Source organism: Larus michahellis, chromosome 1 (genome assembly GCF_964199755.1).
Source record: "Larus michahellis chromosome 1, bLarMic1.1, whole genome shotgun sequence".
Taxonomy (NCBI): Eukaryota; Metazoa; Chordata; class Aves; order Charadriiformes; family Laridae; genus Larus; species Larus michahellis.
Genome location: NC_133896.1, coordinates 123,000,483 through 123,119,779, shown reverse-complemented (window position 1 = coordinate 123,119,779; position 119,297 = coordinate 123,000,483). Strand labels below are relative to the sequence as shown.

At 38.6% G+C, this 119,297-nt stretch overlaps 3 protein-coding genes across 16 annotated transcripts; 2 read left to right on the top strand and 1 right to left on the bottom strand.

Annotated features, from left to right (window-relative positions):
- Positions 1 to 22,907: 22,907 nt before the first annotated feature.
- VPS26C (VPS26 endosomal protein sorting factor C) lies at positions 22,908 to 45,794 on the top strand. 4 transcript variants are annotated; one of them, XM_074602060.1, is made up of 9 exons: positions 22,968 to 23,145; positions 29,972 to 30,049; positions 30,779 to 30,922; positions 32,184 to 32,333; positions 36,523 to 36,603; positions 39,127 to 39,201; positions 43,187 to 43,337; positions 43,683 to 43,835; positions 45,231 to 45,794. In XM_074602060.1, exons 1-9 carry the CDS (start codon positions 23,089 to 23,091, stop codon positions 45,311 to 45,313), a joined length of 972 nt encoding a protein of 323 aa, XP_074458161.1. In that variant the 5' UTR covers positions 22,968 to 23,088; the 3' UTR covers positions 45,314 to 45,794. The 4 variants fall into 4 exon arrangements, 2 of the variants coding, with proteins under 2 accessions (XP_074458145.1, XP_074458161.1); XM_074602044.1 differs by lacking the exon at positions 29,972 to 30,049 and having other exon boundaries at positions 22,908 to 23,145; XR_012589220.1 differs by lacking the exon at positions 29,972 to 30,049 and having other exon boundaries at positions 22,966 to 23,145; positions 43,683 to 44,127.
- Positions 45,795 to 47,607: 1,813 nt separating this feature from the next.
- TTC3 (tetratricopeptide repeat domain 3) lies at positions 47,608 to 113,963 on the bottom strand. Of its 11 annotated transcripts, none has more exons than XM_074601967.1 (46): positions 113,837 to 113,963; positions 113,116 to 113,201; positions 110,045 to 110,090; positions 108,751 to 108,883; positions 108,230 to 108,314; positions 106,922 to 106,975; positions 104,375 to 104,498; positions 103,318 to 103,403; positions 102,443 to 102,537; positions 100,307 to 100,369; positions 97,444 to 97,498; positions 95,420 to 95,582; positions 95,247 to 95,295; positions 94,038 to 94,161; positions 90,738 to 90,792; positions 85,960 to 86,020; positions 83,517 to 83,583; positions 80,603 to 80,740; positions 79,483 to 79,563; positions 78,651 to 78,763; positions 75,438 to 75,564; positions 73,645 to 73,767; positions 73,362 to 73,463; positions 72,592 to 72,684; positions 71,820 to 71,884; positions 70,253 to 70,389; positions 69,143 to 69,457; positions 68,065 to 68,328; positions 67,574 to 67,620; positions 65,855 to 65,911; positions 64,400 to 64,476; positions 63,480 to 63,632; positions 62,210 to 63,119; positions 60,243 to 60,308; positions 59,448 to 59,597; positions 58,068 to 58,207; positions 56,592 to 56,660; positions 55,795 to 55,891; positions 54,735 to 54,835; positions 53,969 to 54,062; positions 53,271 to 53,369; positions 50,712 to 51,133; positions 50,132 to 50,252; positions 49,752 to 49,979; positions 49,444 to 49,533; positions 47,608 to 48,904 (listed from the first exon to the last, which is right to left on the bottom strand). In XM_074601967.1, exons 2-46 carry the CDS (start codon positions 113,188 to 113,190, stop codon positions 48,794 to 48,796), a joined length of 5,925 nt encoding a protein of 1,974 aa, XP_074458068.1. In that variant the 5' UTR covers positions 113,191 to 113,201; positions 113,837 to 113,963; the 3' UTR covers positions 47,608 to 48,793. The 11 variants fall into 11 exon arrangements, with proteins under 11 accessions (XP_074458068.1, XP_074458076.1, XP_074458048.1 ...); XM_074601975.1 differs by having other exon boundaries at positions 113,847 to 113,953; XM_074601947.1 differs by having other exon boundaries at positions 108,230 to 108,317; positions 113,837 to 113,947.
- Positions 113,964 to 114,079: 116 nt separating this feature from the next.
- PIGP (phosphatidylinositol glycan anchor biosynthesis class P) lies at positions 114,080 to 118,712 on the top strand. The gene is made up of 4 exons (XM_074602071.1): positions 114,080 to 114,700; positions 115,950 to 116,022; positions 116,550 to 116,668; positions 118,052 to 118,712. The coding sequence occupies exons 1-4, from the start codon at positions 114,619 to 114,621 to the stop codon at positions 118,180 to 118,182; spliced, it is 405 nt and encodes a 134-aa protein (XP_074458172.1). The 5' UTR covers positions 114,080 to 114,618; the 3' UTR covers positions 118,183 to 118,712.
- The last annotated feature ends 585 nt before the right edge of the window (positions 118,713 to 119,297 follow it).

Sequence of the window (119,297 nt, the reverse complement as noted above, 5' to 3'; positions counted from 1 at the left end):
GGGATGGCCCCGGCGCGGCGGGGGCCTTGGGGAGGCGGCAGGGTGGGGCGGTGAGGCCGGTAACGGCGCGGGGGGAGGAGGGGAGCGACTGCCCTTGCCCCCGCCGCACGGCGGACGCCCGGGGGAGGACGGGGGTGGGCGGCCCGCCATCACCGCCGCCCCACCGGGAAACGGCGGCGCCTTCCCCGGCCGGCAGGGGGCGCCGGCAGCGCGGCGGACGGGTCGGGTCGGGCCGGGCCGGGCCGGGCGGCGACGGAGGAGGGAGCGTGGCGCGCCTGCCGCCGCGGGCCGGGCCGGGCCGGGCCAGGCCGAGAAGGCCGGGCCGTCCGCCGTGTGGGGAGGTTTCCCGTCTACCCCCTCCGCCCTGGGGAGGGCCGCGGGGTTGCTGAAGGCCGCACTCTCACGCGGGAGCAGCGGGGTGATGTGTCCGGGGGACTCGGGCGGGCAGGGGTCCTCTTCATCCCCCCCCTCTAAACCATAAAGATATTCCCCAAAAAAAGAGAAAGGAAAAAAAAACAAAACACTAAGAAGTTGCCTCGTCTGGCAGGCGCGGTGTGGGTGAGCTCTGTGAAGGGAGCCCGGGGTTGCAGTAATTGCAGAGCGGAGTGGAGTTGCGGCGTCGATGCAGCCAGCCTAAATCTGTGCAGGGATTTTTTTTTTTTTTATGGAATGCCCACAAAGATCAAAAAGTAGAGTATGGCCTTTATCTAATACTTTAATTCTAACATGTGATACTTTAATCTAGTCATTTTAGTTCACAGCCAGCCTCCTTGAAGAAATTAGGACATATTACTAACACTTGTTCCGTTTGCTTTTCTTCCTATTTAATATTTTTTATCTCAGCTTAAGAGGTGGAAATAAGCAGCCAAAGAGAGGGAGACAGGTGCAGCAACAGCTAAAGCCATAGGTCTCCCAAATAATTTAAGCATTGCTTTACAAATGCAGTATTACACGCCATTCAACCAAGCCAAAATTTTGGTGTGGATGAAAATAGCAGTCCAGAGTCCCTCCACCTTCAGCCACACGGTCCCTCTGCCTCTTTCTTTTCTACATCAGCAGGATCAAACTAACCAAAACACCCATCTGAAATAAAAAGTTCTCTGTATGGCTAGGAGAAATACTGATGCACAGGAGACAGCAGGAACACGTGGCGAGGGAATTGTGGGACCACCCCACCGAGTAACATCACGGTGTTAGATTAAATCACCCATGAAATTGCATCTTAAAGCCATGGTAGGTGTCTGGAAGCACCATGATTTAAACAGTCATTTCTCATTCCCCTCAGCCCCAGAAAGATTGAGAGGTCACTTTGAGCTGCTTTTGACACTTCTCTCTTTGCCTTCGAGTATGACCAGAATGCAGCTCTTACCCCGCGATGAGGAAAGCCAACATGTGTGTTCTGCAGCGTAACAAAGTCCCACAGGATCGCCTGCTTCTACCCAGGGACTCCCAAGTTAGTATCATCCTGTTTTGGCCTAGAGTACCTGCACACACAGTGTATTGTACAGGAAATCCAGAACATAGAGAAAAGTACTGGCAGTCTTGCATATGCTCTGCCCAATTCACCTGCAAGGAAGGGCAGCTCTTCTTTTGGGGACAGTGGAGTCCCTCCCTATGAGGGTTTTGTAAACCTTGCTAAAATCTCTGCCATTCTGTGTGAATGGTGATGTGTAGTGGCGGAATAATTTCTCTGTTCAATGTAGGTAACTACAAAGCTCATAGAAAGTAGTCACACTGTTGACTGTGTTAGAGTATGTTAGAGCATGTAACTTGTTGGGGTTTGGGTTTGGTTTTTTTTGTGCTAACAGTTGAAAATATTACAGAGTTTTCATGAGTTTGTGCACTTGCTCAGTAGTCCTTTACTTTTATTTTGCTGTCTGTACCCAAGCTTATGGTATGCAGCAACTTGGGCTGAGATAAAATGTCTTTAAAAGGGGATGGCCTTTTTTTTTAATTTTATTCTCCAACACAAACAACTAAATATTTTTTTCTTGTTAATATTATCTTGATAATTAATAACCTCTATAGTTTTTCTCCTGTACAACAGTATTCTCTTAAATGTCCACTTCATTAAAAGCATGTATACACACTACAGATGGTCTACAACATTTTCTGTTTAGGTCCTCAACAGCTAAAGTGTTGAAGTTGATAATCTTTAAAATTAAGGAACAAGGCTGTTGCAAACTGCAGTTCTACCAGAATCCTCCTCCAGCCACAGAATTTGGGATTAGAGCTGGTGTCAGGATGGACTTGCTTGTCTGTATGGGTTGGGAGGAGGACTTGTATCCTCTGCTTCCAGTAGGTTTAGAGCTAGGGTTAGGGATCTGAGCACCTTCCAGGCTGGGACTCTACCAGAATCCTGCCTCACCTGGAAACATAGCACACTGATGCTAGGGTGGGAGCAGGACAGACCTTTATTTTAGCACTGGGAGCTAGGAGTCCTCTTTTTTGCTGCAGATATGGCTAGGGTAAAGGTTGGGTCTAGCATTTGGGAAGTGAGCATCTTCCAGGCTGGGACTCAGCCAAAATCTTGCTCCATCCAGGGAAGTTTTGTTTTGATTTTAACATGAGGTCAGCCTCCTGATCCGTTGTGTAACACACCCCACAAATAGTTGTCCTGAAGTAATCAAGAAGTTGGTATTGCATAAATGTGGGGTGGGAGTAAGGAACAGAAGATGAGGGTACATTTTAACTGGCCAAAAGAAAATATGACAGCAAGAGATATTACCTTGTAAGAGATCAGCTTTGGGGAGAAGTAGCTGAGATGGAATATTAATATAGAAACTGAAGATGGAGCACTCAGAAATAGTCTGCGATCTGTAAGAAGGGGATCCAAATACTTGCTAATTTCTTATACTTTGTTCAACATAACAGCAAGTTATTGCACCTTTTTTTTTTTCTTTAGGAAGGGACTGTCAAGAGGGGAAAGACTGACAGTCCTTTTTTTTATTAACTCTTCATCAAAAAACACCTGGAATAGGTTAGACAGTATTTCAGTGTCACACTTGAAAATAGGAGTTCGCATACATTCTTTATGAATTAGTAGACAGGCTCCTAAGAAATACTTGGTTTTCTCTTCCTAAGAGACAAATCCCTCAGAAAGCTGTGCATTTTGGGCCAAAAAGAACAATAATCAGAAAACTTGAGAAAAAATAAGGAAAAAAAAGTACATAAAAAATGAGGAGGAATGAATACAGTATGGAGAAATAACATCTAAGAGAGAAAATAATATAGAATCATAGAATCATTTAGGTTGGAAAAGACCTTTAAGATCACCAGGTCCAACCGCAAACCTAGCCCAACAGTCTAGAGAAATAGAACAGATGTATTACAACAAAACAGTATAAAAGTTTTCTTAGTTCAGTAGCTACAAGGTAATGCGATACACAACATTCAAAACATTAGATTACAGTATCTTAAAGGTACAGAAATTTACCTTACAGTCAACCTTAGTTGACTAGTCTGCCTCTCCTGTCTTTCAGTATGATTATGCTGAGAAATATTGTCCTTCCTGTTTTCCTCTTTTTTTTGGTGTGCATGTACATCTGTGCTGTCAACAAAGTAGACTTAGGACCAGTGCAGAAATGGTTGTAATCGGAACTTAAAGAATCCAAGAGCTCCCAAAGGTGCAGGACTACCACAGAAGGTATGCTATAGACATAAAGGGTTTTCCAGAGTGATGGCTATTGTTATTATTGGTATTTGGGGGAAAAAACACAGACTTTGTCATCTAGGTGAAGAATTATAGAATATGTTATAGCAGATGAATATAAAGTAATAAATAAATATTTGTGTGTTCCTATTTACTTTCTGTTTTACAAAAGAAATAGATTAAAGCAATCAATAAATCAAAGGGAAAAACTGAAAATTACGTAACATTATTTTCACCCTTTAAGTCTTCTACCCAGTAAAGATTAAAAAAGAATTACTCATTAGGTCTGCTTGGATTGTAATTGTGTTCTTCAAAATTTCTGGTAGTGAAAGCTACTGTGCAAGAGACAGTACTGAAGTGGATGGACTATTGGTGTGCTAAACATGCCACTTCTTACATCCACAGTGGCCAGTTCTGCTCATTTATTTGTTGATTCATTTGTTTGCCTCTGATTATGGGCATAGTCTACAACTCTGCATATGATGCCAGATTTACTTACCTGGGTTCCCAGATGTTGGAAGCAATAAGTAATTTCAGAACCATCCTTGCTTCCTGTCAAAGATTACCAGGACTTCACAACTCTTGACTTATGAATGTGTACTCACATAACTAGTATTTTCAAATAGCTTTTGAGTTATTCAACACAGAATTCTGCCAGTCATAGACTTAAAGCAGTATAGTTGTGTCAGTAGTCATTTTTGTAGCCTTCTGAGCACACATTATATCAGTAAGACCATCTCTACCATTTTGTGGGTGAAGACATTTTCCTAATTAAGGGTCTAAGCACTTCCCAAGTCTATGGAAACTGCTCGGTATCTTATCAGCTTAGTTTCCTCTCCTTGCCACACCATTGCTTGGTAATGGAGTGTGACCTTGGGTAATACATCCTGGTTTTTCCCTTTTCAACATTGCTGCATTGAATAGAGGGGCCCATACATTCTGGAAGTCTTCATTCTGTGTTCCAAACCCTAAAAAGCCCTTGTAGCCAAGCAGTTTTTCCTTTGGAGTGTGTGCATTTCTGTCTAAACTACAGACTTCTTTCACACCAGTCACGGACACTCTGACCTTTCCAAGGCTTAATGTTTGTACTTTGAGTAGATGTTTCAATCTAGAAGGTTTGTTATGCTAGCAGCAATTCAAATAATCCTTAGTATCCTGCACATCCTCTGCAAGAGTGGCCTTCTTAGGCCAGCAGACCCATCTTAGAAGATCTTCAGAAAGGATTTCTTCATAATATAGCAAAAAGATTATGATGTCAGCTGTTCTGTTAACTTGTGTTTCTCAGGCAAAGCCACTATATAGCTCAATCCCTTTGGTGCTAGGCCACAATCTGAAGTTAAGTCCCAAAAGAAGTTCTTCTCTCCGGGTTACATCATTAACACTTCAGAGAACGCCATGGCAGCTCTCAGACAGACTTAATTCTAAATCAAACCATCATCTGGAGTGAGCAGCTTGTGTTTCGCCTGTCAAAAAGGTGCTGCTAAGTAACTAATGTGGTCCATCTCTTTTTAGGCCAGAGAGGTTGCCATGGTAACCTATTCGAATGTAGATAGATACACTTTTGAGTCATCATCGGAGCCCGGCTTTGATAGTACAGGGTTTGGATTGACAGCCAGTACTGCATATTGTGTAGGTTGGCACGCCTCTGGACCAGAAGGTCCTGGAATTGCCGCTGTTGCTGCCGGATGAAGCTTGCTATGGAAAAAATTGTGCGACTCCCTGAGTTTTCTCTGATATTCTCTTGAATGGCAGTGATGTATTCCTTGGTGTTCAAACTCTATAAAGAGGCAGGTTGAAGATCACACTCCTAAGTATGACAAGTTCCTCACTCCAATTTTAAAGTCCTTCCCCAAAACAGTGGAATTTTGGGGGGAAGAAGCCTCTAGGAAAGAGGCTGTGTTACTTGTTTTAGGGGAAACGTATATTTTAAAGTTGTTTCACAGAAGTTCTCCTGCAATCACTTTCCATGATAAATACATTTGTAAGAGTGCAGAACAGTTTTCTGTTAAAATCAGGTGTCCTGAAGAATTATGATTCTTTAAAATTTTGTAAATCAAGTGCTACAATGTCAAGTATTTCCCCTTTGGGAACTCCTCTACATCCTCAGTTTCCAACTTCTAGAGGGATCTGCTTTCGCTGTGTTAGGAGAGATGAAAAAGACATTGTGTTAATTTAATCATAAAGTTTCACTTACATCCAAAAGGGCTAGTACAACACAATTCATGTCTCTAAAAATTTGTGTTTGGTTCTGCTGATTGTAACATAGCAAAGTTGAATCTGCCTACACCTGTTCAATGTAAAGCTTTTGCTTCTCTGTAGGTATTCTTGAAAGAGTCAAAAACTGTCCTCAGTCCTGTTAAAATTAGGTCCTTCATTGGCAGCTTCTTTTGAAGCTTATCCAGTGATACAAAATACAATTTCCTTACTCTGTAGTTGTGCAGCAGAACATATGTCTTTGCTGGCTAAAATGAAAACTTTGTTCTTGATGTCAGGACAAAGCTTCTTGCGCTCTTTCTGAAGGGATATTTTCTATGAAGTTCCAGCACATGATGTTTGCAGTATTCTGACTTCACAAATCTGTTCAAGACAGGTCTTCGAAGTATGTTCTGCTAGATGCCTACGTGACCATAAAATCTGCTAGCTAAGAAAAATAAAGTGACAAATTTTAAATTACATTTCTCTGTATTTGCCATTTACAGCAGTTCACCATACTAAGAAATTGTTCTTCGAGCAGTAGAAGCAACAATGCTTGGTTGTCTATCCCTTTTTCCTCCCAGATCCTCTGTCTCCTCCCAGTCCAATATTTTATTTCAGGTTTTCAGATTCCCTTTGTACTTCAGATGCTGAACTACCCCCGAACTCCAGCATGTGACCTTGCACTATCTGTGGAGCAAAGGGGACTGTGAACTGTGACTTATTTGGGGTTACACATGTGCAGCTTGGCCAGTTAGCTGACCAAACAGAAGCATTAATGGTTCAGCTTACACTTCAGCTTTTCCCAAAGTGAGAAACGGTTAACTAATTAACCAGGATCAATCCTCATCCCAGCCACCAATTTTCACAAAACTTCGTTGAACCTCTTTTATTCAAAATCTCTGCCCAAGACAGGTCTGTCAAATTGTGTGGTGGCTGATCATTACTAGGAGTTAAACTATTACGAGAGATGGACTGAGGGTCTAATCAAGAAGCAGTCCACTCAGCCTTATGAAACCAGAATAGAGAGTTTGTTTCTTTCCAATATGCACATAAAACAAATCAGCTGTGTGTACATTGCCTTCCTATAATGTATATTTCAGACTCAGTTCCCTGGCTATCCACACAGTTGTGGCCCTCCAGCATATTCTGTGGCATCACTAATGTAGGCTAATTGCTATGTGGGCCAGCACTCCTTTTTTTTTTGTAGGGCACGCTTTTTAGGGGCCTGCAGTTTCACCTCCGCGAGCTATTCCAGGGAACTGGCAAGGCAGGCACGGTTGGTGCTGACCTTATGCTGAGAATGTCCTGCCCACTTCATCGTGACCACTCCTGCGTGCCGGCGGTACGGCCAACCAGGCCTGCGGTGTCAAGTCCCATGGGGGTAGTTCTGCCAGAATGGAGCTACTAAAATAGCATGTCGGCTGCCAGGCAGGGTTTTTCTGCTGGTGTGAGGATATCCCTGAAGTATTCCCGCTGTAGGTTCCCCTGGCTGTTACTGACAGCCTGGGGAGGGCAGAATGCCACAAACACCTCTGGGGGAAGCACAAATGTGGACACAGATCTGAAACTGGCGTGGGAAGAATAATGTCATACAAACAATTTGGTGCTAGCATGTCAGCCAGCCCTGTTCTTCCTGTGGTTAAGTCAGGTCCCCAGTTCTCTTGAGAGTTATAATAGGGGGGATGAGTTCAGAAGGTCACCAGATGGTTTGCAATGAGTTAGGCTGGCTTGACTCTGCTGGACCTTACAGTTCTTCATCCCCATACTTTTTAAAGAGGAGACAGGGCTATCTATCTCTTAGTGTTTGTGTTAGTGACTTCCACCCTAAAGTCCCTTGTGCCAGGACTCTCAAATTAAATTAACTGCCAGCTGAACTGCCAGGATGAGGAAGAAAATAAGATTGGAGAAATGATGGCTTTCAGGTCTCAGGAAATGACAAAACCTTGCCTTTTGGGGGTTCCAGCCCCCCAAAAAGAATCTGGGGTACTGCATCCTTTCTCAGCTGCAGTCAGGAGGTCTGATTGTTCATTTATTCAGCACAGATACATTTCTGAAAAGACCGTAGCAAAAATTGGCTTGAACCATCTCCAGATCAGTTCAGGAAATCCTGAGCTGGGCCAGATGCTTGCGTTTTGGCCACACTTGCTGGGCAAGAACTGACCTATAAGCATTACAGAATAGATAGTTGGCCTGTTCTTTATTAGTAGTTTTCCCTCTGCAGGAGCGTGTATTGTCACGTGTTGTTTTATTAAGGTCAGTTCCAGGCTTTTTACATTGAGTAAATCGATGGCAACACAAGATGCACAGCTAGTACACTAGTGGGCTGCAGCTGTCTGAAACTCCTGCAGTGTAACCGATTTGTTTAGGATATGTTTACACACCAACACAGTCGTGACTACAGATTCCCTAAACTTGTGGTCAAGTGTTACCAGTGTCAATATGTTTGAAGTGCATTTCTGAGTAAAATCTTAGATCTACTTTAAATATAAATGTCTAGATCTGCATTTTGGCTCTTAAACGGTGGTGGTTTGGCTTTCAAGACGGTAAGCACATTGAACTACGTTTGACTTTATCCACCGCTACTGGAAATCACATTACTTCTGTTATGTGTAGGTAAATAGTATAGACCTCCTTCAGCTCACCTTTATCTGCACCAGTACCAATTGTGTAAGGTGGATACAGTTATATGATGTATGGAAAAGAGTGGAGGAGGAGAAGGACTTCTACTGCCATTTCATTTGTTGCTGGGTTTTGTTCATTTGCATTGGTGGTATTTCCTAAATAGTATTTTAAACTGTTTCACAAGAAATCTGTCATTCACAAGAAATCTGTGATTTTTTAAATTGTAGAATAGACTGGGTAAAGGTGGCAAGTCTGTAGAGATGTGAAAGATTTCATTCAGCAGCAGCTGCGCACGAAACTCACTATGCCAGTGGTTGCACAAAACCACTTCTCTGTTCTCTGTTAAGTGCATTGCCCATAAATTCTTTCCCTTCTGGAGAATAAAATTAACATAACTCCAGATAGCTAATATTTTTATGTGTAGGGCCCATCAAATTTATGAATGCGCAGACTATCATGCTTATGAGTGCAAACGTCATCGAGTTTATAAGCAAAGCACATAACAGTTATGCTCATGGCACATAAAGTTTATCTCTTGGTATATAAAACTCAGTTATGAAAAACAAAAGCTGAAAAATTACTTCAAACCCTTTTTTTTCCACCCTTCCAGCCTATATGTCATAGGTCTTTTCACAGTAAGCCTCAACTGAATTTTGTACGTATTGACAGAGAAGTTTTTTAAAGATATATGAAATTGGTATATGAAATTGGACTACTGTAGCCAAATTTCAGGCAGAACATAATTTTGAAGACTTCCAGTTAAAAATTATAACAAAGCTAAATGAAAAGCATACAGAAAATTCAAAGTGCCTAAAAACTGAATTGTGAATGCTCATATCAAAATCGCGCTAACTTCAGAGAAAATCCCAAACATGTTAAATTTTAAGCTGCTTTTTTTTAACACAACCCTGTCTTTGCTGTAGACAAGAGGCGTCTGTAGTAGTATAAGTATATAAAAAAATAATGTAACATAAACTACTCTGACTTTTTAAGTTTGAGGTGTATCAGTATTGAATGTAAATCCCATATTTGACACCTCAGAGTCTGAATTAATTATTTTTCTGAAGAACTAGACTATATTCAATTAATAAAATACAAATTACACAGTGCCAATTATATACATGGGAGACTAATTAAAAACACTGCTCAAATTTACACAGGTAGTTTACACCTGGAATGGACAGAGTGTACAGTTTTCTTTCCTATGTGAAACAGAGTACAGAACACTGTGTTACTTAGCTCTTCTGTTTTATAATTACTAACTCTCCCTTCCTGGTACTTAACTACTCTAAATATTACTCTTAATTGCTAGGTTAATGCCAGTGGCCACTGAACAGAGCACGTACCTCCCCAATACATTGAAAGCCAGCTACTTTGATCGAACACTCAACTAGATGAAACAAGATGTCATATTTGAATCGTGCTATGGAAAGTTATTAACTTTTTATTAAATTAGGCAGAGTCCTAATACTACAAAACATCATAGGATGCATCTAAGATGTAAAGCAAGGGGTGATAGTACTAACCCAAGAAAGCACGGCAAGAGCAGTATTTATCAGAAGAAGCCTGAGGCCCAAGGCGGGTCTTTATGACACTTTTTTTGCTGAGGCTGAAACTCCTGTCCGTACCATCTGACTCTGCCATCTCCCATACCCCAGAAATCTTTTTCCCCCCCATTTGTACGTACCCCCTTGCCTGCAGTAACCCTGTTCCTTGTCCTCTCACATTCAGTGAGGTATCTGTCTCCTCTGGACCTCAGCAGCAGCAATGCTGAAGAGACAGAAGAGACATCCTCCCCGCTGGAGGTGCAGGTACCCAGAATTCAGCTGCTACCACGTGATGGAGCAAGCAACTTCAATTAGCCTGCTCCTGTACTAATTAGAGAAGCAGGAACTTTGGGGAATTTAGTGAAGTTCCTACTGTGCGTGGGCAACTGTGTTTCTTTAGACATCCATAATTTTGCTTGGGGAGGATAATAAGGGTTGAGTCTTCTCAAGCCCCGGGGTGAGAACCGAGTCCCCGTTTCAAATAGGTCCCAAAGCTAGTGTTCAATAAGCCTGACACTGAATGTATTCAATGTATGTACATGGTATGTAGTCACTGAGACCAGGCTGTCTTGTATGTGTGATGCAGAGCCATATTCTACACATGTGGAATACATTGGGTGTCTTGGACATGCTGTACTGGCATGCACAGCGGTCAGAACTTTGAGCACTCATCGTGAGATCTGGGGTAAATCTGAAAGGAACAGAAGAATTCTCACCTATGTTGATTATTAAAACCTGGTTCCAGAGGACTGAATTTTCAGTTAAAAGTCTAAGGGTTTTACAGAAATTTAAAAGAACATATTTCCTCCTAACTTCATTTCTGAGAAACAGCTGAAACGTTTATGGCCTTGTTTTTTGGGTTTTTGGGCAGTTTGGCTTTTTTTTCTGTGTGTGTCCAGAACATTCAGCCTGAGGCAAACATCCGACTAATTCTTGTTTGTTTGTTTGTTTGTTTTCCATTGTTTATAGGTTTGCCAAGCTTTAACTACTTGGAAGAAGTTTTTTGTCCTGGGTGTTGCTTCAGGCTGATTTTTAATTTTTCACTTTTTTTTTTTTTAAGGGGAAGGAGTAGGGAGAAGTTGGGATTATTTTGGAAAGGGTAATATTTCTGTTTGGGAAATTTAAAAGCAACTGCAAACCAAATGCAAATTTAAAAGGCGGAAAACAGCAGCAAAATTATTTCTAGCTTAGATTTTCACAAGAAGGAACTTTTCGTTGTCTTTTTCATGCTGCTTTTCAGGGCAGTGAAATCAGGGTATAATAAATTATGGTAAACATCCCAAGTCTGTGTCATTCATTTCTACCCAAACCCCAGATGGCCCTAAGCATCCTCTACTTCTTAGACAAAGAGACAACAATATACAATTTTTTTACAGGCAACAGACAAGTGTCACTGTATGTGTTCTACAGAAGAAAAAAAAATTGCTTAAAAGTTACTTCTGAATTAGGGAAGTTTTCCAAGCATTTATTGTTCTTTTTCCCAACAGAGTATCATAAACTATGAAAACAGGGCTTTCTGCAACAGCTTCCAGTTGTATTGTGAAATTCTGTTAGTGACTTTGCCACTGTTAGTTCTGAGAGAAAAGGTGTTAAGTCACTGCTTCTTCAGACAGTACAGAAGCACCTTATAGTTTTGATATGACTCCCAAGTACACCTTCTTTTACATGTTTCATTTTATGGCTAATAGGAAGAATAAACATATCACTTTAAATAAAATTGAGCTATTCATAAATTAATCATATTCCTAGCCAAGTGTGAAGGTTTGTTGTCTGACAGAGATTGTACATACCTTTGGTACACAGATCACACTGAAGTTCTAGAGCTTACATACTACTGATGGAGCCTCAGCCCTTCCTACCTGCCTAATCTTCTAAATACTGTCACCTTTCTAGTCCCCTACTTGGACAGGAGAGATGTGGGGGCCTGGACCTACCACCACCGAAATGGCACAGCGCTTGCAGCAGAAATGTCAATGGCAAGAGACTAGTTTAGGAATAGTTAGAACCAAACAGTCCTTTAAGGCCATTACTAAGGGTGTAAGGTAACTTTGTGATGAGAGTAATCAGTACTACAGCAGCTTGATATTCATATAGCACTATAAACAATTTTAGCTATGTATCACCTCGAATGAATAGTGGTTTTTACTGCCTCAATATAGATATTTTAGTTTTAAATAATTGCAGCATCCAAACGATTTTATTTTCTTCAGACTTAGATTGTTTTCCTTTCCTTAATGGCCCCACAAGCCAAATTTCATCTTTTGCATTATGATTGTGTGACATTTCAACTGAAGACTAATGGAAAATGTATTTTCCTTCATGCTATATAAGGAAAAAATAACTGATTTTGCTGAAGTTTCCCAATAACTCTTAGGTCGAAACAAAGCACACAAAGCTCCAGTGCAAAGGGATTTTTTTTAAATTGTGAAAAAGGGAGATTAAAAAGGATACTCAACTACAACCTTAGATAATACAGCTAGTGTAGCAAGCATTATAATCCTGTGAATGTGCCAACAGCTGAGGTAAGATGAGCATCTTCTACACAGTTGGTTTTCAGGTTACCTTTATGCAACTGAATAAACCAGTTTTAATTCAGGCTGCATTGTAATATCATGCCATGTTCTGCCATACATCTAAAAAGAGAGAAGTTCTGAGTATACAAATACAAAGAGAGGCAATTATATTTTCTTCTTCTTATCTGAAGGTCACACTCCCTCTTGCATTGCTACCTCCCACATTTGCACTCTTGTCTTTTCTGTTTTCCACTATGGCAGTGTCCACCTGAAAAAAAAAACAAAACAAAATATTTTGGACAATTCATGGAGATTTTCCTTTTCTTTTTGGAGAAGGATTTTGAGGTGGTCTCTTCTCCTACAAGAAGGTAGCCTTTCTTCCACCATGTGCTCTTTCTTTCTTTCTTTTCTTGCTTTCTAATTCTCTCCCTCTGCTCAGTGATATGCCTTTGTAGCAAGCAGCTGTCCCAGTCATCACCAGCAGAGCCCTTAGATACCAGCATGCCTTCCCTGCAGAGGGCTGGTGTTAGGTATTTACACACGGGTGACCTACTTCACTGCCTAACTGGTTTTGACACTATTTTCCAGCTATATGGATTAAGATTTTTTCTTCCTGAAGTCATCGGTCTTTCTCCTAACCTTTCATGACTCTGAATCATGTCATAATGGTAAACCTCATGGCCTCTTAATCTTCTCTTTTCTATAGTATTTGCATGAAGTACTGCTATGCTGTGAACTTAAAACTCATCTAGTTTTGTATTTGCTTTCCAGCAGGAGCCAACAGAGGATGCCTAAGGAAAAGTTTAGGAACAAGGTAGGCATGTAGTCCTCAAGCACGCCCCGTGTCCAGTAATCTGTGGTTTGGAGGCTTCTGCAGTGTGGACGGGGGGGATGTTTTCTTATTTAACAGCCTTTATATTGAACAGACTTTACTTCTATAAATTTGTTTGGTTGTGGTTCTCTCCCAAACCTTTAACAACTTGCAGTATCTTGCAGGAGAGATTTCCACAGCTTAAAATCATGTAGAGAACCCTTTTTTTTTGTTTGTTTTGAACATGCTTCCTACCAGCTTCCTTAATATTCTTAGTACTCATATTGGAAAAAGACAGTGACAGTGTCTCCATCTTTATCTTTTCTCTGCCACTGGTGATTTTGTAGACCTCTGTTGTATCTCCCCTCAGTCATGTGTTTTTCAGAGTTAAGAGCCCGTAGGTATACCTCATGCAGGTTATTCTTGTCAAATGTTTTCTGAATCATTTCCATTCTATTATGCCCTTTCTGAGATGTGAAGAAAAGAATTCTACATATTACTCAATAGACAGAGAACTATGGATTGGTAATGGGCTGGATATATTACAATGTTCTCTGTTTGGTTCTCTTTTCCAGTCTTAATAATTCCAAATATTTTATTTGCTTTTCTGAGTAAAAAGGAACATTGTGCTGATGTTTTCATAGAAATTTTCGTCAGAACCCAAAGATCTCATTTGTGAGTGGAAAACCAGCTTACAGCCCATCACTGTATATATAATTTTTTTTCCCCATGTGCACTACTTTACACTTAACTGCATCAAATTCTATCTGCCATTTTATTATCCAGTCACGCAGTCTTGTAAGGTCTTTCTTCAGTTCCTCAGTTCTTCACAGTCAGCCCTTTAACTGCATCACAGTTTGTCCTCTAACTTTCCTTTACCTGAATAGCTTAATATCATTAGCAATCTGTGATATCTCACTGCTCACCCTCTTTTTCCAGATCATTTATGAATACATTAAGCAGCACAAGTCACAGCACAGGTCCCTGCAGACTCCTCTTGTGATGTCCCTTTTCTAGGAAAACCGACCTTTTATTTCTGTTTTATTTCTGTTTCCTGTCATTTAGCCATTTTTTGATCCATCCCTCTTGCTTCTTACTGCATAAAGGTGCTGCTTTTTTTTTTTAATGCCTTTTTTTTTTTTAAATGAAGCTTTGTCTAAGGACCTCATTGCCCCTGGAAATCCCAGTAGCCCTTTAACATGAGATCTCCCTTGTCCACATATATGTGGGCATCACAAAAGACTTACAGATCTGCAATACTTGATATAATGTAACAAAAGGTGTGTTGTCTTCCTCAATATGTCGTATTTCTGTACGTGTCCAGTAATTCTGCTTTATAGGACAGATACTGCTTATTTGCCTGGCGTAGACAACTCAACGGGTTCACTCGTGTGTAGTTGCCTGGGTCTTCACATTTGCCTTCCCCACCGTGGCTAGCAGGGGAAGGGGTTTTAGAACTAGGGTTACACAGTGCAGTTAGTACTTCAGCTTTTTGACACCCAAGTTCTCTTAGAACTCCTGGATGGAGGCCACCTGGTCCCCATGATGTCTTGCTTATTTTATCCGCTTGTTCCCTAACCTTTTCTGCCCTGCACTTATGTCTGGGATAGACAGGTGTGCTAAATTCCCCCATTCTCTGAGCTCTTGCACTGCGAACACAGATGCAAGAACAGGAATGTAGTCATTTCTCCTATGGTCTTGCTTTCTCTGAGTGTTCCTTTTCCACCTTGATGGTCTACAGGCCCTACCCACTCTGTGGCAAACCTCCTATTCATGATACTTATGTAAAAGAATGTGGGTTTTGTTGGTGGTTTTTTTTTCCCACGCCCTTGCAAGTCATTCCTCAAGCTCCGTTGTGATCTGCCTTATCATATTAATGTAACAGAATTTATGAATCATCTATTTTCTGCATTTCCAAAAGTTTCCAAAGGATACCTGCTTCTCATAACCTCCCTCACCTTGTTGTTTAGCCATGCTGGCTTCCCCTTCTTCTATGTCTTCTTTTGTAATGTTCTAGGAAGCTGGAGTAGCCCATTGTTAGCAAGAGGATGAAAACTAGGTTTCTCTTGAATACCAGAGACTAGGCCTAAAGGCCAGAATTTACCTTTCAGAAGAGTTACTTTGCATCTTCCTTTCAACAGAAATTTTCTTTTCCACAATGAAAGGATTCTTTTCTCTCTGATGTTCCTAGTCAATGCCAAGTCCTGCTCAACCAGCAGCTGAGGATCTGCCTCTACAACGTTGAAAGAAATCTAAAACTGAACACTAGCATGGTTTTTAAGAAGAACCTTATACATATATGTGCTTTATTGCCTTTGAAAATTATTAGATAATTTTACTGTGTAGATGTACGTATGTCCCTTACCCAACTATAAAATATTATTATCCAAACATACAAGAAAGTATGTCATTAAAAATGCATAGTGTTACTCAACATTTTGTGATGGTACCTCATTGCCACCATATCTATAATATGCCAAAGGAAAAAGCTATTTTAGCGACCAAGTTACATGGCTTTATTTTTGGGACAAGAAGAAAACTACAAAAGATCTGTGTACTATCTCAGCTAGTTCCATAGTCCAACAATCAGAATAGTAAGGTTGTAAATATATAGTCATTAACATACCTAAAATTGCATGCCTATTTACATACTCTTTACAACTGGCAGAAAGAAACATCAGTGGATAAAAACTAACCCATAAATGGTAATTTTAGACTTGGAGTTTTAAAAGCTATTTATATCACATTAAAATGTAAACAGCTGAGGGTATTGATATCAGTTACTTATATATTCTTTTCCAGTCCCAGATCAATATTTTAAAAAATTAAATTAAAAAAGTTCTGTTACATTCAAGTCTCCTTTGAGGCCACTACAAAACTTAGATATGCAAAGCTTGTTGTTTATGTTGCATTATAAGCAAGTACATGTGCTTGTTTCCTGGGAAAACCTGACAATTTCTGCTCCTCTAAGTGGCTGCTCTGACCTAAGCGCTGGGCTTAATGACTAAAGGAATAAAAAAATTATCAAGTGAGATCAAAATAGTGGTTTGATTGATCCAAGATTTTGCTATCTACATAAGATTTGTCCTAAAAAACATCATGGAGAATAATGGAATATCCATCTCCCAGATAAATTTTGGGCAATGCTTTCTTCGTTTAACATGAACTGTGGATGTTTTCAATATCTATATAAATATCAAATTATTTTTCAAGTGCTATCCGCACTCAAAGAGATAGTCAATTTTACACATTAATTATGTGTGATTATTTTACTATTATTTTAACATTCTTTTAAAGAAAACCTTTTTTTTTTAACACTGCCTACTTCAATTTATTGTTACTGGCAGAATATGCAAGTTTTAGTAGGAGCGTGCAACTTTCTACTGTTTTTATTCTACATATTTGTGTCATGCTATAGGCTATCATCTGGCAATTTACCAAACAGTTCCTTTATATCAATCAGTTCTCACACAGAAGTCTGCAAATTTTACTATTTTGTTAAGAATTTCTTTTTCCACAACATTTTAAACAATATTAACTTGCACATCCTCATACAGAATCTCACAACACCCAGTATCAAGCTTTTGCACGAGGAAAAATTAGCATTTATTTCTATATTTTTTTCCTGATTCTAAAGTAGTTCTTATTCAGGATAAGGTGTTGCCCATCACTGTTCTTTTTTCCTGAAAGACTCTTTCAATAATTTTTCGAATATCTAAATCACTTGTTTTGTTTTATCCACTGTTGGTTGTCCCCCTCTACATGTTTCATAATGTTATTTTCCATATTTGCTAATTCTTTTGAGAGGGAAGTAAAGCTCAGTGCAATTTTCAGTCAGTTCAAGTCCTTTTTAAACTAAGGACATTTTCTCTGAGGTAATTCCCTTAAAAAATGTGCATTTTTGCTGGAAAATGAGTTAGTTTGTTCTTAAATAGCTTAGAAATTCCTTTAGTTTCCTTTCGTTTCTTGCCTTCCTATCCCTGTTTCCTGCTTTTTCAACACCTCAGTTTCCAGCACTGCTTTGTCACCTCGCACAAGTAAAATTAGGTATCCCTACATTTCCTGTGACTCATCAGTTTGCAGTGTTTTTACCCTCTTTAGAGGAGTCCTCATCATGCTGCCAGTGAAGTTAACACTAAAAGCTCTATAGGTTTCAATAGCGCAGAACATAGTCCTTGTTCTTTTTACTTTCTAGTGGCTGAATATGGTCCTCTAACATGGACAAAGAATCTACATCTGCATTCTTCTACTCTATTTATGTCTCTTGTTTCCAAGCCTTTGAGCCTTTACTTTTATTGCATCTCTCTTAATTTCAACATGACGAACTATGTGGCTTTCTTTAGACCTTCTGTATGGATTTTTCTTCAACTTAGTTTAATCTTGACTAGCTCTTTTCACCTTGACCTTTGAAAGAAATAGGTTTATTTTGTTGACTTCTGTAGCCTTTTCTTGGTTCTGTACATGCATAGTTCTTTTAAGTCTGATATGCTTTAAAGGATTAGTTTTCATGAAAAAGAAATTTCTATGTAATGGGAAATGTTTTAGAAAACATTGATAAGATTTAATGTCTATATAGCCTCTATATGTGGTACAGAGATTTTAATTTCTTTTTTTATTATCTAACTTCCTCATTTCTGAGGCATTCAGAAACACTACCACTTATGTGTTACAGTGCTGGGATTTGGTATGCTTTCTCCAAAGTTAATGAATTTCAATGTGCTTCCTGTTGTTTAGCGTATCTGTTACAGTTATTTCTTCAGCTAACTCCTTTGTGTTACTTAGGAGTAAAGAACAGCCTTTCCACTCAGGTGCTCTAAAAAACATTTTCAGTTTATTAAACATAGGTAGTTTGTTTGATATCAAACAATATGTAGTGCTCTAAATATTGTCCAATACATGAACAACATTTGAAATTACTGATATATTAGACCTAATCATCTCTGATCTCTTTCAGTAATATGTGCTCCATATTATTCTGATGGCAAGTAGTGAACTTTCAAGCACGTTTCTATTGTCACGACTTTGTATTACCTCTGCAACTTCTCCTATTGAATTCTTTAAGTATACTGCTGTTCTCTAAGCAAAGATTTCAAAACTATTAAAAAAGCAGAAAAAAGTATGCTTCAGCTTCCCTATGGACATTTACCCAATTTGCATAGACTAAATTTTGCTTATTCCGAGTTTTGAATGCTATCGGTCTATACCAATTAATGCATACATTTCAGCTCTGGGTTGAGGCAAATATAGAAGTCTGATTATTCTAAGCATTTAAACGTATTTGTTAAAATAATCTCCCAAAAGGGATCAGTTGCATGCAATAAATAAATGTATGTATCATACTACCGAAGTTAATATAATTTCTCCATTTGGTTTCAGTTTAGGCTCATCTGTTACCAGAGTTGTTCTAGTTGAGTTCTGGTTCGGGCTCAGCAAAACTTGAAAACAATGACTGAAGTTCAAAGTCAAATTTGGTTTTGGTTAACTCCAGAAGTAGAATTACGTCCAAGATTAATTCAAGCAAAATATGTACACTTTAAGTCTAGTTCTTTGTGATAAATTCAGGAATAAACAGAATAAATTTATTTAATCTTCTTCTTGCATCTGAATGCACCACTGCATGAACCAAGAGTAACAATTATATAAATTAGGTAATAAAGAGCTGTCATACCAAAGTAGCTACTATGTTTCTAAATTAATTCAAATTTCTTAAATAAAACTATGTTAAAACAAATAAACAAAAACAAACAAAAAAACCCCACCAAACCAACCAACCAACCAACCAAAAACAGAAAAAAAGAGGAAATAAAATAACTACTTTAAAGAGATAAATATTCAGTATGATTTTGTCATTAAAATGCACATACAGAGAGAGCACCTGAGGATTGCAGAGTAACCCTAATGCTGTAACTACCTAACCTGTGATTCTTTGCCTCTGGAACCTAACTATAAACTCCAAATTCCTATAAGCTGAAGGAAGCAACAAAAGTACCTCCTAAATTCTGCTGTGTGGCACAGTAGTGATCCACATAGCCATCATCTGTTGGGGATATCTTAACCTCCATCGCAGACCACTGCTACTTAAATTGCTTCCGAGCGATACAAGCTGTCACCACGCGCCTGGCCCTGCCCTCAGAGGGATGAAGCCCCGCGTTTTGCCCCAGGCGCCATGGGCGGTGGCCGGCAGCCCAGGCGTGTCAAGGGGTGAGCTGCCTTCCCACCTCCAACCGGTGGGCACCCCCGAGAAGCCCCGTACCCCCTTTTCCCTTTTCATTGCTTCTGCGCCTTCACTCTGGAACGTGGCTGGGGCAAGGACAACGCGGTTGTGATTTTCTGAAGGACCTCCCGTTGGCCAAATGAAACCTAAAGTTTTCAGTCTCACCATTTGTCCAAATTTGGAGTGGATTTTTCAAGTGGACAGAAGCAGCACGCTCCTGACAATGAGAGGACTCAGTGCCAAAATTCAAGCCTTTACTCGGAAGCTTGAACTGTTTAACTGATTTTCCGGAAATCTTCCAAAATAATTCAGTATGAGATGGATACTCAGCAAAGAAAATTTGTAACTTGGATCAATCAAAAGAAATCAGTTCCTGTGAATGATTCTAGTTAGGCCTGTAAGTAGTAAAATAACAGAAACAAATAATACAAGAGATGATCACTTGGTGACTCATGATCTTCCTCTCAAAGAGTTGGATTTGACTCTGATAAACTTTTTTTTAATATCTTGGGATAAAAGTGGTTAAAAGGGGAAGTGATGATCACAAGAAAGTAACAGCAAAAATCAGTGTCAGGTTTTGGAAAGCTGAATTGAGGCGATGAGGCTGGTATTTGGCTTGGACATCTGTAATTGTTACAACTAGTATCAGCTCGGTCCAGACATTTAGAAACACTGATGGCCACATCCGCAAATCTCTTCGTTTTAGCCAACAGCCTCACAAGTCCACCAGCACATACCTTGCATCAGAAGTCATGGTCATGAAGGAAGATATCCAATGCTGGCAAAAAGAACTGCACTAAGGGTCTTGAACTGTCAATACAGAGACCGTATTTGGACACCACGCTCCTTAGGAGCCAGGGTGCTCCGGAGCAGTTTGTTTGTGATGATCTGTGTTGCTAGGCAGATGGGCAGCTACAGCTTGTACCAACCGGAGCTTTTTCTGGACATGAGACTTCAGTTCCTAGAAATAAGTAACTGAAGCACCTTTAAAAAAAGTTTCCTAAGAATGATAAACACTTGATTGTGAAAGTGATGGCAGAAAAATCTACATAGGCAGAAGGCGACCATACTGTCCAGGCTAATATTTTTTTATTTCAAGTACTTTGTTGGGGTAAAAAATAAAAATGAAAAAAATTCCCTCCTTACCTGCCTCACAGTAACTAATAACAGTAACTAGCTATATGAGGCATAGTACTATCATTCAGTAAAGCTAAATGTTCATTTCTCTTTACACTGACCGCTTTCATTCTCTCTTCTCTGAAACAAACACTCTGCAGACAGTGGAATGACTTGTATGTCTCACTTATTTTCCCCAAAGATGCTCCTCATTACAAGAGCATGCACTGTTTTTTGCCAAGCTTTCCGTAAGCACTCAAGCAGGAAGGGGGCACAGTGACGAGGTGGCCTTCAGTATGGAAGTGTGTGTCGGGGTGAGGAGCAATAGGACAAAACCATCTTCTTGGCTTTACGTAGCCGAGAGGACTGGACATAGACTTGGAGCGTTGTAGGCTGTTGCATGTAAGCTGCGAGTGCTTCCCTCCTGTCACTTCTAAAGCCCCTTCAGCGCTGACAGGGGCTGCATTATTTTTTTTTAACTATGTGAAGCTTAAGAAAATGTATCTTTAGATTGCTTCTTCTAAATACAATCTTTAGAAAAACCACAGTTATTTATACTAGGCAATAAAATTTAAATACAGAGAACTGTAGAGTCCTCAAAGGGTTTATTCTCTAATGTCTTCTAGACTCATTTGCATTACCTGTTTTCACTGTGAACAGTAATAAAAATGCTAGGAGACTTGTCTTCAAGCTCCAGTCAAGAGAGACAGCTCTAGCAATCAGGCTTCAAAGATCCATAATGCCACCAACGAACAGTTCCCCGAGTGCCTGTCATGGACCACCTAAAGACTTCTTGGAAGACAGCATTCTGCAGACAAATTTGTCTTGGCCCTTCAGCTCTGCACTTTATGCAAGTTTGCTACAGTAGAGCCAGCTTACAGTAGCTTTACAGTCCACTTCCAGATTTTCTTCTTCAGGCTTTCAGTGGTTCTGTTATTTTGATTGCTAGTGCTCAAACCCAGAAATCTATCACAATCCCCTGCTCACCCACCAAGCTATCGCTTAAGAGTGAATTAAAGAACTTCCCACCATTTAAAATGAGGTATGAATGGTCCTACTAGACTCGGAAGCTTGTAACATCTCGATGAAATGGCTGCCCTCACTTTTTAACACAGTAGGAGTAATGACTTCAGAAAAGCAATAAAATTCATAACTAGATTCATGCTGTATAGGTTTCCTTTGGGACTTGGGGTACCACTGACAGACAATCTCTGGTCCCACTGAAGTCACAGGAATGACGTCCACGCCTGTAAGAGACGGAAACATTTCTCTCCACAGGAAAGCATGACCACACACAGCAGCTGTGCACCCGCAACTTTTCCCAGACTGGCCTATTTCTTTGCTTCAGCTTCTTAAGGCAGATTTTCGCCCTGTAGGCTTTACAGGGCATCACCTTCTTATGTTTTATCAAACAAGTTGCTGACAACTTCGAGGAAAGAGGCTGGAATGTATTTTGAAAGTCAATATGCTACATCATACCTGTAATTATAACAGAGACAAATCCAGTCCTCATATATATATACATATATATATATCTCAGCCTGAGAGAGTTGGGGCTGTTCAGCCTGGAGAAGAGAAGGCTCCGGGGAGACCTTATAGCGGCCTTACAGTACCTGAAGGGGACAGGGCACCTACAGGAAGGATGGGGAAGGACTCAGGGAGTGTAATGATAGGATGAGGGGTGGCAGTTTCAAACTGACAGAGGGGAGATTTAGATTAGATATTAGGAAGAAATTCTTTCCTGTGAGGGTGGCGGGACACTGGAACAGGTTGCCCAGAGAAGCTGTGGATGCCGCATCCCTGGAGGTGTTCCAGGCCAGGCTGGATGGGGCTTTGAGCAGCCTGGTCTAGTGGGAGGTGTCCCTGCCCATGGCAGGGGGTTGGAACTAGATGATCTTTAAGGTCCCTTCCAACCCAAACCATTCTGTGATTCTATGATTCTATTTGTGCATAGGCATATATATATATAGGTTCTCATGACTGTAAGGCCTACCTAAAACTAATCCCCCTCAGCCTAGTCAGAAGTATAAATTTAAAGACCGCGAAATAAATTTTACAAATGCTAATAAATAAAATAAAAATAAAATAGATTTATGAATTTTAAGACTTCCCTCCCATTGTTACACCGCCCCCATTCCCCCTCCCCCCGCCCGTTCCCCGTTGCTATGACTACCCGGAAGCGGGCGGAGCCGACCGGGAAGCAGAGTCACCCAGCTGAGAAATGACGCCAGGGGGTGACCCGGATGTTCATGGGACGAGACACCACACCCCTTGCCCCCCGCCCCCCTCCCGGCGGAAGCGGCTGGCTGGGGGAAGGGCTCCTGCTCCCTGCTGGCCGGGTCACGTGAGGGTGGTGGTGGGGGGGGGGAAGTGTGTTGGGGGGTGCCGCCGCCACGTGACGGCGCGCGGCAGCCGCCATGGGGATGGCGCTGGACATCAAGATCAAGCGGGCCAACAAGGTCTACCGCTGCGGGGTGAGTGCGGGCGGGCGGGCGGGCGCGCGCGCGGGCGACGGTTGGGGCCGTTGGGGCGGGACGCCACGCCGTCCCGCCCCAACGGCTCCAACCGGCGCCCGTGCCCGTCGCTCCCCGTCTGCGGGTCGTCGCGGCTGCTCCGCCGTTGCTGCGGGTCGCCGGCGGGGCTTGAGGCAGGTCTTTGGGATGAAGGCCGGCTTCTTGTTGTCCTTCTTCCCCTGGCGAGCGGGGCGGTAGCACGGGAGTGCCGCTGCGCCGTCTGTGGGGAGGGCGGCGGGGCTTCAGGAGGAAAGGAGGGAGCGTGGCTCCCACAGACGCGGCAGTTTGGACTTCACGTAGAGGATAGTGTCGCTTCAGTTGTTTGTACTTGTGTATTACAGAGGGACTGATGCTGTGGTACAGTATGCAGGTGCGGCCAGTTGCTGTTACGGAGTCTCATTCCGTTTCTGTGCTCTGCAAGAAACATGCAAATGTCTTAAGATGTGGTTTGTACCTGATAGGAAATCTCTTGGATAAGAGGAGATTCTTCTTCCCTGCCGCAAAGGACTTGGGTGCACCGGTGGATGAAAAGCTGGACATGAACTGGCAAAGTGTGATTGCAGCCCAGAAAGCCAACTGCATCCTGGGCTGCATCAAAAGCAGCGTGGCCAGCAGGTTGAGGCAGGTGATGCTGCCCCTCCACTCCGCTCTGGTGAGACCCAACCTGGAGTACTGCATCCAGCTCTGGAGCCCTCAGCACAGGAAAGATATGGACCTGTTGGAGTGGGTCCAGCACCTCTCCTCTGAAGACAGGCTGAGAGAGTTGGGGTTGCACAGCCTGGAGAAGAGAAAGCTCTAGGGAGACCTTATAGCAGCTTTCCAGTACCCAAAGGGGGCTTATAAGAAAGATGGTGACAAACTTTTTAGTGGGGCCTGTTGCAATAGGACAAGGAGTAATGGCTTTAAACCAAAAGAGGGTAGATTTAGGCTAGATATGAGGAAGACACTTTTTACAAAAACACTGTCACAGGTTGCCCAGAGAGGTGATAGATGCCCCATCCCTGTAAACATTCAAAGTCAGGTTGGACAGGGCTCTGTGCAGCCTGGTCTAGTTGATGATGTCCCTGCTCATTGCAGAGGGGTTGGACTAGATGACCTGTAAAGGTCCCTTCCAACCCGAACCATTCCATAATTTATGATAAAGTACTTAGGCAAGAGCAGGTCTCAATTTTTATTTTTTTTTTTAGTGGGCAGGAGTCTGATTTCTTAACTTTTTTCACTGATGTAATTGGTGATAGTGATAAAGGGATTGTTCATACTTCAGCTTTTGCAGCTACTTGAAAAAATGCTGTGCTCTTTTCCGTTGTTGAAGACTTCAAGTGCATTTAGAAAAAAAATAAAAATCACCTGAGATTTATTTTTATCACTGTTTTTCTAGAAATCTTGTTTAAGCAGAAGTTTTCAGGTCTTTTTTTTTTTTCTTTATTGCTATCTCGCCACACACTTGTATTGTAAACATCCTTTTCACACACTTTTCCCATACGTTAGTAGTTTGGCTGTTACAGTGTATAAAGCATGTTTCAACTTATTGGATGTTTTTAATGTGGGAAAACTGATTTAAACAGATTTGAATGAAAAGGTATGCAACATCTGTTCTACAGTTGTCAAATCATCTAGAGAATGGCTTTCATAAAGTTGAATTTTCAGTTTATGAACAACACATCTCTTTAAGTATGGTGTCATAGTGGTAAAGACTACTTCTGTGTCTCACTTTCACATTGTTTTCCTAATGCACGTTATTGGAGGGATCTTACTTATTCCAGTGTCATAATGCTGTGCCCATTTTCAGTTTCTTCAAACTGGATTTTTTTTTTTTTTTAATACAGCAAAGGGATATTTCTTCTGTCTTTAAGCTGAAATTAAATAAGTTATTTATGGTTAGTAAACCTGTCAGTATTGTTTGTTTGCTTCCACTTTAACTCAATGTGAAAAAGTTTGTAATTTTAGCTTGTTAACTAGGCCTGAAATTTGGAGGTCTAAGTGGTATGAAAACACAGTGATGAAAGAGCTGTAGGGCTGTATGCTATAAATACAACATGAGATTTTTAATATAAATTTCCTAGGGACAGAAAATAATTACAAGTCTCTCTTTAGTTAGGCATGGAATATATACAGGTTTGGTTTTGACTTTTTGGTGTTTGTTTCTTTTTTTCTTAGAAATGTACTGATTGTTGTATACTTCAGTGACAGTAGCTATGCTAGTAATACCTTCAGTGCATGGCAACTTTCATCTGAAAATACACTTGCATCAATGCTACTTGAAAATGAAGGGATTCCTTTAGTGAAGACAATAGCTCACCCCAATGTATGTGTCTAGCTATCTAGACTTGGATCTTTTGTTTTCTGAATTTATTTAAAGCTGCGTTGGATATGGAAGAAGGTGATGTCTAAAGTATGCACTGGTGTAATAGTGGTTTTGTTATGCTTATTACATTATAATAATGCAAAAAATTGCTAAAACATTATTGAACTTTCTAATTCGTAATTTGCCTGAGACCATGATTAATCCAGCATAACTCCACAATGCTACTCACCTCCCTAGCCATTTAATTTCTGCTGCCTTTCTTGTGCTGACAGTATTGGCTGTGCAGTAAGCCAGGTGAGAGAAACGGATGGTACTTGGTAGACCTGACACTCAAAAAAAGTAAATAATAATAATTAAAAAATCAATCTGTTGAACCATGGACATGACATCCTTTTTGTTTTTCTTATGAATGCCTTCTCAAGTAGAGTTGAACAGAGAATATTTAACAATCGGTATCAGAATGGTCCTGTGCTGGGTGGCCTACAGAAGATAGATTAGACATAGTGGAGCAGCTCCAACAGAGCAGGAAATTGGATGAACAAAATAAATTGGGGTGGGTGAAGAACATTCTGAAGGATCTCAGGCAGTGATTTTTAGGTGATAATAGACCAAAGACCTGGTAGTGGCAATGGCTCCTGATTGTTCCATTCAAGTGCTGGTTTTGTACCTCTTGAGAGTGCATAGTCCAGGTGAAATGTTCAGGAGTTTTTAGCAATGAGCATCCTCAATCTGTTGTGTATATGTCAGCCAGCATCTTTACAACTGCTGAGTGTATTTGGTATACATCTTTATTCCCGCCAAGAGAGAGGGGGTGAGGGTAAACAGATATAGGAGACACCCATATTTAACAAGTAACTGTTCTGAGGATCTCTTAATGGTAAATTCCATACGGAATAAGGTCTTGAAGGTGCGTGAGTTTGTAATATAAACTTCTAGGGAAGAACTCTGAAAGTTAACAAACTTACCTTTAATTTAATTGCAGAACTGAATTTGAGTCTTGTCAGGGGAAAATATTGTTGAAAATATATATGAGAAGGCTGGTGGACAGAGAAGATAAGGACGAGTCTAAGGCAAATAGCTGATCAGGAAAATTAAGGCTGAATAACTTCTTTTTTGCTTTTTGTAAGGTCAGTGTGATGCATATGTTTCATTATGGGCTTTCCCCATCAGGCCAAGATCTTTCAAATTTGTCTTTGGGGATGAAGTATCATGTAACAGAACCTTCACGTAGTGTTCCCTGCTGTCTTGGATTGGGTCAGACTACTTATCCTGGTACGGTGACCTTGGTTATACTAAATCCAGATGAATTCAGCCATTTTTCATTGTTGCAAAGCAATCTCCTATGCCAAATGGAAGTCACTTCACTTCCTGAAACTTTCCTTAGTTCTAGGTAGTTGAGTAGGCAACTATTTTGTTCTTTTTAGTTGTTCTTTGCTTCTGCATTGACTGTTCTCTTTCAATTGGGAGAAATTAGACACAAAATTTGTAAAGTAGTCATGCATCATGCAAGCCTGAGTTTGTGTTCCTGCTTTTAAAAAGTAAGTTGGTTAAAGTAACATGCTGTGGTAAACAGCAAGCAATGTCTATATTTGTTAGTTATAATAATCAGAAACTAGAGGAACTAAGCAACCAAAGACCTTTATTTTGTCCAGACTTCAATTTGAGAAAAGCTATCTTAAATGGACTACTCTAAATTGTGAGTGAAAAAACAAGTTTGCCACTTCTTGGGCCAAAAGAGTAGTAGCATTGTTTAAAAAAAAAAAAAAAAAGTGTTAGGGGATTTAAGAACAAAAAGACAATAAAATGGATCCTAATAGCGTGTCCTATAATAGCAAAATAAGGCTTATTGCATCAAAACTATGTTTAAATTCCTAGGAACAGAAGATCTGCGTTCAGGAGACTTTTTTTTTTTTTTTTTTTAATTGGATGGAGAATTCTTGAGCCATTAAGGCTGATTTAATAAACTCCGGAATGCTTGAAGAATGAGGAGACAGGCATAACTAATGATGCGTTTCATTTAGAAAACCTAAACAGGATGACTGCAGTAACTGTGGCAGTTAGTCTGAGATTGATAATTAAAAGAATTCTAGGCTGAAAAGCCTGAAAAATGCATTGCACAAAGAAAGGTGCTGTAGTTAACATCAGCCAAGACTTTTAATGACGAGTCCAAAATATACTTAAGTTAGAATTTGCCCATAAGGAGGCCTTTTACTAATTAGTTTGTTTTTTTAGAAAATCTGAGCATTGAGGTTTTAAAGCATCTAATGATTAGTTAGTTGGATCTAGCAGACTTTTCCTATTGAATGTGGTCAGTTTCTTTCTAAATAATCAGAAGAATATGTAGTTAAGATTTGCAGGTGGCTTGCATAGAGGAATAGATGTGGAAGATGATGATCAGGCATATTTAGTAAATGTGACTTAAGTGAACTTATTTTTAATTTTTTAATTGCTAGATGTTTTCCCTTTGTCCTAAAAGTGAATGCCTGTGATGTGGAAAGTGGAATCTAAAAGGAACCTAAGGTGTTCTGTTGGTAGTTTTTCTAGCTCCTTAATGTAGCAAACAGACCTAACAGTGTAAGCAGTCAGGTTGGAATTGCTATATATTTTAACACTAAAAGTAATTTTTCCAACAATTTATGGGACAGTATGGTGTGCACTTTGATCCTTCCAGTCTTTACATAAAGTTTATAGATACTGAATAACTGTCTAGTTTAGTCAGAAGTCCATATGTGACGTAGGACTCTCAAGATGAGATTCTGTGATCCGTGTTATGCACCATTTCATGTTATTGAATGAAGATCGTTCCAAATTGTCCTCAGCCAGACTTGGGTAACTGCTACTAGAGAAACAGGGGATTGTGCTGCTGGATCAGATGAAGCAGGTGTTCATCTCAATTGTGACCTTAGAAGGGATTGAAACTTTGAAAGTGTCAGTCTTCCAGGCAATTTCATGTGCATATCTGAATGTTTACGAACTGTCAACAGAAAGCTGAAAAGCTTATTTGGGATCATTAACCTGGGACAGTCTTCTCACAAGAACGTTTTGTTCGCAGTTTAGCATATGTACCTCACTTCTTTGCTTCACGTGATACGCTGGCCTTCCTGTGGATGGATACTGTGTTTAGCCGGATAATTCTGTGTAGAATTGTATTAGCTTAGCTCCATCTTGCAAAGTTTTGTCATCACATGGTGAAGCCATGAGGAGTTCCTAGTAAGGGAGAAGGTAAAAAGTGAGTAAGAGCAACTGATCGTAAGTTACTACACTGTACTATGTGAAAGTCATTCAAGTGCTGACTTTCTCTACACCTTTAGTTTTGTGGTGTTAAAGGTAAATGAAACCCTTTTGATATGAACTGAAAACAGTACTAGTTTAGTATTAAGTGATGCCACATAACTATTACAGATGGTACATGTTTGCAAATCTTTTGCAAAAGTAAAGTTTTCTCATAAATTGTGTGCTAACTATAAGTATTTGAACATCTTGGTAAGCTCATGTTCATTGATTTGTACTTTTTAGAAGGACAAGAATACTGACAGCTTTGTATTTAGAGGGGCTCTGGTTTTGCACAAAAAAGGACAAAGTAGCTCTTCTTCAGAAAAGACAGAGCCAACTTCTCCCCCTCTCTATCAAACAGAAATATAATCTGATTTCATATAAACAGTTTAAATAAATATTACAGTATCTTTTTCATGATACCTCCCTCTCCCCCACACTAGTGACTTTTAAAAGTTGTTTTGTTTTTTTTTTTTTAAAAGTCATTTTGAGGTGGTTTTGATTTTTTTTTTTTTAAGAGACATTGAATGTTATAAGAAAAATTCATATTTAACTTCAAGTCATTCTTTTCCTTTCTGCCCCTTATTGTGTGAAAGTATGTAGGCAATAGCTCCGGAACAGGTTGTTGCTGTGTGGTGGGAGACTGTTCTCATTTATTAAAGCAGTTCATATGTTCAGGATTGTCCTTGCTTCTTATAGTTCAGCTGTACTAATTTTTCAAAGCAATAACCTAATTGCTTGTACTAATTAAAGCCCGTTAGCAAAGCAGTACAGTATTTAGGTCATCTTTTCTTCACTGTCCTTTTGTGCTTGTGTCTCCTGTTCCTGGCATTTCCCAGTTGCTGCAGGTCCTCTTTTCAGACTTTCAGCATGTCAGCCTTCCTGGTGATGCTTGATGTTCTACTGCTGTCCTGTTCGGCTTTAAACTAACTGACCCATTTTCTGTATTGTCATCCTGTACCACTACTAAAGACAAAAGGCTGGCAAAATTCAAATAGTGTCTGTCGGAGATGTACTTAACTGGACTGGTTTTAACTGGTCGAGTGTAGAGTGGGCAGTCTCAATTATCCTTTGGTTGGAGTGATCTGTAGTTTGGTGTCTAGTTTGCAAGCCTGGTGAAGGTGCAGAGAGCATTACCATGGAGCAGAAGACAAGGTTAGCCCCAAGAAACTTTCTTCAGATTCTCAAATCACTTGCTGCTGTTTCCAGATGCGTATTGCATTTGATGTGGAACTCTGGATTGGAGTGGATTCTCTGTTGTTGGAGAGGGGAAGGTTAAACTATGGGGTATGTAAAATAAACTGTGTGTTGCTCTCCTGCAGTTAATTTATTTTTTTTTTCAGTGTTAGAAATTCTCAGTTGATACTTCCAAGATGCAGTGTTCTTGTGCAAATACAGTTTTCTAGACAAAACATTCTTAATGGGATAAGTGACGCATCTCTTGAGTCATACAACTTGTTCTTTTGATTCACTTATGCTTTTAAACTATTTCCCATGTAGCATGGAATTTCCTTGTGTAGCAGAACAACTATTTATTTATTTATTTTAAATCTGTTCGGCTCCACTCTTGAGGTGAGTCTTATCCTCAGCTTGGCCATCACTTTTACAGTTATACCTTCTCTTCCATCTCCCATGACCGTCCCACTCTTCATATAAAAATTTCTCTTGGGCTTTCATTCTGACATGTCAAATGGAACTTGTCTACTGCTAACTGACTCGATAGTTGTTTATGAGGATGTTTTTCGTCTTCCTGGAGAGGAAGATCTTGAAACTTTAGAAAGAAATAGAAACTCCTTCTGCAAGGAGGAGGAGAATATTTTTAAGGAAAACAAACTAGAAGTAAGGACGTCTCTTCCTTTCATTGCTTTCATTATCAGTATTTGTCTTTTCTGAGAAGGTTAGACTGTTCTCTGGGAACAGTTTTCTTGAGTATGAAAATCAGTTAGCATGCTGTCTGAGAAACAGCTATAGATGACATTTATTTAAATGTTTTCATCTTGTCTTTTCTCCTTTCAGGAAGTTCTTTCTGGAGTCGTGGTCATAACAAGTAAGGACACAGTCCAGCACCAAGGTATCTCGTTAACAATGGAAGGATCAGTAAATCTGCAGCTTAGTGCCAAAAGTGTGGGTGTGTTCGAAGCTTTCTATAACTCTGTCAAGGTAAGAACTGTGCAGGTTAATATTTTTAGCACAAAACCTTTGTCTCTTTTCCCAAATCCTTCTTTAATGGCTCTCAGGTAGTTATAGCACTTCATGGTATGTAAATGATAGAAAGCAGAGAAATGCTCCGCATTACCTAGTGATATGTGATGACATTGAGGGAAGAACTTGCACTGATTGGAGAGTTTTCTTTAGGGCTGAAATACAGTAATATAAATACTGTGGTTACTAGATGATGCATTGAAGAATCATGATTTAAAGAAAAATAATAAATCGTGTGGTGTTTTTTTTTTTAAAGTGACTCATTTTAATTGGACTTTGTGCTACATGAGTCACTATCACAATAGTTTCTGCAGAGGCCATTGAGGTTGTGTGTTACTAGGCATGATACAGGACCTTCACAGATTCTTCTGTGGAGTATGAGGCTGTGCACAGACTGTGGAGCTCCTGGAAGGCCTCTGTGCTGCTCCCCAGGTTTGGGAGCATGGGGTTTGGAATCTAGCAGGGCAAGTTATCTCTGGCTCTATATGAACATGGCTGTACTGATTGAAGCAAGGCTGGCTCTGTCTAGAGCGTCAGTATAGCTACATGTGCAGAACGGTTTGCTGAAATTAGGATAGCCTTGGTGCAGGGCCTTTTAAGGTCTTCATTTGTAGTTAATTTGTTTACAGTATGAATAATCTGCCCATGAATGATTGAAAAACAGGAAAAAAAACAAAACCAAAAAACAGTAGAAGCAATAGATTATTTTTTTTCCTCCCTGTTAGAGGGAAAGTAATAGTAAAACTCCAGAGAGAAAAGAAGTGTAATCTTCAAGCAGGCTTCCCCAGTTGAATCCTAGTCTCCCACTGGAACAATGGTTAACTAGCCCTAAACATAGATCTTTAGGATGGGAGAAGGCAGGAGGGAATGGCTAACTGCTCAACTGTCACACGTACTTGTTGATTCCTGCTGCTACTATTAAGGGTTATAATTTAGAAAAGGGAACTCCACTTTGCAAAGCTGAGACTCTGCTGTTCAGCTCTCTAAATATTTGGTCATTAGTATGATATGACCATAGATCACAAATTGTTTTTTTGAGGAAAGCATTCTTAATGTTTCTTTTCATTGTGAGACTGGAGAGCTGTGTGTGATGAGGAAATGCCTGAGTGTCTGGAAATTCAGGAAGTCTTATTAGAGTTTGGTGGATGGTTGTTGGTTCTTGAAATGATGGGGCCGTCGCTCTGCTTCAACCTAAACCTCTTAATATTTATCTTTGCAGCCTATTCAAATTATTAACAGCACTATTGAAATGGTAAAACCAGGGAAACTTCCCAGTGGCAAGACAGAAATTCCATTTGAATTTCCGTTGCATATGAAGGGGAACAAAGTTCTGTATGAGACATATCATGGTGTCTTTGTTAATATTCAGGTAAGGCAGTCATATCTGTAAAGAAAATCTGAACTTTTGTTGTCTACGGAATGTATTCTAAAGTATCTCTTAATCCGTGGAAGCAGATAATGTTTTCTTGTGATAAAGTCGTCTTTTCATAGTGCAATATGTTTTCTCAATTTGAAGAATGTGCAGAAAGTTTAGAGATCCTTTGAAGTAAGTAGCTTTTAAGCTTCCCTTTGTTAATATAGCATTCTTCTGGTGTGTACTGTATTTCCTAGGTGTAATTAAAGATTAAAAATGATGATACACGTTAACCTTTTAAGTACTAATTTGTAGGTGGTTTCTATCTGACTTTTGCAGTTCTAGTTTCTAGGAGTCAACACTTTCCACAGATGGTAACACTTCTTAAATGTGGCAAAGGAACCATCCTGGGATTGCAGAATCCCATCAATATAATGTTGCTTTTAAAAAATTGTTGTGATGTCTATTCCCTTTTCTTTTCCAGCTAGTTTAAGCTTTTAATTGGAAATAGTTGATTGTAATGAAACAGATCAGATGTAACATGGGATGTACAAGAGAGAATTAAAAGCATACTGGAAAGAGGGGCTTTGGGTTGAGAAAGGGTAAAATGTATTTGCCACGCTTGTTAAATCTTGTACAGTTCTTTTACAGGGTGATATTTTCATCTAGTTAAGATTTTATTGTGAAAGAAGTTGCATTTACCATTTTGTAGATAATCTATATATATATAGATTATATATATATAGATTATATATATATAGATTATATATATATATATATAAATCTGTACATACCCAGATACAAGTGTGTGTACTGTTAACTAAGTACCAGTGAGACTTCATTAGCATAGTAGACAACGAATTAATGCTAATAATATTTAAATATGAAAAGTGAAGTGTACTGACTTACCAGATCGATTTTAAGACACAGGGATAAATCCTACAGGAACAAAGCTACTTAGTGTTCAGAATCTGTTTTCCTGCATTCATTTGTGAGAAGGAATAGCTCGAGGAAATCTCTCCATCACTTGTTGTTTCAGCCCTTCCGTATGGAGTAAATCTTTAAAGAATGATGAGATAAACAGAACAGTAGCAAGATGTCTCACTTGAAATACCTTGTCAGAACTACTGTAACATATATCTGATCCCTACTTATGTCCTAAACAACTACATCCATTCCCTTAATGAAAAAAAGACTGCACTACGGTGTCCTTTTGTTCAAAACAAACGTGACTGTGTAATTTTGTAATGAAGGCTCAAACCAAAGTGTTGAGAGCTTGTAGCATCTTCAAAAACATGAACTTTTTGCATTCCTGTGGAGATGAGTAGTAGCATTTACTGCCCAAATCTGTATGTACTACATGCTTGTAACAGAATCCTGTGGAAATACAATTTTGAAATTTGACCTTTTTTGGTTAAAAATTGTCTTACAAGAGAGGGATTTGTTCGCTTGGTCTGTTTTGGGTTTGGTTGTTTTTTTTGAAGGAAAGTCTTCTTCAGCTATCTCTTGAATGCAAATACTGTATTAGACAATGCTTTTTCTTGCTGAGGAGTGTTTTTTTGTTTGGTGGGTTTTTTGGTTTTTTTCTTCCAAGGAAAAAGTTGAAGGAGCCACTAAATGCAAAAATTTTCAGACCAGTGCTGATGAAGAATCACTGGGTTGTAAAACTTTCCCCTCCTTTCCCCACTTTTGCTCACTTATGAGAGTATTGGATTTGATGACAAAGTATAAAACTGTTAGCTATTTAGCTGAACTGGAAGTCTTATATTACAGACTTGGATTTAAAAAAAACCCTAACAAACAAGCCAAAAACCCACAAAAGAAAAAACCTCACCTACTAGCCTATCAGAAATAACCTAAACAAAAATTCTTGTGTTTTTTTTCTACATTCAGATGGGGTTTTTTAAGTACTTCCCATATCTTTTTTCGGTCTTGGCTTTCTTCCTAATGTATCGTTTGTGGTAGGTATGTCAAAAATGGTGTAAAACTGGTTGAGTTGCTTTCCATAATCCAGATAACTTGCCTATGATTGATAACAGTTGTTTTAAGATATACTTTAATGGTGAATATTTGTTTTGTTTTGTCATTCCCTCTCTCATCTACCTAGCTTTTCTTTACAAGCTGGGGATAAAATGTAATTAAAAGGTTAATTATTAGATTCCAGCCAACCTTTGAGAGTCCTGCTCTCCTGAAGAGGAAAACATAGTCTGTCCCGAGGCTATTTAATGTGCACTGGTACCTGATAAAATAGATACACAGGTATAAAATGGGGAACGTTAAGTCTGTTTTCCAGAAAATCAGGCTTGAATTGCTTAAAAATAATTTCCTAGTATTAAGTAAACCAAAGGAAAGCATTCATTTGCTTCTAACCTGTTTATATTTGTTCTTTGTCCAAATCAAGAAATGGAAAAATAGACTACATACAGTATGCCACCTTTTTATTTTTTCACCGGAGTAACTAAAGGTGCTGTTTAAGAAACACTTCCCAAGACCTCTGTCCAAGTCCCGTGCAGTTTAAAAGCAAGCCTCTATTTAGAATCACAGAATGGTTTGGGTTGGAAGGGACCTTAAAGACCATCTAGTTCCAACCCCCCTGCCATGGGCAGGGACACCTCCCACTAGACCAGGCTGCTCAAAGCCCCATCCAGCCTGGCCTTGAACACTTCCAGGGATGGGGCATCCACAACTTCTCTGGGAGACCTGTTCCAGTGTCCCGCCACCCTCAGAATAAAGGCTTTCTTCCTGATATCTCATCTAAATCTACCTTCTTTCAGTTTAAAACTGTTTCCCCTCATTCTGTTGTTCCACTCCCTGATAACCAGTCCCTCCCCGTCTTTCCTGTAGACACCCTTTAGGTACTAGAAGGCCCCTACAATATATATATGTATATCTATCTATCTGTACACATATGTATCTACACACACCGCATCTCTCTCGGCCTGTCTTCATAGGAGAGGGCTCCAGCCCTCTGATCATTTTTGTGGCCCTCTTCTAGAGCCGCTCCAACAGGTCCATGTCCTCCTTATGTTGGTGTCTCCAGAGCTGGACGCAGTGCCCCAGGTGGGGTCTCACCAGAATGGAGTAGAGGGGCAGAATCACAAAAGATGTCTTGATCTCAGTATTAGTATATTAGCTGGGGGTTCAGTATCAAGACTAAAGTCTCTGTTCTCATGCAGAGAACTTTTAATTGGACACTGAGGGCCAAATTGCAGGGCACGTGTGGTCCTGCTGCCTCACTGCACTGTGTTCCCTGGTCTGAGTGTAGTGCAGTAACAGAAGGTTTGCTCAACAGTGTTCAACTTCAGTGGAAACCACGGTCTGATGGGGAAAGAGATATGCTCTCTGGTCTCGTTCTTGCACACGTATTCAGGTTATGCGTAGAGAGACACCATGAACTGGAAATCATGAAGCTGAGTCCCTAATCTGAGCACACTTGGTTTTGCCAATTGCTTATCTGTAAAGAAGGAATTAAAAATGAAACAACAACAACAAAAAAAACCCCGTGCTGAAGTGCATGATTACTGTGATAACCAAGGTCATATTATTTTTCAGTCACTGGTTTATGGCTCCCTTTTTAGGAGAGAAAGGGGAGGAAATGGGCAGCAAGTTTTTGAACAGCAAACAGAAAAATGAACCTTGTTGCCTGACTTTACTGCATGCTGCTGCTTTTAAGTTTGGCTATATGGTTAAAGATGGTTCCCCATTAAATATGCCTATAACTGTTACCACTGTTAAATTTGATCCTACAAAAAATTTAAAATTAGAGGGGTTGTCTTATTGATAATGGCTTATCCAAAGTATGGTGAAAAGCAATACTGTAATGACCCTTAACTGAATGTAATTTGCGTTCTGAAGCCGTACAGGAGTACTGCTCTCTTGTCAGTGAGTTAGTCCCACAGTCTCATAGTTTGTTACATATCACAGAAGATATGCAAAGCATTTGCAAATGACTATGGGACTGTAAACACAAAGAAAAACCATCTCTCATTTGGGAGCATCTAAAATCATTGTATACCTCTTATCTCCTTCCCCTCTCCCCATCACTGGTATGTATGTTGCCTACTAACCTGTTTTAAATAATGCCTTAAATATGAGTAACATTAACATTCTGCACATATGCAATAAAAAGATGAAAAGTTAAGAGAGATAGAGGAGATCTTAACTAAGGCTCTCTTCTTTTTCTCTGCCATCTTATTCTTCCCAGTATACCCTACGGTGTGATATGCGACGTTCTCTGCTGGCAAAAGACCTAACTAAGACTTGTGAATTCATTGTCCACTCACTGGTAAGTGTGGTTTCTATTAACTATACAAAGTGAGATTTATTTGTTTTTTCCCACTTTAAGTGAAGCTTGGCAGTAAGGTTAGAAGATCAGCTAAAACGATGTAATTTATAATAGCAACACATGGGATATGTATGAGTAAAGGAAACTAGCCTCAAAAAAAACCTCTATCCAGAAGAGCTAGGGTATCAGTTGCTTCTTATTAGAGTAACTCATCTTTCTTTTCATTTAAAGAAAATAGTACAAAGAAGATTTGAATTATAAGATGTTTTCATACTGCACTGAGTTTATTCTCCTTTTCATCCTTTCAGTTCTGAAACAATGGTGTGGTTAGATAAATATTACAGTGGTGTTCTAAACAGTATTTCAGGCTATCTGAGCATTTCTTAGCCAAAGGTTCCAGGTGCCCACAATGCCTGTCCTAGAAATGGGAGTTTGTTGGTGAAGAGAAAATACCTGATTTCTGCTCTTCAGATGACTAATTACGACTTAGAGCCCTGACTCAAAGTATCAAAGCTGGGACTGCATCAAGTTAGAAAAGAAGCTTGTCAGCTTAATCCCCTTTGCTATTAAGTAAGCCCGTGGTTGGCAATATGCTGAGATAACTAGGTTAAAAAATATCCACATCCTGCGGTTAGCAACATGGAGAGAGCCTTCCTCCTGTGGAGGTAGAATTGTGGGATGAGACTGTCTCACAAGAAATGCTTTGCTGCTTGTTATTTGAAGTTCCTATATCAGTCTGGTTTTTAGTTGATGTTGACTTGTACGCATGTCCAGAACATCCGATGTCAGTACAGACTGTGCCGGCCTAATTAAGTATCGCTTTTTTCCACCCACAACTTGCTAGAACATACTGTTTCTATCATTCCTTTGAACTCTTAACAGGACAGTAAAGTATTAGACTCTTGTCTTACCTATGAATAATGGTGGAAATATGTTATTTTAGTTCTATAGTACCTTTTTTTAAAGATTTAGTACCTTTTTTAAAGATTTAGCTAGGTGCTATAAAGAAGTTTCCTGTTGGTAAGACTTCATTATTTTCTAAAATATATTATGCTACATTTTATTGGTCCATTATTACATTATAAGTAAGCCACACTTGTCAAAATAGTGAACAAATTACATATTATGCAGTTTCCTGGTTTTATTTCTTGTTCCCACTACAGCACTTAGATCACAAGTCAGTAAATCATGAATCTCTCAGTCAGGGTGAATTAATGAGGTTTTACTGAACATATAATTCTCACTGTCAGTGCTCAATGTACCATTTCCCTTAACCTTATTCTTTGCCAGAATTTGTCATTTATGGGAAAATACAGTCAGTCTTCCATCTTGCAGCTGGGCAGCAGAAGCTGTTTTGAATTCTTAAGTGGTGAGGGTAGATCCTAAGAGTTCAAGTGAAGCCCGTTGGTGGTGGTGTGCTCTGCCAGCTCATGGTTAGATACAATGGAGTCCCTCATAATTGATGCTGCGCTGGCCACTTATTCCAAATATGCAGGGAAAAGACAGTGCATCTCACTGAGATAAGGATGGAGAGAGAGGTCAGTGAATGGTAAGCAAAGCTTGCTTTCCTGATGCAGAGTGCAGGCTGCCATCTCAGCCGAGCTCAGGGCCCATTCAGACTTAAGATCAAGACTTCTTGGTTTTGTGATAAATGGTGTGAATAGATACTGAAGAACTGTAATAATGTGCCCTCAAAATTGCTTCTCCAGCGTGGAACGCTAAGCTGGACCAAGTTTTGGTTTTTTACAGTTAAAGAAGCTGGACGCGACGCCCATTAAATCCATGCTATGCTAGATTCCATCAGCTGAGGATCTCCTAGTAATAGCAGGATGGCTTAGGAGACCTGAGCCGTTACAGAAAGGGCAGCAGAAAGAGTTCAAAGTGCTCAGAGATAACAAGAGGGAGGAAGAGTTTGTAAAACGTATTGGAAGCAATGGAGCAAGTTCATGTATAATCTCCCGCTTTCTCCCCTGCTCAAATTTACTAAGCATTAATAATGAAAGGAAGCATTGCAAGTGACATATAAAATGTAATTATTTGTAAATACGAAAATATGAAATTAACTTCTTTCTATAGCATACGATATGCTTCAGATAGATAGTGTATTTCTTCTTTTCCAGGTGGTTTAGTCAACCACATGTTCTCTTTTTCTTTTCCTTTGTTTTGTTTTTTTTTTTTTCTTTTCCATGTAGGTAGAGGTTATGCCAAAAACTTAGAAATGGAGAGTTTGTTGTGGTTTACTGCAATGGCAAACACAAAGTAACCAAAAACTGACAGTTTTGTTTCCACAGTTCAAATTCATGGTGATTTGCAACTTGTATTCAGACAATATCATAATGTTATTTAATAACAAAGGCAGGAAATCTCAGGGTTTTTTATGACATAGATGCATACTTTCGGATGAAGCCAGTTCTGAAAACTGACACATCCAACAGTTGCCTGACTTTGTTGTCTTTTTTTTAATATTCTCTCTGTGTGTTTTGTAAATCATAGTTTACAGTTTAACTCTTTCATTACTTGTAGTCACAGAAAGGGAAACTGACGCCAAGCCCAGTAGACTTCACAATTACTCCTGAAACTTTGCAAAATGTTAAAGAGGTAAGGGTTTTCTTATTATTTTATTTTAAATGTAATGCTTGTGTGATTCTGAGTAAGAACAAGAGAGGAATGATTAAATGCTGCCCTGCAGATAATCAGCTCTTCTTTTTTTATTCCCCTCCTTTTTCTCCTTTCTTACTTTTGTAAGCAATAAATTGATTCTGCCTAATCTCTTGTGATAGTGGTGACTAATGTAAGGTGGAACTTTGTTCAGTAATGGTTAAATATTTTACTATTTTTCTGAATGAAAGATGGCAGTGAAGCAAGGGAAAACAATCTATACCACTTGTAGCCAAGATCCTTTAAAAATGTCTATTTTGATCCTTTGTTATGCCTTTTTTTACAGCCCCATGTGGCTCTGGGAAGCCTGTATGAACAGTAGTTGATGTCTTGGTCATTTAGCTTTATTAACATTGGTTTCTGTTTGTCCACTGAAACCAGTGTTCTGTTTTTCCAGATTTTCCTGTTGTGCTCTTTAGAATACTTTCCTGCGTTAGGTCTCCCTTCTGCATCTCCAGTTTGTCTTCCGTTTCTCTTAGTCCCCTACTCTTCCACTTGTTTCTCAAATCAGCTGTTTGGTTGTTTCATGCTACTGTTGACCTTATCACCTTGTATTCAATAGAATCATTGTGGTTGGAAGGGACTTCTGGAGACTGGTTAGTCTGGCCCCTGTGCTCAGAGCAGAGTCATCTAGAGCAGGTTACTCATGGCCACGTGTAGTCAAGTTTTCAATGCCTCAAAGGATGGATACTTGGAACCATTCAGCAATGTTAATGTTTGACCACCCTCACATGATTACTAAATAAATAAATAAACGAAAAGTAATTTCCTTTATTTCGATTTGTTTCCATAGCCTCTTTCTTGTCCTTTCACTAGCTACCACTGAGGAGTCTGACTCCCAACTTCTTTACTCCCTCCCACCAGGTATTTATACATATCAAAAGGTCCCCCTGAGCCTTCTGTTCTGCAGGGTGAACAATCCCAGCTCTCAGACTCTTATGTCACATGCTCTTAACCATCTTCATGGCCAAATCCAGCAAAGGCTGGACTTGCTCCAGTAAGTATGTGTTTCTTGTACCAGGAAGTCCTGAATTGGACACGTTATCCCCAGTTTTGTCTCATCAGTGCTGCAGAGATGAGGAGAATCACCTCTGTCAACCTGTTGGCAACACTTCCTAATGCAGCTCAGGATGCTGTAGGCCCATTTGTCCAGCCTGTTGAAGTCCCTGTGGAGGAACTATGTGGTTCACAAACTGCTCCTTCCAGTTTTGTATTATCTGCGGACTTGCTGAGGAAGTGCTCTGTCTCATCATCCAACCCATCACTGAAGATGTAAAGTAATATTGACTCCAATATTGACCCCAGTCACTGGTGTACACCACTAGTGACTGGCCTTCAGCTGGACTTTGTGCTACTAATTACAAACCTTTGAGTCCAGCAGTTCAGGCTGTTCCCAGTCTACCTCAGTGTCTTAAGCTGTACATCCAGTCTGTACTCCCATCAGTTTGGCTGTGAGGTTGTTAGGAGAAACAGTGTAAAAAAACAGTGCTGAAGCCAACATATACGGTATCCACGGCCCAGCAGCAGAGGATGAACAGGTTATGCCCAGCAGCCTCTCATGTCTCCGGAGACTGATGCACACTGAAAGCATGTGTTTTTCCAAATATAAGGATATAATAACTAATCTTGGTGGTAAAATTACTTTTGAGATGTATTTTTGAGACTACTGCTAAATACTAAGCTCTCAGCAGTCTGCTCTTCCTATGAACCATATTTCCATATAAAGTATTTTCCGTTTCTTCTTTCTCTTCTGTATCTTGATACATTGGCTTAGCAAAGACCCAGTGGTACACATCTTAAGAAAGTCCTGTCCATTAAAAGCTCTTTCTTAAGTTTAATAGCAGACCCTGTGCCTTTCTCTATTTCAAGTACATAACTACAAAAGTAGGTTCTAAAACTTATGACATCTCTGATCCAGCAGACTTTGGTATTTAATTGTGGAGCTGTCTAAAGAATGTGTATGCTAGCACAAGCAGTGGCCTTTTTTTTTAGTATTATTTTTATTTATTCTTCTGTCTCAGAAAAATGTGTGGGTCTGAAGTGACTACCTGCTGGACAGGTAGAAGAAGTCACTGTTTTGGTATATTTATAATATTAACATTTTAATTCTCTGCTCGTCTGGAGATTGTGACAGAACTAGAATTTCCGGTAGACTATGAGAAAACTGGTTAGGAGGTTTGCAGTAGCCAAGCAAAGCACAAAGAGGTTAGGTTAAAAACCAGGATAGATGTGCTCTTACGTTCTCGATTGTCATTTTTGGGGGATTATGAGAGAGAGTGTAAATTATAGGTTCTATGAGAGAAGATCTAGCCTAGGATTAAAATATGACGAGTAATGACAGAGTAGTAAGGCTCTAGGAGAAATACACCTTTAAAAAAAGTCTCATAGACTAGGATTGAGGAAAATGGCCTTGAGTTCTTGTTCTGCGAGCTCCTTTTATCTCTGTCTCTTAGGTTCCGACCACTATACTTGGGGGGGTAGCTATACGATGTCCCTGGGAAGGAGCGGTCATAAGACGAACCTCCTAAGGATCATACAATAAAAAAGCAATTAACTAATACATTATTAGGAGTCAATATTTCATAGGGAGGTTTTGTCAGGCACATAACTTCTGTTATTTAAATTAGGAGAAAATACTCAGGTGAGGTCATGTTTACTAAACACATGGAAATTCCTCTCTCTTTATTTCCCCCAAAGATTTGTTTTGAGTGGAACAGCTAAATTCTGCAGAGGTGTTGGGTATCTGAGTGAAACAGTCTAAACAATAGCTGAGGAGAACTTTACTGCCATTACTACTGGCAGCCAGGACTGAGAAGCAAAACAAACAGACTGGGAGAAAAAAAGTTTGTGCCAAGAGAGTTGGTTTGGAAGAAGGGAGAATAAGTTACATGGGCAAGGAAATCCAGCGCCACAAGCAAGTGCAAGCAGATGGTTGGAAGGTAGCGGCTAACGTCAAAGATGACAATAACAAATAATTAAGGCAGGAGAGGAGGATAAGGCTTGCAAAAGAAGGGGAAGGCTAGAGCAGGATGCTCAAAGAGTTTGAAGAAAGTTGGATGGGGAAGATGCGAGCTGAAGATGTGGGTAGAAAACTCAACTGTTTCAGTATGCCAGAACTTGACGTGTAACTGGAGCTTCTGGCGTATGAGTTTCTCTGGTGGCAGAGAGTATCTGGTGCCTGCTGGCCTGGGCAAGGGGAGCAAAAACCCCCATTTGGTCTTTTATGGAAACTGATTTAGAGACTGTCATCTTCGATCAGCTATTCTTACTCCTCCTTCGTTAAAACGTAGGAAACATGCTTGCTGCTAAGAAAAGTTGAAAAGTTAGGTGTGATGCTGTGTTCAAATTAAACTCTTTATTAATTGTCCTTAATTGATGTCTTAGTACAATAAGCGGTATGCTACATTTCACATTAAAGGAAGATTTTTAAATGCCTGTCTTCCCTCCCAATAACGGCCATGAGAAAGAAATTTAAGAAGGTGGGGCAAATCACTGAAACGATAGACTATATTGTAACCTGTAACAAAATGGGACCAGAACGCTGTTCTCCAGAGCGCTGCCAGCTGCCTTAACTTGACCATCCTGTTAGCTCCTCCCAGCCTGCCTCCTTCACCATGCCGTTCCCAACTTCTGCATTAATTGCAATAGCCAAGTTTTTGTCAGTTCATCCCAAGAAAAATGCTCCTGTGGATGGAATGAGTAGGGGGGAGGCATGTCAGGGCAGAGGGTAGTAAGAGATATCTTAATGCACCTGCATAAGGATGCATATTTAAAGAGTTATATTATTTAGGTTACATGAGGCATTTCTAAACTTTTGAGTTCATAACTTTGCAACTTTTTCCTGCATATTTTGATAACTGTCTTTCTAGAAGGTATTTTTTTCTTAGTCTCCTCTTACAGTTGTGTGTCCCCCCCATCTTTTCAGAGAGCTTCACTTCCAAAATTTCTCATCAGAGGTCACCTCAGTTCTACAAACTGCATCATTACACAGCCGCTGACAGGGGAGCTGGTGGTGGAGAACGCAGAGGCTGCAGTCAAAAGTATTGAGCTGCAGTTAGTGCGTGTGGAAACCTGTGGTAAGTTGCTCTGTACACGGAATGTGTGTAGACTGCAGTAATTGCCACTTGCGCTCTTTCAGCTTAAATACGAAAGCTTGTCAAACGCTATACAATTAAAAAGACTTGCAAAAAATTCTTTTGCATTTCAGGTAGAACAGTCCAAACATTAATTTAAATAACCTCTATGATCCTTAACTCAAGAGCGCTAATGTGAAAACTTGCAGGTCAAAGGGCAAAATGTTTTGCCCTTACTCACCTCCCGCCCCCAGCCCCGGTGTATTTTTGTTTTCAGTTTTGGCCACTGCCTTCTCTTCTCTCTTTCCCTTTCCCTCCTTTCCCTCTGACTTTCCTCACTTTCCCCAGGGTGTGCGGAAGGTTATGCCCGAGATGCCACAGAGATACAGAATATTCAGATTGCTGATGGGGATGTCTGCAGGGGCCTGCCCATTCCTATATACATGGTGTTTCCCAGGCTGTTCACCTGCCCTACCCTGGAAACAACAAACTTCAAAGTTGGTAAGGACTTTACGCTGTGTTGGCGTCTTTCATCTGACAGAAGTTTCTAGTTTCACTTCAGCTTCTGGCGGGTAACGGGATAAACCACTGTCAGCACTACAAGAAGCAGCAAGGACATCCGTCTGTTTCCCTGGAGAGGTTTCCTAAAGAGGATTGCAGTCTGCTGTATTTCATACAGACGGAGAAAATACAGCCCAAATACTCCTAACTAAAAAGAGTTGTGCAACTGTTAAGCTACTTCTGACTAACAGAATTCTATGGTGAAAGGACAGGAGAAGCAGTGTAACAGCAGGTAACTTTTTTCTGCCAAAAAATTACATGTGAATTAACACTTGAGTAGTAGCCCAAGAATAAAATGCCAAGATCATCCCTTCTTTCTTTTCATCACCAGTGAGAACCCCTCTTTCCATTCCCTTGTCTTTTTGTTTCCCGTTCTCCTGCCTCACAGAGTAGAAAAAGTAAGGTGAGGCACTGTGTGACTTCGCTTTTCTTGATCTACACCAGCTGCTTCTTCCTGCTTATTGCTGCCAAAATCCAACGTTTTCCTTAACAAACACCTGAAATTTAGGATTTTCCTTACTTTTTCAAATAATTACTGCAAAAATTCTCTTTGCTAGCCTGTTTTTCTTCCCTTGGTCCTGCTGGAATCTGTTGGTTTTGGGTTTTTTTAATTTATTTTACTGTATCAGATTGAAGCTACAAGTCCCTGCTTTTAGGATCCTTCCCAACTGAAGCCCCTCCTACTTTTCTCTGTCTGTCACGGACAAATGTGCACAACGTTTTCCAGCCTTGCCTACCTGTTTATCTGTTCCCCCAAGAGCATTTTTGATTAGATACTGATTTTGAACAACACAACGTAATATCTAAAGAGCAGATTTTTCTTTTGAAAATTTTTCTCATAGTTTGCAGGTATATTGTATCTTAGTGTTTAATTGCCTAAGGCCACACATAACGCAGGACTCTAAGGCCATGTTACATGCTGACAGCAGGGGAGGAGTCTGTTCCCTAAGTCTTCCGCTTACGTGCTTCTAAATGTGAGGCGTCTTTCCCAAAATATTTTAATCTTAGATGTCTGAACTCTGCCTGTTGTCCAGAAGACTGTGTGTCATAGTTTCTCGGTCATAAAGAAATCAATCCATCAGAATCCCAAAGATTAGAACAAGCCAAGGTTCTCTAGGAATGGCCCAAGGTCTGGGATGCCGGTGGTGAGGATCTGCCTGGAGCACTGCGTTCATCCCTGCCACAGGAAAATCCAGGGTATTGAAACGGCGTGAAACAGCCCTGTGAAGTGCTGCCTCTGAGAGCAGGAACTGCTTGTCTCTCGTCCTACTCCTACAATTCAGAGTCATTATGGACTCCTCATTTATTTATTTAATTTTTTTTTCCTTCTCCCAGAGTTTGAAGTTAACATTGTTGTCCTCCTGCACGACGATCATCTCATCACAGAAAACTTCCCGCTGAAACTCTGCAGGATGTAAATAGCCAGAAGAAATCACTGAAAAAGGACAAAATTCTTCAGAGGCAAAGCAAAACTTTATCCATGTCTTATTTTAACTGAAAACGCATCACTTCCTCCTCCTGCTGGTAGTTGTGCTTTCAGTTCTCCGTAATAATGTTGGTAAGACTTTGCCTGCCTTGCGATAGCTGATGTGGATGTATCTCTCCAGGCAGCCTTGTCAAGTATCTTTCTGACTTCAACAACCATCTTTTCCCCACTTTTTCTCAGAGAAATCCTGAAGGAATGATTCTGTATTTTTCTACAAGTCGTAGAAATATGTATTAAGTTTCTCTCTTTATTTCATTTTGTAATACTTGTTCCAAAGCCCCTTAAAGACCTCTTAAACCTAGTAAGTCCTGTTATAGGTGGTGTATATATACTGCTGGGGGAGGGTATGGGACTTGTAATATAATACTGAATACTGTTTTTGAAGGTGTAATAAATGGTGCTACAACAACCAAGGTGGTGGTGTGGGATGAATGGCTCAAGGTGAATGTGAACTAAGTGATGTGAAACAAATAATGATGTGAAATAACACCAAGCCTGTTTTGGTCAGGTCAGGAATATGAATCTGTATTAGAGGAATGTTTAGAACTGAAGTTTTCCGTGGGCTCTCGCCTGGATTAGAAAAGCAATGCCCTTACTTCATCTTTGCTATTTGTATAAAACAGCACTGAAAAAGACCAGGCAAAAGTTTTTTAGCTTGAGAATATACTTTGCATTATACCATTTTCCCTTTTGTAAGGCTTGTACAACTCAGTTTTGATGTGGAAAAAAAAGTCTGTGAGATGACCAGCAGCACCACTGCCCTGTGGCAGCCCAGGCTCTGCCCAGGGCAGGCTCTGCATTAAGAAACTTCTATGCTGGGGCACCTTGTGCCTGGAGGATGTGACTTTCATTCCATGAACAACCCTTCCAAGGGAGACAGTCACTCTCTTATTAGGTGGGTTAATACTGTCCCTTGTTCAGCTTAAAAGTATAAATGTAAATGCCAGGAAAGGAGTAAGTTAAGGTAAATACATTAAAGTGTTTGTAACTATATACACCTTAAAGGAACCACGTAGGAAAACTACTTCGGTAAGAAATAACCTTCCCAACACAAACAGGTTGTAGATTTTGATGATGTTTTATGTAAACAGAACCACCACAATTTAATTCTAATTGTGAATTTTCCATGCACTATTACATGGGGTGGAGGCAGGTTAAGTATATGGCGTTATATAAACTATAAGTGTAAAGATGACAACCTGAAAAGACAATTAAGAAAACTGCCGAAAAGTAATTTCCTTCAGCTTTATCCAACAGCATTGCCAAGCAGGAAAATGTAATTCTAGGTTTTGCCCTGGTTCTGTATCGTCTGTATTTTAGGAATAAACATCGGAAATTGTTATTTCAATGTCTTGTGGGGAAAAAAAAAGCTCTTTACTAGAACCTACCGCTTCTCTAAAATCAAGAAATCACACAGGATGATTTTTGGAAAGCAGAAGCCACTCTTTCTGGTCTGCACGACGTGACAAGAGTGCCACCTGCTGCTCGAAGTAGCGCTGTCACCTCAACCTTCAAAGTTAACCGGAAAGATGGACTGTGGCGTTCGTCCTGCCCGGGCCCCGCAGCCGGCGTAGATCAGCTCCTTGGTGCAGAACTCCAGGCTGCGCAGCTCCCGCTGCCGGAACGGACCGGCGGCCGTCTGCTCTGAGGCTTCCTTTTAAAGGTGGGGATGACCTGGCTCTGGAAATCACTGGGGTTCTTTTCCAGCTTATGGGAGTCAGGGCAGAGAAAAGCTGCACAGAGCAAAACCCATTCTGCTTTTCTGGGAACCTAGGGTCCTGTCTGTGCTGTGGCTGTAGGAAAAATAAGATTGGCTGACAGCAAGCAAGTGTAAGTACGTATCAGTTCAGTGCACCACCAGGAAGTGCCGCCTTTTACCTGTTTTCACAGCCAGGCTGCCCTTCTTACCTCAAGGCACATCACATTCTATTTGGAGAACAGTATCAACTATGGCAGATGTGGGACTGCTTTGGCACCACTTAGCAGGTCAAGGATACCTCTGCTCAGGAACAGGGGCTAGGCTGCTTTTGAGAAAAGCTGAGAAGATGATATATACGTATCCCCCAGCCCAGGAAAAGAAGGGCATCTGAAAGGGATGCAAGTGCCGTACCGCTGAGCAGCGCAGTACCTCATTCTTCAGGCACAAGGTGCCTTAGCTTTCTAGCATACAGCAGATTACGCACCAATAACTCAGACTTAGCAAAAATATTACACCAAAAAACCACATCAGCTGCAAGAGTAATTTTATTTTTGATCGAAGTGACAATTAATATACGGATTCATCATAGAATAGTTTAAAAGTTCATCTGGAGGATACATACTCACTTGGGGGAACAAATGACCCCTAGAATTAGCTAACTTAATCTCATACAATCAATTTAATACTGCTTGTATCCCAACAACAGTCACCCTGAAGTTTCGGAGTGGTTAAGCTGTACACGCTCTAGTCCTGGTCTTTTGGCTACTTGAGACAAATTTTACAGTGACGGAGGTACTCTGGCAGGCCCAGACTTTTAAAGCAGTAGGACAACTGTTCTTTCAGCCGTTTGTATTCTGTACCTCAGGCTGTTGATGAACATTCATGCACAGAATACAGATGCAGTGTTGCTTCGTCAAAAATAAAAATCCCGTAATTCTGATTGAAGCAAATCAGCTCTTCAACAATGAGGGAAATTCAAACCATATTTCAAGATTAAACAATTGAGCCACAGTATTCCAACTCAATGATACACAAACAGAAAGAATCGCATAAATACTTAAAAATTCTTGCTTCAGAATATTACTAAAAGTGATTATTTAAACAATTTTAATTATTAGCTATGGATTTGTGCAGAAAAAGGAGCTGCAATTATATGAACTGCATTCATAATGACCGCAACAAGCCCGATTTGAATCCTGCAGTTAAACTGTAGTTGTTTATGCCAGAGGAAAGCAATGTCTTGGCTGTTCCAAATTCTGCTAGTCTGTCATTCAGGTCACCTACTTGTTTAAGATTAGAATTTATTTTCAGTGCGGTTTAAGCTCTGAAGGAAACCCCTTGCTTTACAGGAATTATGCACCATCCTTTGAGAAAATTAGATATAGTAGATTCAATATCCCTTGGCCAAAATAACCTACCAGTTTTGTGTGCTGCTGGCCCCTGAACTACAGCGCCTTCACGCATTTAGGCAGCAACCAGGACAAGTGCTGGATCTTGGAGTATGCTAACCTGATTCTGCAGGTGCCTTGGCAGTACCAGCGTCTTGCAGCTTAACGCGAAGTGTTAAATACTGAGTCAGTCTGAGTCCTGCTACCATCTTCAATAAAACCAAGGTTCTGTCTCTTTCTAGGCATCGTGTTTCTGTTCCTTGTCACGGTGGTTACTCTGCAGCTGCTTTACAACTTACTATAATGTGTTCAAATAAAACAAGGTTTAGGCGTATTTGTTCCGTGCAGGAAGCTCAGGGAAGTCTTCAGGTAGCAGAGCGTGAACGCGGCAGATGGGGCAGGTACTTGAATGTTGCTTAAGCCATGTTCTAATGCACTGCAAGAACAGGAAGATGATGTTGAGGAAACAGTCTGGTATACAGAATTCAGCTTAAGTATGTAAATAATTGTCACTAATAGCAATTTTTCCAACATGTCCTATGTTACTAGGATTTGCAGTTAGAAAACTGTTCTCCAATTTTGATGCTGTGCTGATCCATTTACATTTGCACCTGTTCTGCAATAACAAATCAGCAGTAAACAAATAAGGTAAGGGGAAAAGGTCATGGACAGAAGTACCAAGTTATTCTAACATAATTCTGACTTTCTCACTACATTAAGTTATGCATGCAACTGGTATCAGGTGGCAAACGCAGGGTTTAGAGTGAATTATCATTTTAGTTAAATGTAAGACACAGTAAGACCGCGTATATAGCGAGTCTCGGTGTACAAAGTACGTAAAAGAGAATTGTGCACTGTTCTTGAAGCACTGAAGCGTAAGGGGGAGGAGGGTTACTTTTAGAAAGTCAAACAATGGCATAACTGACCAGAGTTTGTAAACGTTTGCATCTAAGTGCTAAGAACAAAAGTCCTTACTTCTCTGTGAAAATGATGCCCGCATTCTAGTTCACACGAGTCTCTGCTTAGCTCATCGTGACATATTGTGCAAGGATCATCGCTGGAGGCCTACACGTAAAATGGTAAGTTACTTAAGAACTAGTCAACAATTAATCGGCAAAGTCTAATAAGCTAATAATGTGACTAATTTTAACCAAGTATATTTAAGCTTTTGTACTCAAAATGAACAAGTCAATTATTTTTTTCAGCAATACTTTGATTATTTCATGTCTTAAGAGAGGTACAGGGCAATCACTTCACAGTCATTGCAACAGCAGAGAACTTACTGTATAGTCTAGTTTTTTCCATTTAGATTTAGGTGTTGCTCCAACATTTCCCCAGGGCTGGAGATTTGGCTGAGATGGATTTTTACTCGAGGCATTTTTATGCACAGGTCTCGCCTTGGGTGGGCTGGGCACATTTTCTCCTGCAGGTACTTCCCGACTCTGATCTCCAGTCTGCGCTGGTGAAGCGGAGGATACTGACATCACAGGTCTCCCTGTTGAAGTTGGTGCCTAGACAGGTATTGGAAGAGAATTTTGAGCAAGTTCGTACTTCAGAGCTTGATAGCAGAGGAAAGTTTGCCGTCTTTTCTGGACTGTGCTGCACTGTTTCCTCTGGCAGAGACACACAGTAGAAAAGGCAGCAGCTACATACAGCACAGTACCTTATTTTGCTGGTCCAGAATGAGTTCTGTCACTCTGCTTAGAATTTCATCTAAGCTCAAACCTGACAATGTATTTCCATTTCTTCTTTGTACATCTTTTATAAAGCTAATAAAGTCTGAACTGAAAAAAAAAAAAAGACACGATTACTGACTGGCAATACCATGGTCATCATCAGCATTAGAGAACACTGTAGCTTCCATGTTTGATTCACAGCAGTAGAGCCTTTAAAAGATACAAACATCTCAAATGAACTGTAACAAGTACCTGCTCCCAATACCTCTGAATAAACTCGGATCTAGCTACCTTAACTGTAAAAAAAACCCAAATGATAAAATACCACTACTGCTACTGCTTCTATTTGCAGGTGGTTCTAATTGGAAAAAAACACCAAAACACATAAGCCAACACAGTAGGTCTGTTCCCTTAAGGAATGGCTCTGAATGGGAGGGGAACAACTAATATTACTCTTCTCGTGAAACAGAAGCCATCTACTAAGAAATCAAGTCTTGTATTTTATCATTGGATGTTCAGAACTTCTGTTACCGGGCATAACATTACACACATTAAAAAAACCTGTACCTGCTATAGTTTGGGAATATACTCTGTAGATGTGCAATAATGTTTTCAAATGCTTTGGGAAGCATTTTGTTGTTTGGGAGTCCAGAAGGCCTTTGTTGTATAGATGAGTCACCTCCATGGTTCTGGTTTGGCTGGACATTCTGAGTATTATTTCCAGAAATCCCTGACGGGCAAGTTCCTGAAACTTTCTCAGAATATGATCCTTCCAAAGGTTTGGAGTGCATTTTCACTGACCCACCACTTGCAGAACAAGACTTAGAATTTGCGTATGCTGGCTTAACTCCAGCCTGTGTATTAAACGAAGCATGTGTTGGACCTGGATCTTCAGCACTTGAAAATGCAGGCAGTAAATTAGGATGTGCAGGTGCAGAGGAATACATGACAATGGCTGGATCGCTGACGGGAGGTCTGCCTTGTTTTGCCTAGGAAATAAACAGATTTCACAGGAAAAGAGAGTGATTAAAAGAAATTGAGCAGAACTCGCAAGCATTTGCAGCATGAACTATGACACATTTGGTCGTGCTAAGGAACTGGAAGGTCGTATCCATTTATCTTAATTTGCTTTACTTAGGTAAAAATATTGCACAAAAGTGCTCTTTAATATGTACTACGTATTTAATCCTGTTTGAAACAGGATTAAATAGGAGAGCACATATGCAAAGTGTTCCTTTAACTTTAGGGCCTTTAACTTCATAGAATCATAGAATGTGTTAGGTTGGAAGGGACCTTTAAAGGCCATCTAGTCCAACCCCCCTGCAGTAAGCAGGGACATCTTTAACTAATCAGGTTGCTCAGAGCATCATCAAGCCTGGCCTTGAATGTCTCCAGGGCTGGGACCTCCACCACCTCTCTGGGCAACCTGTTCAGTGTCTCACCAGCTGAGATGGACAGCTGTAAGTCGTACAAAAGCATAGCTTAAAGTTGGTGCCAGCAACAGAACTGCTTTAAATAACTGACATCAATTTGAAAATACAAAATTCACTGCTTTTAATAGATTATATAATCTATATATAATCCAGTGTAATTTTTTTTTTAAACAGAAACACGTCAGCTATAATCATCAAACTTCTTTTTGCACTAACGACTCTTTTCCATAAATGGAAAGAACTCCTTAAAATAAGTTTAGTTGTTTGACCCTGTGACAGCTATTTATTTCAGTACTTGACTGCTCTAAGAAGGCTGCTTTCTAACACACAGACCTAAAATTCTACATTGCTTCATACATACATTTCATCTTTTTTATTTGGGTTCACGATTTGCCTATTAAAGTCCTCTCAAAGCTGAAAGAATTACAGATCTCTCTTCTAAAAGGTCACTCCTGTATTACTGCAGTAAAAATAGATACCAAATGCAGAACAAGAGGCTCAAAAGTCACTCTTTCCCAACCTGTAAACTGATGGTAACCTAAGGATGGTAACGAAGTTATCTACATATTCTGAAGAGTTATGTGACAGTAAGTAGAAAGAAGATACCTAGAAATAAGTGGAGAATAAAAGGTATGCCGGACAGCGTAAGTGTAACTATTGCTTGTATAAATCCAGAAAAACTGTAGTAACAATCATAAATATATGCTATTAGAACAGAGGCTTGAACCTACATTATACCAAAAACAAACAAAAAGAAAAAATGTGACTTTCTGGAGAGAATATATATATATAAAGTTGTGTGTCATCTTCAGTGAATTCAGAAATTCCATCTGTGTGCGCTACGAGTGCGTTTTACTTATTGTGTCAGTTACCTCCCCTATTTTGAGAGATGACTGAACCCTTTTTTCCTCACTACAAACTGCTCCAGGCCCAGTTTCTGAGTGCTGTTTGTCTCCAGGACTGGGCATCAGCTCTGTGCCCCGGTTTCAATTTCACCGCCAGTGAACAGTGGCACGCAGGCTGGTGGCACCCCTGCTGCGGGCAGCTTGGCTGCAAGGATTTTATCATTGCCACGTGTCTCCCCACCACCATGCGGATGAACAGGGTGTTCATGGAGCACCGAACTTACACTGACTTCATCCTTGCACCAGGAACAGTTGCAGCGTTCAGAACTAATGGACATGATTTGAGCAAAGCATCCGTGGACCAGTTGGCCACTGAGAAAATGGCTTTAAATAGTATTTATCTGGGATGCAGTCATTATAAATTAATTTCCATAAACGGCTATACTCCATCTAGTTCGTAAGAGATATGACTGGAAGTTGATTTTGGTATTCGTAATCAGTTACACGTTGGTGTAACCGAGCCTTGTCCCTATGGATTTTGGTGCTATAGGAAAGTCACAGTATACAAAAACGTTAGTCCCAATTCAGACAGAACATGAAGCATTTTCAAGTGAAACAGCTTAAGCCTCTCAAAGGACTTGAGAATGTGCTTCTCGCTGGAGTTCATCACACTAATCTGCAGTCACCTTTTCCTTTTGAGCATCACCTGGACGTATGGAGAGCCTGATGATTTTGTATTCAAGGCTATATATTCAAGTTGTTTATGTGCATGTCCTACAACAGATAGCCATACCAATGCCAACTTAAAGAACTTCTTAACAAACTGCTATCAAATGTAAGATACATACTAAGACGCTGGGAGGAGAAGGAAGATCCACAGTTTCTGTTTTAGTGAGGCAGTTCCGTACACCGTTTTTTACGCTTTGAATTTTTTCTTCATACTCAGCCTGCAGAAGGAAAACAAATTATCCTCCACATCAGCATTAACTGAAACTCGCTCCTTATTAAAAATGGCAGCAACACAACTACCTTTTGCAAAACACCAAAGATACCAGGCCTTTCAAATGGCGATGTAAGGCTGCGATTTGTTACAGTAACATAAATCTGTATTTAAGTACTTGCGTTGACGCTTGAAAGGGTTTGGGAAACCCTTTCTGGTTCTTAACACTCAGCCTAGACATTTTACATCTAAACTTTTCAGAGAGTTTTCTGTTGTTTTTAAAGAAGTTGTGTGGATTTTGAAAGCCAAAAAATACAAGAGAACAAGGGGCTAGACTTGTTAATGTGGGATCCAATTTTGAAGCAAGTGTATAAAGGACAGATCTTCGCCTTTATAAAATTGAAGGTATTAATTGTAACTTAACTATACTTAAGTAATCTAGACTTAAAACTGTACATTTCTTTTGTTATTAAAAAAATGCAGTTCAGTATTTGGAGGACAAGCTACTCGTGTTTTAAAAAAGGAATGCAAAATTATTTAACATATTTCTTCTGCTTTAATTTCCAAAGTTACACTTAAAGCTTGTTAAGAGAAATTGAGGCTTACCTCTACTTTTTCACGTTGTTTCTTTACATTTGAAATAAATATTTCCCAAGAATCAACCTGTGGTTTCAACTTAGGTGCTGCTGAAGCTGAGCTGCTGAAGTATTTAAGATTTTCAGTTAAACTCCAACAATCCCATTATTTTTGCTTAACACCAATGGCTTTAAGTACAGCAATTCCTTTCACTACCAACTAAATCACAGTTACAGACTTTAAGCAATCTTAAGTTAAAATCAGTTAAATTACTGGCACTTTGATCCCATCCAATCTTAGAAGCAGACTTCTCAAATGTAAATCAGTATTTTACAGCAACATAAAGACAGGGAAAGGGAACATGCTGTAAGTTTTTAAAAAGGTAACACCAAGGGTTAAATTATTTCCTTCTAAGGAAGAAAACAATGTTGTTGCACGCCCAGCAGTTTTGTTTGCCCTCTTTTTGTATTTACATAGAAATAGAAAAGCCCTTTTTTTAGTGATACTGTGCAGGAATAACTGGAATGTTCCCAGCAGTCTGATCTTCCCTGGTGTCCTGGGAAGACAAGAAGCTCGCTCCTGCTTAACTACCACACGCCTTGGTAATTTAAGACTAAGAAGAAATTCAGCTTCAGGAAAGCCGCATCGAACTATTATGCTTCTACCCGCCTTTCAGGCTAGCATCCCTTTGTGAGCAAAACTGACTTGTCTAGTTAAACGATCGTGATTAACATTCGGTAGTTACTTGTTTATAGCAAGGAGTAGCAGTGAAATTTGTGGTGCAAACTCTCCATACCCGCTCAATGACTTCAGCATCTTGAGATTTGCTTCTGCATTGGCAGATATGCCATTTAGCTTGCATACTTCAGTCTCCTTCCAGTTTGTGAGTACTGATATCTGTAACAAAACATAACTGTGTAAAAAAACAAAGAGGGCAGTAAAAGCACTGCAGTAGCACAAGGAATAAAACCTCAAAATAGATTTTATTAAGTATCTGAAACAATAGTTTGACGATATAGAGTACAGCACACACACAGTTCCTACAGTGAGGAATTTCAAGTGGAATTAACAGTCCTGGCAGGCCTTTGGGACGATAAAAAGGCTACATTCACTTCAACTGACAGCAGAAGGGTTCCATTAGTGTTCCATTTGCAACTCTCTCCCTATATATATATACACACACACACACACTTTTAAAGTGATTAAGGCAGTTATTTAAATACTGACGTTATTTAAAGACTAATGTGGACCAACAATCTAATCTTTTTATAAAAATCGTACTGCAGACAAGACAGCCTTCAAGCCCTTCTTAAGAAGGATGAATTGTTCATGACATTCAAAGCATTTCCAGTATAAAACATACTGTTTTAGAAAATATCTTGGTATTTATCAGTACTCTCCTCCTTTCAGCACAACACGTAAGTTGGTTGTTGCATTCTGGTTCTACCTGGTAAAGAAGTAGCAATATATTCACTAACTATAACTTTTAACAAGGAATTTTTTTATGTTCCTATGGTTAATTCTTACTAATGGATAACAAGGATAAGTATGAAACTGAACTACTAGTTTAATTTTGCTTGGGGGCAATACTATATGCCCCACATTCTGGGTACTTTTAATACTGGTCAATAATAATAATAATATGCCTTGATGATCTGCAAAATTTTGTAGGACAACGTCATGAACACCACTTGTCAATATTCAATTAGCACTTTTGATATATGCTTATTAAAAGTTTTAAATGCTATTGAAATAGTACATTGTTAGATAAGATATCACTAGTTATCTTCCCCACCTACTATCAGTACAAATGATCCAAGCTCTAGCAAAAGTGTTTTAAGATTTTTTTTTTGTACCTCTGCTTTAACAGCTCTTTTCACACACTCTTGGCAGTCATCTTGACTCCTTTTTATATGCTCTTCCAATTTTACTTTCTCATTTGCAAGTTTATTACTGTGAAATAAAAAGAAATTAAATACTTGAGTAACATTTACAACAGAGTAGTATTTAAAATTTATGGCATTTTAGAGGGTTTCTACAGCTATTACTTCTCTCTTCTTCGGAACCACTCATCTCCATCAATACTGCCTGCAGGCACAGTATCACGCTCATGCAGCCACACTGCTGGCTCCAGGGGCACAACCTTGGGATTTCTTAACTACATTTCACCGTGCAACCTAAAAAGCTTCTAGGAGTTTGACTACTGCAGTTGTGCAAATATTCTGGTTCTGAGCCTGATCACATACATAAAGAATGTATGTATAAATGAAACCTTGACTTTATACTATGTGCAAATGAGTAACTTCCAGAAAATGTTTAGATAACCTTATATACATTTAGGATCATAAAGTCTGTGAAGATCCAAAGCTACATACAACAGTTCAGTATGTCTGTACCACACTCAACTTCTGATGTGCGTTCTAGAACACAGTATCATATAATCAAGGGAAATGTAGGAGAGTATTTTGAAAACCCAGACTTTTATTTTTCTAAATATCTAAAATAAAATAATACTTACTTATGATAAAAATAAACTAAGAATAAGAGATATAAGTTGAAGTGCTTATTTTTTCTAAACCTTCACCCAGAGTGAAGCTGACAACTCCAGTAAAAGAAGTCAGTAGAAAATATTGCTGAAAAGTAAAAGTTTTACCTGGTCTCGAGATATGTATTTAAATATACATTATACTGCTTTTCCTTCTCATCGATGGTCTTCAAATACCTAGAGTAATCAAACATTTATTAAGCTTGTTCTGATAAACATTCACAAGCAAATAGGTGACATGTTCCTCTATAACCATAGTGCCAATTACGCAGCTGTGAAAATCTGTGTGTTTTATACGCTATTTAATACTATAAGTGCATTTAAATATATTCCTAGTGAAGCAGTAACTAATATAAAAGCAGGCCAATGATTTTTCAGGGGACATTTGGCCTAAACTATTCAGACTAAAGATAATGCAACAGGATTAAAGGACAGAAGTCTTCCCAGGTCTGTAAACTGAGAAAGAACATTAAAAATACAGCGGGAATTGTGTAATCTGATTTAAAAAGTTGTTGCTAAGTCAGTCAGTTTCATCAGTTATCTAGAAGCCATTTTAAATGTTTATCTGTAACTTGCAAAAAAATAAAAACACGAAAGCAGACACATACATATTTCAGCCTATTACTGTGATATAATATACAGCTGGTTACACAGCCAATGATTAGGTTACTTAAAAATTTCTAAACTGTTTAGAATGTTTCGGGAAAAGCTACTGATAATGCTTCATTGAATGACATACGATTTATTTTTCAGTACGTCAGTGACACAATCTCATGGATGCTTGCTGACTATGGTAGAAGTTGACTGAAGCTGATTCCTGCTCTTCCGTAGCCAGGAGAGCTCATTGCCAGGGGAACAGCTGGGTTTGCTGCACACAGGTAGACTCATGGTAAGATTCATACATTGATATTATTGATTTAAGTTCCACGGAAAGCCCTGCAGACTTCTGTTTTGGGGTAAAGGATGGGTAAAAAAAACCCCACCATAGATACGTGCAGTTATGTGGTTCTTGCTGTTTTACTTGAATCTGAGAAATGAGCGACAGGACTAGAAAAGAAGGAAACGTGCGTCCTCCGATGACCCTCAGATAGGCTACGTGGCAGAACAGGCAAAAAGCGTGGAAGAAAAATAGACGCCGACCAGAGTTTGGTTGGGTTGATTTTGTAAAATAGAAGAAGGAAGAATGAAAATGGAAATGAAAATTTAAAGCTAATCATAATACAGTAGAGGGAGCACGCTGAGGAAGCAATGATAAGTCATGAAGGAGAAAAGTGAAAACGCACTGCAGATCTAAAGGATTCTGGACAACGTGGGAAGATCTTAAGTAGTGAAGGAGTAGTATTTGTTAATTAGGTTAAATAGCGTTTCATGTAGATCCTATTAACAGCATCTCTAATCCAAGAATTGCATTTAACTCATTTCAGAATGATATAATCAGGGCAACAAGTTTGTGTTTTCACTCTGCATCTATCTTGGAAACAATAGATACTGAAACTTATCACAGTCTATCAGAAATAACCGTACTTACAAAAAAAAAAAATCAAGCAAAGGGAAAGTAATGTAAATCTGTATATAAATTAGTACCTATCATTGGTATCTGTATGCTTTTTAGCTGTGTTCCTTAGTGCTTTTAAGTTCTCTTGATTTTCTTTTTTCTCTTGTTGCCATTTTTTCACTTTTATTTCTAAGTCTTGATGAAGCCAGTCCAGTTCGTTCTTTGATACCTACATGCAGAAAATAAGAAAGCGTTATTTCTGAAAATACTATTTTATTCAAATGCAAGTTAGAGCAGATTGCTGACAATTATGATCAAAAGCTGAGCCAGTGAAAATTACAGTAACAGAGTTTTACTAGTTCTTAATTAATTGTTAGTTCAGGTGTTTAGCGTGAGCAACATCATACACATAAATGCTTTCCCACAACGACCTGCACACCTCATTTACATGGCTTCAGAATACTTGTAACCCTGTTTTGCAGTCAGCTAAAAGAAGAAACCCAGTTCCACAGCATCACGTACAAATACGTACTGAAATCCAACTCAAAATCCAGCTCAAAATTAGTACTAATAATGTTGTATCAGTAACTTCCCAGTACTAACAACTGGGAAGTTACAATTCATAACAGAGCAAGACAGCAGTGAGTCTTATGGCTGCCATAACTGCTTAAAAAAAATGAGGTAGCATCAAAATGCATCATTGGGAAATATTAAAAACATTTTCTAAAAAGTGCCTCCAATGCCCATTGAAAAGTCCATCCACCCTGCATGCAGCCATGCTTTCAGCTCAAAACTTCTCAAGCTCACATTTTTACCAAATATTGATACAGAAAAAACAGATGCGAGACTCCACCATTGCTTATATGAAAGTTTGCCAGGCTACTCACAGTCAATGGTAAAGCTAGAACTCAGGAGCTCCCAAGCTGCAGAACATGAGTTTGCTCCAAGATGTCATTGAAAGGAAAAAAATACATTAAACTGAGACTGAATGGGGAGACATGACTTTGGTTTCACCTGAATTATTTTGTTTTTAAATGGAAAAATTCCTTTCACGTAGACAAATGAGTAGCCTGTAGCATTTACAGCTTTACCTACAAAATTAATCCAGTCTAAGTGATAACAGGCTGATAGTATTTGGGGACTACTCTTCTTGCTCCCACACATTTTCAAAGAACTAAAGCCTGTTAGCAAACCCAACAAATCAAGAAGGAAAGAGTCCGCAGTGTAGTGCTTTTTTGTCCTCGTATTGAACCGAAACCAATACCTATCCACTAGATGGAAGCAACCAATATCCTATGTGTTTAAGTGTGTTCGAAGGAAGATGACACACAAAGATTGTGACGTTTGCTGAGTCAGACTTCACAGCCATGAGGACTATCAGTCAAGTTTCAAAAATACTGCTTAGCAATTACAACTAATCTTGTGAACCACTGCAGTCTGTCCCACTGTCACATGGATAAAAATATTACCTCTGTCTCTTCAACACTTTTTTTTAGAAGCTCTTTTAAAGCACTGATTTCCTCCGAGCTTCGGCTTTGTAACTGTTCGTATTTTTCCTGTGCTTCTTTAAGTTGTTCTTTTAGCACCTGATGCTCTTTTTCCATACGTAGAATATCTCCCTAAAAATAAACATTATAAAAAACAAGCTAGTATCTGTTACCACAGGGCAGCAAACATTCATGAGTGATGTCTAAAAGGAACAGTTGCTGTCAAGTAAGATTCAAAGTCTTCAGTGTGGCTGGGGCAGGTATTTTTTGTTTGTTGGTTTGAGGGGGGTTATTTAAGAGAAAGTTGTGTAACAGCTCAGGAATGGAATATGATTAGTTCAAAGGCCACGTTGTCACACTTTTATCTCCTTGTACAGACACAAGACTACCATTAACCTCAGTCTGAGCTGAATATATGCCCAAATGGAGTATTTAAATGAAACTTCAAGATTTTTGGAAATACTAGATTTCCCTAAAACATACTCCAACATCTGAATAGCTACAGAACAAAGCTCCAAAACCCCCTTTTGTGGGCCTATGTGAAGTTTCCAAGAAGAACATCACAGAATACGGCCCATCGTGAAGAGGTGGGAGAACCCCAGGAAACAACCAAAAAAACCAAACCACAAGCCACACACACCCCACAAACAAACCAAAATAAAAAATATCTGTTAAGACATGTCACTTTCAGAGCACTTTTATCTTTTAATTACTAAATTTTTGGGTATTCCTTTCACCTTCTTCATGAGAAATATAAACAATGTGCAGATAACTTACTTGTTGCATTTCAAATGGATGAAAAGGCAAGGTATTAGTTTCCCTATCAGCTACTTCGTGATTTACCTAGAATACAAAGAATCATTAGTTGATTAAAAAGTCTTCCAGTTTATACATGCAACTAGTAGGTCAGCTCTGGTTTGGAGCTTTTGTACCTAACCTACAAGTTTACAAATCCAACTACTTTATGAAGTAGCTCCCTCTACAATGTAAAAAGAAATTATGTAATTATTTCTGAAGTGGACTACAATCTATAATGAAAGAATTTTTTTTGTCGTGATCTTTCCCTAGTTTAATTGACCATGAAGCATTTCTATTCGGAACAGTTCTCAGAGCCTTTAAACACAGCTGTGTTCTAAATGTCTGAAAACTTAAGACGTGCAAAACCAGTGCCTGACAGCTTGCTGATGAGCTGTGTTTTATGGCTCCTCCTAAATTCAAGATCTACTGCATAAGTGCCTCTACTTAGAAGGGACTACACTCAAGGATCTTTAGAGTCCCTGCTTGTTTTCCTCTAATACCACCCACCAAGGACTTACTGAAAGAACTGAAGTTTAAAAACTAATCACTCAACATATTAAAGATCCAATTTATGATGTTGCCTCTCTAATAGGCTATTAACATTATCTAACTGTGATTTTTTTAAGTGCCTTGCTCTACCACACCTTTGCAAAGAGAAACCTATCTGTTGCCTAGTGCTGTTTTGGTCTCTGCTAACCAGAATTCACCAAACTGAAAAAACTGTAGTATCTTCTGTTATCTTTGTGATGCCTGTGTTCAAGAACCAAACAGAAATCCCATTTTAAAAGCCCAGTCAGCCATGTGACAAAATTCATCTGCCAAGACTGATTGGAAACTAACTTTCAGCCACTGCTCAGGAAAGATTTAAAGCGAAGAAAAGTTTTGTACAAAAAACAAGTTTGAAAAAAAACATGTTAACATTTTCCTAATTTATAAATCAATATTAAAAGGCGACTATTTATCTCACAGCTATAAACACCTATTCTTCCCTTAATGACAAGGGCCAAATGAAGATGAGGTACTCCTCCCCAGCAGTCCCTCTAGCATGTTGGATAATCTCCTATAAACAAACGTGTAAAACCGCCATATCTCTGCCATAACTCTGAAAAGCTGGCATCTTAATCCAAAATGTGGTTTTCACAAGTGATGTATGCTGATCTAACTCTGGGGGTACCATTAAAGAGCAAATGCTCCAGTCCCTCTTCTGTTCAGCTGCATGCTCTGCTTCTTTCAGGGTGCTCAGCAATGCTTTCTCTGCCTGTGGGGCAAAGCTTTAAGGTTTTGTTTTTACTTCAGGAGGGAAAAATAAAACACGAGGGAGTTTGCCCCTGACCTCACCCTACAGCTGGGCTGCCACTAGAAGATCGGGACGGAAGCATCAGCCACCAATCGTTACAATGTACAACCTGTCTAAATCCTCAAATATTGTGAAAGTTTAAACAAATCACTGAACTAATTACCAAAACAAAAGTGATGACATGGAAGGACTTTCATTAACCTCTAAAGCAAAGTTTAAACTGATGTGCACCAGTTCCCTCCTTTGATCCTGGGTCAAAAGATCCACAAAAATTTCAGGCAGAACAAAATTCAGTGACCATCTCTCTAAAGAATTACAAATGAAAACCAGGAGTAGTTGTAGAAAGTGTCAGCAACTTAAACTGCAAGTTCTAAGGAAGTTCCCAGTCTGATAAACACCTCGGTATCTTCCAACTTGTGGCCTTTTTCTGGGAGATAAATACTAGAGAATGCTAAATACTACTTTTAAGATCCCTTACATTTGGGTGACTGGAAGTATTACTTGAATATTTGCTCTTGAAACTCTATACAACATTTGACCCTTTGAGAAGTCATAAAGAAATCATTCAAAAGGGAGTTGCACTTTCTAGTGCTCACTGTCATTTATCACCTAAAAGCTCTCAAATAACTGTTCCATTTTAATTTCTTACCTGAACAGCTATCATCCTTGTGTGAGGATTGTTTTTCATTAGAGGTATACCTCTGCTTTCTTTTTCCGCCTTAATAACCTGTATACCACATTCTGCTTCATTTGTATTATTTGCAACAGCAAAATTGTCTTGACAAAACGTGTTATCCAAGTTCTCCAGTTGGCACTGACAGTCTTCATACGTTTCTATTTCAGTTGGTATAAAACTGCCGAAGACATATTTTCTGTCTGAAATTGCCGATTCGTCATTATCTTGGTGAGCTACATGATCAGCATAAATATAACTAGGTTGCTCGGCAACATTTGACACAAGAGGCATTTGAGAAGGCACTGGCAATATTCTTCCGTATTGATAACCCCAGGAAGTCTGAGGCAAAAATATACCAGGATTTTGAGAATCAAAGCACTTTAGTAAAATGTCTGAAAACGATGACTCGTTTTCTATGGTATCAATATTCTGACTATGCAAAGAATGCATGGATTCACATGAAGTAGGAAAAGACCAGGGCAAGTATTGTGGAGGCTCATAACGTGCTACTGTTAAGTCAGTAGATGTTGATATATGCGGTTGCTTAGGATAAGACAGTGGTTTGAATTCCTTAGCAGCTGGATTTAACTGTAGTTTGCTCAGGGAAGAATTTTCTTGCCCATCACAAACTATATCATTTTCTTCTTCATTATCTCCAGTCTCATTTCTGTTTGTATTTTCTTTAAAAAGAACTGCATGCTTTCTTAAACCAATAAGATTATCCACCATAATGAAACGACGGGAGTTCAGAAGAAAAGATTTCAGACCACCTTCATCTTCTACAATCTTTTGAGCTTCTTCAGGGAAATGTTCGTATTCCCCAACGAGTAATTTATTATTTATTTCCATAGGGCCGTGTTCTTCCAAGATTTGAGAGAAGTATCTTAAAAAAAAAAAAGCTGACATTATTAATCAAATTTTTTTTCATCTAACTCTAAAATTGTATTCCACACATTGTTATTTTCACAGTAACGCTTAAAAGCAAAGAACCTCTATGACTACTGAAGACCAATAATTTGGAAGATGGTGTTATAGCCAAGCATAAAAGTTTTCTGCAATACTCTTGCTTGTCCACATCTTATTATAAACATGCAACTATTCCAAAGCATTAGTACCCACCTTTATGTACCATACATATACCACACCACCAGGACTCAAATACTGGACTTAATATAGTATGTTATAAAAATTATGAAGTAATACGAAACCCATTAAATTGCTAAGCACAGAAATGTATACATACTCATATAAGCTCTCACAGGTTTGATCTGGGATATTATCCAAAAGTCTTTGATAACTGTTACTATTTGAAACATCATAGAGAGCTTCAAATTCCTCTATTTGCCCCCGAAGATATTCTGGGATTACAAATGGTTCATAAAAATTTGTAAAATCTCTGTAGTATTAAAAAAAAAAAAAAGGGGGGGGGGAAGAGAGAGAAGAAATAAATAAACCGTGCATATGAACAATAATTCTTATCTCCAAAAAGAACTGTATTTTCCGCATATACTGAAAACAGCATACTGTATAGTAACTACATAGCGCTAAAAATATATCCGAATAGCAAACTTTTTTCTAACAAGCAGAATAAACACTATCCCCAAATCCCCAAAATACTTAACTGCTAAACTTATTAACTGGCCTGCCAGTAGCTAATACGAATAAGGCCTAGCTCTTGCTTTCACATCTATACGCGAGAGCAAAACCGGCCTCAGAATACAAGAGTCTGACTCCTGATACAAAAATTCTGAGTAATGCAGTACAGATTACCTCAATTCAACATCACAACTTGCTTGATAAGGTGTGGATGGCAAAGTTCAGTTGTGACTGATGATGTACAAATTTATCAATTAATTTCTTGCTGCATTAAAATGGAACACGAAGCAAGTAAGATCTTACTTGAAAGAACAGCTCTTGGACTAAAAGATGTATTGGGCTGCAGCCTGGCAACCATTTGTTTACTTCCTACGTCATTAAGATCTTCAAAATTCTAATACGCTTGCACCTGCCCTAGAAGCAGAGAAGTAATGGCTCTATACAAACTCATATCAAAACCACTTAGATGTTAACTCAGACTTGGCGTTTCCAAGACTGTCTTCTCCGATACCTGCAAAGCACTTTGGAGTCTGGGCAATAAAAGCAAAGATGCATGAGGGTACTTACGAAGTATTTTCTTCTATAAATATCTTTTCTTCTTCTCGTGGTGCTGTACTAACTCCACTGGATAATACTAAAATAGACTAATTAAAAAAAGATTTATTTTTTTTTATCTCACAAAAGTATATGCAAAATGATCCACTGTAAAGACTATGCCTAACTTACTTACACTGAAACTTGTTCTGTACCTGTATCACGTTCAGATGCCACATTATGAACTGCAAAACTTTTAAGTACAATTATCAGTACTAAACCATAGCAAAACAAGTTCTTAATTTAAAATTATTAGTTTCTTCTTCAGAACTTATTTTGGAAAAAGAAATTGGGATATTCAACCCCAATTCCCTCTTTTTTTACCAGTTTCATCAAAATCCTAGATATGCTTGATTTTTCATTGAGTTTGGATTAAAAAAACCAAACAACTGTACAGCTTCACTTTGTTAAGGTTTTTTTTATAAGTTCTTTACACTGGGCTGCGCATCAACTGCCTTTCTAGGAGTCTCTTCCTTTACATTTGAGAGTCTTCAAGCTTTAATAATTTTACTACAAGCCAGTCTGAGTTATCCCTAGTTCCACATGATTTTAATATGAGACTTTTTATTCTAATGTTCACCATTACAAATGTTTTAGTTGTCTTTTAATTTGTATTATTTAAGAACTTTAGAAATACATGAAGAAAAACCTGGCTGATAAGAACAGGAAAAATCTTAAGTGCACTCCTGAAATTCTAGGAAAATTATAAAAAGGTGGGGGCATGGAGGAAACAAAGATTTTATCTGAAGCTTTCAATAAAGCAAAATCCTAGAAAAGCAGGACAGAAGACAGTATAAGTTTCACGTGGGATATTATTCCTAGCAAAATCTATAAAATACTGAACAATGAGCAATAAATGGAACACTTCTGAGCAATAAATGGAACACTTGCATCTTCAGTCACTGATATGCCCATAAAAACTATCAGAAAAGACAGTTAAAGACAAAATTTCAGATCTATTTCATGAGGTGTAAGGACACATTTTTCTCTCAAAATGACTGGTAAAGTGTCCTTCTCCAAATTTGCTATTTGTCAGTGCAAAACGAAATGGAGCATAAATTACGTAATGCAGCCAGTGTACTGTATTCACTTTTTCCCGTATGGCAAATTAAGATCGAAAGAGTCATTTAGAACCAAGATAGTGGACAGACTGAAGGTATTGGTGTCCAGTCAGAGCCAAAGTTATTCTTAAGTAATATTTTTTTTTTCAGGTTTAGAAATATCTTTTATACTGACAAATCCATATTTCAAAAAACCAAAACTGTATTGCGTCTTAACAACATTATCGTACTTCAGGAAAAACTACCTCAAGAATGAGTCTCCACAAGGTATTTAGCAAAACAGCCTCTACACATCTGAACGCCGGCAACTCTAAACCAAAACCAAACCCCACACCTATCTGTAGTAAGCAGCTGAAAAGTTACTGACCTTTGAGTCCTTTGAGTTCTTCTTCCTGTTTTTGTTTTTAACCTTGATACCATTAGTCTGAAATAGAAAAAATAAAGTTACTGGTTGTTTTCATTAGAATGAAGTTATCACGTATTTCCAAAACCAGTATGTAAATTTTAAGAAGTTTCATATTAAAATCCTCATTCTGATTTGATGAGCAAGATTTACAAGGTTGAGCATGCAATCTTCCCCCTCTCCACTCCAGCCCCAGCTGGAAAACACAAAAAGAAACAGAGCTCTGAAAGACTTGATCCACTTTGTTCCTTTTCATCATTTTCCTCTTAAACGCACAGAATGCTGATTTTTAAAAACAGAATATTCTATCATTTTAGTATTTCAGATGCTTACTCTTTACCTTACAGCTGAAATTGCCTATTTAAGCAGCTGCGACAGTGCAGTTTTGTGTGGGGAACAAGAAGCTAACAGGATTGTCAAATGTTCTGTCACTTCAATTTTTTAAGACAGGCAGTGATGAAGTAACTAATATGCATCTTCACTTTTCAATAGGACTGCGATTATAGATTAATATAACTCTACCAACAGTAACTTACTACCAGTTTATTTTAGGATACAAGTAACGTTGAAATAGAAGTAGTTTTATTATAATGGATTTCATTTCTTTCTTGGATTTCAAATTCATGAAATGAAAAAGCAAAGGATTTCACATCTTGTTAAGTTACATACTAATTAATTAACTAACTCTAAAGATTTATTTTGTATCAAAAGTAAATCTTGGTTTTGTATAGATAAATTTATCTGCAGGCTAGAATAGTTTTAAATGAGAATGCCTCAAACACATAATTAACTGAAATACATATTTCTGCCAATTATAATGGGTTTTACTTAAGATACCAACCAAAAAGTGATTCAGAATAACATACAGTTTAAGACTTATGGGTTGAATCTGAAAAGCATCTATAAATTGTAATGAACAAATGCAAAATATGTCTAACTCACTTCAAATTTACTTCGCTTATTAGCGGGACAAACGTCAAATTCCTAGCCTTACTTTAATGACATCTGAAGGTAAAGCTGTGTTACGCACCTTCCGCTTTGCACTGTAAAATGCACAGTACAATAAGTGTCCAAAATTATGCAGATTCCAGTTAAGCACACTCAGGGAAGAATCACACTTCAAGTTCAGTTGTCATGGTAAATATTCAGATATAGCAGTTAGTAAGAGTCTCTGCTTGTAAATCGTGCACTTTTTTTTTTTTAAATTCCTCAGTGATTCTTTTAGAGCAACTTTTTTTAAAGTTAATACCAAACTCCTGTTATCAAGTAATACGTAAATGCTATTCCCGTGCACCTTATTTGCCTTGTTTTCCCTGTCCAAAGGAGGTGATACAGCACATCTGCGTACCCTCATCCACTGTCACTACAGCTTCCTCATCTGCATCCTTGAAATGCTCATAATCTAAAAGGTATCTTGTTGGTTTGTGGTTTAACTAAAGAAAACCCTAAACAAGTATTTTACTGACAGAAGTTTAGGAAAAATGGTACGCAGTCTTCAAATGCCTCAAGAAAAGTGGGGGGCAGGAGACGATAAAACAAGAGAGTAGATCTCTAATCAGGTTTGCAGGATAATGATATAAAATAAACCAAGAGATGTATGTCTATTCACTTTTGCACATTTTTAAAACACCACATTCATACTTGTTTCTGAGCTTATACTAAATAGACATTAAGTTCACTTACTGATATATTTTCATTTCCTTGCTTCTTTAATATAATGGTAGGGTCATCTATTGAAAGGATAACAAAGTCAAATTCAGAAACAGAAACAGTAATATTTTACATAACTTATAATTGTGAGTTATGAAATTATAGCGATAATTATTATAATCCTTTATCAAATACCACCAAAGCATCTCAAAGACTGTAGCTGCAGAATCTTTATGCTTAAATTGAAAGATAATACTTATTTTGGTTGGACACTGTATATGCTTAAAGGTAAACTCACACACTTGTTGTGGCACAGGAAACAAAAGAGCAGAATGTAACCTAAAAAAAAAGGTGGCTTGCCTTTTGAGGCCATATTGCCTTTTAAACATGGAACACAGAAGATCCCATATAATGAGGCGGTTAGTAATTTGCTGAGGTTTCAGACATTTACAGACCCCATCAAATGCGGTGTGAAAACAGGCAAAATAAAATGCTTGTGAGAATGATGACCATTGCATACTTACCCATTTTATCAAAGAATTCATCTAAAGCTTGATGAAGAAATGGAAAATTTTCTCTATTGTCTTCTAACAGCCATATAAAACAACGGGTTTTCTCTATGGGTGGTTTTAAGAAATAATCATGAATTTCTTTGTCTTCAGAACTAGTTGTCACATAGTCAAATTTACTACCATATTTCTCATTCCAGAGTGTGGTTAAAATAGAAAGGTCAAGCTCTTTTAAAAGTTGTCCATATTGAAGGAGAAAGTTCTTTGTAGCGGTCAGACCTAGAAGAGACGAAAATCAACATTTCATTCTGGCTTCACAGTTGTAGGGCTTATGGTGTGATATTTCTCTTCAAAGAGCAACAGTTTGTTCTAGAAATTAAACATATAGTAGCTCAAACAGATTTTGTAAACACTTCTGTATCTTGAAAATGCAAACAAAAATGATAAACGGAGTTTAAATAAGTTTTACTTAGTCAACAACAAATTATTATTTGTATAATAAGTCTATATAAATTCCTTAAAGGACATTGATGCAACAGAATAGAATTAAGAACTCAAATCTCATGCAACGTTCTGGCATATTATGTCCGTTTTGCCTGGAAAAACTAACTTCTACATTCATCCAATTAAAAATTCAATAGGTAATTACACAGCAAGGCAACACTACCAAAGTTAAATTACTTCACAGTTATACAGTCAGCTAAATTTTTTATGACACAAACCCCACCATGATTTACTTTTCAGAAACAGATTAATTATACAAAGATTATCATTTAAGCCTATTCTGGAATTTAAAGACATTAAAAAAATAAATCTGTTCAATTTCCTCTGTCCTACACGTACAAAGCCCTGCCCACATTAGAACGCTTTACTTGCAGAAACAAGAGAGGTTATTCCTGTGTTACCAATGGTCATACTTTCTTCTCTAGAAATCCTAGCTAAAAATCAAGTAAATGGGAAAGGGGAAAGCTTCACTTAACCATTTAAAGTTAAGAAAGCAAGACTGGAAAATAGGGACGTTATCTTTTAATCTGCAAGCTGAACAATTATGACAGGGCAAGGTCTTCTGCTATTCCATAAACATATAGCCTACCCAAGTTGTTAAGATGTTTCAGCCACTTGTGTAACTTGGGATCCACTTCTTCCAGCTCACTCAGGACATGGATAAAACCCCTTGTTTTTACTCTGTTTTTTTCATTAATTAAGTAACTGATGAGCTGCTCCATCACTTCATGCGACATGCTACTAGCTTTGGAATATGACGCGTAATCCTCTTCACTGATTACAAACCATGAAAGTAATTCCTTTAATAGTTTGGAAGCATCACGAACAGCTGTTTTTATTTGCTCAGCATTTCGGCTGATATGCTGCAGGACTCGATCACCAGCATATAAATCCTGAACATAACCTACAGTGGGATTTTAAAAAAAAAAAAAAACAAACAAAACAATTTCATGTCTGTTTACCACAATTAAAAACATCAATTTTAAAATACAGAGAGTGAACACCACCACTTAGTCCAAATTATTTGTTTTACTGCAACACTGAACATTACAGAATACATAGCTTCCCGTATAAACTAGCCTTAGAATTACAAATTTAAGACAACATTGTTTAAAATTTGGTTTACAGAAAATACAGTGGAAGTTCACACCTCAAATACAGAATGCTGCAGACCAACATAACCGGAACGCAAAAGCTGAAACATTATCTGCCTACATACTTACAGGTGGAAGTATTTTATTTTCACCAATCCTCTGAAATATACTTTTCAAGTTACTGCAGTTTCTGCAGTTAGAATAACATTCTTCCTTTATCTGAGATGCAGTTTGTTTTCTGTTTTTTTTTTTTTTTCCTGTAGCAGTGTCCTAACTTGTTGGGGATAAAGCTTTTCCTGAAACCACTGTTAAATAGACTAATTTGGAATTTGAGCCTTTACCCTCTTCAGGCTCCTTCTTCATGAACCAGCGAAGCAAGGATAAAGCTTTTCTACAAGGAACTTAACCATACACTAACATCTTATAGTTATTTACAAATGATAAACAGAACTGAAATGAAAGTAATCTTAAGCGAAAATGCAAGTCTTTAAGAGAGGGATTATGTTCAATATTAGTATGCTCCTATAATTTGACTTAGGCCATTCAGAATGCTAATTAATGCTACCTCACGATAACTCAGAACAACAGTCTATACTTCCACATACCACTATGATCACTACATTGAGATGGTTTGTTTCCCTTCTCGTTTTCTTCTGTTTTCTTTTTAGCAGAATTCTGTGCCTCTTCTCGTGCATGTTTTCTTCGTAATTTTTTTTCTTGTTTCATTTTTAACTTCCTAAGACTGAAAAAAGCAAGTAAGCGGTGAGCCTAACATTAGTTTAGATAAATTGCCAAAGGACTTAGGCACATCTCAGTTATTTTTCATGTCTTACAACAGCTATAAGCTCCATTCTACTAAAAAAATATTATGCTGAAAAGTACAAATATAATAAAGCTAGTTTTAATTTACAAGTTAAGAAACCACAAAATTTCATAAAAGTTTCATAAAGATCAAGTATGTAAATGTAAAAATACCCTCAAGATGCAGTAATTTTTACTCCCACTAAAGATGTCTGAATTAGGATTAATTTGAATACTATTAGGTTTGTTTTCTTAATTTTTAACTCAGCATTTTGAACCAAATATTAACATTTGATTTCCTCAACTTTTAAAAATCAATTTTGTTTACCCTCTCAGCATGATTCCTCATTATTTATAACCTCACTTGACCAAAAAGTGTAAACTCAGTTACATCAAAGCTATGTGCATCAACAGCTGAAGTAGCATCATTACATACAGTTTTTATTTACACTTTCTAAATATTCACACAAAGCTGGTTAGATAGTAGATTCTGTGGAACAGTGGTGTTGAACTTAGGCCACACGTCGATACTTCTCCCATCCAGCTAAAAATCTTCCTGAATTTCTTCCCTTTAGCAAGGGTAAGGAATAGAATGATGCCTGCAATCTCAGACTGAAAATAGTGGTGGTATTTTAATCTACACACGCGCACTGAAATTTGAGTGCGATTAAAACACTCAATCCATTAAGAAGAATTACAGACACACGTTCTTTTAGTATTCCAATTAAGTATCTTAACACAAATGAACGATATGAATGGAGAGCAAAAGTAAAGAAACAGTCCTCACATTCTGCACGCAGCCTCCAAATCACACTTTCCACAAAGAGCATGTTACTTCCCTGCCTACATATTTCACAATGCCATTAGGTTTCAGGTATAAAGACTTAAAGATGACTGCAGCAGTTTATATTCAAAAACTATTGATTTAAATTGCTGATAAGTCAGTGGTGCAATGGACAATTTATCTCTCAATACAGAAGTGCGGAAAATCAGATTTGCATCAACTCATACCCTGTATATTTGAAAAGTGTTTCCTGTGGTCAAACGGAAAATGTTGTTTTTAAAGAACTGTATGACCACTAGAGAGCTATCAATAATTTATTCAGCAATATCAATTAATGCCCTCCTGTGCTCATGTTATACATCTGCAGCTCTGTATCTTCTTTTACAACTTAATTAAATGCTTTTATAATTGGATCATAATGTATTTTACCAGACTTTTTAGTTTATCAGAGGCAAAGGGCGAGAATAGCTTTCCACAGTATTTGTGTAAATTTTAGCAATTCTTAAAAAGGCATGAAAACCAATCTTAGAGAAAGCTGCTTTGTTCTCAAACTTATTCAACTTAGTTTTAAACAGTAGAGAGCTTACCTTGAACATTTCTGTTTAATACTGGGTCTTGGTGGTTCCTTGGGCTTTGTGATTTTTTGCTCAAACTACCAAAATAAGTGACATCATATTAATTAAATTTGGGTTACAATGCAACATTGCTGTACTCAAAACCCAGGAACATTTGAAGCTTTGGAAAGCAGTAAAAATAATCCTATGAAAGAGATAATGCAGCCCACATAAGCCTCATGAAGGTCTACCTAAACTTATCTTCTACTGCTACAACTTGGTATTTAGCAATAGTTCTTTAACTGCAGAAAAGACAGGTTGAAAGATAACACTAAGTCAGGAAAAACTGGAGGCTGTTTTGTTTTACCAGTGGGCAGGAAGCAAACTTTACAATCATTTTTTTGGTTCTCACAGACCAATACTGCTCTGGGAAAAAGTATCCACCTTGCTGTGTCTCTGTAGAGGCTAAAGGCACTCTTCCAATACAGTTAATTTCATTCAGCAAGATTAGCTCTGAGTTAAACTAACGAAGTTGCTTTCACGTTGCACAAACAAAACAGGAAACAAAATTCCAGTTCCCATCCATGACAATTCTAACCAATACCATAAGGTAATGCCTACTACACCAGAAGAACAGTTAAGAAGAGAACAGGTAATCAACATTCCTAAATAACGCTCAGATTCTGTAGTTAAGATAGCATATTACCTATCAGTTTGCAGTTACATTCTCATCTTCACTTTATCTCCTTTACCAGAGTAAATATTTTAAAGATTATTTTCATATTTTATATGAACATTTACTTACTTCACATTTTACCAGCCCCGAAGAACTGAAAATAACTATTTTTGAAATAAGGCCTTTACAATCAGGAGTGAAACACAGTTCTTGAAGAAAATCCTGTAGGAGAAAACGATGCATGCAACAAAGACATTTAAATTCATACAAAAATATTTGGTTTTATACAGATTACAGTTTCTAAATTTGAAGTGACCAAGGTAATTAAAGCTAGCACAGTCCTAAGCTCCTACTGGATGAGGAAAGTAAGTGCTGACTTGGCAAGGACTGCAAATCAAAAGGATCCTAGATCTGTGGCACACACCTGTTATTCCCAAAGCAAAGACCCTCCTCCTCCAAGTTCACGTTCAAGAGTCAATTTTAAGAATATTCTTTTAGGAGTTCACATGCTTCCTGGATTTACCTTCATTTTATACTGGCTGCTGATACTGTATTTTGTAAAATTCCTTTAGACATACACTGTTGCTTCAACAGCAAGATCGTAGAAGGAATAAAACTTCCATATGGGAGGACATAAATGATGCAGCAGGAGAAACAGGCCAGGCATATTATGCCTTTACACTGGTAGGTCTGTCTTCTGTTGACAACAGCAACCTTTACCCACACTTGAATGTCAGATAATTTAGCAAGAGGCTCCTCTTTCCTGTCTCTCCTCCTGACACTCTCACGTAGGTGGAACATCAGGCTGTAGCACTGCACTTATCACAAAGCAAAGGAATGCTATAATCTTGACTAAAAAAAGAAAAAATAAAATGCTTATAGTCTGACACAGCTCTTACCTTATCATTTTTATCACTGAAGTTTGTTGTTTTCAACTTTTTCCAACAGCTGATATGAAACTCCACTCGACATTGCTGACAGCAAGTAATACGTATAAAACCCTAACATTGAGAAATAGTATGAATTTAACATCTTTAAAGAAAAACAACATAAAACAGCGCATAACTTAACAGTAAATAGGGTAAGATGGCGTGTTACAGACAGCTATTTAATATGAAGGGGGACAAAAAACATGTAAATGTGAAGCTTTATTTCCCAAACCCTTTTAAACTAAAAATTTACCTTAAAGTCTGGGTCTGTAAAAAATATTTGGATTTTGGAGTGGCCATGGCATTGTTGATATCGACAAATTGCATCTGGTTCTGGAGGGAACTTGCATTCCTCAATACAATTCTTTAAAATCAACTGACAAACACAAAATGATAAGATGAATAGCACAGAAACCAGGAAAATACTCAATATCTAATTATAAACTTCTAGGGAACTCTGCAGTGAAACACACATCACTTTTGAACAGCAAACAATTAATATCAAAACAACAACTCTCTTCTAGTGAAAGCTATGGAAGATTGTCCTTTTATGGCAAAATATTCAAAAGCTCATTGGAACTGCTATCAGCTAAGTACTCATGGCTTCCCTGCATACAGGTTTATCTTGGACTGATGTTTACATGCTGACCAATTCCAAACACATGAGAAACTAGTAAGTTTTCCATTGCCAAAATGATGGGGCTAGATTACTCAGATAATGTGATGAAAATGGAGCGTCTGCTCATTTCTGCCATTTCCCAGCATTTCAGGAGTGCCTCACCTGGGATCTGGGTTACACCAAGTACATTCCCACGGGCAGCTCAGACCTGGCCCTACACTGGAGCTAGTGACATCTCCCAGAATAGCGTCTGAGGCACAGACATTACAATGGCTTTATGTAAAGTCAGTTCAAGTCCCACAGGGTCAGCACTGGGCCCAGATTAAGAAAACATTATTAGGAGAAAAAACAAAACAAAACAAAAACCCAACAAAAAACCAAAGACGACTACCGGTTACAGCCTTTCAGATATTTGCATTATGCTCTCTACAAGTCCCACAGCTCTGATGTATTACTGTGGCCACACTACTGTGGTGTCATCTGGGGTCTATACGAAATCTGTAGGACAGGTTTTTTTTAGGCAACAACTGTGCTGCTGCTTCTACCAGAAACTAAACAGGTCAGTATAAATAGCAAAGTTCATAGACTGAATAACCTAGCATGTTCTACTGTGTCAGACTGCCTCTGTGCAGAGAAGCTCGTGTCTTGCCTCTCGTGGCATGGTTTATCCTGAAACTCTTCACAAATAACAGTGACTCAAATTATAGTTTAAAAACAATAAGAATAATATTATTTAAAAAAAAAAAAAAAAAACAAAACAAAAAACAAACCAACAAACTGTTCAGTGTGACAAAGCCATTTGTAGTGCCAGAAGCACCAGTTAGATTTTTCAAGTCAAACAGGGAATTCTACCATGCAAGTCTTACTGCATCAACCACGAACTACACGGTCATGCTCTCCTATTTAGTTTTAAATATAGCACCACTGCTGCAATTTGCAACATCACATTTTTGCTAACTCAAATTTTTAACCGGTTCTCTGTAGCATTACATTCTACATAGTATTCAAATCTAGTTAAAGTTTGGTAACATGCAACTAAGAAGTTAACACATTAAGAAACACTTCATTAGCCGTTAGAACCACATTATTACATAGAAATACCCAAGCATAAAGCCTGACACAGAGTCCCTGCCCTTGTGCTGTAAACAGGATGCTTCCCACGTGTTCAAATTTGTCATCGCAAGAGTTTTGCTCTACAAAGATCAGGCTTTGGGGCTGACAACAACAATGAGCAGTAACACTTCCACTGGCTGTTTCAGGACAAAACCTCCCTTTCGCCCCCCATCTTTCCTTGCCTTTGACAATGGGGGTGAGAGGGAAGTGGGCACGCAGGGAGGAAGGGAGAAGGATGACAACATTTTTTTTATTTTTTGGAAAGGCCATTTGACAGAACAGGGTTTTATGCCTTTTTTTTTTTTTTAACATACCTGTAAATTCTCTGTTCGTGTCTCTTCAATGACCCAAGATGTTGTGGGCCAAGTTAATACTCCAGGTACAATCTTGTGATTAACCATTGTTTGTGATTTCACGAACTGATCAAGCGCATCTGAAAATCTGAAGTTTGAAAACGGTACATGTTCAGATCACATATGAATAACTTCTGCACAGTCTATAATACTTTCACGATTCACTTTATGATCCAAGGGAAAAAAAAAAAAGGTAACTGTAAGAGTATGTGGAATGAAAGAGCACCTGTTTCATTAAGTTATCTGTTTAAGGACTCTTCAGTATAAAAGACTCAAAGGGTGAGCCAGTAAGCCAGCCTGGGGAAGGGACTCAGAGCCCAGGCACAGACAGGAGGCAAACAGAGCCTGCACTGATATTCAAGAGACCCATAAACGTGGGTGTGCTTGTCAATACAGAGAGTGGGGGCACGTGTATGTTCACCAGGGACCTTCAACCCTCATCAGGCAGGGAGGAGGTACAGGACTCTGCTACCTACACTTGCGTTTTACATGAGTTCAGGTAGTGCTATACATGGGAGCTGCTCTGCCTGGCACAGTCTGGGTAGCCAGCTGTGTTGTTGTGTGTGTGCGTACACATTTCTTTGGGACACACACGCAGCCTCACTACAGCTCAACACTGCCAAGGGAAACAACAGCCACATCCATGGGACTGAACCACAGACACCCCCTGGGTCTCAGACTGCAGCTGGCTACGCTGCAGCAGTGGGAAGGAAGAATCCCCTCTCAGTGTCCAACACTCTCTGACCAGGTGCTTTTAGATATTCCACAGGAGGAGGGCTTAAGGTTTAATATCAAACTTATTTATTTGTCACTGTATTGGGTTTAGGTGGCAAGGTTGGGCGGGGGGGTGGGGACAAGTGCTGCAGGGGCAGCTTCTGGGCTCCAAGGAACAGGACTCCACAGGGCACAGCTGAGCCCCTCAGGCAAGATGGCAGCACCTCAGAGAAAGCATGGGTAATAAAGGACAAAACATACTGCACGGCTGTGAGGAGTAAGGGAAAAAAATAATTGAGAAACAGCCCTTCAAGCACCAAGGTAAGAACAAGGAAGGGAAGAGGTGCTCCAGGCATGGAGGAGCTGTTACGGGCTGATCACAACCCCCATTCCCCATCCCTTTGGGCAGGTCAGTGGAGGAGGAGGTAGAGGAGTCAGGAATGAGGGAGTGAAGTGAGCCTGAGATAAAGCGGGGGGGTGTTGGGGAAGGAGATTTTAGTTTTCTTACTTTGTTTCCCACCATCCAACTATATTTTAACAGACAATAAATACATTATTTTTCCTCAAGTTGAGTCTGTTTTGCCTATGCCTGTAATTAGCAAGTCACCTCCCCGTCTTTATCTCAACCCCTGGGCTTTTTTCATCTTAATTTCTCCCCCTCTCCAGTTAAGGAGGAGGAGTGGGAGCGCAGCTGGATGAGGGTCTGTCCACCAGCCAAGGTCAACCCATCACAGGCGTTACTGGGGATTTTGATTAAGTAGAGCAGCACAGTGATATACTGAGATCACAACACAAGCGTAACATAGCAATTGCAATACACAGTTTAATCAATACAAACATGATTCCCGTTACCTGTCTCTATATGCTTACCCTCAGGATGCAGGGAAAAAATACCACCAGGGATATGTAGGTTGAAGCCAGCTCAAGCTCTTTGCTCTCAAGTTTATTAGCTGTCCAGTTTCTGCACTTTATGTTCTGATGAGCCACATACACACCCCTCCTCCCCCACCCTCCAATGCTGGGCTGACTAGCCCAGGAAAACATTACTCTTTATCTGTCTCAGGGAACTCAATGACTCACTGGTGCAGCTGCCTTATCTAAAACCAAGGTTACTCTCCAGTCTCCCTGGTGTTGAGATAAGCTCAGCTTACTTTACAATACATTTTCCATGCCCTCCTCCCCCCAACAAGATCATCATTTTTTGCCCTTCTCCTATGAGCTCTCCTCCACTGCAAGGGTGTGCTGGTCAGTCATATCCCCATACCCTGGTGTCCGCTCAATTCAGCGGCTTCCATTACATCCTTAGCAGTAACAAACTTAAAGTTGTAATCAATCAGTCTGCCGTATGGATTTAGTGATTAACAAAGAGTAATTAAAAAAACCCCACACATCATTTCTTAAATTAAAATATTTTTTGTATCAAAAATTGAAGCTTTCTATTATACCGTGACGGATGCACTCAACCCCTTAACGAAACTAGCAGTAGTTTGATAGAGGCTCCAAAGGAGGAAAAGGAGAGCCGTAGCCAGGCCAAGAACTCCTCTAGTTCCAGTATGTTCTCTGAAAACCCATATAGGAGCAGAGTGATACAGTGAGCATCGATGCATATGAGCTTGGAACACCAGTCATGCAATTAACACATGACTAGTGTGTGGCTTTTCCAAGGTTCATTTATCAAGTAACAAAGAAAATTTGGGGTACAAGGTACAATGATTGTAGGGGGTCTTTTTTGTGTGTGTATGGTTGGACTTGATGATCTCAAAGGTCCCTTCCAACCATGAAGATTCTATGATTCTATGAGTCTCATGCATATCTTTTCCATTGCATGTAATTTGACTACGAGCCAACCGCTTTATCCCATAAGTATGACAGCCTAAGTGAGCCCTCTTTGAGCTCTCCCTGCTAGGCAGCCTGGCTGCATGGTGGTGATCTCCCCTTGAGCTGGGGCGCCTCTCAGGGTTGCTCCTCAAGGCAGAGAGACGTTTTATCAATGGCAGATCTTTGGTATGCAACTGGTATTGCACATAACCCTGTAGTATAACAACTTTGGTTTTGCCTTGGTAACTTCCATTGAATGCTGAATTGATGCTAATGAAACATGCACATACAATCCTTTAGACATATACTGTTGACCAAGTCTGGGACTAAGTCTGGATCCAGCCACACCTAGATTCCTCTCTGAGAAGGAGTTCAGAAAGCAAGGGGGTCCTTTCTGAACCTCGTGACTCAACGGGAGGGTCTCCCATACTCTTTGCATCCCCGGTCTCTCTGTGAGTCATTCTGACTCAAGTGTAACTCCATTTTCCTCTGTATGTTTTCCCATGCAGTAATTATTAGAGTGAACCTTGCCATTGAACTTCATTAAGTCACACTTTTACATCATATTAAAACCACTTTGCTAACACCTTTGACAGCAGTTCTTCAAGTGACCTAAATCACCCATTCACAACATATACTAACCTGTTTTGTCTGAGGTATACTTTTCCAATTCCATAATATGCCAAACAACAAAATCTTTCTTCCTGGTACTGTTCAATTATTGTCTTAAACTGGTTTTCGGCCTTTGTCAATGCCTTCAAAATAAATTTAAGACAAAAATATGTGACTCTTTGCCAGAAGCTTTTTGCTTTTTCTCTCCTTTTTTTTTTGCTCCAGTAGAGTGGGTCAGTATGCCCTATTCTTTGATCAGTCTTATGAATGAACAGTAAATGGAATTAAGCAACCTTATGATCACACACAAAGGCTTTCCTTTCTTTAAAAGAAAACAAACTTATTTTGTAAACACGGGGTGCCTCTGAAGTAATGAAATTAAATTATTGAGCCCAGTGAGCTACAAACACCCAGACATTTTTAAGCTTATTGTAAGACATTGAATATTTTTAAACACTGCAGGAAAAAACCCCAAACAACCTCCCAAAAAAACCCAAACAACCCACACTTCTGTTTTGGTGTCTTCCAGAACCAAAAGCATTCTCTCTCTTGTTTTAGAAGCAGAATGTTTGTGCTGGAAAGACTAGTGCATAACCAAATTACAACGAAGTAGAAGAAAAATAATTTATTATACTTTGTTAATACCTAAGAATCTCATTTGAAAGCTTAAAAAGAAATTTTATTTGGTATATCAAAAACCATTAAAGAACTAGTCCCAGATATTAAACTGTATGATTCTGAAATACCACCAAAGCTTTCCTTCCCTACTAATTTTATGCCTGTTAAAAAGAGACAAAAATGGATGGCCAACTACCTAAACTAAAATTTTGAATAAAAACAATATAGTGGCTTAACGTCATACCTCAGGTTGTCCTATTCCAAGAAGAGCAGTGGCATGTCCGTAGATGATTACAACATAATTAATAATACGAAGATTCAGTTGCTGCAAACAGAGTTCAGTTATAGTACAAGCATGCACAAAAACACTTTGCTGGTAACTAGGACATTACTGTCTACTGTGAATTGACAATCTTCACTACAACAGACCTAGGAAACTCTCTTCTCACCCTTCTTATCGTAGCCTCTATTGATATTTATGTTACAATTCGCATAAAAAGTGAAGGTTAACTACACCTTTACTGCTGGTCATTTGTCATCCCTATGTATTTTGAAGTGTTACATCCTGAAACGTTTGCTTTTACAAATTCTATAACTAAAGGCTTTACTATGTTGACTTCATGCAGTGCAATGTGTGTTTGCTATAGTTCATGCTCAGAATTGAGCAGATTTTTTTATTTTTTTTAAATAAAAAAGCCCTTTCTCAACCTTTTTCTTCCTAATAAACTAGGTCACAATTCCAGATGGCTTGGTGCATTATTTGCGTGGACAGACTTGCTGGGGCTCCAACATCCCTTACTAAAATAGGAGCTTGAAACACAGCAACGCATGTGCACATACACTGTCACACTTAATACTACAATACAATAATTTAAAGAAATATAGGATGACAAATGGGTCAATGGCTGATTGGCTAGACACATAAACACAAAATTTCACAGTATTTGCTATCAAAGAGCTATTAATCTGAAGAATCTAAATTCTTTTTACCCTACATTATTACGAATAAAGGTTAAGCTGACAATGGACAGTAGTTGTTTTATCAAATAAGGTACTTGATGAGTATCTTACATTATTCTTATAAGAATATTATTTTGGTAAATATTTTTTAGATTGCATCTCGAAATGCGCATGTATGCTGAACATTACAAAAAATACATCCAACGCTACTATTAGTTTTTTTATCCTGTTCTCATTTGTAAGCTTCTTGGCATACTTATCAGTGAAACACTTAGCATTGTAGTCAACATCACAGGCAACAATTCAATAACAATGACTATTCTGGTGGAAGGAAAGAATGAAACACGTTATTGAAAGCATAAACTTCAATGACTCTAATAAACTAAGGTACTCTCTCAGTTTACCTTTAATTCTGAAGGATTTAGAATGCTCAACAATTGCGAAAAGGCTTGTTCAGCGCTGTGACATCGCTGGTCCATCAAGGCTGTATAACCATCACGAACAAGGGATTTAACCTCTTCTGGCAACATAGTTAAATCCACCTAAATATTTAGGAAAATAGTAAGTCCAAAAGAAAACAGTTTTTTCCTTTTTTTTTTATTTTAAAGCAAGCAAGCTATTTGCTAAAATACTTATCCAACAGGCAACTGTTAAAATTCTGTACTTCCTACATTTTTATTACGATTCCACTTTTAAAGCAGCAAATCAGGTACATTTTTATAAAACCATTTTAAATTCAACTTCTGCAAACTTAAGATTTTCATGGACCTACTGCTGCTAATCCCTTAAAAATCTAGGTTTTGTTCTAAATTTAGATCTTTTTCTCTCCAGAAAGTTTCAAGTTTAATTCAAGCATCATTTTAATCCTTACATATTAAAAAAAAAAAAAAACAACAAGCCCAGGCTTATGCCTTTCCTCACTTGTACACTCCATTTTGTGTACAAATATTTTTGAAAAACCTGACAACTACTTCTGCCTACAATTTCACTCCACCTAGGTTAATAGTTAACGCTAGAAGGTTTCAGAATGCATTATGTTATTAGCCTTTCACTACAGATTCTTCCTGAAGCCTGTGGGAATTTCCAGCAGTGAGACTGTAAATCGAGACAAGCAGTTGTAGAATTAGGAACTTCTATTCCCTTGATCCGTTGAAACACTAAAATAAAATTAGCTTTGGGAAGCAGATCATCGTGCCAGGGTAGAAGTAATCTGGCTATTTAAGAAGCTCCTCCAACACCTACTCCTGCAATCATAAGCAAAAGACAGAGTACCAAGGAGGCCCACCTAAGTATTTTAGGCCACTACCTCATTTCAGTATGAATTAATCTTCACTATTAAGTAATCCTGCTTCACAAGCTTTTCATTAACTGCCCCTTCACCCCCATTCCATATGTTAACATTTGAGGCTGGGATTCTGAACAAAGGGTGGTCGTGGGCAGGGAAAAACTGGGAAGGTTTGGGAAGAAGGGAATATAACAAATTTTGAGTTGCTCAATTTTTAAACATTATTCTAATGGTGTACTTAATTGTATTAATGTGAACTGAATTAGGCTTTTGACATACTAAATTTAACGCATGTCCAGAATGTATTTTCCTAAGCATCTAAGAATTTTGATCTTATTTTGTCTTCATCCTGTCAACTGACCCAAAAGGACAAACACAAGAAAATACCCATGATCTAATGGCAGTCATAAAGAAAAGTGGCAGGGACAGCGGAAACTGCAAGTACATACAGAAAAGACCAAAATGCAGAAATGAATTAATGAAAAAATGATTAAGACTTATTTTTATTTCCTAGAACTACTGATTTAAGGTAATGCTGTCAGAGCATACAGTTATAGAACAGAACAAATTATATTAATTTAATGTTAAGCTAGATGACATATGAGGCTGATTACGCCAGCTAAAAACGTTACTTTCAATCCTAGTAATGCATTAGCCTTACAAAAATAGGTATTTTAAAGTAAAGAAGGGGTCTTAGTGTAGGCAGAACCTGCACCTTCTCCTGAATCCATTTTGTCTTGTGAGGTAATTAATCAGAGTAGAGATTTCTGGTACTTACTTCCCCAAATTAACAGAGAGGAAATGATTAATTATCTACATCCCCGTAATTTAATTCAAGAACTTTGGGATACTCATCATTCATTGCTGGCGAGACCTGAGAAGGAGAATTCTCAATTTATGAATTTTATTGCGTTTTAAACAGCTGTTTGTCCCACGGGGTTAAGGATGGCAAACTAAACTATATATATGTAAACAAAGTAAAAAACTTCATTATAATTGATAATGGTGTGATCAGGCTAAAGGACATTAATCAGAACATCTACTCTGTTGTATAAATGCTATAGCTACTATTCATTATAATTATCATTTACTAAATCAACAGTTCAAAGCTAGCTTGATAAGTAATTATTTTTGTAGGACTGATGTTACTCACACATGTTGACAACTGTGGGTAGCGCTCTCTCACTCAGCCTCAAGGGGTAACGCTGAGGGGCGTCCCCACTTGAGGCAGGAATTCCAAACTCACTCCTATGGAAGGGGTGTACTAGAACCTCTCCCATTCAAAGATGGGACTAGGTTTGTATAGTATGAAGTGATTGACTGCCAGTCATTTGCTGTTAAGCCAAACCTTCTAGCTCAGCAAAACACTGTTTATTTTTATCATTCTTTTGTTCCTCTTGGGAACATCTGGTTTCACATCCTACCCTGCTCCTGGGGCTGCCAAGTCAGACTAATCCTCAGTGTCCTTCAATACTAAGGAGAGTATGACCTCCCTACACATCTAGTAGTTTTCTGCCAGCAAACTCATACAAGTGGGGCGAAGTTGAAGACACCCCACACACATCCCCCTAGGCAGAGTGTCCTGCTATACTGTTCAACAACATGTTCTATGATTATTTCCAACTGTATGTATCAGACACAAGAAAACATATTTAGTCAGAACTTTGGGAGGGCTATTATAAATCCCCGAATGATTCCCAGCAATTGTTGTAGTTTTTCTTACAAATTAAAATAAAAGTGAGCTATATTACTAACCCATGGTTCCAGCTAAGTTATTCGATAACTACACTGAGTTTTGTGACTCTAATTTCCAGTGTGAAGTCTTATGGGAGGGTAAGGAGGAGAAGCAAAAAGAAGACTACCAGCAATGAGACAGTACAAAGCAGTGTAATCGCATAATCCTTGTCTCCTGGTAGAAGTTGGGCCAAGCATGAAGCATTAAATTTTTGAATGAACCAAGTTTTTGGACAGTGTTATTAAAAGGTGACAGAACACTTACTCTTAAGGTCATATGCTAATGAATTCCCAGTTACCTGTTGCACAGTACAGAAGAGTTTATCTTGGATGGCTTTAGACTCTGTCTTCAAATCAAAGTGATCTCTACAAACAACAGGACAATGGCATCATGAGTTTGTACATGTACTTTACATGTAATCTTAATTTCCAGAAAAAGAAATTTCTGCGCTTTTATCACATTTGCGTAATAGAGATTATTATGGCACACTTTCACAATCTCAACAACATGTACTATAATGCTATCAAGGGTTACAATACTATTCGTATAGTTCATACACTTCTGGCTGTGGAATCACTAGGGCTTCAGGGAAGTAGCAGTCTTCTCCATCATTTTATTTGTTTTCTTTTATCTTCTCCATCTTATTCTCTGCTGAGTTGGTCTTATGAGAGGGTGGGATAGGTGAGACTAGAGAACTTCCCTATACCAAAGGCAGGAGTATAAGAAGGTGCTTAAGCTGCTTTATCCTTCTCTACTTTTCTTAAGTACAAGATCCTTTATCCTAGCACAACCACTGCTTAAAATCAAATACATGTAGCAGCTACACATGGTGGGGGCAGGGAGAGCAGAAAAGAGAGGAACAGAGTTGTTCATCCCAGCTCTTCCTTTCCACTATTGCAGCAGAAACGTCATGTGCAACTAGAGAATAGAGAAAGTATAATGAAGAGGCAAAGTATTGCTTAATACTCTAAGTCCGCAATGCTAAGCTTGCTACTCAATCCTTAATGCTGCTGTTTTGCCTTTTGCTAATATATGTTTGGTTCTGTCCTACATTCAAAGGCATGAAACACTCGTCATCTGAGCTAAATTCTTTACAGAGTCAGAGGATTGTCTAGATTTTTGGAAGCCAAGCAACCTGCTAATTACAGAAATGGAGATAAAATTGTAACTGACCATGCACCTTGCTTGTTGAGAAATAGCATGTTTTTTATAGATCTAAAACTTCCCCATGAAAGAAGCAATTTTATAGATGGTTCAATTACTTTAAAGAGGATTTATTCTCATGGTGAATTCTAACGTTTTTCCCCTCCTCTCAAATTGAAAGAACAAAGAAGTCAGTGCCAACCCAGTTAAATAACATAAATGCCCTCTCTTAGGACAAAGTTTCAATTGTCCTACCTACAGTGGTATTCAAAAAGAGTTATGGAAAAACAAAAGGATTGTACTGTAACATATATACATATATATTAAAAGATGGTAGGTTTTGCAGTCATACTAAGATTAGAACTGGGGATAATCAGGTTTCCTAAAGGCTTGGACTCTTCCACATGAGAAATCTGCCTTTAAGAATTACCATTTAATGGAAACTTTCCTATTTCATTGTAAACAGCTTATTTTGCTGTACCCCTCATCCTAAACACAACTAAAAAACCCTAGCTGAAGAAATATACAAGCAAGAAAGCACAGTCAGAGCTTAAGTTGGCTCATTTCACAGCTCAGGTTAAAACACGGAAAGCTTCCACCTCTGCATGGCCTCAAGTGGTAAGCCATCATTTGCTTCAGTCATCTTACAAATAAGTCAGCAGTAACAGTTCTTTACTGCTGAACTACCTATTAGATGAAGAGATACGTTGGCACATGGAACCATCTATAAATGCACCGATTTCCCCAAACCCATTTGGAGCACGTTGGCCCCAGTATCGCTGGAAATAATTATTTCTTTTTTTAAACAGTATTCTAAATGTTATTACAGATTGAAGCACAAATTTTGTTAATAAAAATCTATAGTGCTTTTTACCCCAATTAATTTACTTTTGGCCCCAGACCATCAAACATACTGATTTACATTCAGCGTGTTCTACGGGGAGTATTCAGGTACTTAAAATTAGACATTGATATGCTTTAGGTGAAAATTCAAATCTACAAAAAATTGAAGAACTCTAAGTGAAAATTCTTTTCTAGTGTTCCATTCTGAGACTGACTTACAATGCTTTCCTCGCAGTCAGATCTCTTCTTCGTAGTAGGCATATTTAGTGTCAGAGAAGTTTTAACAATTATTTAGTACAAAGAGCAGAATTAGCACAAAAAGGCCTTGAAAATAAGATAAGGGTGAGCTATGTTGTGGCGTAAGTTTGAATGTAACAATTAGAACAAGATTTCTATTGTCTTTTGCTGTAAAAGAAGAATGTATTTTGTTATGGCTACACTGTGTGACTTGCTTTTGGGCAACAGTTTTTAAACAGTGGTTATTAAAATTATACCTTAATTTACTAAAATTCAACTGAGCTTTGGAAAATATTTAGTTTTCAAGTAATAACTCAGGCTCTTCGTGAAAACTGGAATTTTGTTAACTTTAATCAGCTATCCTAACATGAACTATATCCTGAAGAGTATGTAAACAGTATTAACAAAGCAATTAGCAAAGAGCAAGCAGCAAGTCAAAGTTGCATTAATTAATTTTTAAGTGCTACATAAAATAACTCAAAATAATAATAAATTAAAAAGTAAATAAAGTTTCTTACCTTGTTTTTTCAGAATCACCAGTTTTGGGTTTTGGCCTTCCTTTGTTTTGATGACTTTGGCCTGTAAGGAGAAAAAGTATTTCAAACAAAATGACCATCACCTAAAACAAAGGCAAAGAAGTGCACTCAGAACTGACATTTTGCTTTATAAATAACAGATCTTAAACATTTACAATATTGAAAACTAACACAACCAAGAAGTTTTTTTAAAAGCCTCCTGTTACAGTACGAATTTGATATTATTTTTATTAATTAGTGTAAGACTTTATTAATCCTATAAAGGGGAAAGATACTTCAAATAAACAGAAGAATCTTAAGATTTTGTAACATATGATCTGACTCTACAATATTTGTAACAACTATTAAAGTGGACTACAAGCTAAAGAAATCAGTATGTTATACAAACCCACGGTTGATATTATACACTATTAGTTGATAACTAGAATTTTTAAAGGGAATAAGAGATCACTGTGTATGTTCAAGACTGACTACAGAAATTTTACAAAGTCTGCTACTTCAAAAATACATTGCTAAAGGAGTTAAATTCAACCCACATTAATCTTAGAAATATAAACATGAGTCAGATAAAGATAAATGTCCCTGATTACAAAACAAAAAAAGTTTGACAATGCGGAAATACTGGATCACAAAGACAAGAAAGAATCCATCACGTGATACTGATTCATTTCTAACTCTGAAACTTAACACTTAGCATAAAACTTTACTAATACACTTCACAATTTCAGAGATCTAACACTGTTGTTGAGTAGTTATAGGGCTCTACAAGCTGAGTAAACAAGTCATTAGTAACAAGAAAGAAGAAAACACGTTTTAAAACTTTATTGCAATTGGTCAAACCCAGGAAGCCATGCCATTAACTACAAAATAAACCCTCAACCATTTTCTGTGGAATTAAAGCGTAACATTAGGCATCTGAATGTGCACATGCATGCTCATGATTAAGTAATGAAGTTTTTAATTTTCAAGAATTTTAAAGTCAGAACTTTACAAGGCATCAATGACTCAACAGCAACAGTGACAGACTCCACTTATGGGAGAGCTGCCTTCTAGTAACCAGACAACTAGACAAGCAAGGCAAAAAAACCCCAACCTCATAAGGAATCAACAAGCTGCTGTCAAATGCAGTTGCAGAACTGCTGAGCATCACATCACAGGTATTCCTTATTACACATGGTAAGCTGAAGGGGTGAGGAACAGCAGATTTTTTTGCTAGTTAAACGTAATGGATTTTACAAGGCATATAAGAATGCTGCCTTCTGACTCAGCTACCTGTTCCAAGAAGGGATAGTTCCAGCTATAATCTTTCAGGAGCAGTTTAGAAGGTAACTGTAGCTTCCTAGTACTGGACACAATCACACAGACAACATACAGTCTAGCACCTGGATTCAAGCCATTCGAGCACTGGAATCCAAATATAAGCAAGCAATATTTAATGATTTAGGTAGCTGTGCCTTTGTTATTACGCTTATGCTGAACTACCATAAAATCAAATTTGAAAAAAAGGAGTTATTAATCTTACATATAAAGTTTCAGTAACTATCTATGCTTACAAATGTTTATTTCATGACTTCAGAGAAGTATTTTATATGATAAAAAAATACCGGAAAACACCACGGAAAAATACAGATCTACCCATTTGAGTAATCTTGCTTAAGCCAGTGGGATGTCTCATGTACTCATTTCTCAAGTTAAATCATATGCATACGCACTTTATGTCTTGTGCCAAAGGGATTTTTCATTAAAAAACTACTTAATGACATAAAATTTAAATTAATCAGAACAAAAAAATCAAGCGTCATGAAGACAGAACATGTTCAGAATTATTTCATGAACCATTTCTTAAAATTGTCACACAGGAGTCTGAATAGGTGTCTGTTGAAACATTTCATACACATTAAAAACTCCAAAGCTACACTAATAATCACTACAAATTCCTTGAAATAGAGACATTTAAATGATGGAAAACAATAATCCTTTTGAAAGCCAGAAAACACTTCAAGCATATCATCATTTAACCTTTTAGAGATAGAGATGTATTACCTTTTCTTCATTACATAGGTTCCCTTCCCTTAAGGAACCAATCTATCATTCAAAACAAAATCTTAATGAAAATAAAGGAACACAAGCCTTCCCTCTCACCAACCAAAGAATGAATTAATCAGCACTATTTTTTCACTGAATTTTAAAAGCCATTCAACAAAAAATTTCCTACAGAAACTACTATTCCCATATACTACGCAACTTAAAAAGATACTACTCTCAGATTTTTAAAAAATACTTTCAAACAAAAGTAACACGAAAATCCCGCTGAATTATAATTAGAATACTTCAGGAGATATATTAATTCAATGGCAAAGATGATTCACTTACCCCACAAACATTTTAAAATATTAGTAGGAGAAGTATTGCTTTTGCTAGACATTCCCATTAGGAGCAAACAAAGATATTTAACAGAAATGTATACACGCTCAAAAAAATAGTACATGCAGACAAAAACTGAAATTAAAAAGGACAGTAACTTTAAGATAAAATACAGTGGCATAAAGTTCCTTTACATTAACTCTCCTGCAAGTCTTAAGCCCTTAAGTGAACAAAGGCTAAGAAAACAAAAGCTATTCTTCCCTACCCACAGTAAACTTGTATCAGCTAGTTATTCACAATGTAGCTCCTCCTTTCAAATCAAAGCCAAATCAAATATTTTCTTCTACATCAGTACTGACATAATAAGTAGGAGGGGGAGAGGAGGAGGAAGAAAAGAACAGGAAAAAAAAAAAAACAAACGTGGAATCAGCACAGGGTTTTTTTTAAATTACTACATTCAATGGAACATTTCATAGTGCTATGATCTCTTTAGTCTACAATAATTTTCAGTTCTCTCCCCTACGTTTCACTTTTCATTATCTCTCTTCCCTCCTCAACCTCTCAAACTCAGCTATCCTTCTGGCACCCTGCTGCTTCACCAGTATCAGCAGCATACACAGACCGCCGACATCCTGCCCTTGACCAGTATCAGCAGCAGAGAGAGACTGCTGACACCCTGCCCCCTGACCAACATGGGCAGCAGGACGCTGCCCACATTTTTCATGTGAAAGTACAGTTCCCTCAAATCCCACTACCGCTGGTGGAGCCAAGGGGCAGCCTAATTCTTACTCGCATTCAAAAGGTATTTGCACGTTTTGGTCTTGCTGCCAGGTGACCTGGACACCAAGCATCCCTGGCAGTCTGCTGGAGCCAGAGCATCACTTATAATCCTGCGTTTGCTACCTGTGATTGGGCAGGTCACCATTATGGGCATGTTGTTGCTGATCTTTTCCACTGCCTCAATAAAGCTTTGTTTTGTAATGTGTTTTCAGACTCCATTACTCTTCAGACCGCACCTTCTTGCTCAGGAAAATGTCTGGATTCACTTAGTTGTCACTTGCTTCAATCTCCTTCAAAATTCCCTATGGCCTCTGCGCATTTCTTATTTTGCCCCTTTGTAGCATCTACATATACTTCCTCAAAACTGATGTGTCTTACAGAGCCTGACTTCCCCTTTCTAAAACACTTCCCTGATTTATGCTTTCTCCAATAAGTTCCTTCAACACTTTGTAGTTTCTTTTTTTTTTTTTTAATGATCCTACCACACAACATCTTTTCAAGAAATTTGCCTTGACTCTTCTTTTGCAACCCTTCACACATTTTCCATCTCCCAATACTTCATTCTTCATGATGTTCACATTCATCCAAAGCCCACACGAGCAAGATCACCCCTCCTACTGGTCATTTTAAAATAATATTTTCTAATATATATTCACTGGCTTCCTAAAATCAAATTTTGAAGTGCTCTGCACTTTGGCACCTACTCAGCAAAGTATTTAAGTACGTGAACTACAAAGAACAGTACAGCTGAGCACTGACTTCAGACTGTTGCATGGTCAGGACTAGAAGGACCTGCTGCCTTGGAGGTCACAACTTCAGAATACGGCGCGAGAATGCAGCTGGTCCAGATCCAGTAGCAGTATTCCATACAAACATTATAAATAGGAACAATTCTGAATGTCAGGGAAATATCTTATGCTTTCTTGGTTACAGCAGGTTTAGAAGGTGATAAAAAAAAAAACAATCAAAATTCAGGAAAAGATTTCACTTTGAAGATCAAAACTGCTTGCACTTCACTTTCACCACAGAAAAGTAGTTCTGGCACAGTGGGAGCTCTGGGGCGTGGGAGTTCTCTCTATAAAAGGGTTGGTTTTGTTTTGTTTTTTAATTCATTAAAAAAAAAACCAACCCATGAACAATAAATCACACCAACTTATACCTCTTAAAGTTTGTAGCTAAAGTTCCACTCTAACAAATATTTTGTAGCCTCCTTCACAAGTGCAGGATTATTTTCTTAAGGATCTATATGGAGCTTTTAGTAATCACAAATGAATTATGAATATTGAAACTACCCACACACTTCTCTTGAATTTAGACCCTTTTAGATCCTGTACCTGTCTCAGAAGGAGGGAAGGCATTTCTAGCCAGTGACTCAGCATTCTACTTTTTAGTTCCAGTTTCAATTCTGAATTCATCCATGTAAAGTAGATTGAAACTATAAAAGCATGAAGGAAATAAGACAGAAACACACAAGACAAGTAACTGTACACTAACAGGAAAGGTAGTGAAACATGGTAAGTTACTGTTGTGAAAATAACACTAGATACACTTTTACTTATTAATAATAGCAACAGCAAGGGAAGAACCGACTCAGACTTGATAAATAACAAACTCACTTGGTGGAAACTCCAGAGACCAACCTTTGCTTTCTGCTCTTGGGATGTCAGTCACCTAATGACAAATACGTTAGTTTGGTTTTATACAGATAACAAAAAACAAACAGATATTACAATTTAACAAAGAAAAAAACCCCAGAAACTCTAAAATTTAAACAAAGAAATCACCATGATAATGTGGTATTTTATGTCCCCAATCAAGGCGTAAAGAAAAATCACTTAATTAATCAAAGTGTGTTTGTACATTTTAACTTCCCCCCCCCAATTTATATTACCTACTAGTCTGATAAATACTAGCCTTTTTTGCAGTAATATTCATCCTAAAGGAAGTTAAATTTACATCGACCTACATTATGAAGATTTTCATAGCATAAAAGCAGATGAAAGTTTTCATAAGACAGTTACAAATCTTAAAGCACTTCTTGTGTGTTCTAGAGATGGCTTTCTTTTTCAACAAGTTCAAACTTTCGTTTCCTTCCCTTTGCCCTTGTACGGTGGTTTCATTTTCCCCACTAACGAGTCATCTTTTTTGCTGCCCCGCCCTCCTGTGAAACCGGAAAAGTGTTGTTTTTTCACAGGCGCATGCTAAATTGTTTTGACCTTGCTAGTGGACTCACATTCTTTATCATTTTGTTTTCTATATTATATAGCTTATTTATAACACACTTTATAGGCTAAATTATAACAAACAGTTTATTAATTAGCTTACAATAATAATGGTAGAGACAATCAGGAAGAGGAGCAAATTTTTTTTTAAACTAATAATTAGTGTGAAAGAGAAGAACTGTCTGTAAGCAAACTGGAGGTTGATTATTAAATTTTTAATTCCATGTCGCAGTCTGCATGCATCTAGCAAAGCAGCGTACTCAGGAAAATTTATGCACAGGAACGGTTTGCAGGCTCCCCATGATACTGGACATGAGATAGGCACTAAGCAACAGCTGGGATATACCACTGACATCCACTAGTGAAACCCGTCTAAACTAAGTTAAGCACCACCAGAATCCCCCAACTGTCCACTTTTTTGGGGGGAGCGTGTTTGTTTTTTAAGGAATAAAAACATATGTACTAGTTTTGGCTGGGAGAAAGTTAGCTGTCCTCATAGCAGCTCATATGGTGCTGTGTTTTACATTTGGATTAAAACTGTTGATAACACAGGGATGTTTTAGCTATTGCTGAGCAGTGCTTGCACAGCATCAAGACCTTTTCTGTTTCACACACTGCCCTGACAGCGAGTAGGTTGGGAGCGCACAACAAGCTGGGAGGGGACACAGCCAAGACAGCTGACCCCAACTGACCAAAGGCATATCCTGTACCATATGATGTCATGCACAGCAATAAAAGCTGGGGGAGGAAAGGAGAAAGGGGAGGAAGTTCTGAGTTATGGCATCTGTCTTCCCAAGCAACCATTATGCATGATGAAGCTATGTTTTCCTGGAACAGCTAAACATCTGCCTGGAAGTAGTGAATGAATTCCTTTATTTGCTTTGCTTGTGTGTGCAGTTTTTGCTTTGCCTGTTAAACTGTCTTTATCTCAACCCACGAGTTTTCTCACTTTTTCCACTTCGGATTTTCTCTCCTGTCCTGCTGAGGGGAGTGAGCAAGCAGCTGCATGGGGCTCAGCTGCCTACCAGGGTTAAACCATGACAACACACTATGCCACTACACTTTCAACAGTTAAATAACTTTCTAAAAGGCAAAATTAGAGCCTTTTGTTGGCGGATTTCTTTGGTCACCCTTCACTAACAGGTATCCTTAGTTAAATTATTTTTCGGGAACAAAAAGCAATCATGACCAGAACAAAGTTTACTCTATTTAGCTTCTGTGAAGGATGCACTCAGCTCCCTGACCAAACAAGGAGTAGCTTGGTTCAGGCTTCAAAGGAAGTAAAGGCCAACGCTGTGACCAGGCCATGAACTTCTCTAGTTCCAACCTGTTCTTTGAAAACCCACACAGGGACAGGTTGACATGGTGAGCTTTTCTGTACATGAGCTTGGAAACCAGAACACCAATCATGTGATTAACATGCAATAAACAGCAGATGGTTCTTCCCAAACTAATTTGGTCAAGGAATGAAGAAAGTTGTAGGTACGAGGAGTCTTATGCTTACTTTTTCCATCGCACATAATTTGATTACGGCCCAACCACTTTACTCCATAAATATGACAGCCTAAGTGAGCTTTTTTTGAGCTCTCCCTCGTAAGTAGCTGGCAGCATGGTGGTGATCTCCCCTTGAGTTGGAACGCTTCTCAAGGTTACTCCTCGAGGTTGAGAGACCCTTTACAACTGCAGATCTTTGGTAAATGATCAATACCTCACATAACCTTGTATCACAGAGCAGTAAGGTCTTGATTGGTAACTTTGAATCATTATTATATCCTCTGTGCAATAGAGTAAAAAACTGAACCTTGCCATCAGACTTTGTTAAGCCTCACTTTACAACACCTTACTTCAATAAAACCACTTTTGCTGCTACCTTTTGCAGTGGTTCTTTAAGCAGCCTAAAGTCAAGCGACAGCTTCACTTCCTCTTTTAAGGCTTCCACACCAGAAAAGTTAATAATCTAGTAGAATATTTGCACTTATAAACAGTCTTTTAAATTGAGAGAATGAATATAAAGAATGACAAAGGCCTACCAAAACAACACAAGTCCATCTTGCATTTTAGCACTATACACTTGTTTTAAACACACAAGCCAAACAGATATTTGAGAACCACAAACTCTAGCTTTAAATACAATCCAGTTAACCAACGCTTTCCCCATACAAAAGAAATCTGTTTACACAGCATTAAAATAACAGTCTATAACCATGCAAATACCATAGTGTCACAGTATCAGTGCAAAACCATGCTCCAGTATAGCAAAAGCCCTGTATATGAATTAACTTTGGCTAAAGCATCTTCCACTGAATTCCATTACACGTTAACTGAATCCTCTTCCTAAAGCCAAAAGGAACCCCACACCTGAATGCACACTGACAGGCAGGACTGGACAGTTGATTAAATCAGACATGACTTCAGTCTCACTTTCAATAACCTCAAAGAGACCCTTCGCCCCCTCATAACATACAGCCTACATCTTCTTTCAAGCAACCACCTCACACCTCCTTCCAAATACAAAGTTCTGAACATACATTTGGTAGTTAAATATTACAGAGAAAAGGCACTTGGCTGAGAAAGTATACAATTATTAAAACACAGTGGCTGCAAAATTTCAGCCACACCATTAAATAACACATTCCAGGACAATGAAAATCAATACGCTGTTAGTCTTGTAATGCCAGCTGTAGTGTAACTTACCTTGGTATCATGTTTTTGATGACAATGATGATCTTTAGGATCAGACTGTGTTCTCTTTCTGTCTTTTTCTATATCTTTTTGTTCTTGAGAGATTATTAAATGAGATTCTGAAGAACTGCAGTCTCTGATATGTAAAAAGAGAGAACCCTAGTTCTTCCAGTGTTGATGCCTTTTCCCGGTATTCAAGACACATACCATACATGTATCACGAAAAAAGCAAAGACGAATACAAGAAGTCTACCCCTCGTAGAAGTGTAATGGCATAAGAATATTTAAAGGATTTGATGAAATAGCCATTGTTTATACCTTCAAATTGCACAGTCTGAAGTTATGCAAATACATAACAACCAAAAAAAGCACCATTTTCTATAAAAGGGACAAGACCTGAATTACCGCACTTTTTTAAAAAAATAATTAATTAAAAAAAAAAGTTAGTCTTGCCCTAGGCCACATTTTATTTGTGCACTACAGAAGGGAAACAAATTTAAGTTCCTCCAGAATTTTCAGGTTTACAAAAAGCTGTTTAGTAGTTTACTTACTGTACTGTTTTTGAATGACAGATAGCACATCACTACAAGGATATCAACAAAAATCAAAAAGATCTTTCAGAAAAATGTTTAATACAAAAGTTATGGCATATATTGTAACTTGGCTGAATCTGAATTTGGAATCTCTCTTACTCTCTCTGGGCATGGGCAAAAGCACAGAATAGACGTGGCAAAACCAAGTTCACACAAATTAGCATACACATTCATTTTTACCATTGCCAAAATGCATTTGCATTCATTTCCTCAAATCAGCTTCATCTCCTAGCAAACTTTATATAGCAAAGTTAACATTAAAAGGTGGGTGTGATTGCACTGACATTTTCAGGCACAAAATTTCCTCAACAGCAAAGTATTTCAGGTTGGGAGGACAAAAAAACCCCATGAAAACATAACCATTTCCTGTTATTTCCAACATGGGTAAAACAATGCTGAAGGAAACTGCTTGGAAGCAGAACACACCTCAAGATAGCTTATTTAATTCTTAAAAGTCCCCTTTACTCCTAGGCTGCACTGTGGTTGCAGTTCTGATCAGTTTATTCCTTCCATTTTTATTTACAGGCAGGTAACAAAATTTAAGCAATATCTGTGCTATATATTACTTAAATCTTATACTAAGCATTGGTAATTAAAAAGAAAAAAAGCTCACTTGACAATTGCTTACTTTTTCTCAAGAAGCGACTTTTTTGGTTTCTGTTTATGTTGTTTAATACCTATAGAAAATTAAATAGAAGGAGGGGGGTGAGAAAAAAAAAGAATTAGCTAGTTTCAAAACAAAGTTACCAATGAAGGAATTCTGATATGTTCGAGGTAGATTTTGAAATCAGAAAAGGTTACCATTGATTTCATCTAATGTCTTCTTTAACTTGTCATTTTGTTGAATAAGATCCTTAAGTCCATCAAGAATATTCTTGCACAGTTCCTGAGCTCTCTCATTAGCTTCCAAAGCTAGTTCATGTTCCCCCAGTAATGACAGCGCCTTGCAGAAGTGGTAGTGACCCTACATGGACATAAGTTTGAATTTCAAGCATTTATTCATACAAATAAGAAAACAATTTATGTTCATAACCGCTGCAGTAGACAATACAAAGTAAAATTTTACATACACAGAAGTTATCTACTCCACCTGTTTTAGGTCAAATGATCAAAAATTAAAGTTTACAACTACTCAGCACACTGAAACAGAAAGATAATTCACTGGGAATAGCATCTAGCCTCTGGCTTTGGAAAAGAGCAAATTTGCTTTTTCCCCTAATCTCAACTACTACTTTCCAATTTTGTAACTATCCCTTATTTACTCTTCTTTAGGACAAGAATATTGGGAAATACATGTTGGTCATTAATCAGGATTTTATTGTAAGGACTACGTATATTCTTTTTAAAGCATTGTGATAACATAGCTATGCACAACAATGTAATAAATGTTTTCTTCTGTCTTTACACATGCAGAACACCATGTGTGGAATAATTACTAAAATGGCCAAAATTACAGCATCGTTCACACATTAAGGAAAGTTATAAAATCAAAAGGCTTCTGAGGTAGAATACAGCTGCAGCTGGCATGCGAAGAATGCAACATCTGAGATTCCCTGTACAAGGCTGCTTGTGAAGCTACACGAGGGAGAGGACAAAATGTAACCTCCGTGGCCTTGCCTTGTGACGTACAGCAGATACGGGAACGAGATGGTACTATGAAACAGATAAGCCGCCTACTTGCTACCCTGAGCCAACATTTCATCAAATTTTGATGAAATGCTGTCCTTTCTATGAACTTTGCTCATTATAATGTCATTATAACACCAAAACACACTTCCACCCCAAAGGCTACCCGCCTCCAAGGCGCGACCACTCCTCCTTGAGTCTGTGCCCTGAATTTTTCTTAAACTATACCTTTAAATGTGAAGCGAGAGAATTTTACACCAATCATAATAAAAGTATTTATGATTAAAGTTACTCAAACTCCACCTTGAAGATAACAAATAGTATAAAAATAGCCCGAGAGAGGGGGGATATCAGGGAAGACACCATCGTGAACCAGTCGAGGAGAACTCCATCACTGACTTCCGGGATCAGTTGACGGGCTGAGCCTTTCTTACCCCCCATAGGGATGCCTTTGGGTAAGACTTAGACTATACCGAGTGCTTCCTCGGGAAACTTAGAAATCTCTCTAGAGAATTTCTCTCCGACATTTATAGCCAGGCTTATTGCTTATAACTTTGTCGCATGTTTTGTATATTTAACAATACTTTTATTTGCACGTGCTTTGAAGACAGTGTATTTATCATCGGCAATCATAAGAACCCATATATCTGTTGTTTAAATAAACTGCACTGTTTAAGTAGCTAGTCATTTTGGTTTCTCACTGAATGCGACCAAAGACTCGAGTGTGGCCATGCTAGTTCATGAGCACGACTAGACTGAAGGTGCAGTCCACTATTAGTGTATCCAAATCGTAACAGCTTTATACATATTAAATATGATTGGACTGATAGTGATGAATTGGGCATCAGTCAGAATTTAAACCTAGCCGCATCTCGCCTCCCACTTCGGTGAGGAGTGTTAGAATGCAAGGGGGTTTATTTTCTGCCAAAACCGCTTTGTCCCCTTTCACGCAACACCATGTAACGACACTTACAAGCACATCAAACCAACATTTTTAATATAAGAAAACTATGTACTTGGCTGACTGAAGCAGAATTCTTAGTCCACAAGGTACTGTGTTCATTCTACTGTCATCGGTGCTAAACAGAGATGAGAACCTGGCGCACCTACCTGGGTCAAACCTGTAATTAAGACTCTAGGTTCTTACGTTGGTTTACAGTACCAACAAAAGACAATTTTGAAATGTATATGAAACTAACCTTTGGCCAGTTAGGCTTCAAAATAGTGGCTCTTTTTCCATCAGCAAGGGCTCTCCTTAGAGAAGGGAGGGAAAAAGAAGAGGTATTTATTATTTATACTTCAGAAAAATCTACAGACCAGACGTACAAGGCACTATAAAAATACAAAGTGAATAAAAGAACAGTTAATTCACCTGTGTAAAGGCATGGCCAGATAACACTTCTTAGCTGAAACTTACCTGGGTTAAAGTGTCACAGTCTCAACTATTTCACCCATCAGATACTTATTCCCTCCCCCTACTCACTAGGTTTTCCAGCATTTCTGCATATGCAAGTACCCCTTAACTTAGTTCTAGCAAAATGTTCCTTTAAAAACCAAAGCCTTAATAAAAAAGCTTGAATATCAAACCTAAATATTTTGACAGAAATCATATTAGAGATTAGTTACATAATCATAGAGATTTGAGGATGCAAGTATTAACTGCTGAGCACTGAAAGACAGTAGCCTCTACAACTCTCAACAAAACTTGTTTCACCTGAAAGCGTTCATAAGTTGCCTAGTCACTACCACTGCTTTTTGTAACCAGTATAGCAGGAAAGCTTGTACAGAGGGATCTGAAGGAGGAGAATGAGATGCTCCGTGGTAATGAAAACCTTATTGCTGCCTTTCGGTACTTAAAGGGGGCTTATTAGAAAAATGGGAGCAAACTTTTTAGCAGGGCCTGTTGTGATAGGACAAGGGGTAATGGTTTTAAACTAAAAGGGGGTAGATTTAGACTAAATATAAGGAAGATATTTTTTACGATGAGAGCGGTCAAACACTGGAAGAGGTTGCCCAGAGAGGTGGTAGGTGCCTCATCCCTGGAAACATTCAACGGTCAGGTTGGATGGGGCTCTGAGTAACCTGGTCTAGTTGACGATGTCCCTGCTCATTACAGGAGGGTTGGACTAGATGACCTTTAAAGGTCCCTTCCAACCCAAACTGTTCTATGAAAGAGAATGAAATGAATTTCAGTGAAATGAAAGCAAGTTAGAACAAAAAAAGTTCCCCACCACCACCTTAGAGAAACCCCCAGGTAGTAATGGCAGAACTTAGAGGTGTGGCAATACATTTAAAGAAATTACTAATAAAAAGACCCAACACAACAGAACTAGTGAGTAGAATGTGAGAAATCACACCATATTCATATTGCAAAGGAAGCAAACACAAGGAAAAAACACTTGAGTAAAAGATAGACCATGGAGTAGAAAACCTCAAGATACTAAGGTATTATAAAAGCAGTTGAGAAGATGAGAAAAAAAACGAAGCACTTGTCTTGTTCTCTAGCGTGTGACGTTACGCTTTGTTTTCACCCACCCAGTCCTTCCTCCAGTGCCACCTTTCCACAGCCCAGCGCAGTGGTAGGGAAGAGAGCACTGTCAGAACTTCAGGACAGGAGGCCAGGCTGCCCTGAAAGGTCCTGTCCCGCATCAAAGCCCAGGAGGACACATGACCACTGCCCCTCACCAGGCTCTGAAAACAGGAGGAAGACATGTGCCTTGGGTAAAGCCACAAACGCTTCAGGAGATGTTCTGGAGAACACTATATGACTTCATAGTTCTGTAACATACAGTACTGCCACCGCCAGTAGCAGGCCATAAGCTCTGTACTGAGTGTGCAAACCTCAGGACTAAGGCTGCCAGGTCTTGCTCAGCCTGAACTGCAACTTCACCTCCCTGCAGTTTTCTTTTACTTGGTTCAACTGTAATACCAATTTCTCAGACCAGGTGTCTGTGGCTAATTTGTTCTACTTCTGTTTATCTTTGTGTGGTACAACACAGATTTAGACAGAATAACTGCTTGTTACTACTATTTATACAGAATGAGGTATTTATGACTCCAAAACGATGATGTCCTGTAAAGAAATATAAGCCTGATATGACAGCAGAGGCCTTGAGAAGTAGAAACACAGGATGCAACAAAAGAGTACAGGCACAAGCTGACAAGAGATGGGGCACAGGCTTGGCACTGGAGACTCCATGGTTATAAATAATTCACCAACAGTCAGTTAAAGACATGCCAAATCTGTACAAATAGAGTAACAAAGAAAAAATAATATCCATAAAATGTACCATGTATAGTAAACTCAGATGTAACATGGAGCTGCAGACGAACAATGACAGAGCAAAGGGGTAATAGCATGTTAGCAAACACAAAAGTGACCCCAAGTGGATGCCAGAGTGCGTAAGAAGAAACCATCACCATGAACGTCACTTTCCTCCCACAGGAGGACTCTGCACGCTGACTGCTCTCACCCCACTGCTACAGGAATGGAACTGCCGACTTCAGTACCCAGAGGAGTAGTGGAGGGGTGAGCGTAACACCAGGAAAATGCGCGGAAACTAGGAATCATGTGGATACCAATTTTAATTACATATTACATTATTATTTCTTTTTATTTCAAGAATTAGAACTGGACTAATAACAATTAGACCCTTAAAACTTCAGTTATATTAACAATAAATTCTTGGCTTGGCTTTACATAAAAAGTATACATCCACCTTGCTCATATACAAGATTTTCAGCTTAACAACTGGCTTAAGGAAAATAACCTCCATACCCACACTCATCTTTTCTTCAACAGGTTTAATAAAAATCACAATACTCACTGGTACTGAGATATTTTTTTCTGTTATATAACCCTGCCACACACAAATTTTAAATGGTATTACATACTGCCAACAGATACAGCTAGTATTTTTCTTAATATCAGTTTTACGAGGTAGTCACAACACAATTAATATATACTTTTTTTTTTTAAAAGGGCTGTTTTCTGAAGTATATTGCCAATTTTTAACTGCAGATCACCACAACATTTCAGATTATAAAAAAAGGGTTACTTACTTGTACTGCCTTGTGAGAATTAAACAAAGAGCTCGGTTTCCATACAGAAGATGGTTTGCAGGACTTAAAAAAAAAAAATTAGGAAAAATTAGTAACGTATATTACTTTTGAAAATCTTAAGGGGGAACAAAATAATTAAGTTTTCACAGTAATTGTCTGCAAGCACTCTAGCACCAGCAATTATATACAAGTTTCCTTGAATAGTCGCATTAATTTAAAAGTTGTCACTGAGAATATTAGTTTTAATTATGTAACAATTTGTAACATTTGGGACCACTAATGCAATTTCCAATTAATTCAAATCACTCTCAGCCTACTTTAAATCTCTCTCTGGTTTTGGGATTTTTCTTTCTTTTTTTGTTTGTTTTTTTTGTTTGTTTTTTTTTTTAAACTCCTTCCAAGTCACTAGGCTCTGACAAACGTGCCAAAGCACACCTCAAATGGTGCAAAATTATGGCTAGAATGTTCCCTACAGTCTGAGCTCTGTTAAAAAAAATAGAAAAAAAAAAAAAGGGAGAGAGAGAGACACAACCCCAAAGCATGCAAAAGCCAAAAAAACAGGCAAATAGAGCGTGAAGCATGAAAAAGCTAGCTGGACTGTCACATACATCCCATTTTGTTTTGTTCTGGAATTCCTAATTTTGAAGACCTAATTAAATCAAACATCCCATGAACACTTCTGGATCACTGGGTCTACAACTTTTTCATAACCCCTCTGCCTGACTGGGCAGACTAAGCAGCAGTTCTAAAGAGCTAAAGCATTGCCCGCAACATACCTAATGGAGAATTATAGAATGGTTTGGGTTGGAAGGGACCTTAAAGTTCATCTAGTTCCAACCCCACTAGACCACGTTACTCAAAGCCCCATCCAGCCTGGCCTTGAATACTTCCAGGGATGGGAGAGAATGACGTGGAAATCGGTGTATGTAATCCAGCAACCAGTTGAAAGGAAGCCAAGGGAGGATGCAGCTAATTAGGGAAGGAGTGTGATGATGGAGCAGATGAATGTCATCTCACAGTGGGAGAACGAGAAAGGGAAGACAGCACGCAGAGACGATAAAGAAGGATTGCCTAGCTGCTAGACATCACTGAGCTATCCTTCACCTTCCAGCAGGATCTTAAGTACAAAAAACAACTTCTGACAAATAGCTGTAACAACAGCTTAGCTTTACAGCTCCTGGAAACCATAAGACTTCCTTTGCCCTTTCCAAAACACGGGATTTCTTTTGCTCTTTCACCGAGCAAAAGCCTTCTCCAGCCTGATCCGCCATCTCAGACACACTCACTTGAACAAAGTAAGCCTACCCAACTTTTCAAGGAGCCTAAAATCAGCTTGAATTTGGGATTGAAACGTATGTATAAATAAAAGTTTGCACAACCAATTTTTTATGAAAGGCGTGACTTTATGAATTTCACCATATTTCATAGACATCAGAACTTGTGAAAGCAGCATTTGCATGACTATAGCACAAGCAGCAGTTAAACCAAACCAGCATTCTGTACCTAGTTCACGTTACATGAGGACTTCAGGAAGGGAGTAAATGCTCTATATGCAAAGGACATAAATTCTCATTTAATCTTTGTCTCCCTGCCCCTTTCAAGAGCCCAGGAAGCTGAAGCCTTTCAGCAAGTGACTTTTTCTAAGTCTTGTTTAATTTCTTTCCAAAGGAAATTAAGCCCGTCACAGACAGAGTTGCCAAGAGCAGATATTTAAAAAAAAAATAGTCTGTTCTTGTTCACTAGTTCTGCATCATAGCTGAGATGATAAATATTTGCAACAGTTGGTCATTCTGTCCTGCTGGAAGAACATTTAGTAGGGATGATACCAAAAATGGCTGTTCACACCAAACAACTTATTTCCTTTCAGTTTTACTATATTACAGTTGTCATTTTAGACCAGCTTTAAACCCTAACAGGACTTTTGGGACAGTAAAAGTGCAAACAACCGCTAGTAATAGGAAATAAAATAGAACAAAAAATGTGTTATGTAGCATTTTTTTTTTTTTTTAAAAAAAAAAGGTATCGTTTGGCCTCTAAGTAGAGCGGCTCATGCAAAACTATACAAAATCAGGACAAATCTGAATATGCTGAATACATATGATATAACACAATCTAGTTAACCAGTTTAGTTCTTACCAAAACTCTATGGCTTTAGTGTATGACATTATAGCATGATCGAAGTTTCCTTGGGAAAACTCCTCATTTCCTTTCTGTTTCATAGATTCACTGTTCTGTGAAATCAAGAAAAAACAATTCGCCAACCACTGTAATTAAACTCAGTTGCAATGAGAAGTAAATAAAACATTCAACAAGAGGCAGCTAAGTGTTTATGCTTGTAAAAACAGGTTACATATGCACTATTAGTTGTAATTAAATACTTTTAATTAATTGCAATTAATAAGCTTCAAAGTGTACAAATGAAAATGTTATGCAGACAAGAATACAATGAACAATAATTAAAAAGCAGGACTAACTCAGAAGGTCTCCTGAGCTCCGTAATAGAGTTGTCATCAAAAGCATGTGTCAAATAGCAAAGCAGGCAGAGTACAGCACAGCTCAGCCAGTTCCCTACTGAGTGCCTTTCAGCACAGCTCCTGAACTACAGAATTGTAGCAAGGAAGACACAGGAATTAACCAGACTCTTGTAAAAAAAAACCACCCAAACACCTACACTAAAGGAACACATGGCAAAGAATTTGAGAGCGTCTTATTTCTGTGTTAGAAGTATCAAGTTGAACAATCTTCTATCAATAATAACTGCATTTCCTTGAGGGTTTTTTTGGGGATGAAGAGGGGAACGCTCTCCGATGTACACCAGCACCATAAGCAACTAATTTTCTGTTTATTATGCCAGGATCTCTCAAGGTAACTATTTATGTCAGGAAAATTACTCACTCACACTTTTGAAATCTTTGATCATTTGGTCACTTTATCTTTGATCATTAAAAAAACCCACAAAAAATAACAACAAAAAAGGAAAAGCACAAACACATTCTGGTATCTTCTCTCACCTTCCTACAGTTTTCACAGGTCACAGCTTTAAATTCTTCAACTAAATTACAATCTTCCAAAGCAACTTTAGTAATATAACGTTTGCCTGCAGACAAAATTCAGAAAAATATAGTGGGTGAAGAAGTTACCAAAGACAAGAAGTAGGGTTTATCTTCTGCTGCTAAGAATCATGCTCTGTTTTCTGACTGGAAGCAAAATTTGACATACCAACTAAATAACAGATTAAGCAACAGAAGCGTTCAAAAGAAAAGAATTATTTATTATTGTGTAAGCCCAAAATAACTGGTTGCAGATCACCAAACATTTAAGCACTTGCCTAATTTCAAGTAATAAAGTGAAATTCAATTGTATTTTAAAGAAATTTGCATTTAAAAGATTTGTAAAGATTTGGGTGTTAAAGAATTCTACTTCAGTACTTAACTATAAAAAGATTCTTCTCCTCACATGGAAATTCGATTTCTACCACCCTGTTACTTACTGCAACAGCTGAGTTAGAATGTGTACATGCAAAAAGACAGACCAGAGTATAAGCCATTTAACACACATCAAAAACAGCAGGCCTGGGAGCTTTTTGTAATTTCAGTAGAAGTTCTGCTGCTAGTCCGGATACCTTACGCTAACTCCCATGAGCTGCCTAAGTTGATTTTTGAAATATGAATAACATCTCAATTAATATTTTGACAAAACCCACTGCCAAATATTTAACAGAAAGACTCAAATAATATTTCAGGCAACCTTCAACTTAACCCTAAGTTAAAGGAATAAAGGACACACATCCAGCCCATAGTGGACACTAAAGTGAAAAAGCTTTCTGACCATCTGTTCTGAAAGAGCACGTGCACTGTAAATATGACCCACGTACACAAATTCAAGGAAGAACTGGCTGGTTCAAGCAAGCAAAAAACAAGGAAAAAAATGCACATCACCACCACCCTTATTTTTCCTTTCTTCCAGTCACTTCCAGATTAACGACACACATACAAACATTAACTATGTCATAACTACAACACTGGTTACTTTCTTCACCATTGTTTCTTCAAAAGTGTTCATACTTACATTCAACAAAGAAAATTTCAAGATAGATCCAGCCAAAATCACCGAGTTTCTCCAGCCTCTGCAGAATACTGACATCACCTGTGTATCTGACCCAATCAAGTGCATCCCCAATATCAAAGACACCCTATTTCAATTGAAGGAAAGGAAAATAAAAAAAAAAAAGTGGTAACTAATTCTACACAAAGCAAAGTCTTAAAACAAAACCAACAACCACCACACAAACCAACAGCTCTGGCAATATAGTGGAAGCATTCCATGTAAATATAACAAACGATACTACAGTAGCACTTACGCTATGCACTTGTCCCCGATTTGTTAGCCTTTGAAATAGGCAACAGCTCAGAAATATAAATATCTGGATGACTCGAGCACAGCATAATACAGCATATTTACAAAATGAAAACAGTCATTCTTTCAACAGGAGACAGGGAAGCCATTCGAACTATAGAATTTGATTTAGAAACTTTTTGTTGATGACTGCACACAAAATTGCTTCAGTGTGAAGTGACACGCCTGATGAAAAAAACGCAACATTCTCCAGGCTGTTAGACATGCAGGCCAGGGCTAAGACTTTATTCTGTAAATCATGACTTTCCTTCTATTCAAACTAAATTTAAATTGTTTGAGCCACAGAGCTTTATTTGAAGGAGAGGATTAAGTGAAGAATGCCCGTTGCCTGGGATACTCCCGCATTATCTGGGCCTACAGATTTTGAAAAATAATTTAAAAACCCCACATAACTAAGAAAAATATCACTAAAATTACAGGAACTGGGTTACCCAGCAGTAACATACAGTTGTACCTATTCTGCTTCTCCTATTGCTACTATCAGCTATGATATCGTCTTCTAACTTCAATGCGTTTGCAGTTAACCTACAGAAGGCAGCAGAAACTTAAAAAGTGGGGAAAAAAGTAACAAACACAGGAAAACTAAGAACGTTCACAGTCCAAAGTTTAGAAGCTGAAAAGCGTAATGAGTATAGTTCTACTGTACACTGAATTTGATAATGAAGATGGATCAGCAGGTTTCCAAACCACACTTTTACTCAGGCATTCACAGTCCTTCAGAATGAGTCAGCAGCACTATTTGAGAATCTCATAAAAGATTTCCAACCTGTCTCCAAAGAGGAACACTCTTGCATCATTACAGTAATCAAGCTTAGCCCTACTTGTAGCCCTTTAGCCCCATCATACAGCTTTGCCAATGCTAGTAAGAGGCCACAGGCTTCGTACAGAGTTTGCACTGCCATTGAATTGTCAGGCTTACTCTGAGCTTGTCCTGACCTGCTTAAAAGCTCTGCTTTAACTTGGTTTTAACTGTAACACCAATTTTCTTCTGAACAAGTGGCTACGACTAATTCAGTTTACTTTTGTATGGTACAACAATAGCTTTCACATAGACAGTAGTAACAAGTATTTAATGATGCTATGACTGACATGAGGCAGCACAGAGAAATGCAAGCCAAATATGATAGAGCATAGGCCATGAAAAATGGAGACACATAATGCAATTTAGAGGAATACAGGCACAGGACCGTAAGTGATGGGGCACAAGCTGACATGGGAGAACCAATGGCTATAAACAAGTGGTCAAAAAAAAAAAAATAATAGAGCTGGACAAAATTGGGCAAAAGCAGTTTCTAACATATATAAAACATACTATGCATATGTAACTTGAACCTGCAGACCAATGGCAATAAAGAGCAGGGTATAAAAGTGCATTACCAAACACAAAAAATGAACCTAAGTGAATGAACCTAATGAAACTAATTAGATGAACCTAATGAACCTTCCTTGAATGAGGAAGAAGAAAACATCAACAGCAGGCCTTGCAATAAAACACTCCAGGTAGGGATAACTATACCCCCCACCACACACATGCAAACACCAGACAGAAGCCATTCACTTTAGGATCCCAAGGAGCAGTACAAGAGTGAGCACAACACCTGGAAAAGGGTCAGATACTAGGAAGAGTGTATATTACAATTTTAACTGTATTATCATTAAAGAGGTTTTCTGCTTAGTCATATTCGTTTCTTCATTTTCTTCCCTCTTCTGCAAGAATTAATTCTGGAAGATTTCAATTATATTAACAACAACTTCTTGTCTTTACAAGGAATAAGCCTTCAGCAAGAAGTGGCAGATCTGTGAGACAGCAACAAGGAAAGCCACCAGCAGGTACCAAAGTTGATACTGGAGGGCTGACCTGGGCTCCAGCTGCACAATCTAAACCCACCTACCACACTGCAGTAGTAACCTCCAAGAGAAACCATTTATTTGCAGCACGTGAACTACCCCCAAAGTTCTCACTCATTTGGTCTTCTTACACAAATGATATTTATTTCACAGTTCCTGTCACACACAGATTTCACGTGGTAGCTCAGAGTCACAACAACTGGCAACCCCAGTCCTATCTATTACATGTTTTGAAAACATTTCAAAAACTACACGCACGATTTATTCATGCAAGCATTTTAAAATTTTGGATATTTTGTTTGTATTCATGCACAAAGAAGCATTCTATTTAAAACAATGAGAGATACTTACATTTTCTATTCTGCTGCCAATTCTCAGTATGCCACCAATAAAGGGTGGAACATTCTGGAACAGGGATAGAAAACAAATAAAAACCAATTTATTAAGATCTGATAACTTTAGTTTCTATCTGCTCAGGTTCAACTCAACAACATTTTCTGTTCTGCTTGAATGCAGTATCATTTGGACAGTGTCTCTGGTCCATTTCAAAGTTTTAGGAAATACTCTTGTATTCAGTAGCAAATCCCCTACCATTTTTGTTGAAAAATAAATAAATCTTCATGTGGAAATAGAGAATGCATGGGTGCTATGACAGCTGGTTATGGAAGTCAGCCACTTTAACCACTTCTGCAGTTGTCTATATACCAAAGAACCAGCTGATACATCTAATGAAAAAATCCAAAAGGACACTACTTCCTCTCCTGAGATCTTACACTCCTCCAAATAAATTTTACTATTGGATATCCAATCTTTTACATGGAGGAGCTGATACAGGCTGAGGAAGTAAGAGGGAAGCAGAGGTAAACAGGAGAATGGGAATATACACAGACCCTCTCATATAAAGAACGAATGGGAGACTACCAGAGGAGGAAACAGCACATAGAACCCATCACATGAAACAAAGTGGAAAAACTGCAGAGACATCCTGAAGTACAGGGAGGTGAAAACAGAGCATTCAGATAGCCTGAAGGAGGAAGCAGCAAAGAGAGCATAAGGAAGTATGAATCCACAAGATCAATATATTACATGAATACCTAATCACAGAAAGTCATGTAACAGTAAGGTGGACTGGAAAAGCGTAGCTTGGGGTTGAGCACAGAATTTCAACAAACCAAATTTTTTTAAAACATGTCATACCTAAATTAAAAAAAAAAATAATTAAAAATCTCTTCCCTTCAGCTGATGAGAATATTTCTTATATCATTCTTTCCTCTGCACTGTTATGTTTCTATTTTAAGACAGCAACCATAGCAAATTTTAAATATAATTTGTTGAATGAGGGCGAAAAAAAGAATTTAACTTGTTCATCAGGAAACAGTGCTATTTTTCTCACTGATGTGATTCTCTTTCTTAACAATTTACCAGGGCTCCAGTTAATTATATTATTGACTCTGCAAATATTTAGTAAGTTATCCCAACTGTAGTAAAGCCTATGACATGCTTTCTTTCTAGAAAGCTGCAACTCAACTATCAGATGATTTATTCAGTTCAGCAAAAGGAAATGTCTAATTTAAGATAAAATGCCAAGCTGCATAAGCTACAGAATTAATTAACCTCTTATACATGAAATCTTACACAAAGTTAAAATATAATACTTACAACAACTTTTTTAATTAAATCAACAAGGTCTTCCAAAACCTCTAAATCACAGAGTCTCTTCCAATTCCGGTCTAAAAACTGTGAACTGCTTAAAAACAGAACAAGTTATTATTTTGAAAAATAACACTGTGTTACATGGACTTAATTACCAATATTTATGACAATTAGATCTAAGCAAGAGCATGATTACAAACTCAAATTAAGCCCTTCGGGGCCGGGGGGGAGGGGCCAGAACAGAGCTGCAAAGCTTTTGGTACTTTTGAAATGTAAGGCATAAGGAACTATGCTTTCTAAGCTCAACCAGTTTAGCCCACTGGTAAAAACGTTCCTGCAGACAGTTTAACCACTACTGAAAGTGTACGATGGTCTTTCACAGGTAACAAAAAAGAAATGTTAAAAGCTGATGAAATCACATCAAGAACACGATTGCTTACCTCCAGCCAGCTACCAAAGAATTACTTTCACTTTTGAAAAAGAAATGTAAAGGCTGATGAAATCACATCAAGAACACGATTGCTTACCTCCAGCCAGCTACCAAAGAATTACTTTCAGTTTTGAAAAGAAGAGGCCACAAGATGCGTATTTTAATAATGTTGCAATATTCTCTTAATATATCAACCGGCTGACTGCACCACACTTCACAGGGATCAACATCTTCAAGAAAACAGTTAGGAATTAAGACTACACAATTCAGGCATTACAAGTAATCAAAGTCCAAATAAACATTCAAACACATCAGTTATTTCCATACTGTATTCCTAAATACTATCTAACCAAAACAAGACAACTTGAACACTCTAAATACATCTGTCAAGTTGAGGTTTTTTATAAATTGAAGGGGAAGAGGGATTTTATATGGAGGTAAGAATAGGGACCTGCCCGCATGCTTCACTTTCCTTGCTCAACTCAAGGAATTGCCTGTGTTCTGAATTGTACTGCTGTAATACATTATATGAATGAATAAATGCAGCCTGCTTCTAATGAGGGGCCCAACAAAGGCTCTGGCTATAAAGGATGCTACTTTCAAGATAAAACATGAGCCTCTTCTAACTGTACACACTTATTTTCTACAATAAATCCACAGTAGTGTGGCACATAGCAATGTGGTACGAAAAGATCAGATCTTATTTTTTCTCCGGAGGCCATTATGTGTGGGATACATAGCTCTTTCAAAAACAAATCCATTTCCCTCAGAGACTGTCTTTAAAAGATAAAGATCCTTATTAGACTATTGAGGTGGCATCGAGTACTCTCAGAGCAGAAGCAGTATTATCTGAGAGGCTGAATATATGCAAAAATTCAATTTACACAGATGGCTGTGTTCACCTGAGTTTGCTACATATTACAGGTTTCCATTTGTATAGTGAATACAGTTTTGAAGAACTCGATATACTGTTGAGCCACCTACTTTTCTGCACCTATTTAAAAATGTTTTTAAATATTATAACAGCAAAACTTTACCTACAGAGGTAGGTGTCTTTAAACATATACAGCAAAAACACAGCTACAATTAAAACATAGGTAATTAACACAAGCCTTCAATCTCCATCCTCGTAACTTAATTTACTGCATGTGTGTACGTATTATTGACTATTTACACTCTTCTCACAAATGTATAGCGGTCTTCTGCATGTTACATTAGGACCAAAATATGAGAATTCCTCCAGTGTAAAAGAACATACCAACACTTCTGCTCAGAAATAATAGTTTTCTACTTATTCAGACAAAATAAGGGAAAAAGTGAAATAGTAAAAGATCCAACCACAGCCCAAAAAGGGCATTAGAAAGTCATGTAATATGGTTTAGTTTACATACCTGTTTTAGGCTTATTCTGCGATCGCTGTATAAACACTCCATGACCCTAAAGATAAACACATTTTTCAACATTGCACATCTTGCAAATGTGCTGCACTAACTAAAGCGACGATTACTTAACTGTTTCTAAATATTAAACCAATATAAACTGTTTACATCAGAGGAAGGGAGGAATGGAAGTGATTTTTATGTTCTGTCACCAATTCCTTTTCTCAAGAAAAGGTAATTATTGCACATGTTTAGACCAGTATAAAAGATGGTCTATGGTTATACCTTCACAAGCAAGCAGCATAATCAGATAGGAAACAAATCCATAGAGCAAAGAATTCGGTACTGAGCAGGTTACTTTCCCATTATATGCTCTTCAAGTTGTTTTCATTTGCATTGGTTCAAATCAAGTCCCATAGACAGAACACTCATTCGTGGTTGATGCACATTACCTATACTCTTAAAAGCACCTTCTAGATCAGTTTCACCCCAATGAATCCCACTAGCACACTCCAAGACCTCTTCAAAACATAAGCCAAAATACAAAAGACTGGGACAATCAGGATATTTGCTTCAAAAACTTTCTCCTGATCCAAACTAAAATACTAATGTAGACGCATTAATTAACAAAATTAATTAATAATTAACCAAAATTATTTAGTTAACTGTTACTGACTGTAATTATTTAGTAATTAACTAAAATATTAATGCATACACCATGGATCTAGACAGGAAAATTATTTCTATGTACCTACTCATTCTGAACAGAAGCTTTTCATAAAACATTAATAATACTCATTCAATGCTCACCAGCGTCTCGTTATCTTCTAAAACCAATCTGAGGTGGGTGAATTTCCCATGCTTTTTCCCCCCATCCCATCTCCCCAAGAATAAAATACTATTGGTATTCCCCATTCTCCCACATCTTTCTGCAGTTCTGCCAGTGATTTTCTTAGGAAAACAGGAAAACTTAAAGTCTGCAGTATTTTGCAGTACCAAACAAACAACTCTTTAGGATCCGATCTTTATAACTTACATTAAGCACAGCCAAAAGCAAACAAACCAAACAACACAAACAGGGAAAAAAGCATGTTTACTGGAGTTATCAAACTCAATGGTTTAGTTGCTGTCTTATAAAAAAGAAATATTTACCTGCATAACCATTTAAAAAATATCCATAGATTAATAGTTATGAAGGGATGGGAAAACTTTTAAAAGTTTAAACAATACATTAAATCACACTAGAATAGTATTCTAAAAATTAGTTATTCAAAATCAGGTACTAGGCAGTAATGTAATGTTAAAGAACACCTATGGAAACATGTTTAAGAAGAAAACACAGGTTTCTGAAAAATAATAATTAAGTTTTGACAGTTAGGGCATGTATATTTAAGTAAGTAAATATATATCAAAATAAGTGTAATGAGTGGTTGATCTACTACTTCATGGCAGCATACTGTCTGTATCAATACTTTAATGGGTTTAAAACACAGTACTACATATGAGGTTCTTCAGATGAAGAACAAATGACTTTGTTCTGTTTTACAGATCCCTACAAAGTCTATCATTTTAACAAACATTATATACGCGTCATTCAATAAATACTATGTATCATCTCCATGTATTGCTGTATTATCATTTCAAAGAAATGCAAAGCTTTTTCTGAATGTGAGTAGAGAAAAGTATAAAAACAAACTAATCAGCTAAAGCATGTTTCATAGAGTTTCTTTAAGAGACCTTTATTCTTTCAGTGGCAGACTTTCTGGAAATACTAGCATGCTGTGCAACGATGACTTACTAACTTGACATAAGGCGATGACAAGCAATCCCATGATTTCACCCGAAGGAGCGTTTCTGAACTATTACAACATTACATGTAAATCAAGGCTTAGTCTCAAAAATAACGTCTACATATTTAACAGACCAGGACACTTAATAACAAAGAGGAAAAAAATTAATGATTATTTCATGATCAGTTAATCTTGAAAGATGACTCAACGTCTCCCTTCACACCACAGCATGGATTTTGCTACAATATTTAAAAACAAAACAAACTACACACACTCCCTCACACACACCCTCCAAATAGCAAGCCCGAGGTGTTATAAGCAAATATGAAAACCAAGATTTAGCACTTGCACAGAATCAAGGGCTTTCTTTCCATAGCACAGCACACACATCACCTTAAGGAATAAAATGCATAGTATCTTATGCTAACTTAACTGTAAAAGTACTTTATTTTGTCTATAGTACACACAAAACCCAAATCTTTATCAATATAAACAATTTCCAATGGGACTCGCTACTCTACTGGCAACGGTCCCTTGTAAAGATACAGCTTTACAAATAAGAAATTAAGTTTACCTGTACTTTTTATTTCTGCAGAGGAAGAGGAATAGCAGGCCACCTAGTTAGTATTTGGCAGCAGCAACACTTAGGATAAATAACTCATAAGTGAGCTCTCCAAGCAGCAGAAAGATTAAGTACCACTGTGTTTTCTAAGACTCCTTAAGCATAGTAAGAAGGGGAAAATAAAAGTCAAGGAAAGTATTCTTAGAAATATTAGAACAGAATAGTGCCACAGTTTATTTGATAAAAGCAACAACTAAATAAGCAGAGGCCTTATTGGGCACAAAGACGTAGGAAAAAAAATGTAAGAGATGACAACAACAAAGAACAGATGAATGCTCTGCAGTTAATTTGCAGACTTGAACTTTCATGAACCAAGTCACGATTGCTTTGCAATTAAAGGAACTGAATCTGTCACTCTGTATATCATCCCAAGCATGGCCTGGATACACGGCCAACAGGTTGGTCAAGTTCTGTTAACAGGACCCATGTACCACTGTCTAGTTTCACATACTTGTATATGCATTCAGTAAAGTTTGCCTGATAGGGAATACACAATCTCTGTGCTCTACCCCAGTTTAGTACTTTTGCAAATGAGTAACATACAGTGGTATAAGGTATCTTTGCATCAGTTTGAATTAATCAACACTAGCAATTACTCTGTAGATCAGATCTGGGTACAAACCCCACCTGAACATCTCGTAAGTTTCTCATCGAGTTTCAAACCTACTTACCAATTCGCAGCAAGATTTATCACCAGCATAAAAAGCCAAGGCTGCAAACTCGGATTCAGATATAGGTTCACCCATGGTACATGATCCTGAAAGAAAAGGATTATGAGAAATACATGGCGGGGGGGGGGGGGGGTGGGGGGGAGGGGCGGGGGCAAGCGACAAATAACGTGCTTTACAGGACTTAAAAGGATCACAACATTAAATTACGCTTCGCAAGAGTCTCGTGGAAGATTATTTTTACATGGCATGGATTAATCTTGAAAACAGTAACGCAAAGCAACAGTTAGAAGCTAGCTACATCCTCTAACTCTGTAAGGGTCTTCTGACAGCACCCCACCGCACTAGCTCACACCTGACAGGCAGGAGAGGGAAAGGCGGTTTCCACCAGCCGGCTCGGGCTGGGGACAGCATCTCAGGAATTATTACCACATCCCCGGGGGAGGGGAGTTAAACACCCCGCCCGCTCCGCCGGATGGCGGAGCGGGCGGGGTGTTTAACTCCCCTCCCCCGGGGCAGCCCCGTCTGACAGAACCAGGGGCTCACCCACCACCCAGGCCCCGCGTCCCTCTCCTCTGGCCCGGCAGCTCGCCCAGAGGCGAGGCGGGGGCCGACCGGGCCCCCCGCTGCCGCCCGACCCCGGAAGCCCCGAGGCTCGACACCGACGTGTCGCAGCCCGGCGTTTCCCCGGGCCCGCCGTCCCTTCCTTCCCTCCCTCACTCACCGGCCCCCACCTCCGCCGCGCTCCCCTCCAAGCTCCGCAGGGCCGAGGCGGCTCCCACCCCTCTCCCCTCAGAGAGCTCCTCCCGCCAGCACCGGGCCCTGACCACCGCCTGACGTCGAGGGAACGAGCCAACAGGCGGCGAGGGACCGGCGCTCTCCGCCCCCTGCCAACTCGCAGCCTCTACGCATGCGCCCGCTGGGCAGCGATTGGGGCCCGGAGCCGGCGGGGAGACCACGGTTCTCCGGCTTTGCGCATGTGCGACCTGGTGGGGAGGAGGACGCGCGGTACCGGGGGGGCGACGGGGCGCCTCCGCCTTCTTCTTCCTTCTCCTCCTCCTGCTGCTGTGAGGGGTGACCTGGGTGTGGTTTCCTCCCCCAGCCTAGGCCGTGATATCGAAAGGAAGGAGGCAAAGCGGCTTCGCCGGGCTGGGCGAGGGGGCGGGAGGGGGTCGGTCGGTCGGTCGGTCGGTCGGTAGGTAGGTAGGTAGGTAGGTAGGTAGCACCATGGCTCCTGCGTGTCCGTTGAGGGAGGAGTGAAACGGCCGCCGCTCGCGCACAACCGCCGCTCCCCCCCGCTTCCCGCCCCCGGGAGTGAGGAGACGGCGGCGCGTGCCTGTGGGGTCTGGCGTCCCGCGGCCGGCAATACCGGGGTGTTCTGAGAGGAAAAATTACCGGGGAACCTCTAATAGCTTAGAGGTTTACTGTTCCTTCCCACTTCCTCGACACCCACCTCGCCCCGCTCCCGCCCCCATCCCCCCCCGAAGTTAAAGGGAAGAGACCGGTATGGTTGAAAACTCTCCATCCCCATTGCCAGAAAGGGCAATATATGGATTTGCCCTTTTTTTAGGATCGTGGTTCGGCTTTAGTAAGTATACCGAGTATTGAATACTTCACCGAAAAGTGTTGCTTTGCTTACGAGAAATGTAATTCTGATAAGACCATCTGAGAAGGGCCAAACTTGTATTACATCACCTATTGTAAGGGTGCGTGATGAAGGACTAAGTGAGCGTTACTTGCCAGACCTGTCAGTTGTCGCAAAGATCTGTCATTGCCTTTTGTGATTTCCTCATGTTCTGTCTGTCTTTAACCTTATTATGGGGTCTTTAATAGTATTATGGAGTCAAATCATTTTAAAAAATTCTCTGCATTCTTATTTTAATAACTTTTTTACTTGAATTGCATATATTGTCACTATTCAGTAACCACTGTAGATGGTAGTAGTGCAACCTCCCCCACCCAAATACTGGGGAAAAAAAATAATCAAGTAAATGGGGTCAACAGCAATGGAAAATTGTTAGGGTTATATCAGCATTTCTTTACTGATGTGACAGGCGCTTTAGCATTTCACTGGAATATCTTGCATGCCCACACAGGGCCAAGGCTTGAGAGGGTGAGGACACTTTTTCAACACAACAAAACGTTCTGCAAGTATACTGTAGTCAAATAATAAACCAGGATCCTACTGTAAGTCTTTCTCACCCTTAGAAAGTAAGTAGAAATGAAAGTAAGTTGGTTTCTGTGCCTCTCACAGGAAGCCACTGCAGTTCCATAACTTCTGTCACTGTTTGGCTACTAACCTGTTCACCTGAAGTTTTGTTAAACCTTTCTGTGGATTTGTTGTTTGGGAGCAAAATTTCTTAGTATCAGTTTTGTTGACATGAAAATTACTAACTTGCCAAGAATCAGAAAGTATTCCCAGTAACTCTTTCTGAACAGTTCCATCCAAGCACTGCAATTCTACCAACTTTTCTTTCAATAAAATGACCTACTCTGTGATCATTCTACTTTATGCATTTTGCTTTCAGAGTCACTTGGCATCCTTTTACTGAGGGTTTTTTTGTTCTACAGTTCAAGATGAAAGAAATTCTTGCCTGTCTACATAGGAAATCAGACTAAATGTTAAAGCAAATATAAAAAGACATTGCCCCTATATTGGGCGGGTTTTGTGTCTCAGGCACATTCAACAATGTTTTGGTAGAGTTATTTTGGTTTAAAAAATGTAAAAGCAAATATTGTCTCTGTGTATCAGAAGTGAAGTATTGCTTTAAAATTTAGAAAGGAAGTCTAAAACAGTATCAGTTGTACTATTATGACTTTTTAATTCTTTTGTGCAGTGTTGTATCTTATCTGGGCATATGTTCCTGAGACTTGGCTGTTTTCATTGGGACTAACATATTGGCCTCAAAAGTAAGTTCAACCAATTAAACTCTTTAGCCTGAATATGTGTAAGTATAGGACACGCTTAATTATTTTCAAATAACAGAACTTTTTTTTAAATAGTGGCCTTGTATATAATCCAGTTTTTCCTGATGATAAGGGACTGTAATCTTTGTGAAGCATTTTTTTTATGTAGATAAGTAGCAATAATAAAAAAATTTCCACTGTGTAATGAAAGAAATAATATTTAAATGTTTTATGATAAATTTGACGTTTTTGGGAATTTGGTGATGAAAATACAGTAAACTATAAATTGTAACTAAAAAAAATAAAAACCTTCTGTAAGGACTCTATTTGATGGCTTTTACCAAACTAGATGCAGTGACTCTGCAGTCAGTAATCTTCTTGTGAGGGACCAGGGTCCATATTCAGAGGTTCTCTTTCTTTTCCTCCTGGCTAAGTTTGTGCTAGATACAATAATCACCGCTACATTAAAAATGTTATGTCATTAGGTATTTGTCATTATGATATGTAAACTTTTAAATCTTTTTCCTCAGATACTGGGCAGTTGCTTTGCCAGTGTACCTACTAGTTGCTATAGGAATTGGTTATATATTACTTTTTGGTATTAACATGATGAGTACAGCTCCACTTAACTCCACAGATACCGTTACAGGTAATTTTATTGGTGTTTTTTTAACATTTTGATACTTAACTGATAATTTCTGTAAATACATACAGCCATACGTAATATAAATCAAATTTTAAGCATTTAAATATTTTGATCTAGAAAAGGAGTTCTTGGAAGTGCTGAAGTACTAGAGTGAAAAGATAGCCGTGAGCCTGACTCTTCCCTCTTTGCCATCTTATGGCAGTGGTTTCCAACTAGTAGACCGTACTTTCTTAGTAAAACAGACCACATTAGAAGAACAGGGGTTAGGCATATGAAGATCTCCCAGGCATGCACCTTGCATTACAAAACAGTGAAGAGTGTGAGGGAAAGAAGGGCGTGAGTACCTACCTGGCAGTGGCAGAAGTGGGAAGGCATGCAGCAGTCAAAGGGTTGCAAAGGAGGATGTTGCAGCATTGAGGACTGATCATATATATGAGTGATTCCCTGTCTGAAAAAACAGTTCTTCAGTTTTTCTCTCAGCTTCTGCATAGCCTTTGCTCCTGCCAAGGAGACGCATTTTAGTTATTCACAATATTCTCCAGGCAGCTGCACCTTCCTCCACATGAGGAATTCCACCACTATTTGCAGGTGGCCATTTTTGTTAGAAAAAATGCAGACTGTAAAATTTGTCAAGAACATTACCTATTGCTAAGACTGTTGAAGTTGCATCATTTTAACAAACTATGTACATAGTATTACATTACACTGAACTGCAAAGGAAAAAAAATCAGTCAGGACTGTAGTTCAAATGGATTACTCCAACACTTCCGTCAAGAACTGCCATTTAGTCATCCCTATGTTCCTGGCCACTCATTCACACTCTCATGTCACGCTGTCTTTGGTGTGAGCCCAAGAATTTGTGCGGCTGTATGGCAGGTGGGATGGGGAACCTCCTCTGTTTGAAAAACAAAGTTCTTTTTCAGAGGGAGCAGTTCCATAATTGTGCACCTGTAAAAATGTTTATGCTGCTACAGGAATGGATGCTGTGTGATGATGGCCAAGATAAAGGGAGGGTGGACAGCATCTTTTAGCGGAAATCCTAGTACAAAGTGTTCAAACTAGACTGAGCTATTCACTGTGGGGTTTTTTATTTGGTTGGTTGTTCTTTTGATGTTTAGGTAGTTATGATTTAATGTCATACAGCATCTTAAACCAAGCGAAATCCCAGACAGTGATTTCAACAGGAGGGTAGAGTTGGTTTCTACAGGGGCTCTGCTAATATATGTTGATACCAAGCCTTTCTGATGAACATCTCATTGTACCTCAGCAAGATGGGGGTTTCAGCATCACTTACAGTAGATAAATTTACACGGTGTTGCATTATATAACACTTCTTGAAAGAAAAAAGATCTTTACTACATGAAATGTTCTCATTATCTCCTGTAGATAACTTTGCAAAAAAGCAGCAACAGAAGAAATTTCAAGAAGAAGCAATTCCAGCATTGAGGGATATTCCCATCAGTGAAGTAAACAGAATGTTTTTCCTTCCTGAAAAAGGAATCTGCAACAGCAGATAGTCATTATTAAGATCTGTTTGAATAAAGGATTAATAAAACTGTTGCATAAGGAAAATCAAAACCTCTCCAAACTTAAAAAAAAACCACTCTTTCTGCTTGTAGAACAAAGATGCCTCTTTTTTTTCTGAATTTGTAACTAAATATGTGTTAACATGTTTGATTGAGATGGCTTGATTTTGTTATTATGCATGCGCCTTAATAACCTGTATTGGTATGAGAATTATGCCACATTAATTTATCTAACCATTCTTGTGAGTTTAAAATAGCTTTCTATTACTTGTAGATTTCTGCTTGTAATTTACCTCTGAGAGTGAAAGAAATAGCTTTTGGACATGGCTTAATTCTATTTCCCTTTGAATTCAGGGAGAGAAAATGTGTTCCACTAGTCAAATGCTTCAGGATCTTTTTTTTTGTTTTTTTTTTGTTTTTTTTACAAGGTACGTTAATTTGAAGTGTCAATGCATTGTAAATATATAGTTTTCATTTGTAAATATTAATAAAATGTATCTAATTTTTACTTATTAAAGTTAGCCATTTTTATGTAGTTTTATGATATTTGTCCTGGGTAAAGGTGTATAGTGGTCCATTTTTCTTTACACAATTCTTAACAAAATGTTGATTTTTTTTTTTTATTATTTTTTTTTCTCCCAAATTGGTGGGCTTATTGAAGTACCAAGGTTACCATCAATAAGGAAGGAGGGTTGTGACAATTTTCTGAAACAAGTCTTGAAACAACTTTTTTTTTTTTTTTTTTAAATCATTCTTAAGACTACTGAAAAGTAGGTTCAAGGAGATTTCTGGAAATACAGGAACTGACAGGGTCCATCTTATAGTCTAGGTTATAGCACAAAGCAAAATAACCTGTTATGGCACTGGTTCTGATGTTTCTTAAATGGTGAATTTTCTTTCATGTATGTGTTACTGAGCAGAGACACAATTTTTATCTCCTTTCTTCCAAGAGTCACAAACCCAGTTATTTCCAGTAGTCAAGGTTATTTTGTTTGGTTATAAAGACTGGTGAATAGAGCCTCGTTGTTTGTTAGGTCTATAAGCCAACTTCTGACCAGCAGAGAATTTAGCTAAAAACATCGCTATTTCATTAAAAGACAATAAGA

Bases quoted from the DNA above. Each gene is read 5' to 3' on its own strand.
- PIGP (XM_074602071.1), top strand. From the start codon at position 114,619: ATGGTTGAAAACTCTCCATCCCCATTGCCAGAAAGGGCAATATATGGA. The intron at 114,701-115,949 runs GTAAGTATACCG...TCTTTTGTGCAG, and splicing joins AGGATCGTGGTTCGGCTTTA to TGTTGTATCTTATCTGGGCA. The intron at 116,669-118,051 runs GTAATTTTATTG...TATCTCCTGTAG, and splicing joins CTCCACAGATACCGTTACAG to ATAACTTTGCAAAAAAGCAG.
- VPS26C (XM_074602060.1), top strand. From the start codon at position 23,089: ATGGGGATGGCGCTGGACATCAAGATCAAGCGGGCCAACAAGGTCTAC. The intron at 30,050-30,778 runs GTATGTAAAATA...TTCTCCTTTCAG, and splicing joins GGGGAAGGTTAAACTATGGG to GAAGTTCTTTCTGGAGTCGT. The intron at 30,923-32,183 runs GTAAGAACTGTG...TTATCTTTGCAG, and splicing joins CTTTCTATAACTCTGTCAAG to CCTATTCAAATTATTAACAG.
- TTC3 (XM_074601947.1), bottom strand. From the start codon at position 113,190: ATGGGTGAACCTATATCTGAATCCGAGTTTGCAGCCTTGGCTTTTTAT. The intron at 108,318-108,750 runs GTAAGCAATCGT...TCTGTTTTTAAG, and splicing joins TCTTTGGTAGCTGGCTGGAG to CAGTTCACAGTTTTTAGACC. The intron at 97,499-100,306 runs GTAAGTAACCCT...CCCTTCTCTAAG, and splicing joins ATTCTCACAAGGCAGTACAA to GAGAGCCCTTGCTGATGGAA.